The sequence below is a fragment of the Desmodus rotundus genome, chromosome 5 (assembly GCF_022682495.2).
Source record: "Desmodus rotundus isolate HL8 chromosome 5, HLdesRot8A.1, whole genome shotgun sequence".
NCBI classification, from domain to species: domain Eukaryota; kingdom Metazoa; phylum Chordata; class Mammalia; order Chiroptera; family Phyllostomidae; genus Desmodus; species Desmodus rotundus.
In genome coordinates this window covers 163,229,747-163,372,634 of record NC_071391.1, presented here as the reverse complement: position 1 = coordinate 163,372,634, position 142,888 = coordinate 163,229,747, and the positions used below count along the sequence as shown (strand labels likewise).

At 51.9% G+C, this 142,888-nt stretch overlaps 1 protein-coding gene across 2 annotated transcripts; it reads right to left on the bottom strand.

Annotated features, from left to right (window-relative positions):
* Nucleotides 1–68,893: 68,893 nt before the first annotated feature.
* Nucleotides 68,894–141,518, bottom strand: NOL10 (nucleolar protein 10). Of its 2 annotated transcripts, XM_024552460.3 has the most exons (22): nucleotides 141,351–141,518; nucleotides 138,639–138,684; nucleotides 136,220–136,318; nucleotides 132,742–132,819; nucleotides 131,429–131,466; nucleotides 130,188–130,324; nucleotides 129,260–129,325; nucleotides 127,604–127,664; nucleotides 126,869–126,954; nucleotides 125,238–125,316; nucleotides 123,799–123,948; nucleotides 121,494–121,560; nucleotides 114,325–114,377; nucleotides 93,023–93,149; nucleotides 91,422–91,501; nucleotides 91,123–91,221; nucleotides 90,048–90,137; nucleotides 83,697–83,870; nucleotides 83,194–83,441; nucleotides 77,387–77,489; nucleotides 74,519–74,671; nucleotides 68,894–69,283 (listed from the first exon to the last, which is right to left on the bottom strand). In XM_024552460.3, exons 1-21 carry the CDS (start codon nucleotides 141,414–141,416, stop codon nucleotides 74,552–74,554), a joined length of 2,067 nt encoding a protein of 688 aa, XP_024408228.1. In that variant the 5' UTR covers nucleotides 141,417–141,518; the 3' UTR covers nucleotides 68,894–69,283; nucleotides 74,519–74,551. The 2 variants fall into 2 exon arrangements, with proteins under 2 accessions (XP_024408228.1, XP_024408227.1); XM_024552459.4 differs by lacking the exon at nucleotides 68,894–69,283 and having other exon boundaries at nucleotides 73,293–74,671.
* Nucleotides 141,519–142,888: the final 1,370 nt, after the last annotated feature.

Sequence of the window (142,888 nt, the reverse complement as noted above, 5' to 3'; positions counted from 1 at the left end):
TAAAATTGTGTATACGGTGTGAATTTGTTTGTGGTAAAATATACGTATCATAAATCCTGCCCTTATACATATTTTTTTAAAGATTTTTGTTTATTTATTTTTAGAGATGAGGAGGGGAAGAGAGGGAGAGAAACATCGATGTGCGACCTTTCTGTTTGCAGGCCGGGGCTCAGTCCACTGAGCCACAGCTGCCAAGGCCCATATAACTATTATTAAGTGTACAATTCAGTGGCTTTAAGCACATTCGAGATTCAATGCAGCCATTACTATGATCCATTTCCAGAACTTTTTCGTCATCCCAAACAGAACAGTATGACTTTATACAAATGCATATGAGTAGATGGGATTTTGACTCTTTTTAATGCTGTCCTGTATTATCTAACTTTTAATGTACAAGCAAATTTCTTTGTTCATTGAAAACGCCTTTTCAACGCTGTCTGATGGGAGAAACGCCGACTCGTCTTCAAAATGACATCAGTGCCGCCTGCAACACTGGGAACGATTCGGATCCTTAGACTTGCTACGGTGAAACTGAACGAGAGAGTAAAGGAGTATGCATTCGGTTTCCTTCATCATTTTTAGGATAAGCACACATACCTTAACGTGCTTAGGTGTGTAAATTGTGGTGTCTTCCCCGCCAGACCGAGCCTGGTCACCACGCTCTGAGAGGGGGCTGTCCCTTCCATGGTCCCTTGCGTGGCCCTGCTCCCAGTGTGCTGTGGAGGGGATGTTTTCAGTAACACCTGAAAGGAAGATATGGGAAACTTTATGCCCAGCCTAGGCTCAGAAGGAAGAGGTTTTTTTTTTTTCTTTTAAATCGAATACATGATAAGAAATTCCTGTACTCTGTGAATCTGTTACAGTGCAGTGGGTTCCTTCCCTCCTCCCTCCCTGCTTCCCTCCCTTCCTTCCTTGCTTCCTTCCTTCCCTTCTGTACAAATATTCCCAGAGCACGTCATTGCACAGGCCCTGTTCTAGACATGTGCACACTGAAAATTGGGGTTCACGTCTTGAGTTTCCCGCTGATGTGATCATCATCGTTGGCCACAGAGACCGTCACTGTTTTTTTTCCTGTTTTCTGACCATGGTGCAGGGGGTGTTCCGGTTTACCGCCCGCGAGCTGCACCAGGGAGGCAGCTCTCTTCCAGTGCACCTGTACCTTCCCTGGCCTTGGAATAAACCTGCCCTTGGGCTCCAATGGACCCTGGGGCCGGCAGCTGACCCAGCCTGCGGGGCCAGATTTCCTCTGCCTGGATTGCTCACGTAAGTTAAGTTCCGGCTCACTGGAGCCATAAGGCCCGGGAGCAGGGCAGGCAGCCAGGGGACCCTTTGAATGCACACGCCCAGAGGATAATGACCGCTGTGGCCGGGAAGGTAGTGAAAAAGGGACGTTGTGGGGGTTGGGCTATCGTAAGGCCACACCAGGCTTATGCAGGCCACTTCCAGCTCCTGTCAGGACTGACCCACCTCCCTAGGGCTCCGGGTGACTGCCCAGCTCTTTAGAGTAAGTCACCCTTTGCATCATCTGGGTTATTTTGGTTCCTTGAAATTAAACACGTCCTAAGAATAAACAGGAGCATTTTCCTGGGAGAATCATCTCTTCATGATTGAATTTCTGGGATCAGAAAGATGTGCAAAGTGCAAAATAAAAGACTGCCTGTAATTCCCCGTGTCTCCAGGATGTCCCTGCAAAGCGAGGTGTGTCCCGGAGCTTGTCCTGGGCAGAGCGGACCTGACACCGAGGTACAGCCAGCGAGCTCCTCCCCCTGGGACTCGGACACGGTCCCCAGCCCTAGATCTTCTGACCACACTGAGACTCGCAGGCTCTCTCACACATTCCCGTGGTTCAGGCCATTCTCACTGGTTCCCCGGGTCCTTGTTAATGCCCCTCGCACCCACTGCGGCCGGGTCGGGGGTGGGGGTGGGGGCAGCGCTGTCAAGGCCGGCGCCATCTGATTCTGCATCTGCGCCCTACATTTCTGCTGTCCGGCATGGCGCTGTTCTGTGGGTCCCACACACCTGAAATGTGGCTGCAGTGACGGAGACACCGACTCTGTGATTGTATTGAATTTTAATTAGTTTAAACTTAAATAGCCACACCTGGCTGCTGGTCACCACATTGGAGGCTGCAGCTGTCAGTCAAAGCTGTACACACTGGTGGCAGCCGCGTGCATAGCAACACACCCAGCAGCACTTGCATTTTGGAGACCACCTGAACTTAATGGGGCCAGGCCTGCTTTGAACCTGGCCCTTCAAAGGCTGGGTCCCTGGGGCTGGACCTTGGCCTGGACGGGATCTTCTCGGAGAGTCTGCTAACTCAGCACTCAGAAGCACGTGGGGCGGCTCCTGCAGTCGCGGGCTCAGCATCCTTGGCTCCGACCTCCTTTGGAAGAATGCACCCCTGTAACTCTCCAGGGAGGTGTCGTAAATCACTGGAGTCTGAGAGCCACCCCATGATATAATTTTAACTTTAAAACCGCTTTTTCATGCTGCTGGACAAAGGCAATTCGCCCTGCTCATAAAACCAAACCCCTCATTACACTAAATGGATTCTCGTCCACCCATTAGCTTTTGTGAGGCTCACACTGACCAGCATGAAGGCTCTGGAAAGATGCTGAGCTGCAGATTTGAAGCCTAGGGGAGGCGTATGTGACGCTGTCATACCTCTGTGAAGTCACATGTGGCCAACTCCCAGTGACATCACTGAATGCAGCTCACAGAGAGGCCTTGTGGCCTGTAGACCACAGGGGGAGACGGCTTCTTACGGAGTATCCGCACGGGTGTACATAGGCCCAGGTAGCGGGGCGGCGGTGCCTGGACCTGCCCTAGCCAAGGGCAGCTGCCCCGTGCAGGGAGCCACAGGCCTGCTTCCTGGCCCCAGCTCTGCCACTGTCTGCTTGTGTTACTTCAGCCAGGGTGTTTCCCTCTTCGGAATCTCGCTCTTCCCATCTGTAAAATGGGAGGGCGGGGAGATAGCCCGGATGAGCTCCAGGGGTCCTGGCAATGCCCACTATCTCCAGCTCTGAAACAAGGTGGGGGCGGGGGGGAGGGGAGAGCTTTGCCCAGGGAGGGGTGGCGCCTTGGGCAGGAGCTCCAGCCTCTGGTGCACAAGCAGAGCTGCCCCTTGAGCACTTTGCACATGTCAGCTTCGCCACCCAGCTTCAGGGAGAAGTAAACCAGTGACAGACAGGCTGATCACCGGTGGCTTGGCTGGAAAGAGCCTCTCTCCTCTGAGAAGGGCTTTGGTTTTGCAGCAGACAAGCTTGGGCTCAGTTCCCAGCTTCCCGCTGAACGGTCTGCGGCTGTGGGCAGTTTCTTCGTGGGTGAAATGGGGACAGCAGCGCCTGCCTCCCAGGCGGTCACTTCACTGCAGACTTCACTTCTGCCTTCAACTCATAAAACGACGACAATAACATTAGTATTAGTCAGAGTGGGTATTCGGGTGCTGGGACTGTGCCAGTTGTTCAAACATTGAAATATGGATAATGCCACAGCCCTGAGCCCTCTGGCTGCTGCACCCCCCTCCCTGGGGGCTTCCCTCCCCCTCTGCGATTCAGCACGGAGAGCGGAGAGCGCTGCCTCCTGTCCCTCTGGGGCCGTGGGAACCCTACTTCCCTCAGACTGGCCAGGGTCTGTGTGGTGCCAGGTGTTAGTGTTTTCAAATGAATGAACTTCATTTTTTAAAAAGCAGTTTGAGGTTTGTAGAAAATTCGGCAGAAAATACAGAGCTCTCATCCCCCCGCCCTCTCTCCCCACGATTAGCACCCTGCGTTCCTGTGCTCCGTTTGTCGTAGCTGACGCACCGATGCTGAGACATCAGTGCATGCCGTCAACCACGGTCCCATCCTTACATCGAGGCCCAGGTTGGTGTCGTTGCGTGGCTGCCATGTGTTTTGAGAATTTTATTTATTTATTTTTAGAGAGGGGGGATGGGAGGGAGAAAGAGAGGGAGAGAAACATCAATGTGTGGTTGCCTCTCTCGCTTCCCTTCACTGGGGACCTGGCCCACAACCCAGGTATGTACCCTGACTAGGAATCGAACCGGTGACCCTCTGCTTCGTAGGCCAGTGCTCAATCCACTGAGCCACACCAGCCAGGGCAGCTATTTTTAACAGCCAATGCTTCCTGAGCGGCTGCACACCAGACACGCATTGTTCTAGGTGGTTTCCACGCAGCCTGGTGCAAGCCCCACGGGCTTTAGATCTCCTTAGTTGGACCAGTCTGCTGTCGTAGCACGGAACACCTTGGGTGAATACTGGGATCATCTGGGGAACTTTTAAAAAGTACGCCAATGCCCAGGCCCGGACTATAAAAGCAGAACCTTTTTGGGGGTGGGGTGCAGGGGAGCCTAAGCATGACTCTTAAAGCCCTCAAGAGACCCTAAAGTGGTCCCAGGGAATGGGCCCACTGCTCTGAGCCCTGCCCTCCTGGTGGAGGCCCAGGGCCCAGCAGGAACGCTAGGCTTGGCAGAAGCGCAGACCCTTTGGCCCCGCCCCAGACCCCAGGAACCAGAGCCTGCGTTCTGACAAGACCCAAGGATGTGAGCTCAGAGCCACTGGGGAAGTGAAGATCTAACGCGGGCTTCTTGGTCTTCTGCTCCCGTTCAAACGGGATGAGCCATATCACGTGAACCTTTCCTGCTGTTTCTGGGCCCTCCATCCTTGCAGCCATCCTTGCGACAGGGACCTGGCCCTCGCCCTGTGTCAACGTGTTCAGATACTACAAAATCACCCAAGGTCTACATCCAAAAAAGAATGTGCTGTAGCTCTGGCTGGTGTGGCTCAGTGGGTTGAGTGCTGGCCTGCAAGCCAAAGGGTCGCCGGTTCGATTCCCAGTCAGGGCACATGCCTGGGTTAGGGGCCAGGTCCCCAGTTGGGGGCGAGCGAGAGGCAACCACACCCTGATGTTTCTCTCCTCTTTCTCCTTCCCTTCCCCTCTCTATAAAAATAATAAGTAAATAAAATCTTTAAAAAAGGAGAAGGTGCTGTAATGGTATCTCTGTGTGGAGAGGGGGTTTTCCTTTTCCTTTTTATATTCTGAATTTAAAATTGTTCATCTTAATTTGATTTGATTTGGTTCCTCTTTTTGAGTTCACCTTGTTTGGACAGAAAGCAGAACTTGACCGAGGTGGTAGTGGGTCTGAGCATTCATGTGATTATTAACTTTGCCCTAATGAAACAACAATCAAACTCAGGGAGAACCTGCACCCCAAAGCCACCTGGCTGCACTCTCTTTGTTCACTAAGTTACTCATTGTGTATCTAAAAACGCTTCCGGTTCACAAAACGCTGTCAGGGACGCGGTGCTCTCGGACTCTGCTCCGTGAAGCAGGAACTGTGTGAAAGGTGCCGGCGCTGAAGTGCGGGGGCTGCTGGCCGGGTGGCAGGGTGGACGTGAGTCCAGGCTTCCTGATTCTCCGTCACAGCCAGCGAGGACCCTCCTGGACGCGCACATCTGGAGGCCGAGCTCAGGGCTGAAGGTCAATAACTACCCAGAGGCCGAATGAACACAGGAGGGTAGGGGAGGTCCCTCTCCGCTTCCCCAACCCTGAGTTCTGGAAACTTCTTATAACAACATCAGCAGAAAGGACCAGGCACAAAGGCGTTATCTGCCTTGAGTGACACCCAATTCTGTCTGCTCCTTACAATGCATGCAGGCCCGCTTTCAAGATCTGACGGGAGTCTGCCGTGGAGAGTGGAGAAGGGGCTCATGGCACGGCCCCACCCCCACATGCCTGTTCAGTGCAAGGGTGAGAGTGGGCCCAGGAGGCTGAAGGACCACGAGGTGCTGGTGGGATGCAAGGCGAAGGTTGCTCGAGGGTACCTAGAGTATCAGGACCCACGCTTGGGTCTCGCAGAGAGAGACACAGGCAGACCCGGGGGTCCCGGGTAAGCAGGTGGGGTGAGAGCCTGGGAGGTCGTGGGCCACTGGGGACCCGTGGGCTGGTGGGACCATTCTTTTCTTTAGTTTTTATTGACAGGTGACAAGCTCATTCAAACACAGGCGGTGACTTGGTTTGTGAGCTATTTTGGGTAACTGGTTACCTTTGCCAGCAGTGTTTCTACAGGAAAACACTCCCCCAATTCCAAATAACCAGCTTCCAAATAAACTCTTAGAATACAGCCCTGTATTTTCAGTTCTGGAAGTAGGGTGCTGCAGAGTGCCAATGGTGGAGGGAGCTCCAGCCAGGCTTCCCTTCTGCAGATAACACCCTCTGTCCCTTAAAACGGTGACGTGGCCCCACGTCCACCCACCAGACATTAATGGTGGACATGGTGGGGGACAGCGTCTGCCTGTCTGATGGAAGAGGCCCCCAACCCGTGGGGAGGAGCGGGCGTACTGCTGTGACCCCGGGCCCTGGCTAAGTGGGGGTGGGAGTGAGGGTGAATAATGCAGTGTTTCTGCTTCGAAGGGGCGACCATCTTGGAGGGGAAGATAAGCTCACTAATGACTGTGGCCTGGGGTAGGAAGGAATGAGGACAGAGAGGGGACAGAGGGCTATGGCTTTGGCTCTGGCAGCAGGAGGGGGGAAGGCTTGGTGAAGGAGGGGCACCTGAGCTGGGATGGGGACACAGCTCCTCGATGGCCGTGACAGTAAATAGCACGCCCTGTCATGGGCCAGGATATCACAGCTGACCTAGCGACAGGGGATGCACTTTCAGAGACCTGGGGCTACCAGCTGCGGGGAGAGCCGAGAGGCGCATGGGGCTGTTGGGGGGTGGGGGGCCAAGTCCCAGGGTCATAGGGGGCGGGGCTTTGAATGAGCTGACCTGTGGCCTGAAAAGCCTTGTGTCCTGGGGTTCTCACCGTACCCTAAGATCCAACAGTTGAGCCTGGAAGGTGTGGCCCGAGGAGCGGGGGCAGAACAAAGTGGGGCCTCAGGGGAAGGAGCGAGAGAAAAATAAAGGCTGATACATCTGAACTTGTGAAAACCGAAGTGTTGTTGTGCAACAATTCTTATTTTTTAAAGAGACAGTCCGGTAGAAGACTGCTTGTTTCTCTCGGGTTTGCTATATCGGAGAGAAGCCTGATCGTTTGGGCCGGAGGACCACACCCAAGGGTCCGCCCCTCACTTAGTGGCCCTGGGGAAGGGTCTCCTGGTGTCCCCTGCCTGAGCTTGCTTGCAGTCCTAACTCGGCCAGGGCAGACGGGATCCCAGGACGGCAGGGTGTGAAAGCTGAAGGCCTGGGCATGTTAAGCCTTTATTTAGTAGGGAGGGGTCTGAGTTTCGGGATCTGAAAGAGACTGGAGCGCCATCCATGGTTGGAGAGAGGCAGGCTGTCCCCTAGGACTGCGGACAGCAGCCGTGATGAGGGCTCTAGGGTGTTGCAGTGACCTTGGCAGGGCATGGTAGGGCCTCAAGACTCTGTGCTGGGATGTGGGCAAAGGCAACCAGGAACAGAGTTGGCTGGCCCCACGACGACAGAGTGTGGCCATGGTCAGGCCGGTGGAGGCGGGCGGAGTGACGGCGCTCACTGAGCAGTTGCTGTCTGCCAGGCCCTGTGCCGAGGGCTTCTGTTCATTAACTTGTCTAATTTTTTACAATGACTCCTTCTATTGATGAGGAAACTGAGGCTCGAAGAGGTCGGGACTTGCCCAAGGTTAACTGTGAGGGCAGAACCGGAATTCAAACCCAGGCTTGTCCAACTGCAGCGGTTGCGTGGGAGGGAAGAAAGGGAAGCCCGAGGGAAGGAGTTCTGTCGCTCGAGTGAGAGGCCACTGAGAAAGGGGTGCGGGGTGGTCGGGGGACAGGCAGTGACAGCCTGCTGCTGTGCCCCTCGGGGAACCGTGACCCTTTCTGAATTCTGTGCCTAATCAGACCTCCTGAGGGTGTTCCCTGTTCACTCCTGCCTCCGAAAACAGCAGCTGTCAGCTCGACCTGGCTCCCCAAACAGTAAAAGCTTTTACTCACCTACTGTTGCCTTTGGCAACGACATTGCAGGGTGGGCAGCTCTTCATGTGAGCGAAGTGGGCGCCAGGTGTCAGCCGGCAGGGTGACGAGGTCACACACCTTTGAGTCCAAACTTGGCTGGAATCCTGGTCCCACGGCAGGATGGCCCAGGGGCTGTTTCTGAGGCTCCGTTGTCCTCATCTGTCCAATGGGGAGAACAGCAGGGTCTCCAGGAGCTCTCACATGGGGCGAGGGCACAGGACAATGCTGGCACAGCGCCCAGCACCCAGCCGGGGCTTGGTGGGGGCCCTGATGCGAGGGAAGTGGGACCCCACTGGCCAAGGCGGCTTGGAAGCAGGGGTGTTCAGATCGGAGAGTGGGTCTGCAGGCTCTGCTCGGCTTGCCTGAAGACAGGCCGTACCCACGGGAGAAGCACGTGAGTCAGCCTAAGTAATGCGCCATTAAGGCCTGTGAGCTGCACACCATGCATTTAACATGGGCGCTGCTGCCTGGACTGCGGCCTCTGTCAATCACGCCCCAGGGCCCAGCGGGCCCGAGACTGGCGTTCTGCAGTCTTGTTCAGACTTAGCTGCTAACTGCTTCGGGGCCTTCGGCAAGCTGCTTCACTTCTCAACGTCTCCCTGTCCTTATCTGTAAAATGGGGATAATAGTCCTTCTCTACCTCACAGGGCTTGTTGCAAGAATTAATTAAAGTTTACGAAGTACTTTGAGCCCCGGATAAAAGGCGCTGCAGTGGCACAAAGTATTATTACCATGACCGGTAGGCTATAAAAGACCGTTTTGCAGGAAAAGGCAAAAATTTAATTTCTATACAAGCAGAAACAAGGGCAGATATAGTCATAGAAAGTTTAACAGAAAAGGTCTAGAGGTTAATTTATATAATTTTTCAAATTACAGCACGTCTTCTCCCTACCGATAATCAATGTGGCGTGGTAATTACAGATTTCAGTCGCAGGCCAGCAAACGCTCAGCGTGAGGGCCCTGGGTCGGGACCCTCCCTGAGGTCCCTGCTGGTGCCCATGATGGGGATGCCGCCACCCCAGTCTGACACAGGAGGAGGGGCTCCAGCACAAACTCCAGAACCCTCTGCTGGCTGTCAGCCGTGAGGAGGGCTTGGTGACGTTCTAATTCCCCTCGGCACGTGGCCTTTAAGTGGATTTGAGATGCCATCACCAGGGGAAACTGAGGCACAGGCCGGGATCAGGTTGTTAAGGAAAAATGAGGTGTTGCCATCTGTGTTCTAGTTAATGTTCAAACTCCCATCTCCCCCCGAAAACCACCCAGCCCACATCGCTAGGCGTCCTTCTTCAGACGGAAGAGGGAAAGGCCATCTGTACCTGCTGCTGAGCTGTGTCGGGCGGGTCAGTTGCCGTCTTGGACGCAGTGGACAGATGACGGACAGATGGAGCACTCGGACGGAGGCCTGGGTGCGGAATGGCTCCGTACTGCTGGCTGCTTTCATCCCTCCTAGAAGCCTTTCCACACGTGTAACTAAGTCCCAGGCTGGGAGCCCCACGGGGGGTGGGCAGGATGTACCCAGGCTGTAGGGATGGGAGGCAGAGGCGGTGTGGGGTGACCCTGGGCTTGGGGTCCCAGGACCCCCAGACTGATTACAACGCTGCCCCCATCAGCTGTGATGTGAGATTTGGGGTGAGTGCTGTACCCACTGGGCCGCTTGGTCAGTGCATGTAAAGCACCTGGCACGGAAACAGGAAGGTAACTTTTATTTTATTATTCTTTTCTATAGCAGATGCGCAGAGAATGCCGGGTAGGCAGAACAGTCACCTAATTTCACAACTTACCTGGCAAATTAAAAAAATACATTTAGACTTGAAAATTACAGCATGTGTTTGGGGGTCTGGTGGAGGAGAGTGGGGTCCTGGGATGCAGACACCGGGGACCAGGCGCAGGGGCCCAGCCGATCCACAGCGCTCCCTGTGGGTTGTAAAGAGGGAAGAGCCGACAATTCCCGGTCACCTCACATCTCAGCTTTGCCACTCACTCTCTGTGACTTCAGGAGTATTTCACTTTCCCCGGGCTTTCAGATCTGGAGCATGTCATCCTTCCTCCCAGAGTGTCGTGAGCCCTTGGCTAAAGTGCCCCCATAGAGGTCCTTGGCCCTGCAGGGACCCGTGCCACCGGCTCTGGGCCACCTCCTTGCTAATGTGATTTTCTATCTTTCTTCGTTGATTCCCCGCAAGGAGTCTATGGGGCAAAGTGTTAGGATCTTAATTTTAACTCCAGGAAATAATTTCCCACTAAATCTCCTCCTTCTGAAAGAAGAGAACGATAAAATCGGTGACATCAGGGCTCGCAGAGGTGGACCCCCTCCCTGGGTCTCCCAAGTTCACAGAGCAGCTGTGCAGCGGGGATCGGAGCCGGAAGCAGGAGTGCCGGGAACACCTGGCGACCAGAAGGGCCTAGACACTCCGTCATCTCCCGCAGTGCTGGCATTCCTGGGCAGGTGACTAAGAGCCACGGAGGAAGGAACACCTGGAGACCTAGCCGGTGGGGCTGCGACCCCCCCATATATGGGCACCCAGAGCTGCCCACGATGCTGCACCCCCAAGAAGGAGGAGAATCTCTGAGTGTTCGGATGTGAGGAGCTAATTGAACATGGGAAGGGACTTTTGAGATAGTTTGACTTTACAGATTAGAACAGCTAGGGCTCACAGGGCCCTGAGGACTTCCCTGACGTCAGGTGGCACCCAGACAGGGGAGCGTGCTCTCCCTGGGGAGGGAGGGTGGTCCCTGCTCCCTGAACTGCACCCATGGCCACTTTACCCCACACACGGCTTTTGACCGGCTGGAGTTCCACCTTGGTGTGGCTGTGTGCCACCCTGGGGGACACAGGGGCTGCCCCTTCTACTGCGCCCCTTGTGTTTGGGAAATGCTCGTCTTGGTTCTCAGACACCTCTTCCAGGCCTGTGATAAAATCTGCAGAACAGAGCCCCTGAGTGACGGATGAGGGCGGTGAGTCTCAGCGCGGTTGGGTGGCTTGCCTAAGGCCACACAGCACGGGATGGCAGAGTCTCGATTCCCAGCCAGGTCCCCTGGGCTCCACTCCCACAGTCTCCCCATCTTCTGCCACCCCCCACCCCCACTGCTGCCACAGCCCTTCTGGGAGGAGCCCCTGACCTCTGCCCCTGGAGGCAGAGTCTGAGACGCTCCTGTCTGTGTGGGGGGTGAGGGCTGCAGGACTGACAGTGCACCTTCGAGTCCCAGCCTCGGGCTGCTGTCTGTGCAGGGGCCCTCAGATGGCTGGGCTGCCTCAGCCGGCGCCAGCCCACGTTCTGGGGCCTGTGGCTGGGCCCATGGCCCGTCGTCTGCACGGGGTGCCTGCGGGGCTCTGATGCTCTGCCTGGGGCAGGGGAGAGGGCTGCAGAGACTTGGCCCCAGCCTGCAGCCTTGGCAGGACCTCCCGACTCAGCAGGCCCTGTCTGTGATGAGTAGGAAGAAGCCTGGCCTGCCCTGTGGCCCCTCAGACCACCGCATACTGGGCAGAGTGGACAGATGGGATTCCGGGGGCTCAGGGTCCTTCTCTGTCAGAATAAAAGGCTCATAGGTGCTGATCTGAGGAACGAGAAAAATCTCCATATTCTGCTGTGAAAGAGATCTCCAAGACGTTTTGAGAGAAAGAAGCACAGTGCATATTCAATATGCTAATTTAAAGTTATATATATGTTATTTGTGTATAGATTATATAATATGTATATATACACGTGATATACATATACATTCAGTATACAAATGGACTAAAAAGATGTATTTTTCACAAAGAAACAGTGCAACAGTGAACCAAACATCCATTTACCAAGGGCTGCCTGTAGGAGGAAGACCTGGGCTGGAGGGGACACGGCGTGGAAGCTGGACGCCCTGCGGCATGTGCCCCGATTCACTGCTGTTGAAGAGAAAACTACCGGTCCGACACGGAGTCACCTGTGCCCGTCACGGCAAACCTAGCCTCGAACTGACCTATTGCAGGCATTACCCTTCGCCAGGATAGCGACTTCATCGGTCAGGGTCCGTGAGGTACTCGGTCACATGGGCCCTCTCCACGCCCCCATCTGCCCCAGCCCCCCAGAGAAAGCTGGGCCAATATGCCTGGTGCAACCCCCACTGCCCCTTAGGGGAAGGTAACCTTGCCTGAAACCATCCTTTCTGCTCTTTAGCTACTTTCTTGGAACTGTGAACATATTTTATGCAATTAAAGAAACAAAGGTAAATAAGGAAGAACAACAAAGCAATTCATAAAAAATAGACACCCTGATTCCATAAACGTTTGTACATCAACGTGGTGGAAAAGCCCAGAGAAGAATGATTTCCGTTGACAGTGACCCCACAGTGCCCCGAGGCGCCAAGCTCCCTGAGGACCTGCCCAGGAGCCTGGTCCCCTGCGGCCGTCCTCGAGGGGCTAGTGTGGGCGCTGGCGCCCTGAACGGGCACAGAGGGTAGCAGGACAAACGCGGGCATGGAGAGCCAAGGTTTCCGTGTAAGAGAAAGCAGAAGCAAGCTGGATGCTGAGTCCAAGATGGCGAGTAAACGCATCTGGACTGGTGTGTCTCTGAGCCCTGGAGTCCCCTGGGAAGACCCTGGCGGAAGATTCCAGCAATCTCTGCTCCCCACCGGCCCCTAGTGCGTTGCTGCAGCTTGTGCTAGTTTTAGGGTCTGGGGGCACACACGATCTGGTTTGGAAGTACAGTTTCTTGCTGAAAGAAAACCGGCCGTGTGGACCCCCTGGGGGAGGTGATCGTTAGCTGTCCCCTCAGTGCTGCCTGACAGGTCACCGTTCTAGAGACCAAGGCACTCAGCTGGTGGCCTTAACCACGACCTTGCGCCCATCCCTGCTGCCCGAGGCCCCTCTGGGCGAAACTTCCCCGTGAGTCCCGGCAGCGCAGCGCCTGCAGGAGTTGCTGCGTGCTCTGATGCACCTTCAGCACGCAGGCCGTCATGCTGGCTGGACCTGGCACGATCGTGGACCGTGTCCGTGACGCTGCTGTGTGTGGGGAGGTTTTACATGCGCCGCCCCACGACATCCTCACTGAGGCCCGTGGACACCGTTTTCACAGTGGGGCCAGAGGCTGAGTGTGGCCTGATGGAGGCCCAGGCCCATGCGCCTGTCACAAGGGAGGGGTCTCGGGTTCTTTCCAAAGGTGTGACACAGCCTGGGGACCTGTCCAGCCCACAGGGAAAGGGCTTAGTAGCAGAGAGGACTCTAGTGCTGGGGAATGGCCTCCTCCTCCCTGGCTGAGCAGAGAAGTGAAGACACAGGAAGAGTAGCTACTATTTTGTGAGCCCTGCTGGGTGCTATGGGTACCAAGTTTTGTTTAGAGCCAAAGAATACATTTTATTGTTCTAGCCCAGTGGTTCTCAACTGGGGGTGACAGTGACCTCCCAGGGGACATTCAGCAATGTCTGCAGACATGTCTGTTGTCACAATACAGAGCGGGTGTTTGTTCCAGGCGTCTCATCTCCCCAGGCTCAGAGCAGCCCCCAGACAGAATGATGGGGTCCCCAAAGTCAGCAATGCCCAGGCTTAGTAACTCTGCGGTGCAGCCCCTGGAGAAGGCCTCCCCCACCAAACTGGTCTCTCTTTTCCCACTTCGAACACTTCATGTTGAAGGGAGGTGCTCTTAAAAGTTTCCACTTGTTTTTAAAGGGTTCCAGAGCGTCTCCATGGGCAGCGGAGCCAGATCAGTTACAGGGAAAGTGTCTCTTTCATCTCTCCAGGCGGGTGGGATGCCTGGCCGTGTTTGGGAATGCCACGTGGTGCTCATTATTCAAATGGGCTTCTCCTCTGAACTTCAAACACCTTGACCAATACTAATTTAGCAGCAGAGCCTGGCAGGGAGATTCTATCTGCTCCCAAACCAATTAGTTGAACTCCAGGCAAGTTTACCAAACATTCTTCTTTGATCAAAGTATTTTATTATTTTCAAAGGGTGTGATGTGCTTGCCACTTGTCTTCCTCTGACATTAATTTATACACCAAACAGGAGAAGTGCATCCTGATTTTGGAGATGGCGTTTCAAAGTCAGGTTTAAAACACTACGGTTTTCACTGTCGTTTCTGTAACTTGGCACAGAGAAAAGAAGAATCTTGGGGTCTTGAGCGCCCCAGTCAGCAGTGTTGTCAGGCTCTGGGGCTGCCAGAGTGCAAGGAGATGCAGCCGCACCCTCCGGCCCCCAATCTGGCCCACCGGATAGTTACGGGGTCTGGGTATGCCTGTGTGCCATGGCCCCTCCCACTGCAGAGGGTCCAGAGTCCACCACTTTCTCCCCTGTGCCGAGCACTCCCCCCGGCTGGTGAGTTCCATCCATGCTGCAGCCCCACTGGAAGTGTCAGCTCCCCCTGGAAGCCCCCACCCCATCCCAAGTGGAGCTGGTGGCCTATCTGTCTGCTGAGCTGCCAGGACTCTGTGAGCAATCTCTACAAGGGCACTTGGTTTGTCTTTCTGCCCCCACACGTGCCCCCGAATATGAGCTCCTCCAGGCGGGACCCTGGGGCTTTGTCTGTGGATCCCTAGCACGTGGAAGGCACTGGATAAGTATCGAGTGAACAGGGGAGTGAAGTCTGTGTTCGTAGGCACGGGGACAACAGGAAGTCGTGGTGCAGAGACGTGGAGGTGGGCGAGGGAGTGCTTCTCAGCTGATGCCGTGTTATGAGTATTTGTGGGTGCAGTCCTGGCATTTGCTCCCTGAACAATGTTAACACACATCCAATCAAATGATATTAATATTCGCTCCCCACCGCGGAAGACTCATTGCGTGGAAACAGCAAGTCCACACAGCAGTGCGTGGGTGTGTGCCCCACACGTCAGCCCCACCTGAAACCGCCGTGTGTTCGCCTGTGTCTTCCTGCTTGAAAGAGCTGAGGCGAGTGCGCTTGCCTGTCCCAGGATAGCTGTTGACCCCAACCTGCCCCTCCAGAGTTGAAAGGGCAGGAAGATGAAGAGGCAGGAGTACAGGGAGGGGCGGTGAGAGGGAAATGTTTACATATCACACGTAAATACAAGTACTCCTAGTATAAGGGAAAAACATCCTCATTGTCACCTAGGAAATAGTCTTCTGGAAGTTTCAATTTAAAAAAAAATCACTTAATTTTTTATGAACCAAAAAATGGAGATTATCTTCTCAAGATAGGAGAAATAGGGAGGTGGGGATGGTGTGTGTGGGGGGGAGATAGAGACAACTGTACTTGAAGAACAATAAAAAAAGAGAAAAAAAGAAAAATTGAGCTCAGGCAAGATAAAAAGAAGATAGTAGAAAAGTTTTCTCTGGTTGTAAGCAAGATGGATTTAGAGCTAATAGCAAGGGTCACATAAACTCCTTCAGAGAGAGAGTTCAAGTCACCTGTTGATTAAAGTTGGTTTGAATTTTTGAATAAGGATGATCACGATTTAGTAGTTCTGGGGCCTCTCTAACCCCACTCAACTTAGCCTCAATACATATGCTCATTTGAAAACATTTATCAGCTGCCTTTTGGTTTCAAGATGGCCAAGTGACCCCCCAATTCACCCTGTGACATATAATGCCCTTTAGCAACATAAAGTGTCCAGCATCTATCACCTCCAGGGCAAGTTATTGGGGAGCAGAGAAAGAGAGGGACACCAGTGCGCAGTGTCTCTGAAAGCAGTTCATCCCCTTCTGTGGTCCGTGAACGAGCGTGGGCGCGGTCTTCCCTAATCATGTTTCTCAGGCTCTGGCTAAGCGCCAGACCCTGTGCTAAGCCCCTGACAGACCTCCCTCAGCCAGGCCCCTGCTAGCCACGGGGCTCCTGAGCCACCAAGGGGAGAGGGCCACGTCGGAAGTGCCTGCTCTCAAGAACGCGCGAGGAGGGTGCTGGGTACACAGCGAGCTCCACCGTGGCAGCGATGGCAGCGATGTCATCATGGCTGCTGTTCAGCCCCCAGACGAATCTCTTCCTGCACTGATGCTCTTTGAGGAAGAAGACGCCACAGGCACGTGGTCCTCCTCCTCCAGAACCCGGCAGCTGGAGTTGGGTTTTCTCTCCTTAGTCCAAGTAGGAAGGGGACCAGGAGGTCTCGGGGTGCACAGCACGGGTCACGCGCTGCCCTCCCCAGCCTCTCCCTTGCCAGCCAGCTCATGGGCCCCTGCAGATGTGGCCCCTCAATCCTCCACTGTCCTCTGGGCCCTTCTTCTCAGCGGGGAGACGCCTTCCTTTCCCCCCAGGCCCTGCGCAGTCACTACAGAGCCTCCTCAGCGCCCGCTGGCTGGAACCGCCTGCTCCTTCCTACGACCAATAAACGGGGTCTCTTACGATTTCTTAAGCACAGCAGCTCCCCGGGACATCTGTGCTGACACCTGACTTACAGTCCCCTCGCTCACACAATAACACGCATGTGCAGGGGTTCGATAATACTGTTCCCAGAGACAAGGTCAGACACTCTACAGGTTTCTGCGTCCCAGTTTTCCCGAAGAAGTCAAAGTCACAGCTCTAACGCATTCGTAGTCAGGGTTCTGTAATCTTCCACGACGAGAATTTCTATGTTCTATTCAGCCCTCCCCTGTGGGTAGGTATTCGCTTCGTTCCTGCGGTTGTCCAGGGCTCTAGTTCTGGAATACAAAGCCTGGTGTCCTGAGGCTTTTATTTCTGTGCGTTAGATTCCCAGGCACAGAATCATCGCTGGGCTGAAGGATGTATTTTCTTAATTTAATACAGGGTGCTGTGTCGCCTCTCGATGAACTGTAACTCGTAACTGAGTATGCGTGTCCCCAGATCTCCAAGGGCAAAAGGTGTTATTGCTGCCTTTAAATTTTGCTAGTTTTGTAGTTGTGAAGAATTCTCTCACTATGGTTATAAATTGCATTTCCTATCTCATTAGCGTGTTTGAGAATCTTTTAAAAAATTGTCGGTCACTTGAATTTGCTCTTCTGTGAATTGCTTCCTTATATCCATGGTCCATTTTTATTGGGTGGTTGTCTTTCATTAATTTGTAAGAACTCTTTGTTTATAGTAGATACTAAGCAATTTTCTTTCTCTGAATTGACAGTTTAATGTATCTTTTTGCCATAAACAATTAAATAATTTAGTATTGACACATATATCTGTCTCTATTTTTTAAAAATAGCTTCTGAGTTTTCATTCTTAGGTAAAAGTATTCTACTGCTAAACTATTATGTAACTTCCTAGAAAAAGAATAAGAAACTTTCTGGTAAGATATTTTTGTCTTACTTTTTCATATGTCTTTATCTGGAATTGATCACTATATAAATTGTAAGATTGAAGAGCAATTAATCTCTTTTCCCATGAGTAAAAGACCACGTTTTTCATACATCAGGTTCTTAAACATATGGGATCTAGTCCAGCTTCCTCTACTTGGTTCTGCATCTCATTTCTTCTTCCTGGGCCAATACCATATTGATTGGAATAGAGGGGCGTTCTGATCTGCTAATGCAAATACCTCCATTTTCTTTTAAAGTTAGTATTCCTAGGAATTTGTTTTTTTAAATAAGCTGTATAATTATTTTATCCAATTATCTTTCCTTAAAAAAACAATCTGTTAGAATTCTATTTGTAATTGCATTAAATATATACATTAATTTTAGAAGGGGCAACTTTAAGTAATGATTATGTTTTCCCCTCCAAGGATGGATGTGGCATTCCCTTTATTCAGGTCTTGGTTTATGCCATTTGATAAGATTTTATTGTTTTTACATTAAACCCTTTTCTTTCTTACTATATTGTATTCCTAAATATTGAATAGTTTGAGTTACTATTATTGAATAATTTTTTCCCATTTCCAGTTGTGTAAGGCTAGAAGAGAGACAATCTGTCAATGCTTGTGTATTTATTTTATATCTAGCTACGTCACCAAATACTCATTAATTTAGTCGCTTTTACTAATTTCTTGGGTTTCTAAGCATACGGTCATGTCATCAACAAAAATAGACAAGTTTATCTCATTTGTTAAAGGTTCAAACCGGCTTTATGCTTTTCTGATCTGACTGCATTTGCTGGACCCCTGAGACCGCGGTGAGCACTAATCACGGTGACAGCCTCGTTCGTGTCTGGTCCCTGACTTAAGTGAGTGTGGTCCTAGAAGTCCGCCAGTAAGAAAAATATCTCCTGTTGGCTCTTGGTCTTTATTTCTAAAGTTTTCATGATCTTTAGAATGTTTAGCATGTTTTAGGAAAGATACTATAATTTTGTCCAGTGTGTTTTTAAACTCAATTGGTGTGTGTGTATGTGTGTGTGTGATTCTTTCTTTGAATTGCTCTAACTTTGTTTTCCAAGAGGAGACTATCATGCTTGGAAACTTATACAGGCTTATACCCTGTCCCTCATTCTTCCTTATTTCGATTCATTTGTACGGTTTTTCGGAGATCTAAATCAAGCAAAAGTTGTTTGCATATGATGCAATACTGTATCACTTAAACATCATATTTTCAAAGACTGATGTCACGGGAAGGTAAACATGAAAGAGGTTAAAGTGGCAAAACCCCTCCAAAAACCAACGAGGATGTAAAACCGTAAACAGCATGATCCTAATTCTTGAAAACAGAAATACTAATTTAGACATGAAAAACCTCAGAAAAGAAATGCAGGATGGGAATGGGGATATGGGTGACTTTTATACTGCTCCTCACAGATTTCTGTATTTTCAAGGTTGATACAATAAACTTGTCATGCTGCCATAATCAAGAGGAAATCCACATTTGAATTTTGAAATATCCACGGCAAGAATCTGCGTGTCTTTCCAATGCCATCGGAACCCAGGTGCTCGCAGCCAGCCTGGCTGGAGCCCAGTGCGGGGTGCAGGCTCACAGACGCTGCCCGGCTCGGGGGCCCCTCCTGACAGTATTTTACTTTATCTAAAGGCCCTGCTGTCCCTCCAACCCAGGACAGTGCCACCCGATAAGAGGATCTCTGTAACCTCACCCAGGGCAGTGGAGCAGAGTCTGAAATGGGAGCCAGGAAACCAGCTTGGCTTAGGCTCTGTTCTTTCGCCTGTGTGAGCTTGGGCAAGTCACTTGGCTTCTCTGAGCCATACAAGAACTCCTTGCTCATAAAATGAGGGAAATCACTCCGGGTCGTCTTCCTACAGTCGGCTGTGTGGGTCGAAATCGAAGCCACTCAGGTGGGGCTGCCTCATAAACCGCCCAGTGCACGTAGTACAAACCCAGTGGACGGTTCTGACCTCCACAGAGCCAGCACTTCGCCACCATCTGAGCCACCTGATTGCAAAACAATTCTTGTTTAATCGGATTCATCTGAGTAGGTTAAATAATAATAATAATTATTATCATTATTATTACTGAGAGTGGTAATCAAATGAAGGACAGCTCACCATGCTTCCATCCCATAATGCCCGCTTCCGCCTGACGCCCAGTTGCAGGCCTCTCCCATTCACAGCATGTGACTCAGACGTCGCGATCAATCCGGGCTCCGAGAGAGGCCCTCCGGCTCCTCCGGTCGTGATGCAGACACACAGCTGCGGGTGTCACCGCGCCTGGGTCTTTTCCCACCAACCGCAGAGTAAACCTGTACGGATTGCTCAACCGCCTTCAAACACACCGCTGCTGTTCCTCACACAGGTAAGTCACTAGGCGAGGGGTTTTAAAAGACCTAGAGGTGCGTGTGTGTCAGGGGTGGGGGATGACATTAAAACTTGTTCTTTCAGCCAAAATGCACTTAAAGCACCCCTCCCCCACCCAGCACAATGTCATCCTGCGGCAGCAGTCAGAGGTCCCTGTCTGCCCTAGTTCCTGATGCCCCTGTTCTGAAACCTGATTTTGTCTCCAGTTCTCCAGGGCGAGTCAGCAGGGGGCCGGGGCCCCTAAGGAGTTGCTGTACCCAGGCTGGGTGGCCCCTTCAGTGAGCCTCTCCATTGGTTCCAAAGAAAGTCCCAGGGGCCCCCCAGGGAGGGGAGAGGGGACTGTGCTTCAAGGAGTGCTGGGGGCCCAGAGTGCAGGACAGACTCTGTGGCCGGGCAGGAGGCAGGGCCGGCTGTGCCTTCCGTCCGTCCATGTGCCACGAACTTCTCCCTCATGGACCTAGGAGCAACCCTGAGGCTTCTCCACTCCCACATTTCAGGGAAAAATGCTTACATCTGTTTGGGGAAATAAAATCAAGCCACCTTTCCAGGAGAGCCTTGGGCGCTGCTCATTCCCATCATCATGCAGGGACCCAAGGGCCTGCCACCCTGGACCCTCAGGGCCTCCGGCTGGGGAAATTGTCTCGGAATGCTTTTGCTTTTTTTTTTTTTAATGGACCTCCTGCAACTAGACCTTTAGTTTTCTTTCTTCACCTTTTTGCTTTACTCCCTGGGAGAGTTCTTCAACTTCATTTTCTAGTCCTTCTGCTGAGAATTCCATCACTACTATCAAATTTAAACAATTTTTAAATTTATTGATTTGAAGGGGGAAGAGAGAGAGAGAGAGAGAGAGATGAGAGAAACATTGGCCTGTTCCTCCACTCATTGATGCACTCATTGGTTGATTCTTGCTTGTGCCCTGACCAGGGATTGAACCCTCGACCTTGGCTTATTGGGATAATGCTTTAACCAACTGAGCTCTCCGGCCAGGGCACTACTATCAAATTTTTAATTCTTGAGAGCTACTTGTTGTCTTCTGGGCACTCCTTTTGTCCATCATGTTCTTTTGTTTCATGCATGGGATTAATGTTCCTTTCAGGGTTTCACTAAGAACGTTTTTTTTTGTTTTTTGTTTTTTTTTTCTTTCTCCGCATAGACTGTCACTTCTGGCCTTTTGTTTGCTTGGCTCTCTCTGTTTCATGGTGCTGGGACAGCCGTTGGAAGTCCTGGGCGTGCAGGCCGGCTCTAGGGTCATTCTCCAAGGCCCGTTTAGGGGACAGCGCCCAACCACGTCTACATCTTTAGGTCTTTATTTTGGTGCTGGTGATAGTTCCAAAAGGCAGCCTGGTATGAAGATACAATTGTTTTGATTTATTTTTTCATTAACTTCTTCCATTGTAGAGCCTGGCTGCAGACCCAAATACCATTAGCGAACATTGAGAGCAGATTCACGCAGAACATGATGAGTTTGCAAAGATTGGGTTTCTGTAGCATCCTCTCTAAGAAAGTTGCCCCAGAATGTAGCACCAGTTCTGCTGGTGCCAATGGCACTGACTTTGGAGTTTCCAGTGGGCAAGTACAATCCCCCCAGCACCACAGGGCAAGGGCCCAGACCCACGTCCCTCAGTGAGGAGAGAGCAGGCTGTACCTGCCCGGCATTTGGTCACTACCGTGGTTTCCCAAAATAGCCCGACTCAGTGAGAACCTGGGAGTGAGGGGTGTGGATGGAATCTTTTCCCAGGGAAGCTTCATTCACTTGGGCTCTGCAGCCAGTGGACAGTATGTCCAGTGTCTTCTCTCCCAGCTGGTCTCGTTTCTCCCCTGCCCAGAACCTCCTGCTGACTTCTGTCCCCTGAGATGCTGGGTCTCAGGGCAGCACTCTGAATGTTCGTATATGTCTCTCCCACCACCAAGTGCTGGTTCCCGCTGTCCCCATTCCGGCTGGAGGGTGCTGCGAGGTGCTTGCGGGCATTGGAAGGCGCCATGTAGACCAAATGTTTAATTTAGAGGCTCAGTCCCCAGGAGAAGAGAGCATCATTATTATTTATCACACTTACAGCTTTCCATCTGTGAGCCTCTGGGTGCTCATAGAGCCAGCAACGCTCCCATTTCAGCAGCCGAGGCAGAGCTGCCCATCCTGGTGGTCGGTGTGAAGCAGACAGGAAGGGTGGGCACCCCCACTGACGTGTGGTTTCTAGCAAGAGAAGGGTTTTACATCACAGGACATGCTACGGGGCCAGCCGCGTCCTCGAGCGTCCCCAGATGTCCTCCTCCGTGGCATGATCTTGTCTAGGCCCGCAACGAGGGAGCTGCCTGCTCTGCAGACATGAACAGAAGCCTTGGACACATGGAGCTGGCCGAGCTGGGTCGCTGTGTCTGTCCCGTTCACAGTGTCCTGGGAGGAGGCAGACAAGTCAACCCAGGGTCAGCATGTTGGGGCCCAGGAGCAGGTGGGTCCCTGGTGGTCAGCGTGGTGTCCCCCAAAAGGGCAGGCCTCCTCCCTGGCAGGTTCATGTAAGAACTTTGTTGAAGTGTTCACAGCACTGTGCTCAGGGGTTCCTGACCTCATGCCTTCAGCGGGACCTGGACAAACAGGAGCTCATTCAGAGGAGCGGCCAGGAGGCCGAGCGACTGGTAACCACGTGCAACCTTGAGACGCTGCAGTTGTTTTGGAGGGAAGGAAAAGGCTGGGAGGGGCACCAGGGAGATGGACAACGCCACTGAGTAATTACAGGGGAGCTGAATAATAGAAAGACACCCCCAGTTCACGGGTTGAAAGACTTTATGTTGGCTAGGGGGCAACACTTCCCAGATTGATCTGCAGATTCAACACAAGCTCTGTCAAATCCCAGATGGGGGTTTTTGTTGTTGTTGTTGTTGTTGTTTTTTGCAGAAATAGACAAGCTGGCCCTTAAATTTACATAGAAATTCAAGGGACCCAGGATAGTCAAAACACTATCGATAAAGAAGAGCCAAGTTGGAGAACTCCATTTCAAAACTGCCCCCTGAGATGCTGTAAACAAGACAGTTCGTGCTGGCATGAAGAGGGACATAAGATCAATGGAGTGGCATTAAGAGCCTAGACACAAACGCATACACGTATGAGCAATTGATTTTTAACAATGGTGCCGAGACAGTTTACTGGGGGAAGAACAGTCGTCTCAGTGGGCGGTGCCAGGGCTGCGGCATAGCCTCGTGGGGGAGGATGCAGCTGGACCCCTACCTCTCACCACGCACAAAAAACATATACTCAAAATGGATCACAGGTTTTAAAGTGTAACACTGGAAACTATAAAACTCTTAGAAGAAAACTCTTAGGTGTAAATCTGTGTGAACTTGGACTAGGCAATGGTTTCTGAAACGTAACACCAAGGCACAAGAAACAAAAGAAAAAAAAATAGATAAATTAAACTTCACCAAAATTTTCAAATCATGTTGTGCACTTTAAGTACCTTACGATTTTATTTGTCAGTTAGACCTCAACAGACCTGGGAAAAATTAAAATTTTTACGTTAAAAGATACTATCAAAGAAAATGAAACAACAACCCATAGAAGAAGAGAAGATATTTTATAAGGGTCTGATATCCTGAATATATAAAGAGCTCTTGCAACTCAACAATAAAAAGTCAAATAACCCAAACTGGCAAAGGCTTTGAATAGACATTTCTCCCAAGAAGATACGCAAATGGCTAGTAAGCATGAGAAACGTGTTCAACGCCCCTGGCTGTTACCTAAATGCAAATCAAGGGCAAGGGCAGAGCACTTCACCCCCACTAGGATGACTGCCGCCAAAAAGAGAGACCACGCCCACTATTCGAGACAGCGTGCTGGAACTGGAAGCCTCACATAGCGCTGCTGGGAATGTAAAACGTGTCTGCTTTGCACAACAGTTTGTTGGGACCCCGAAAACATAGACATAGAGTTACCACGAGACCCAGCAATCCCACCCTTAGGTTTGCACCTGAGAGAACTGGAAAACACACGTTCCCATAAGAACTTGTTCACCGGTGTTCACAGCAGCATTATCTGTAACCACCCCAAAGTGGAAGCAGCCCAAATACCCGTCAACGGATGCATGGATAAACACAGCGCAGTCCACCCCCGTGCGGCGGAGTGCTTGGCAGCGGAAGGAGAAGGAACGCTGATGCCGTACAACGCGGATGGAAACACTGCGCTCAGTGAAAGGAGCTGAGTGCCAGGGCCACTCACTGTCACCCCACTCGCAGAGCAGGCCCAGGAGAAGCGAGTGTGTGGAGACTGGCCGTAGGCGAGTGGCTGCCGGGAGCTGGGCGTGGGGCGATGGAGAGAGACTGCTAGTGGGGATGGGTTTTTTGAGGGGGGTGACAAAAACATTCTGGCATTAGGTGGTTAGTGATAGTCACTCAGCCTTGTGAATATTCTCACACCGCCGAATGGTCCACATTAAAAGGGCACTTTTATGGCACGTGAATTCTATGTCAGCTAACAAAAGAAGTAATAAAGTGTGAGAGGAAGAAGCCGCAGCCGCGGGCAGGCCCGTGGGTGAGGGCTCCGCAGTGTCAGTGTGTGAGGATCAGACCCCGTGGGTGACGGGGATCCTCACGGTGCAGAAATCTCCCAGCGCCGGCAGCTACAAGGCCCTGTCACCAGGCTGCGAGTGCCGCGGCGCTGGACACAGTTAACAAAGCTGGGGCCCGACTACCGCCGGGCAGAGCTGCTGGCAAGATTCTCCACGCAGAGGGCTGGACACGGGGACTACAACAGCCCTTTCTGATTCTAAAGCACCACCGTTTTATGGCAGGTTAAGAGAACCGGTGGCGGGCACATAGTAGGTGCTCAGTGCCATGCCGGCTCCACCCAGCTGATCATGGGTTACCTTCCTGGCCCGAAGTCTCGTGCTGTCTTCAAGGTCCTGAAGCCTCCAAGCCCAAGGGGGCAGGTGTCCAATCTGGAAACCACTGGACTTTGTAGGTGCCAACCTTTTTGGCACCAGGGACCGGTTACGTGGAAGGCAGCTTTCCCACGGACTGGGGTGGTGGGGGGATGGCTTTGGGATGATCGAAGTGCATTTCATTCAAGCTCACCTCCTGCTGTGCGGCCCAGTTCCTGGGGGTTGGGGATCCCTGGGTGAGGAGACCACGTCTGCCTGTCTTTCCCCTGGGCTGATAGATTGATCCCTAAAAATCAATAAAATAATGAGGACTGGCCCTTGGAGAACATGCACTTTGGGTGAAGGCCCCCGGAGGCAGTCTCAGGAGCCAGGGCCCTTCCGGCCCTGGGCCTGCGTCCCCTCTCTCCACGAGCACCCGCCCGGACAGCTGAGCGGCCTTTGTCTTCACTGTCGCAGGGGTTTGCTCGACCCCCCACAGCAATGGCACTAGGACAGGGCACCCCCCAGACGGCAGATCACATCCTGGGAGGAGGGGAACCCCCAGGAGAGAGGGTGGTTGCTTCGCAGGATGTGTAAACGGTCCCACTGATTCACCCAGAAACCATCCAGCGGGCCAGCCAGGCCCGGCCGTGTTTACTTTTGCAGAACAGGAGATGCTGCCACGTGGGCTCGGGGAAGTTCCGGAAACACCCACCCGGGAAGCGAGCTCCCGGGAGTGGGAGACGAGCTACAGTTAAAAGGGGGTCATGGCAGCTTCTCACGAATTTCAGGCTGCCACAGTCAGAAGCACGGAGAGGGACTGTGAGGGGGGAGCCCGTGGACAGGGCCGGTACTGCCCCTCTCCCTCCCCTATACCCTTGCGTGCTTTGCCACATGCCAAGCACGCCCACGTGAGTGACCTGACCCGAGCTCGGTAATGACCTGACGTGTCTGTGCCCGTCTCACTGGTGAGGAAACCGAGGACTGGTGGAGCTGGGACCAGAGCCCCGGTCTGCAGACGCTTAGTCTTTCCGTGGCCTGTTGTGCCTCATTTGAGTCACCGGGTGTCCATGAGTGAGGAGCTCACCATTGCAGCATGGGGTCCAGGCTGGCCTCTGCCGAAGGACAGGGCTGGGTCCTCATCTGCGCCTCTCCTTTGGCCTTCCCCTCTGCCCGAAACAGCCCACCTGCTCCGGCCCTTCCCCCTCCCTGCTCTGCAGGACTCACCACACGAACTCCACCTGGGTGCCCACGCTCTGGCCTCCTGTTGGCATCTAACCCTGGCTCTTTGGCCGTGGCCCCTGCCCACCTCTGGCGGAGGTCTCCAGGCACAGCCGCGTGGTCAAATAGAACAAGACAATGTCACATTTAATGCCCAGCCCCCATCATCACTGCTGCCCAGCCCCCTCTTCTGTTTGGTTTCCATGACAACCCTCTCTCCTTCCTGCCCTCTCACCCTTTATGCTGAGGTGCCCCTCACGTGACCCCTGCCCTTCTCACTCTATTGAGGTTTCTCTTGAGTGACCCTCCTGTTCCCTACCTGGCAATTCCATGCTCAAGACACCAACCTCCATTTGCAGCCATGGCTGAACTTTAGGCATAACTTTCTGGAAAGTTCCAACAGCAGATCCCTCAGGAGCTTCACTGTTTTAGCCAAAAAGTCACACATAGCAAATCACCCTGGCCAGGAGTGGGGACCGGGAGGAACGGTCCAGAGGCCTGCCCCCACCTCCATTGAGTCAGACCTAGTCCCACTGATTTGACTTCCTGAATCCCAGCAGCCCGGTTCAGGCTGCCCAGCTCGCCCCTGGGAGGTGAGCTTTCCAAAGTACACGCTCGAGGCAAGCCCTTCTTTCACCTGTTGGCAGCCCTCGGGCTCTGCCTCAGCCTCCAGCTGAATGCCCAGCTATGCAGGCTGCCCTTGGGTGCCACCTGCCACTGGCCACCTGCCGGCTTTGTCACCTGCCACCTCTGGCCTCACTGGTCACCCTAGTCCAGAACTGCTTTGGGGCCCACTGTGCATACTGCACATTCGCTCAGCCTGTTCTCGCTGCTGAAACGCTGTTCCTTGCCTTCAGACGGGGAGCAAACTTCCTCTCTGGCAGCATCTCTAAGTGAGCGTTTCTGTGTCTCCTCTGTTAAACCAAAGCGCTGAGAGGCAGGGCCCTTCCTGTCCTCACCACCGGTCCCTGCCTGCCATAGACAAAGTCCCCGGCATCAAACCCCCGTGTGAGCGCCCTGCCTCGGCCCAGGGGTGGCCCGACTCCCAGACTGTGGCTTCTTTTTTTTTAAGATTTTAATTTATTTTTACAGAGAGGGGAGGGGAGGGGGAAAGAGAGGGAAAGAAGCATTGCTGGTCGCCTCTTGTGCGCCCCCAACTGGGGGCCTGGCCTGCAACCCAGGCATGTGCCTGGGCCAGGGATCAGGTTGCAGGCTGGCCTTCAGTCCGCGGAGCCACAGCAGCCGGGGCCAGACCATGGTTTCTATTCACCGGTTGTACTGTGAGCATTTCAAACACGCACTAGCACGCAGAACGGTGTGACCGAGCCCATGTGCCCGCCGCCGAGCTCCGATAATCACCCCTGCTCGGCCATCGCTGTGTCAGCCTGTCACCACCCGTTGTCCCAGCGCGACTTTCTAAAATGAAATTTGGAGGTCGTGCTGTTTTTTCTCTCCGCTCTCCACACTGCCTGCCTGCCAGGTCTCGCTGGGGCGGGCCTTCGTGTTTGGCCATCTGGCCGACAGCGGAGGAAAAGGAGAGTCAAGCGCTGTGACAGCCCCCAACGGCCGTCTCTTTGTGAAGAAGTTCCGACTTGGCATCCAGCCACTGGTGGGTAGAGCATCCTACGCACTATCTCGTTTTGGGCCCTGCGGAGCAGATCCACTATTGTCCCCAGTTCACAGCTGGTGACACTGAGGCTCAGAGTCACAGCTGCTCGGTGGCAGAGCCAAAACCCAGACAAACACCGGCCCCCACACAGCCCCTTTGCGTGACTGAAACCAATGGCCCTCAAGAGCTGCCCCCGGGCCTCCGGTGTGGGTCCCGTGTCCCGTGGGGAGCGAGGCCCAGACCCCACGGGGGCCTGGGCAAGCATTCCAAGCCGCCTCACCTCGGGAGACAGAGTGGCTCCTCACGCTTCGCTCCCCATGACAACCTCGGGAAGAACAGGAGCCGAGGACGCTGAGGCAAGACGGGGCCCGCCAGCTGTTTGGGGAGCCGTGGGGAGTTACAGTCACGATGCATCACTGGTTGGGGCTGGAGCGTCGTCCAACGTGTTTGGGTGGGTGACAGGCAGCCGGGTGTGTGGGCTGTGATGTAACAGGCTGCCGTGTCTGCTGGGTGGCCGGGGACTGACTAACTTTTGTTCTGTTCACGGCCTGTAATCGCTCCACTGTGGGTGAGGGTGGGTACGGCCGTCCCGCCACCACGACAGCCAGGCAGGGAAACATGGAGTGCCAGCCAGGCCCAGGTCGCCACGCCATGCAGCTGCCACTCACCTTAGCCTGGTCCAGATGGACGGCCGGGAGGGTCCTGGCACAGGAAGAAATGCAAGGCGGACCTGCAAGCAGGGCATCTGTGGGTGACAAGTGGCTTCACAGCAGGGTTTCCTTCTTTTGACCCACAGAAGCAGGTAGAGGACGTGATCATGTACTGGGGACCCATGGGGTGCCAGGTCAATGTAAACACCTTGATTATATCTCACTGAATCTTCCCAACAGCCCAGCCAGATGGGTGTCACTCATTCCTTCTAACCCCCCTGAGCATCTGCTGGGTGCCACTGCACCGGCACCCTCTTACAGATGAGGAGACTGAGGCTCAGAGATGCCCGGCTCCCCTGGCAGGGATGGAGCCAGCCCTCGCAGCCGCCTCCATATCAAACAGAAGAGGGGGCACCCCTGGGGAAGGCTGCCTCTCAGCGGGATACATGGCTTGGCAGGGGGAGTGCCCCTGGCTGGGTCCCCAGCTTTGCCCCCAAGAACACATGACCAGTGGGGTGGTCCAGCCAGGCCCGGGGGATCCAGCCACATACTCCCTCCCATGCCTCCCCCATCAGCATGAGTCGTGCGGGGGGAGGTCACCTAAGGCACTCTTTTGCAATTTCTACTTGATGAAGCAGACATTTCTGGTCTTGAAAAGCAGACTGGAAGAGCTCTTAAGGAACAGTGAGCAGGAAGAGCCCAGTAGGGCTGGGGGCTGGAGCGAAGGGCCTGATGACAGTTGGCGGAGGGGCAGGGGTAGATGCTGAGCTCTGCGCCATCGGGGTGGGGTGACGTGAGCGGCACTCGGTGTAGAAGTGACTGCAGCCTTGCTTGGTCCATGTGAGCCCTGTGTTCTAGACTTGAAGCGTTCCATGGAAAAGGGGGGAGTGGTTTTAGGCCGCCTTAAAGATGTGTGGGTGTACACCACTGAGGGGAAAATGTAAGAAAAAGTTTCTAATAAGAGTCATTGAGAAGTGGAAGGGGCTGCCTTACAGGTAATGAGGTTCCATCATGGGAGGTATTCGAGCGAGGGCAGGCCAGCCATCTGCTTAGGTTCCGTGAGTGGGGATGGCCTCATGGCGAGGGGACTTCCCAATGGGGAAACTCGAGGATTCTAATTTGTTTGACAAACCCACAGAGGTTACTGCATGAAGCCATTATCCCAGAATTCCTTCAGTGCAAACGCCAGTCCCTACCTATGTTCAGGCCTCCAGTGCACGCAGCGGCCTAGAGAGTAGGACCAGGCCCTGAAGAAGGAAGAGATGGGTGGGTCGAGGGAGGCATTCTGCAGGCCCATCCGGGGAAGCCAGTGTTCCAGGAGCTGCCAGCTGTCACCCCAAGCTTGTTGTTCCCAGGAGCTGGGGCAGGTCCTTGGTGCAGCTGGGCTCATTTTCCTGCGACTAGTGAGGGGCAGAACCTGCGGGAAAGGAGCAGGGGACCCCATGTGTGGCCCAAGCACCCCCGATTGTCTACACTGGTCATTATAATAGGGACACACTCCTGCACCAGCTCACAGAGCTGTCACCATCCTAGCCCCCCAAGATTCTGCGCACCCAACACGAGGCCGGGCAGAAGGTCTCCCGTGTACGTGCGCTGAATCCACGAGCCGCAATAATGACGACGCAGATGAAGGGAGAACACTCGCAGCACGCTGTGCCCCCAGGCTCCGCAGTGCCCCTGAGGTGCTGGGAATCCTCAGCCCAGCCCTGGCGTCACCTGCCTGCTGCAGCGGGTGGGGGTCCGCCCCAGGGACTTCCCCGGATTACCGTCCGTCAGACACATGGGGGCTGGTGGTGGCATTTTCTATTAAGTGGCTTTGCTTTCAATTTGCATTTGGGGAGAGGGTGCCAAATAATTTTAAAAATCACTGTCTTGTCATTATTTAATTTGCACAACTTTATATATTGCAAGGGAAGTTAAATTTGTGCTGGGGCTATTCCTCCTGAGCTCAGGTATGTGAACTGTCCACAACTCTATATGGTGGTTGTTTTTCTGATTGGTAGCGTTTTTTATGTCTGAGTGTAGTAACTCACAGTTGTGGATGCTACATATTTCTCAGCAATAGCCGGGGCCTTGGAGTCGAAGACCAGTGCGGGCAGGGGCTGTCCAAGGCGTTTGGGGCCGTCTGGGAAGCTGGGGAAGAAGCCTGGTCAGCTCTGGCTGCCCGTCATCGGACATGCTTACTGATTTTCTAGAGAGGGGAAGGAAGGGACGGACAAACATTGATTGGTTGCCTCTTGTACGTGCCTGACCAGGGATTGAACCCACAACCGAGGCATGTGCCCTGACCTGGAATCAAACACACGACCTTTCAGTTTATGGCATGATGCTCCAACCAAGTGAGCCACACCGGCCAGGGCTGGAAGCGTTCCTTTTTAATCTGTTTTAGATCTTGCAAATCCCATGTAAGATTTCCATTGAGCAAGAGTTTGTCAATAAAAGGACTGGCACACAAACTTCCGGTCCCAAGTGCTCATTTGACTGGTGAGGAAGCCCACCCCTGGGTCAGGAGTAAGTTGTTCCGGACACGCACACACGCCCCCCACAACTACGCACACCACATCTCTGGGGGTCCCGCCTGCACAGGTGGCAACAGCACAGTGCTGGGTGCTGGCTCCGGTCCAGGCGCCGAGGCCTCGGACCTTACTGAGCTGCAGCCTGCCTCAGTTTCCCCATCTGTAAAGTGAGGACAACGCTAGCAGCGCCTCTCTCCTAGGGCTACGGCGAACCTTCGGTGAAATAATTCATGTGAAGAGCGTAGGGGAGTGTCAGGCACCGGGCTCAATAAAAGTTAATTATTATTCTTTGGCTTGGGGCCTGTTACCAATTAGCTGTTCAATTAACTTTCCTCTCCTTCCCAGCCCTGGGGACTCTGCTGGGCCCGGGCACTGAGCACCCCCTTAGTCAGAAGCCTCCGTGGAGACAAGAACCACGCGCTCCTCCCTCCCTCCGGGGAGCAACGTCTCCCAGGCGCCCAGACCTGGCTGAGTCCCAGCTGCCGCAGACAGCGCCTCCCCGCCCAGCCCGCGTGGCTCTCTCTGCGACAGACAGACAGACTGGGGCACAGGCCTGCCTTTGCCCCTTCTCCTCGGGCACCTTTCCTCCCTGCCCCTCCCCACCACTCCCTCCGCGCCTGCTGTCCTTGTCTTCCCCGGCTAGGGCAGAGCTGCGTGGACCCAGCCTTGGTCCTCAGACCCTGTGGTCCGCCCCACCCCCACACTTCTCCGCTGTCCCCTGATCTCCTTGGACCAGGGGCCTGATTTGGTAGCCAGAGGGGAGAGGGATCTGACACCCTGCACCCCACGAGGCCCACAGACTCGGAGTTTTAAGCCTCATCTCTGACCCTCTGGGAGGCTAGGTGGGGAACTGGAAACTAGGGCAAGCCGTTGGACCCCTGACTGGGAGGAGGGCTGAGTCCTCTCCCCTGAACCCCTGGCAGAGCAGACCCTGGTTGGTCCAGGCCGGGATGGAGTGGGAGCCAACAGCTGAGCCCTGTCCTCCCCCAGTGGACCATTAGGGTCCCCAGGAGGAGGAGGGAAGAACACCAGAGCCCTCGGTGGGCACAGCTGGTCCCTGAGGTGTAGACCACCAGCCTCCAGGCGGTAAAAACCCACCATGGTGGTCCCTGGGCTCTGCCCACTCTGCAGGAGGAGGGTGTGCAGACCCAGGCCTGGGCCCAGCCTCCGCCCCTGCGCCGGCCCTTCCGCCTGCCTCTGTCCTGTTCTCTCCCCCAGACACGACCATGGCCAAGTTTTCCCAGTTTCTGAAACCTCCTCTTACACTTTCCTCTGTCGGCATTGCCAGAACGCATCTCCCCGCTGCACTTCCTCTGCACAGCCGGCCAGCCCTCACCTGGCTGTCTGTCCTTCCAGCACCGGTTCCGCAGGACCCTGGAGGCCAACTGCCCTAGGCCTTTCCCAGGTCTTCGTCCCGGCCTCACCACACTGGCGCAGTCCTGAAGGTCGGTCCCTGTGGTGGCACTGTCCTCTTCAGCTGGCCTTGCCCGACCGTGCCCTGACCTTGTCCTGATCTTGCCCCATTCTTCCCACCATGTATCAGCTTCCTGCTGTGTCAGCCCCTCCCTCAGCCCACCCCTCCAAAAGGGATGTTCTCAGGGGGCCAGGTCACTCACAGGTCTTGGGTGATGCCTGCATCGAGTCCCTTCCAAGTCTCTTTCCAGACCTTCTGTTCAGACCTCCTGGGACCCACAGATTCACTCACAGCGCCTCAGGGACCACGCCGCTGCAGGAAGTCTGCAGGAAGGCACCACCTTCCCCGGGCCCATCCCCCAGTAGTGTGGAGACCGCAGGCTGCCCTGTCTCATGCCCCGTGTGCTCCTCCACTCCCACAGAATGATTGGTAGAGCCCTGTGGACCCCCTTATACCACTGTTGGGTGCTCCTCCCCGTTGCCCTCCTGCCCCGCACTGAGCCTTGGAGCTGCTGACAGAATAACCTCCAATGAGCAGACCCCCCCGCCCCAAAAGCCCCATGGTCTGTGGTCTGCCCACAAGATCGCAGGCCCTCTGGGGGCCCTTCAGCTCGCTGGGTCTGGCCCCCCACCTCTGTGCCCCTCTTTGCTTCCCCTCCTCATCCCAACACTGAGCCCCTGCTTTTTGGTGCCACCTCTTTGCACGGGCTGCTCCCTCTGCCCAGGATGCGCCTCCCGCCTTGCCTGCCTGGGCTCTCCTCTTCACCCCTCACACCCCCACCCAGGATCCCCGTTGGGCAGACCCACTAGGTCATGGTGTCCTTGGTGCCCCAAGTCCCTGGCTCTCTACCCCATGGCATCCACCCCAGCACTAGGTCACCTACACAGGATCCCAGGGATGGCACCCTGTCTGACCTCCCTCTGCATCCCCAGCCAGGGGTAGGGCCTGACACACAGTGGCTGAGCCACCATCGGTGGTCCAGGGTCCTGGCTGTGTGCAGAAAGGGGGTCCTGAGAGGGACCCGGGGGTCGGGCAGCAGAAAGAATTACACCCTCCCGGTCAGGAGCCTGAGAACTTGGTCAAACCTGCCTAGGGCGGTGGTGAGCTTCCCAATTAATTAGTGAACCCTGCAAAGCTCTTTGAACATGAAACGCACTTTATACATGCTAAGTATTATTATTAAAAAGTAAAAACTTCTCTCCTATGCCAGGCTGGAGAGCCCCAGGCTAGTCTCAATAAAATGAACGAATGCAGAAAATTAAGCAATTAAAAGGTGATATTTCAGGATTCGCAAAAAGCCGAAAGTACCAAATGGCTGAGTCCTGAGCAGGGTGGCGGGGGAGGTCCCCCTCCTCCCCCCACTGGCCCTCTGTACCGTGGCCCTGCCAGGGGCCTGGTTCCCACGCCGGCAGGTCGGCCCCGAGACAGCCTCCCGTCATGCATGTGAGCCAGGAGGTCTGGGAACTGCTGGGGAGGGCTAGGGGTACCTGCTGAGCACAGGCTCACAGGCTGGGCAGGGCCTTTGTACACCGGTGTGACCCACAGCAAGTCGGTCCTCCGCTCCAAGCCTCAGTGTCCCCACATGTAAAGTGAAGGGGCGGGTGCTGCCTCAGCACAGGAACTAAACCCGCCCCTACGCACTTGGGGGGTCCCGAACAGAAGCAGAGGAGGGGGTGTCAGACAGGATCGGGCTCCAGTTCTGCCTCCACCTCCCTGGCTGAGAGACCCCAAGCATGTGCTCCCCAAGCCTCCCTTTCCTCGTCTGCCAAATGGGCAGACCGAGGTCCCCCTCACAGGATGGTGGACGCTGAGAAACGAAGGTCAGAGGCAGAAGCAGATGGAAATGGCTGCAGTTGCGCACGAGGGCTTGCTTCTGTCTCGTCCTTCGAGCTTGAAAGAGTGATGCTTCTTCGGACTCTCAGGCAAGTCTCTGTGACTCTGGGTTCTTCTCACCTTTGGGAAAATGAGATACAAATCCCTACTTCGAGCCTTGCTGTCCCCTGGTGAGAGGCGAGAAGCCCTCCATCCAAAGTCAGCCCCACAGGAAAGAAATGTCTGTTTTCCTTCCCAGGAGTCCAGCAAGGGTCAGGGGGTCGCGTGCACGTTTCCACCTAGGCTGAGCCGAGGGCGGTGAGAGACCCGGACCCCCTTCGCAGCCCTTCACCTTCGGCGGGTGCAGACTCACCGTGCACGTCTCGGGGACACCAAGAGGAAGCCGTCACCGCCCCTGTGGGATGGGCAGCCAGACTGAAGTCGGGTGCCTCAGCCTCAGGGGACAGCTGAGCAGAAGGGGTTCTCTGACTAGGAACCTGGGGGCCCACGCTCAGCTCATTTGCCTCAGTTTGCTTATCTGTACCAGGGACACTTTGGGCTGGGTGACACGCAGGCGTGCCCGGCACCTGACCTCATTTGCACTTTGCGTGAATCTCTAGCTCAGCTGGACAAAGGAGTCCTGGGTTGACCTGGTCCATGAGGACTGCCCCCTCGGCCAGAGCAGGTCTTCTGAGGTGTGGCATTGCCAGCTTGTCCCTAGATGCGCCATCACTATGGAACGGGGAAGAGCCCAGCCTTGAGAGGCACCCACTCTGGGTGGGCCCTGTGCCTCTGGCGCAGTGGCCCACGGTGACCTTGCTGCTGCGCCCTTCCTGCTGGGCACCCTCCGAGGGCAACGTGGGAACAGGGGAACAGGCGAATCAGAGCAGCACTGTGTCCAGGAGCCCCGAGGCACTGCTGGAGCTGGCCCACAGCCAGGCACTCTTCAGTCCCATAAACATGGCCAGTGTCCAGCACAACCCAAAAACAGGGCCTGGCCCAATGGAGCCAAGGCGGCTTCTTTTAAACAGGTGCCTCTGAAAAGCCCTGTCTTGTGGGCAGAACTTCATGCCAGATGGTGACGAACGTTCTAGAAAGGCGGGGAGAACTGTGAGAGAGAGAAGGCTTCCCAGCATTCCATAGGAGCAGGGGCTGCGTGGTCACAGCAGGTGCGGGTGGCAGAACAGGGGCAGAGGGCTGGCTGCACTGGAAGCTTCCTGAAGGCCAGATTTCTGTCCCCACCCCCCACCATGCGTCCCAGTACTTAGCCTGGCACACAGTAGGCACTCCCATTTGTCGCGTAAATGAGTGAAAGAATAAACCAAGCTGGAAAGGCAAAGAAAAAGTTTCTAGAAACACTGAAAGAGGAAAACAGACTCAAGAAGAGAGAGATCATCTCAATAGGCTTGTAAAGAAACTGAGTTGGTGACGTTAAAACTTCTCACACAAAGAAGTTCAGGCCCTCACCGGTGAGTCCTACCCAGCACCGAAGGAGAAGTAACCGATCCTGCACAAGCTCTTGCAGGAAATAAAGGCGAGGGGACGCTTGCTCGCTCACCCCGTGAGGCCAGAGTGGCCGTGACGCCAGAAACAGACAGGGACGCCGCAGCGCAGAAGGGGACAGCCCCGCATTGCTTAGGAGAGCAGGGAAATGCTCCTTGAAACCGCTTCACAACGAGACACCGCGTCACACCGACTGGAATGGCAATAACTGTCTAAAACCTTGTCAAATGCTACAGTCACCTCAAAAAAACCCCAAACCAAACCCAGTTTAATTTCTTAAAATGTTTCCGTTAACTTCGTTTGTGTCGCTGACACCATTACAGCTGTCCCCATTCCCTCGTTCACCCGCCTCCCCCCGGCCACGCTCCCCTCTGCCATCCCCACACTGCCACCTGGGCCCGTCAGTCACGCACCTGTGGCCTCTGGCTAATCGTCACACACAAGTCCACCATGCGGCCCAGCGGGTCCCCCGTGGGCCCCCGCCCCAGAGAAATGAAAAGACACGGCCACACGCGAAGTGACACGAAATGGTCACAGCAGCACAACCCCGACAGCCACAGACGGAGAAAATCCACGCGTCCATCAGCAGACAAGTGGGCAAACAACTCGCGCTGTCTCCACCATCGGCAAAATACTCAACAATAAAAGGAACAGACACCGATATAGCGCGGACGAGCCTCATCAACGCGACGCTCAGTGCCGTAGCCACATACGGAGCATACTCCGCATTTGTAAAAGTCCACTTAAGTGAAATGTCCAGAAAGGACAAGTTCACTGTAAGCAGGTCAGTTGGGTGCCTGGGGGCTGGGGGTGGACACGAGGGATCCTCAGAGGTGACGGAAGTGTCCTTACACTGGATTGTGGTGATGCTTGCCCACCTCTCCCAACTGACTGCAAGTCACCGAATGGCACACTTAAAACAGGCGACTTTTACTGTACGCAAATCATATGTCAATAAAGCGCTCAGCGATGTATTCATGAAACGCCTGTGTAAAAAAAGACGGGAAGAAAACGTCCAAATGATAACTTCTTTTGTCTTTGGGCAGTAGGACCATGGATGGTTTTTATTTCCTCCTGGACTCCGTTCTTCATTTTCTATAGGCCTGAAGAAAAGCAGGGGGGAGGGGGTGTACGCACGCACCCACGCGCCGCAGGATTGGGGCAAACCTGCCGCTTTGTGCTTGCAGTGGGGAGCGAAGCGCTGGGGGGGGGGAGCAGCTGTGTTGGACCCATGATCCTCCCCGGGGCAGAAAGAGCCTGTGCATCCTGCTCGCCCAGCTCGGGGGGGGGGGGGGGGGGGGAGGGGGCGGGTACCCCCCCCCCTCGTCCCCGCTCCGGCTGAGGACAGAAGCACACAGAAGGGTCTCGAGGAGCGCATTGTTTTGACCAAGGCTGCTCCTGTAAGGAATCCTTGAAACGCAGAGTTCAGGGGTCATGGCAGGGGGCAGGGGGTGGGCAAATTCATAAGCAGTGGGTGAAACCTCCTACCAGAAAAGGGATGAAGGCCTTGGCCTCTGGCCTTTCATATCTTTTAAGAAAACTTTTCACTGACCATGACCTACTTTCGAAGAGCACATGGATGGATGGACGAGGTGAACCTGGCACCCAGAGCAAGAACAGGGTGCTCCGGCAGCCCCGTGGCGGCCCCTCCGTGGCGCTCACTCCCCAGCGTGGGGAACCTCTTTTGTCACTGACTTTGGCAGAGCCGGTGATTTTACCTTCACGGACCCGCAGCCCCTTCTCTGTCCCTCCTTGTGCTCGGTGTCTTGCTGGCGGGTTCACGCGCTGTTTCGAGAACTGGGGTTTGTCCTCGGCGCTGGGTCCTGCTCCACCCTGTGAACACACCTCAGTGCGCTCACGGACCCTTGGGTCGCTTCGGGTCTTGGTTCCGGCACGTTCTTTCACGTGCGCCCGTGCACACGTGTCTTTGTGTTTGAGGGGTCCTAGGAGCGGCACCACGGACCCCAGGCCAGCTCTGTGTAGCTTCAGCGCTCCTGCTGAACGGTCCCCCAAAGTGGTTGCACCCACTTCTCTGCCACCGCAGCGTGGGACACACCCTGTGGCCCTCCAACCTCGCCAACCCCGGGAGTCCTTTCTCTTTCCTCTTTGCTTTATTTGCGTGTCCAGGTCGGTTGCCGAAGCCCAGGATCACTTTAATTTGCTTCTTGGCCATTGGATTTATTCTTTTGTGAAGGGCCTGTTCAAACCCTTTGCCTGTTTTTCTTTTGGCTTGTCTGATTGTTCTCGGTTTATGGGAAACTTAAAATACATATATTCTGAATATATGTCCTTTGTTAGCAGTATGTTTCACAGGTAACTTCTCTGTGCCAGCCTTTTTACTCTGTTCATGGGGCCCTTTAACAAAGTCCAATTTATCAGCCTTTCCCTGGACGGCTAGCGCTTCTTGTGTCGTGTTTAAGAAATTTTTGCTGGCCCTCAGACCACGGGGCGGTGTTGTTCCACCTGTCCATCTCCAGTCCACCTGGCACTGATTTCTCTAAGTGTAGGGAGCGAGATGGGTGAAGTTCAACTGCATCAGCACTCTGAGGCTGGGAGAGACAAGGCCCCACCGCCAGGGAGAGCCCTTGGCATCAGCACCACACGGGCCTCGGGCTGGCACTCGCTGCTGACCCCAGCGGGATGCAGGCTGTGAAAGGGTGTGAAGAGTGGAGGCCTGGGGAGCCCAGGTGGGTGCAGGCACCGGGCGCCCTTGGTCTGGCATACTGCCGAGGGAGGGGCTCATCCTCCTGAGCTGGTGCCCACAGTAGCAGAGACTCGAGGGGTGGTCGCAGCTCAGGGGACATAGGCAGAGCCCCCTCCTCTTTCCAGTGCCCTGCCAGGCCGGCTGTGGCGTCCCCACGAAGGGATCAGGGAAAGCACTGGACTGCGTGAGCCCTGTGTCTGACCACAGTCCTTCAAGGCCTCGAGGGACCTGCTGTGGAGGGAAGCTGGGTCAGGGACTCCCGCTCACCCACAGGGGGCAGAGGGCCCTGCCCCTTGGCACTGAGTCCCTGAGACTCGCAGGCAATTGGATCTGCACATGCTTAGGTGATTAATTTGAACCTTAAAAAAATAATGTGGCCAGAGACGTGGGTCATGCCAGTAATGCATATAAATAAGTGAGTTACTCTGCAGGCCATCGGAATAGTGCGTTTGATGTCGCTCAGCTGGAACTTCCTGAGGAAGAGGTGATTCTCCCCACCCAGCCCACCAAGGGAACAGCTATTTTGAAAAATATTTTTCCGGGTGAGTTTCCATCACGTGGTAAAGGCCAGTGCAGGGGATTGCCGGGAGACCTTCCCCAAAGCGCCCCACGTCAGTGTTGAATGAAAGGTTGCCTTCCAGAACGTTCCACATGGTCTTGGGTGGTTAAGTTGAAACATGGTCTACCAAAGGAGTAACAGGTAAATGTAAGACTCGCTCTCCGCTATACAGAAAGGAGTCTTCCAAGAGCTGTGCTTGGCTCTCTTCACGTACCTCAGCTCTTCCCTTCTGTGACAAGAAGGAACCCACCCCTACTGCACAGCCACGAGGGGACACCAGGCAGAGCACCCTTGCCATCAGCTCTCTCCTCCTCTCTGCGACAGCCACGCCCAGGGCTCTTGCCTTTCTCTTAGGTTTCCAGGGCAGTCAGGCCAGAGCAGGGGTGGGGCCAATGCCGGGAGGGGTGGGGCTCTGCCAACCCTTGTCCAAACGCAGCCCCCCCGAGTGTGCAACTCAGGATGGCCGGCACTTTGGCACCACTGGCAAAGGTCTTTAAGGCAGTTTTAGTAGCTGAATTTGTAGGCCTTTTGGAGCATATATTTTGATTAATAAGATGAACCCAAGCCAAGATTTCAGGCAAACAACGAGCAAGAAATTTCCCTTCATCTTGAAGGATTACTACAAATCCATTGAAAATTCTGGAATATATGGAGTCAGAAAGCAAGGTTGAGAAAAATCGTTGAACAGCAAAAGATGGGAGTTTGGTCACTGCTCAAAATTCCAAAGTTGATATAGATGGATTTTGGAATATTTAGGGCAAAATGTAAATTCTAATTAAGCAGAGGTTTTATTCATTGCACTAAGTGTGAGGAAATTTATGGAAGGTGTGTTTATTATGTTATAAATAAAGTTTTGTTTGTACTACTCAAAAAAAAAAAAAAGGCTACAGGAGGCCTCCTCATCCTGGTAGACAGAGGGCAGGCCATAGGATAGGTTTGCCTGGGATGAACCCTGCCTGTCGCACCTCCTACTGACTGTGGGACTCTGGGCCAGTCTTTAGTCCCTCTAAGCTTCGGTTCTGCCATCTGCAAAGTGGGCCGTGCCTCTCTCACTGAGGTATAATGAGGAGCAGTCTGCACAGCACATCTCAGGAGTCCAAGTGCCTTTCGTGACATGATAGGCAGCCGGTAGTGTTATCACTGCATTTGAAGCTCTCGTCTCCCGTGGGAGTGAGCGCCAAGACCACGCATCAGAAGAGCCCAGAGAAAGAGCGTGAGGCTTCGGCCCAGCCTGCCGTGGAATTTGACATCACTTGCAAAGCCCCGTTGTGAAAGAGCCAACGCCGGTGTGGAGGGAAGGAAGACAAAGCCCGACTCTGAATCAACCAGCAGGCGCAGCGCTCCGGAGGCTCCCCAGCAGGGTGGGCCCGTGACTCACCGCAGCGATGCACTTACTTTTCCTAGTGACCAGTCTGATTTGCTCACAACACGGCAGTGACTCACCGTGTGCTGTCACGGTTATGTAACCGAGGCTGCTTTGATTTGTTGGGGTGTCTGTCTCTGCATTTCTATGTCATCCCTGGGAAGCTTTGGGGAATCTTCTTTTCCACACACCCTGGTACAAGCTATAGCAAACAACTGTTGAAATGCCATCCCAGAGAATAAAATAACGTGCCTCCTCTTCTCTAGGAAGTGAGTAGGTACACGGTGGCTTGTGCCCTGAACGGGGTGGTCAGGCTGGCCTTGCTCTCGGTGCCCCTGTGTTCCTCACCTTCTCTGGCCTCAGTTTCTCCATCCTAAAATGAGACGTTGTGTTGGGGACCACTTTGTGTGGTATTGGGAATTGTAGCCCCTCGCAATCCAGGCCTTGAATAAGGGCCTGGAAGTCTCGACCAGAAGGCTGGGAATGCTGGGAGGCAGGCAGGAACCAGTGCTGGCACCGAGGGTTCCCGTGGGAAATCAGGCCTAGAGAATGCATTACACCCCTCGAGGCTTGCTTTGCTCTGTGTAGCCCTGTTGCCAGGAGTCTGTTATCGAAATCCAAAGCAGAGGGAGTGAACGCCTCATCTCGTGAACCCCGCCTTAACGACCCTCTGGCATCAGCACATCTAACAGACCCTGACCTGAGGCAGATCTCTGTTTCCTTGATTGTTATCTGTAGATAACATCTGTTTTCTGTTACTATGGCCGTTAGATATTGATTGATGAGCTTTGCATGCCTGCTGTATACCCCTGCACGTGGTGTTCTCAATAAAAGCCTCAGGAGGAGGGACTTCGGGGCTCTCCTCCTCTGAGGGATTCGCCAGCCTTTTCTCCCCAAGAGGGTCTCGTCTCAGTAGTCTCAATCAATCCGCGACTCCGGGGAACACCGCGGGACGGGGTCCCCCTCATCGTTGGACTAAGCTTCGGCACTTGAAGAATTTACAAGATCAAACTCTTCTCCAAGAGTCCCTTTGCTGGGTGAGAGTTCCCAGAGTGAGTGCCATCAGATGCTAAGTGTTCGGCCCTTTGACGGTAGACGTGGAGACTCAGCTGAAGGGGGTGGAGGAAGCAGTGCATTTATGCTAGGCTTCTAAATGATAAATTAACGTAGCCTTGGAGGAATGGCGCTTCCGTCATCTCCTCTGTCTCTCTTGTGCTACACATAACAAACGGAAGGAGGATTGAAGAAAGTGATACCTCAGCGGTCACTCTGATCACGGCCCTCAGCAGGCCAAGGCCCGGAGAGAAGGGATGGGCTTTTCGAAGACAGTTGCTGCCCTTGCGCTTGCCTTGCTCATTCCCCAACAGGAGCTCCAGGCCCCAGGACTGGCCACGTAGTATCAGCCCCTTGGCCACATCATTGGGCAAAAGAGGGTTGTGATGGGCATTCGGGGTCTGAACATCCTTTCCACCTTTTATTTCCCATCCTGGGAATTTGTTGGGCTTTTAAAATCTATGGATTGGCATTTTTTATCAGTTCTGAAAAATTTGAGACATCGTCTCTTCAAATAATACCCTTGCTCTTTCTCTATTGCTTCTCCTTCTAGAACTCCAGTTAAATGTAGATGGGCCGCCTCACTCTGTCCTTTCTGTCTCTGAACCTCTGTTTTCAGAATGCTCATCTTTTTGTCCATCTGCACTGGCATTTGGATAATCTTCTGGCCCATCTTCCAGGCCACTTATTCTCTCTGTGTATCGAATCTCTTGTTAAACCCAGCTATCGGGCTTTAAATTTCAGTTGTTTTATCTTTCATGTCTCTCTCTATCTATAAATAAAAAATTTGACTTTCTTTAAAAATCTTCCAAGTTAGTGTTTTATAGTTCTCTGTTGCCTGAAGATATTTTTACGTTTGCGTGTTATTTCTTTTAACATTATAAGTGGTTTTCTGATTTGTTTCCTATTTTTCCGTGATAGTAAGGGTTTGGATTCCGCTTAGCTGTCTGTTTTTTACCGACGATTCTTGCACTTGTTGCCCCATGTCCCTGTGCGCTTCTTTGTAGTTTACTAAGTGCCACTAAACTGTTCTTGAAAAATTACTGCGTGGGACTTTTTTGAGGCCTGGATGTGACTCCTTGCAGAAACGATTTGCGCTTGCTTCTTCCACGCACCCAGAAGCACCTTCAGTTGAGGATCATCTGAGCCCAAACTTGGTCTTGATGTGTCCCAGACCCTTCGGGGGATGTGAATCTGGGCTCTCAGTTCACGCAAGGGTCAGGACGGGGCTTCGGCTTCCAGAGCTGAGCTTTCCCCGGCCCTCCCGGTGCCAACATGCCGCTGTTTGTTGGCTCCAACGTGGGGGAAGAGTGGAGACTTCCTTCCAGTCCTGGGTGCGGAGCTCTTTAGAGTTGTAGCACAATGAGCTGAGGCTCGTCTAGAAGATTCTCCACCTTACATGGGTCCTGGGCTTTGAATTCTAACAAGTTAACTTCTTCCAAGCAGAGTGATGAATGTCCTGTTAGCGCACTCCATCTTAGAAAAGTATAGAAGACGAGGCTCCTTGCAATGAAAATAGGACATTTTTTCTGCCACATCAGATTAATCTGCCACTTGCTCAGACTAAACACCCTGGGACTCTCAAAGCTCCACACCCAACTTTAGAGAATTTTAGGGGTTTCAGACATACCACCTGAATCAGGCAGGAATGCTTTCAAATACATGGGCGAAACCTGACTAACAGGGGCTTATTTTTCTTGTAGAATAAGAAGTCTAGAGGTAGACAGTTGGGGCCCTGGGTCACCTGCTCAAGAACACCTTTGGGGTGGGGGGTGGCCCAGGCCCTGTCCATATCTCCCCTCTGCGTACTGACTTTTCCTCGTGCTGATCAGCTCATTCTTATGAAATGGTCACCATAGCTCCAGACGTCATAGCCACGATTACGGATGGACACAAGGAAAGAGGTAGCACCAGTCACATCTGTACGTTTTATCAGAGAGGCCAAAGCTTACCCAACAGACCCCCCATGCACCTCACTGCCCAAGACAGGGTCACTCAAGTAGCCCTGGATACGAGGAACTGTGAGAAGCCAAGTGTGTGTCTAGCAAATAGAACAAGATCGTCATGATTAGTCAGACCAGTCTAGGCTCTCCCCTGGCCGGAGCACATTCCCGCCCTGGATACGAGCAGGACTGTGTTAGAAAGGAGGAAGGGGAGCCTGGGTGTGAGGAGGGGATCCAGTCCCAACACAGTTGCTGCCCACGGTGCTCACTGCCCAACGCTCAGCAAAGCGGCACAAAGCCATCCCGCTGAGCCAAGAACCTAGCTTGTTGGGGAGTCTCCGGAAGAGGGCTTCCAAGCTAGAGGAGAGTTTTCCTAATAACAGTTTTGTTTTGCTTTGTTTTGTTTAAACAAAGACATTAGCCCTTGCAAAAGTTTCCACTTGGATGCAGATGAGGGCGGAGGCGGCCAGCTGCTGTCGACGCAGAGCAGCGCGCAGTTGCCGGGCTGGGCCTTGGCGTGGTGAAACCCATTAGGGCTTGCTTGGTGCCAGGCGTGGTGCAGACAGTGATACCGGAACCAGGGCAGCTTCCTCCCCAGTTCTGATCCCTTCAGCAAGTCACGCCCCAGCATTTTATCTTTGCATAAACATCAGATAGGGCAGGGCTCCAAGAGGACATGCCTGCCACGCTTTGAAAACCAAGTCTGACGGGCGGCGGTGGCTGTCTTCCCCTTCTGGGCAGAGAAAGTGCCAGGCCTGTCTCTCACAGGATTTATAGCTGCACCCATTCTCAGACCTAAAGCTGGGAGCCCGCTGGGCAAATGCACAACGCCCCCTGTTTCCATATTCCCAACACAGGCCAAACGCCTCAGTGTTCAGTCCCAGGGGGGCTGGTGAGTGACAGGCGGGGTTTCCCTGGGTGAGGGTGGGGGATGGGGGTGCATGCGGAAGAGCAGAAATCCATCCCTGCAGAGATACTCCAGGGGGAGGCGGCAGGCTTGTCCTGTGCTAGCGACGTGGTTTCCTTTTGCTTGCTCTTGGCTGCCACGTGCTTCCCAGACACAGGGCCTTTGCACATGCCCCTCTGGCTGAAACGTCACCTCCCAGCCACACCCGGATTTAGATACTTCCACCAGATCTCCAGATCTCAGTTTGGACATCAGCACCTTACAGAATCCCCGGACCAGGTAGGCGCACCCAAGGGCACACCCTGCACTTCTTCCTAACACTTGTCACCCTTCAAGTGAGTTAGTTGCTACCCAGCTTTCCCACTGGGTGGAAAGCCGCTGGAGGGCGGAACTACATCTGCCTCCACTATGGCTGCTTTATCAGCGCCTGGCACAGGGTGTGCCTTCGCTGAATGAAGGAAGGAATGACAAATCAAAACCTGCAAATGGAAGGACAGTTAATAACAGGTGAAAACGCTCATGATACATGTTAAGCTAAACAAACAAACAAACAAGTGAGGGAAGGGGCATAAAATGTGTATGCCACAGCCCAGCACTTTTTATGGAAAATGCCCGTAGGAAAACGCTGGGGGCAGAATGCAAAGAAATACAATGAAATGCTAACCATGCTTAATTCTGAATTATGTGACTGCAAGGGATTTTAGTGTTTTTGTATCTTTCTGTAATTTCCAGAATTCTCCGAAGTATACATATTTACCTGCCAAATGACAAAAAGAAAATGTTTCAGCCCTTCCACAGACAGACTACGAGAAGCCGTGCGCTGACCGTGGATGCATTTGCTCACGGTCAGAGCTGCTCTGGGCGGGGGCGTGCTGGTCAGTGCGGGTCTGGGAGGACATCTGGGGGTCTGTGTGGCCGCTGCAGCAAAGAGCACAGAGGCTGGAAAGGCCCCTGACTGCAGTGACCCCTACGGTCCCCAGGGCAGGAAGGGTCTTCTGTGCAGCAGCCCCAGTCAGTCCCCGGCCAGGGCCCAGAGCCCTGGACCTCCGCCCTGCGCACTTCTCCCAGGCGTACCTGGGGGCACGTCATGCCCCCAAAGCAGGTGCATTTGGGAGCCTTCTGTGTGTGAGCAGCCTTCGGGCCTTTGCATGCCTCTTCCCTCAGCTAGGGGCACCCGCCCCAGGTACCCACTTCGCTCATCCCCCCACCACATGTCTGCTCGGCCTAAACCCCTATTTATTAACATTGCCCCTGCCGTCCCCACGAGACGTGGTGGGCCCACCCTGTTCTGCCCCCTCTCCCTCTCGCAGTAGTTACTTAGTGCTTCTATGGAGACCTGTCCCCGTTGGCGCGGAACTTGCTGTGGCAGGGACCATTCTCTGTTCTGTTCACAGATGTGGCCCCAGCGCCCAGACGCTGCCTGGCACCTGTGGGTGCTCGACTGATGTTTGCTGAAGGAGAACCCTGAGTGGATGAGTGAGCGAGCAGAGCGCTGAGTCAGGGCTCAGCCTCTGAGGGCCGAGGGATGAGCCGGAATGAGGAGCGAGGGGTGTGGGAGGCGGGCAGCCGCCACAGGAAGGCAGGCCAGGCCAAGGCTGCCCATTGGCCAGGAAGGAGACTGCCAGCTGCCGGGGGCGGTGAGGGGCGAGCAGAGGGGAGGAGGACGTGGGGCCTGGATGACCCCACGGAGGGTCTGACCTGGCCTCAGGGAGGAGGGGCTGGCTGCCAGGTGCGTGGGGAAGGGCGGGCTTTGTAAGGGCCACCTCACAACGGCCTATGCTGCCGGGCGCAGGTCCTCTCTCATGCCAAGTCCACCCCCCGGGGCTGAGCCCAGCTCCTGGGCCTGTGGCAGCTCCTTGGCCGAGGGGTCCGGGCGGCTGAGGGTAAGACCCCAGAGCCGGCGCGGTCTCACTGACACAGTCGAGTCCCCATCCTCCAGATTGGCCGTGTGGTCAGTCCTAGGTGAGTCAGCTTCCCCTTCAGGTTAGTTTACCTGTTGCTGATGTAACAAATCTCCACAGGCCTCGTGGCTCACAGAAGATTTATTCTCCTACAGTTGTGGGGGCCAGAAACCCCCCTCCCTGTGCAAGACAGGTTTTAGCCCTCCTCCACGCAGTCACCAGGGCAGGCTAGCGTTGCCCAATAAGGCTGCCTGCCAGCTCCTTCCCCTCCGCTCACGGTCCGTTCCTCTGAATCTTGCTAGGTGACCACCGCTAATCACAATAGGTGCGCTGCGGTGAGGGCCAGCCTGTGCTGGCCTGCACCCCGCATAATTACTACCTGTGTCTTAAGCAAGTGAAAATGGGTTTTGGAGAAGTTGAGTGACTTGCCTGGAGTCCCATGGAGAGCCAGTGGAGTGGGCAGGATTCGAACCCAGCACAGACCAGGGGAAGTGCCCTGTGGGAACCCCTCAGCTGCCTGTGAGCCAGTGTTTGTGAGAGGCACAGCCACTTCCGATGGCCTGACACGTGCTGGTGGACCCACTCAAGTTTGTGTCTCCATGGGCCCAGAACCCTCACCTTGAGAGAGAGGGAAGCCACGTGCTGGGAGCCCATGCAGAGGCTCGCATTTACCCAGTGCGTCTCTGTAAGTGCTCCCTATGCTTGACCTCACCTGAGCCTCAGGAAACCCCTAGACACTTGACGGGGAAACCATGGCATGCAAAGGGCCAAGCACCCTGCCCAAGACCACAGGACAGCACAGAAGACAATGACCCAGGGCTTCTGTGTTGTCGACCCGGCCTCCTTCCACGAGGCCTGGCTGGGTCCCCTGGGGGCTGTTCTCAGTGAGAAGAGCTGCCAGAGCCCCGCTGCGGCCCAGCGTGGCCACACTGTCATCGGCAAGCCCAGGGGCCTGTCCCAACAAGCTGCAGCTGCGTGTGGGACAACCGCTCAGAGGGGCCGGTTGTCCAGACAGACCCACCAGCCCCACGGAGGCACAGGGTCGGCTCGGGCGCTGGGCTGTCTGCCTTCCCGAGCAGAACCGCCCGGCGCCTGGGTTCCCCATCTGGCCCTCAAAGCCAAATTTCAGCTCCAAGTAAAGATGTGTCTGAGTTTCAAACCTTTGAAGATGCAGGTTCTTAATGAAAACACCAAGAGAAACCAATTAGAGTGGCGTGCATCGTAATCACCATAATAAGGGTAATTGAGTTGGATTTACTCTAGCTGAAGGTGTGCTATCCCCTCCCCCCTCAAGTAGAGAAAGAAAATGATTTACTGATATTAAAGCATTTTAGTTTTTCTTCAGCCCCTGGGAAATGGTTGTGTTCTGTCGAAAGTGAGGCCGGCAGCAGACAAGGAGACAGAGCCACCGTCGGCGACCCGGCTCTCTCTGGTCCGAGTGCGTCTTGTAAGCAGCAAAATCAAACGACCTGGGCGAATCTGGGGAGCAGTGAGGGAGGGGGACGGCCTGAACCTGGGCAGTCGAGCGCCGTCATTCCCCGTGCGACTGAACAAGCTCCTCGTCCTCTCTGAGGGTTAGTTTCTTCATCTGCAGACGGGGGTAATAATACTAACACTGCGAGGTTGTTGGGGAAACTAAGTTAGCCCAAATTACATAAATTTAATCAAAGAACGAATATAAAGCCTGGCAAGTGGTAGGCACTTAATAAATGTTAATAACATTCTCTAATAGTAGGGAATTATCTATGGAGAGAACCCCTGACTTTTTTTTTAAAGCAAGAAAAAAATTTATTTATCTCATGTAAAGTTCTACAAGTAAGCAGTCCAGGCTGGTGGGGCGATTTCACAATCCGCAGGGACCCAAGTAACTCTTCTCTAGTGGGTTTGTCATCCTCGGCAGGAAGCTTTCACCTCATGGTCCAGTATGACTGCCAAGCTCCAGCCAGTATATCCAATTCCCAGCTAGCTGGAAGGAGTAGAGAGCACAGTGTGGTTCTTTGTCTCTTTTTAAAGGACCCTTCCTGGAAGCCGAACTATTTGGCCTACAGACCTTTGGACAGAATTTGTCGCATGCCCCGCTGGGCAAGAAGGAACTCTGAGGAATGCAGTCATTCCAGCAGCCAGGTGTCCAGATAAAACTGGGGCCCTGATATTCAAGGAGGAAGGGCGAGGAGCATGGCGGGAAGATAGGCCACCTCCGCCCCACTGCCCCATTCCACCGGCTGCCGTGGGGGCTGACGGGACAGCACACGCAACCTCCTAACAAGTCCGTAGCCCCTCTCTCTGCTGGAAAATGGGCCTGTCTTCTGGAAGGGTCTCTTCCCCGCCGGAGGTGGGGGCCTCCAAATCCCTTGAGTCTGCCTTGTTTGGCCCAAGGCAGGCCCCACGTGGAGGCCTGCCAGTTCCGAGGCGGCACTTGTGGAATGCAGGGACAAAGGCACTTTTATTTAGACGTGTAGCTGGCAGCGAGCATGCACCACGTGCCAGGCTCTGGGGACACCTCAACCTCTCTAAAAATGTAGGTGGAAAAAAAGTGAATTAATAATTTTGCTTTTGGGTGATGCCTATCGATGTGGGGAAACCCACAGAATGTTACATTCCGATTTTTAAAAACCCAGCATAGGAAACAGCAGGTGGGGCGATGCCGTGGTGACCACTTTTTAAAGTTACATTTCAGTGGTTTACGGCGACTCCTTCCACTGTCTCTGTTTCCCAAGTTTCTCTTGAGCTCGGATTACTCCCTTAACGATAAAAGCCCTTCGGATGACAAACACATATCAGGGTTCGGGTAATGGTAGGCGGACAGGGCCCAGGTGGGGTGGGCTGGCTGGGGGGGGGAGTTGGGGGAGAGACCCACACTTCTTTGTCCTGGGTGGACTTTCAGTCTTGGGACCCACCCTGGGGCCCAGCTGTGCCGCCGTGTGCCAGCTGCAAGGTGAGCACAGAGGCTCCAGGTCTAGGGCGGCCACGCCAGGCAGGACATCCCCCTGCCAGCTTCTCCCGAAAGCCCGACCCTGGGGCTGTGTCCCCGAGAGCCGGCTGGACCTTCGGTAAGCTGAGCCTCGAGAGTGAGTGCTCCATGCTTCAACCACTGGGTTGCAGTGCTCCCTTCCCAGGGCTCCGCTCTGCTGTCTCCCTTGGGTGGAGGGCTTCTCCTGTATTTTTTGCCCAAGACATCCAGGCCACACCTGCAGGGAGGGACACAGGTGGCCTGGCGGGATGGCTTGAAACCGGGGCTGGGGATGTGGGCGGTGTGAGAGGCCAGCTAGGTTGCGGATGAGGCCTGGGCTCTGCGCCTGGCTCCGGCCTCCGGCCTGCCCTGTGCAAGGGCAGGCAGTGCTTCCCCAGCTCTTCCTGCTGGGCCAGCTCAGACAAGGGCCACCCATCACTGGATTCAGAGTCCCCGGCTTTAGGGACAGACCCACAGCTGCTCAGGGCGGCTCCTGCCCTCCCTGTGATCGGAACTACTTCTTCGCCCCCTTCCTGGTGCACTTCCTGCTGACCCCTCTCCAGCTGCGAGAGCTTCCTTCCCCACAGCCGAGTCCCCAGGGCTCTCAGTCTCCACACTGGCCAGCACAGTAAGGGGCCTGGCTGTCCCCTGGGGCCCAGGAGGCAGGGAAGGTGGGGCTTCCTTAGAGATCAGTGGGTCAGGGACCTGGCTGAAGTGGAGGGGGTGTGGGGCAGATCACAGAAGACCTGGAGGGCATGCGGGGTAGAGGGAGCAGGCTGAGGCAGGGCCCCTGAGCCTGTCACCGCCCGGGACAACACCTCCTGGGGTGGCGATCGCCCTCTGACGGTCTCAGCGAGTGGACTTGACAGCTTCACCTGCGGTGGAGAAATCGTCCCTTCTCTGGTACAAGGGGCACAGCTGGGCGGGCAGGTGCGTCCCTCTGTGACACAGGCTGGCCCAGCGCCTCAGGGCTGTAACCTCCAGGGCAGGCTTGGGAAGAGGGGGTGCAGGCAAAACCCCCTCACTTCAGAAAAATGAGCCAAAGGGCATGCGCTCCGTGGAGGCGCCGGAAACGGCATTTGGGGATAAATAGCGTTATGTTCTTGAAAAAGCTCCTAAACCTCTTTGATCTTCAGTCCAAGTAGCGATCATGTCACCTGCCTCTGGGTTGTGAGTGACAGAGGTGCCGGCCTGGTTGGGACAGGTCAGCCTAGGGCCCTCACGAAGCTGGTGCGCCCTCTCTGTCCGCCTCTGCCCCTCCTCTCCCCGCTCCTCTCTCTGTCTCTCTCTCTGCCTCACGCTCTCCCTCCTTTCCCTCTGTCTCTCAGACCCTCTCTCCACCACACAGGCTTGTAACAGTAGATTCTCACTCTTCCCTCTCCTACAAATTCCCTGACCCCCACGTTCCCGGGCTTGAATTCCCTCTTTCGCCCCCCATCCTTCCAGCCCAGGACAGAGGGACCAGGGCCAGGCTCCGCCTCCCCCTCCCAGGTTAATGCCATAGGGCCTACATTAAGCAGCCCCCACCTGCCTTCACCTCCTCTTCACGCCGGTGCAGCCAGGAGCCACCCCTGCCGGCTCTTTGCGGCATCTCTTTCCCTTTAATTCACTCCCCACGTTCCTGCTGGAAGGACTCTGTCTGTAATCAGGCCGGCAGGCTCCCTCAGGCCCGGGTCCCAGATCCGGCCCTCCGCAGTCCTCTCCACCCTTTGCACAGGCCCCTCCTTCCCGTCACTGTGCTCCCCCAGGAAGCTTTCTGTTTGCGCGTTTGCTTGCGATTTCTGATCGAAGACAGAGTGGGTGCTGCACAGGGTGTTTGTGGGGGGTACACTGCCCCTTCCTGCTGGCTCAAGCAGGAGGATGCTTATTCCAGGGGGCCGACTAGCCCTCCGCAGTGTCTGGGTGGCCAGCAAACTGTCAGGTGGGTGGCTCGGTGCCCCCCACCCCGCCCCGGCCCCTGGGCTGAGCCTCTGGGCCTGCAACTCGACAGAATCTCGGCTCCACTCCGGCAGGTGCCAGCATCACTGGTCACGTGGAGCCTCCCTTCATGGGGCTCAGGCCCCTCCTTCTTAGTCCACTGCTGCTGTGGGCCGAATTGTGTCCTGCCTCCCCCCCCCCCACAAAAAACATGTTGAAGTCCTAAGCCCCAGCACCCCAGAACGTGACCTATTTGGAAATAAGGCATCACCAATGTAGTTAGTTAAGATGACATCATATGGAGTAGGAGGGCCCTGTTCCAATACGACCGGTGTCCTTAAGAGAAGAGACACAGACACAGGAGGTGAGGTTGTCATGGGACAATAGTGGCAGAGGTCAGAGTGACGCCGCGGAAGCCAAGGGTGGCCAACAGCCCTGGGAGCCGAAAGAGGCGAGGACAGACCCTCCCCCATGCGTTTCAGAGGGACCGCGAGGTGTCGGTGGCTTGACCTCAGACTTCTGGCCTCCAGAAGACAACACATTTCCGCAGTTTTGAGTCACCCGGTTGGTGGCACTTGTGACAGTGGCCCTAGGAGGGGAACACCATTGGGCACAGGGCTTGCCCTCCGGGACATGGGTGGAAGTGACAGGCAGGGACAAAGGGGCTTAGCTGGGGTGTGACACTCACTGAACCGCTCACTCGGGTCACCTGTGCCTCCCGGCCCTTCTCTGGCCCAGGTGCTGTGTATCCCCTCCCCTGAGGATTAGCTGCTGCCGGGCTCCAGAGGCCTAGCCGGGGTCACTGTGACTTGGTGTTTCCTGTGGCTGAACCGGGGAGTGGTTCTCAAATGGAGATGGGTCACTCACGACCGGAGCAGCGCTTCGCCCGGAACACGTGCTGTGACTCCTCTGGCCGGCCTGGGGCCTCCGCCACCTTCCGGTCTGGCAGAGACACTGGAGCCCCCACCCCGAACCCTGCTGGGCCCCCAGAGTCTTCAAACTCTTACATTTCCCCCAGAAAGCTCTCTTCCATGGCAGTCATCCTGCAGGCTGGCAGACACAATTGTCATGCCAGGGTTGAAGCCGGAGGGGCAATGGAGCCCTCCTCCGCGTCCCTGTCCCCAGAGTGACTGTGCCAGGGGCTCTGGGCTTGGAGGTGCTGCCAGGTCCTGAGAGCACCAGGCGCCCCTGAGACAGATGCCTCGCTCTGAGCTATGGAAAGCCAACAGGAACAGCTGGTCTGGGATGAGAAGGGAAGGCAGATGGGAGGCTCAGGAAGAGCAGGGCCTGGCAGGAGGGCTAGACAGCCGAGGCCTCTAGGGTCCTAGCAAAGCTTTGTGGCCGTGGCCACAGCCAGGCCTCCCTGGGCTCTGTCCCCTCTCTCCAGGTCCACCTGAGCAGGTTCCGATGTCCACACCTCCTTCCAATGGCCCTGGGCCCTACTGGCCTGATTGGTCTCCTGGGCAGGAGTGTCTGTCCAGGGCAACTGGGCAGTGTTCCCTCGGCCACTGCCGCTTCTCTCCCGGGGTAGGTGATGTAAGTTCAGGCCTCTTCTTGCAAGCAGGCCAGAAAGAATGGGCTCAAGCCGAGGATGGGACAGTGGGGCTGGCCCGCATCTTCAGGATCAGAGTGAGAGGCTTGGTTCACTGTCAGCCCCAGGAGGAGCCCAGCCTCCAGCCCCAGAGGCCCAAGAACAAGCCCCCAGGACCGCAGAGCTCCTCCGCCTCCCCAAATGCAGATGTGGGCAAAGTTTGCACCCACTCTAGGCGCTGAGCCAGAAGGTCTGCGAGGGCCCTGGAATCTGCATTTCCAGCCAGCCCTGCAGGGGTCAGAGGCCAGGGGCTCGACTCTCTGAGGCAGGCTGCCACACCCGGCACCAGCGTGAGGTCTGACCAGGCGATGCCGTCCTGGCTCGACCAAAGGAGCCTGACCCCTGCCCTCAGCAGGGGACATGGACGAGCCAGAGGGAGGCTGTGAGGCTTCGGCCAGGACGGGGCCAGCGTCCCAGCCTCGCAGTTGTGAAGTCCCACAGCGCCCTGCCACCGCTGCCCTGCATTTGTAGTGACTTCTGAACAAGGGCCCTACACTTTGACTGGTGCTAGTGTGAGATGATAGGAAATATATACAAATACACATACACATTGGTCTCTGCCCTGGCTCCTGGCACTGAGCTCTGAGTCCCCTGGGACCTTCTCAGCAACAGGGCGCCAGGAGCATCTTTTGTCTGTTTGGTCCTTGACCCCAGAGCCTGACACCGAGCCCCTAGATCCCCTGGTGTTCCCGAGTGACAGCAGTGTCGTTGTTTTAATGAGGTGGCACTGGGTGGGCTCCTGGCTGGGGATGGTCCCCAGAGCAAGCTGTGAGTAGAAGCTCAGAACGGCCAGCCCCACCCTCCGCTCTCCCGGGAGGGGTGGGGCTGGAAATGGACCCCATGATTGAGCACTTCCACCCGAGGGGCACTCCACAAAATCCCCAAAGCGTGGGGTCTGGCGAGCTCCCGGGTTGGGGGCACGGGGAGCTGCAGGGAGAGTGTTACTCCCTCGCACCTTGCCTCACACACCTGTTCCGAGGGCTCATCTGCACCCTTTATCTTGTCCTTTTATAATAAGTGGTCACCAGCAAGCCAACTGTTTTCCTGGGTTCTGGGAGCTGCTCGTAGCAAATTAATCAAAGGAGGGCATTGTGGGAACCACCAATTTATAGCCAGTTGGTGAGAAGCACAGGGGGCAACCTGGACTTGAAACTGGCCTCTCCGGGGAGGGGGTGTTGTGGGGCTGAGCCCCGTGTCCGGCTGGATCAGACACGGTCTCCAGGCAGACAGGAGTTGAGTTGAGTGAAAGGCTAGGACACAGAGGGGGTCGCAGAATCGCTCGCTGTGGGGAAACTCCCCCGCACACCTGGTGTCAGAAGTGTCGTGAATGTGGCCACATGGTGAGACCCGAGGAGAGACGCACAAGGAAGACTGAGGCTTTCCTAAATTACTGAGTTTTTCTGCCAATTAGGCAGCTAGTCCTGACCAGCACAGTGGGCAACCTTGTTGAACCGGGAGCCTCTGGCAGGCCTGGGCCTGTCGACTTGGAGGACCCGGGAGACCCCGCGCAGCCCCCAGCATGGAACTGAGGCTGCCAGCTGGACAGAGGACGGGCGACCGAATGTCAGAGCAGCTCAGAGGGTGAAGGGCTTCTCTCCCCCCCACGGGGGGCTGCGCACAGGTGGAGGGATGCAGCATCCTGGCTTTGACACCTGGACCGTCCCTCCTGGCCCCTGGAACCTCAGGTGAAGGACGCGAGTCTGCCGACTGCATCGGAAGGCCACCGTCCGAGCCCCCAGAGGGAACAATGGTATGCCAGGTCTCCCCCCGACACAGGGCCCCCTGCCCCGGCCCAGGTTCATAAACAGCAGCCCCGTCGGCGGACTTTGTCTTCTCGATGGCCGTCTTTCTCAGCCATGCTTCCCCACCCGGGAAGAATGCTCCCAGAGCCACGCTGGCTGAGCTGAGCGGCAGCGGCCAGACTCCGAGCGTGCCCTCCGCCCCCTGGGCTGGCGTTTCACACTGGACCCAGCAGTGCCCTGGGCCTTAGATATGGAGGCGCCTCCGGTCTGACTACCCCTCTCTATGGAAGACAGGCCGGCTCCCCCTTGCCTGCCAATCAAGCTCCAGCCCCGGCTCCTGGACAGATCCACGCTTGCTGGCCGCTTCTTGCTGCTGTTCCGCCTCGCTCTCTTACAAAGGGTGGTCCGGAAAGAGAAGGCCACTTCCTGTTGCAAAATGATCGAGCATGGTTGTTTGGAAATGCCTGTCCCTGGAACTTTAGCTTTGGTCTTGTCTCTGGAAAACTTTCATTCCTTGAGCTGGTGGAGGTTATTCCAGCAGGGAGGCCCTGCGGGCTCTCCAAAGCTCGGGGACTGACTTGCAGAAGGTGGGTGCCATTTCTGCATTTCCCAGGGTTCAGTGGATGCTGATGAGCTACACCTGAGCACCCACAGACCCGCCAAGGGGCTCAGGGCCCTCAGAGGAGGGGGTGGGTTTCCCTGAGGACGGAGCTCCACGTTCCTTCCCAGACCTTGCCTCTGATCCAGCAGAACTTCGAGGCCCCCCGGGCAAAGCTGGCTCAGAGGTACCCACCCCACAGCCGATGTGAGTTAGGAACGACGGACTCTGTTTGTACCAAGTCACAGAAATAAAACCAGTATGGTGCAGTTCAGGGACAGACAGGCGAACTGACTGAGCAGGACAGATAAATGGCTCATAAATGGCTCCGCGTATCTGTGTTTGGGGACTTACTGTTCAGTAAAGATGGCCCTGGAGGCACAAGGGACAGGAGCGGCGTGTTTTGTAAAGGGGGATAAGAGATTGGCACCTCAGATGCACAAAACCAAGCTGGATTCCTCCCCGTTACAGCACATCTTAAAGGTAGACTCCAGATAAACCAAGCACTTAAATGAGAAAGGTGAAATTACAAACCTAATAGAAGGAAATGTGATAAAGAATCTATAAGACTACAGGTTGGGACATGCTTCTTAAACAAGACCCCCAAAGCACAAGACATGAAAAAAAAAAAAAGAGGAAGAGGCTCTGCTTCCTGAGCCCCTTGCCCACCATAGAAACCCGCCACAGCCTGCCCCCACGCCACTCAGAGACCCCCGTCCGGCTTACCCCGTCCCCGGGTCCCGCACTCCACACCGGCCCTGTGTCCTCTGTACCAGTGACCACCCCTGGGACCAGACTCAAAACCCGTGGGGCTTTCCGAGGGCCAGGAGCACCCCGGTGTTCCCGGTGGGCCCCTCAGGCCACATCCGAGTCCCTGCTCACGGGACTCAGGTGCAATCCCTAGTTTGTGGTCTCGGGTGACTCAGGACCGGGGCAGACCGCACCTGAAAGACCAACCGTGCGATTAGGGTGCTCAGGTGTGAGCCCCAAGGCATCAGATCTGACCCGGGCGTGGGGTGAGGGACTAGAGACTGAGGTCAACCCTAAGGCCGAGGATTCCATCCACGGTGCCTACACAGCAAAATTCCAGTGAAATCCCGCACACCAAAGCTCGGGTGACCACCCTCGGTTGACAATGATTTTATTTTAATCCTCACCTGAGGATGTATTTTTGTTGATTTTAGAGAGTAAGGGAAGGAGGGAGTCGGGGGAGAGAGAGAGAGAGGGAGAAATATCTATGTGAGAGAGAAACATCAATCGGTTGCCTCCTATGAGTACCCTGAACAAGGATCGAACCTGCAAACTAGGTATGTGCCCTGACCAGGGATTGAACCTGCGGCCCTTGGGTTTAGTAAGGGATGATGCTCAAACAACTGAGACAGACCAGGCAGGGCTGAGGGGTTTTTTGTTTGTTTGTTTGTTTTTTAATAGAAAGAGTTCAAGAGGCATTACCATCGGGCAAATGCTTATGTGAATTAGGCACCGCAATACGAGACGGTAACACACCAGGACACACTCCTCAGTGGGCAGACACTGTTGGAAAATGCCTAGAAAACAGCAGTGAGAACTTGAACGGTCATTAGGACAAATGACTCGGGGACCTCGCTAGACACCCAGCTAACCTGAGGGATACTGCCGCTGTGTCTGCAGAGGGCCGCGCTCCGATAAAGCACAAGGAACTGCTTTCTGTCGCGAGTCGCTGAAAGGCTCGGAGAGCTGTTTTCTCAACTGCAATGACCTCCTTGAAACAACGTGTTATTGAAAGCGGCTGGGGCTGCATTTTGCTTGGAATTCTCTAAAGAAAGATAAAGAATTTAGGATCCGGTTACAAACCTAGTGACAGAAAGGACTCATTCCTTTTGTCGTTGAGAGGGATGGAGCAGCTGGGCCAGAGAGCAGCGGACCCGAAGTCACTGAGTTTTATAAAAACAAGACCTTTAAATAGTAGGATCGTTTCACTCCTTTGTGGTGGGATAGGAGGGAAGACGACCTTCTGTCCCCCAGAGATCCACGGGTGATGTTCCGACAGAGAACTTAGGGACCCTGTGAGCTGAAAACAAACAAAACATAATCGGGTATGTTCCCAACTACGATCCTACTGTTGCCTGGCAGGTGCTACACACGCGCGCGCGCACACATACACACACACACATAGAGTCCCTGGGGGGAAGTAATTGCTAAGAAAGTAATTGCTTTGTCTTGTGCAACTGAGCACAAGGCAGGTTTGAAAACATCACTGTGGTGAGATCTGGGGCGGGGACAGCCGATGATGTGCTGTGTGTATCTGCGCCCTTGAAAAACCTGGGAGCCACGACAAAAGCTCGGGAACGCAGTTCTCCGGTCTGTTTTAAGACCGTCCCAGCGAAGGGCGCTGATGGGCGTGGAACGCGTTTATGAAAACCGTAAAGACCTTCTTGTTCATTTGCAAAGACCACCGACGGTCAGCAGGGAAGATGAAAAGTTATGAGTCAGAATTTAACAATAACAACAAAACAATCTTTGTGTGATTGGTGGGTTTAAAAGGGAAACGTGACTTCATCTGAGTAGATAAGGGGGCCCTTGTTATTGCCGGGCTGGCCGATTGATTGATTGATCGATTTGTCCGTTGTGGCTACCAAATAGTTTCACTTCACACAGTGTCGTCCTCAAGGTGCACCCTGGCTGTGGCGGGTGTCAGAACTGTACCCAAACTTCCTCCCGGTGGCCCTCCCTGCGACCTTGGCTGTTTCGCCCAAGGCTGATCTTTGTCTCCCACATAGGCCTTCCTTGTCTGTGCCTGGCTCTGACTCTTTGCTCTATTGGACCCTTCTGGAATGTTCTTCAGTTGTTCTTCTCAAGCCCTTGCTCATGCCTTGGAGCTCAGCTCAAGCCTGACTTTCTTGGGGAAGCATTCCTAACAGACATCTCTCCCCCTGGGGAGGGGGTGGGCTTTCTCTCTCCTGGGCCCCAGGACAGCCACAGTCTGCAGCCAGCAGCACCCTGGGTGTGACGCAGCCACCGGGCCTCCTTCAGGAGACGGGCATTGTGTTTCCCTGGTACCCCTGCCAGGCTCCACAGCAGGCTGTGCACACAGCAGGGGCCGATAAGTCAATGCTAAGTGCGTGGACAATAACCCGAGTTGTCCTGAGTACCCTCTGCACAGCGGGTCAGTTCGGCTGGCCCTCACGGGCCCGCCAGCCCAGTGGTGTGGGCATGAGGGCCGCTGCAGCCTGGGGTGAGGGCAGCTCAGCTTGGAGCCTGAGAGGCACCGGGTCTAGCTCCCGCTGGGCCGCTCAGTGGCTGCGGGACCTTGGCTAGCCTTGGCTGCTACATCTGTGGATGGGCAGCCCCTCTGGGGTGTCCAGGGTCACGTGGGCAGCAGTGGGGCACCACGAGTGGAGTGCCTCACTCTCCAGCTCTTAAAGGCGTGGAGTTCAGAGGGGGAGGCACTCACCCACCACCCCCTCCCTGCCCTAATCTCTCACTGGCCGTCACGACAACGACACGGCTCACCATGGCCGCCTGGCTCCTGATTTCACAGAGGAAAAGAATTAGTGACAAAACCGTACAAGGCTGGGTTCCTGGTCACCAGACTGCAAGGAAGGGTGTTAGGACCTGGGACCCGCCTTGCGCCCAGAGCACAGGGCCGTCTGATTCGCTTCCTGTCAGCTCCTGCGGCCGCCTGAGGCCGTTCCAACTTTTCCCCCAGTGCCGAGTCCTCGGAGCGGCTGGAATTTCCAAAGCTTTTCTCGCCAGTGACCCCTTGTCTGGCTGACCCCGTACTGAAAACAAGTCCAGACTCAGAGGAGGCTGAGGATGCCCGTTCCTGGGCTGTTATCTGTACTTGTTAATGGTTTCTTTTTAAAGAATCTATTTCGAATGCTTCTTTCTCAGTGACAGAAGTAGACAAATAATAGGCTTTGAGAAACGAGACACGAGACAGAGGCGCATAAAAGAAAATATAAAAGTCCCTCTCCCCCAGCGTCCCCCTAGCAACCCCTGGGGGAGAAGCCCAGGCCAGGAAGAAATTGTTGCTGTTAGAAAACACCGCTGCTTTCCCCCCCAAAGGAAGTGGGCCCTGTGGCCCCGGACGCTCTGTGCTCTGTCATCCCTGTCCCTGTGCCTTTCCCTGACGAGGGTGGCTCCTGGCAGGTCCAGCTCCCCAGGGCTGGCCGCCCGGCTGTGGTCACAGCTCCGCTACAACAGCCCAGCCCACAAGACACGCACGCCTGCTGCCCCTGCACCTGAAGGCCCCGGTGACCCACCACCGGCCCAGCAGGGACAGCCGGCCCCAGCCCTTCCTTCCGGAAGCCCTTCCTCTCCTGGATGCTGACCCACACGCGGCCTTGGGCGGGGCTTCACTCAGCAGCTGCTCAGGAACTTCCGGTGGGGAGAGGCTGCACCTGAGAGGCGACACAGTCCAGGCCTGTCCCGCATACGTTGGGTCGAAAGTGGGCTCCGTACTCCCTGGAAAGGAGGGGAGAACCTAGAAGAGGAGGCTTTGGAACGTCAAAGGGAAGTGTCGTTAGACACAGCAGGGTGCCACTGTCTAGATTTTGTTTACTGCCTGGGTAACGTGACCTGAAAAGGTTGGATCGAATCAAATCGAAACCTTGACCGGGTGCTTAATGCTGGAGGCCTAAAACATGGTCTCTCCCTTCAAGGAAATATAAAGTCACGGGTATTTCTGTCACTTCTGCCCAATTTGACATTACCTTTCAGCACCTCCTCCCTGGGGTGCTTTCCTTGCCCTCATGGCCCAAAATGGCTGCTGGAACCTGGCCATTATGCTAAAATTCCAGCCATCAGGGAGGAGGCAGGAAATTGGAAGGGCTGTTCCCTCCTGGAGGAACCTTGGCACCTGGAAGTGGCACTTATCATTTTGTCACGTCACCTTGTGCAGAACTCAGTGACATGGCCACCCCAGCTCCAGGAAGGCTGGGAAGTACAGTCTTTATTCCAGGGGGCACGTGCTGGCATCCAGGTTTCCAAGGGAAGGAGGGAGGCGAGGTATTGGGACATAACAAGCGCACAGTCCACACAAGGGCATGCTGGTGTGTGGAGAGCGGTGGGGTCCAGGGACGCTGGGCTGTGACAGGCCCTTCGACCCCAGAACCACCGGGCCTGCGTGCCCCTGCTGCTTATGAAGGTCCCCAGAATTGCAGGTTGAAAGGCCTTCGGGACTGCTTGTCCCCATACCTTCCCCACCGGCAGTGACATCAGTAGCTCTCTTGTCACAAGAGGGTTCCCCTCTTCTGCTGGTACAGACCCTTCGACAGGCACTTGTCACCTTCCTAGGGGGTTGTCCTTTCTTTGACTTACATGTTCTTTCTTAGGCTTGAACTTGAACCTGCTCGAAACTTCTACCCAGCGACAATTAAATGCAGCAACACAAACTGAGTGCCAGGCGGGGGACACTGGGGACCATTGAGACCCGACTCCTAGATGTGTGCAGAGTGGCACTGAGCTTGAGGGCACGGGAGTGTCCCTGTGGGTGAGTGGCATAGGGCACCCCCAGGGAAGTGGGAGCAGGGTGCGGGCAGGAGACTGGTCAGGGGGTTGCGGCTTTGTCCTCAGGCCACTGTTTTCCAAGCGCCTTTGGCCACCGAGCCCTTTCTCCAGCCCCAGAGTGAAAGCCCAGTGTGGCAGCCCCTCTGTGAGGGGAGGGGGACCGCAGGGTGCCCCTGCTCGGCTCCCCGGGCCCCCACACCCCCTGAAATGATGCTGTCCTTCTCCTGTTGGGCCCTGTCTACAGGCCATCATGACAAAAGTCCCGGGGGCAGGACACCCCCAATGTCACTGCCCTGCTGAGAGGAGGGGGGCCAGGGTAGGCCATGCTCCCGCCGGCTGGGCCGGGCCACACCTCCCGGGGTCAGGCGGCTGGTCGGCACCCGGCAGGCTTTTTCCATATTTACTCCCCAGAGTTCCGCCCGACAATTCAGAGGAAACACTCTCGGCCCCAGCTGTCCAGGATACACGTGTGCACAGCCTTTTTCCAGGGAGGGAGCCGCCGCTCGGGCGTCCTGCTCTTGGGAAGGAAGCCCAGCCCGCATGTCAGGAAGCAATAATGCGGCACTGCTGATTTCACGGCCACTCGGCTCCCCGGCTGTTGCAGGCATCCTTCCTCAAACTCCGGCACCACGTGGTATGCAGCGGGCGGGGGCGGCCGCCCTGCTCCATCCACCAACAACCCTGGTCCAAGGGACGGCGGAATGCCAGGCCCTGCCAGGCCCATGTGCTGACTTCCCTTCCAACACGCACACCACCCTGCTCAAGCCCCACCTTTGGGGGATTCGGGCTCCCACTTGCCCAGGGACCCTCTTTTCCATCCTGACCTGTAAGGCGAGCCTCAGTCAGCCATGGTCTTTCCCTCCACTCCCGAGGGCCACGAGGAAAATCACAAACCCCGACCTGTGCCTGGAGGGTGTCTGGGGTGAGGCCACGGGGTCTCCCTCAGGGTGCCAGCTGCGTTGCTTTGCTGGGACAGCCCTAACAAAGGGCCCCAAACTGGGCCCCAGTGGGCCTGGTTGGCGTTCAAGCTGGCCTGTGAGGCTGGTGGGGGCCTCTCCCAAGATGTCATCCGGTATTCCCGAATGCCAGCTGTTCTGTCGTGGTGCCCACGGGGACAATGGCAGCAGAGGTATTCAAACAGGTGGCCTCAGATGCAGTCAGCATGCACCCATATTCTCTCACGCCGAGGAGCTGAGCTCCACCACGGTTGGGGTGGCGTGAAATGATTGTGTCCCTACGAGGGCTGGCGTGCAAGGTGACTCACCTGCAATTAGACAAGGGGCAATTAGCAGGACAAGCAGACGCTTTGGGAGAACAGGGTCCTGGAACCCATGCCTGGTGGCTCAGGGCTGGCTCAGGCCCGCCCTGCTGACGCAGCAGCACTGAGCCAAGGGACGGAGCTGGCGCCGGCTCCTGGCGGCCACAGAGGCCCTGCCACACGCCTGCACTGCGCTAGGCGCCCCTTCCGGTCTGGGAGCTGGGTGGGTCCTCTCGTTTGGCTCCCATCTTCCCTCTGACGCGCAGCTCACTGCCCCTTGCTCTCCAGCTCCGGTGGAGTCTCGGGTGTCCATCGTCCCCAAAGCTCAAACGCAAGCGGTCACAACACAGGCCCAGACCCTGGGAGCCTGACTGTGGGCGGCAAACACGCACTAGGTGAGGAAGCGGGAGGCTTGCCCAATTTGGAGAACCCCGGCCAATAGACCAGCTGACTCAGTCGGGAAAGCCTGACGTCTGCCTCAAACGCTTCACCTGGGGTCGCAGTGCTGACGCGGCTTCATTCTCCTTTTCCTGACGGCCACTGCGTGCCCGCACTCACTGTGTCCACAGACACCCATCGAGCATCGCGGGCAAAGCTCCGGCCCCCTTGCTGGGGGGCGCTGGGGGGCACCGGGAGGCACGCAGGGAGAGGGCAACTTGGGCATACCAGGTGGGAGCGGGGGCTGTTCCTGAGGGGACCTAGGAGAGGGGGGCCTGACCCATGAGTGTGATGGGCAGAGCAAGTCAGGGATGGACTGTCCCCAGGAGGCAGGGCCGAGAAGCCCAGCCCCACCGTGGGGTACAGAGACCAGGGTGCTCTGTGACAAATTCCTCCAAGTGTGGAAGTTGCGCTGGCACCGGGTCATCGGTGGATGCTACGTGAGTTTTGAGGTGTGTGCTGGAAACGTGGACATTGAGGGAGACCCTGGGGAGCGCTCAGAAAGAGACCGTGGAGCTGGAGAAGTTGTCTCAGGCTCCCGGAGCATCCCAGGCAACCTCGAGCACTGTGTCAGCAGAAGCCAGGTGGCAAAGGCCATTCTGATGAGGCCTCGGGGGAAACGAGGACCGTGGTCCCGGGGCCTGGAGGAGAGGAGACCCCTGCTACCCGGCTGCCTCCTGTTTGTGGTCTAGCGTCTGGGGGACGAAAGAACTCGTGAGCCCTGCTCGCGGTCTCTCGGCACAGTGGCGAGGGAGTGGCCCGGCTGGCTCTCCTGGGCTTCTCGTGGTGAAACGCCAGGGACACAGGCTTTGAACACACAAGGGTGAAGCACCAAGGAACCAGAACTTAAAGACTGGGAGACTTCTCAGCCTAGCCACATCGTGAGAAACGAAAAAACATGGGTGACAGAGAACACTAGGGGTGTAGCCAAGCGACCCCTTGTAGAAAGTAGACTAAGAAATTAAGGCAGCCTGGGGTCTTCTGGAATGTTCCCTTGGGGATGAAGGAAGAGGGGCTTTTTCAGAGGCAGGTTTTTGTTATCAAACATGTTCGGAACACAGTAGGTCAAGTTCAAGTAAGCAGCACTAAAGGCAGCCAGCCCACAAGCACTCAGACCCCCCACTCCTGGGGACTCGACTCCGGCTCAGCCTCAGGAGAGCGTGGTCTGGGACAACCAGGGTGGCTCGCGCTCAGGGCAGCCTCCTGTGGTCGGAGCAGCGTCTGCGGATGCACCCTGGTGCCTGATTCTTCAGGGATCTCCCACCTGTCCTCCAGCCAGGGAAGGGCCTCCTGACACCCAGCCCTGCACCAGGGGACCCTCTGGGGGTTCACTGCTGAGGAAGACCGGGTCCTGGCCTTGGGGACTTAGTTCCCTTCCCCGTGACAAGATAGTACACCCTTGGTGACCATGGAGGGCAGATCAGGGCCCTGTGGGGCCACCGTCCTCAGCATTTACCTGAAGTCCCATCCAGTGGCACCTGAGGTTCAGAACGGAACCTGGGGACAGCCACACCCAGTCCACTTCTATTCCAAGACAGGGCTCTTATCTGACAGGTCTAGGGTCAGGGCCAGGGTTAGGGTCATGGGCATGGTGAGGTCCCCACCAGCAGTGCCGCCAGGAGGCCAGCTCAGCGCGGACATCGGGTGCCGAGGCTGGGGTTGAGGCTGCCATGACAAGAAGGCTGAGAGTCAGTGGCCCAGAGAAACTGCCTTCCAGCTCTGTCACACGGTGGCCTGGGAGGGGTAGTCTGAGCGGGTGGGGGGCCCAGCGGCAAGCAGCCATTGAGGGGCCCGGGTTTCTTCCATCCAGGGCTCTGCCATCTCCTCGTGGGCACGGTCAGGCTCGTCCACACCACGTTTGCACACCACGTACTCAGTGTCACGACCCATGCTCTTCACAATGGCCGAGAGACCAATTCCCGCCCCCACCCCAACCCATTTTCACTTATCTAGTGAATGGCATTCTCAGGCCAGCACAAGCCCCAGTTAGCAGCGGGAAGCTTGCTTAGCACAGGGCTGGTGTTTGGCTCAGGGAAGGCCACTGTTACCGGGGGGACCAAAAACGCCTGGAATATTCTTGTCAAAGGTGGGCCCCTTGTAGTCCAGGCTTCCCCTACTAGGTGAGTGTTCTAGAAACCCATCTGTAACCATGTACCAGCTGGTGTTGTTGTGAGAGGCTGTGTTCGGCTTCAGTGAATTTTTTTTTTGAAGACTCTTTCAATGCATTTACCCATTTCATGATGGGTGATTTGCAAGTGCACCTGCCCACGCTGGGTGTTCAGCAGTTTTTGACCAAAAACGGCATGACCCCTGTGCCCCGCTGTCCTTACTCACCTGGTCTCATCCCCAGCGACTGTTTTTGTTTCCCTGAATGAAGTCCTCAAAAGGAAACGTTTTGACAATGTGGAAGAGGTGGAACAAAAAATGGCAGCAGCACTAAGAGGCACCAAAATCAACGAGTTCACAAACTGTTCTGAGCAGTGGGGCAAGTGTCTCAATAGGTGAATTGCATCCAACAGAGAGGACTTGGAAGGTGACTGACGTTTAAACATGTAAGAAGAAACACAATTTTTTATAAATAAACTCCGTTTTGGGGGGTCCTCCCTCGTATGGTGGAGCAGAGGCTGGCCCAGGGCCCCCACGGGGCCACCCCAGCTTCACAGGCGCAGATCATGCCAGAGAGGAGGAGGGGAGGGAACGTCAACGGAGCCACCTGCAGGATGTGGGTGTCTGGGGGGGATCTCCGAACTTGGCCACCATGAAGGAAATGTTCTTCATTTTCCTTTAGACTTGCATGTAACCTGGGCACTCAGCTGGGACTGTTTCCTATTCTGAGGCTCTTCCAAACGGTTGTGCTTGCGGGGCCCTTCCCAAACACACGCCCAGGGGAAGGAACCAGAAGGATCAGGGCTTCTGTGGACCTGCTGGTCTATTCCCTCAGCTCCCCATGCTCCCCAAGTGTTTTAACAGGGAGCTGGTGGCGGAGGACAACCTGGGGACAGGGAGCCGTGGGGCTCCTGGAGGCTGCTTCTGGATCCGCCCCCCAGCAGCAGGGTGAGGTGGAATGTGACTCGGGCAAGTTGAGAGGCAACTGGGTGTCTCTACCCCTCACTCAGGCTTCTGTTGCGACCCAGAAACAAGCGCACCGGTGGCTTCGTGCACTCCGGGTCCCCTCAGCGCCTGCAAGGCCCTCCTCGGGACCTCACTGGGCGCAGTCTCCACTGTGGGTCCATCGCCACTGCACCTGTGGCTGAGCTGGATGCCTGCTGGGCTGAGAGGAGGGGGAACACCCACAGCATTTCCCAGGCGCTGTCAGATTCTTTACACACTTTATCTCATTAAACGTCCCCACAGCTAAGGGAGGTATGAATAATGATGTCCATGTGACAGATGAAGAAGTCCAGGAAGATTTAGTGACGTCTCCAGGTTTCCTTGAGCATGTGGCGCCTGGGAGCCTGCCTGGAGGTGGCATGGTCCTCGAGACCAGGATGTTGCTATGGTTACCCGTAACCAGTATGGAACTCTCCACTTGCACATTTGATAAAGTTCACGAAGGTGCAGGCCACTCCCACTCTGAAGGCTTTTTTAAGGGCACTCCCAGCCCCACAAGAATAAGGCCCATCCCCGGACAGGGCAGACTCATGGGGTGCTCTGTCTCCTCCACCCTTTGCATGGATTGGGACAGGGCTGCGTGGCTGATACCCAGTCGTCTGGGCCTGGGAAGGGCTAGACGTGGTTAACTTGAGGGCTGCGAGTACAGGCGACGACGGCCTTGCGAACCCAACTGCCAAGATGACGGTGTGGCCCCAGGACCCCCGGGCTGAGAGCGAGCCGGCAGTGTCAGCATCCCCATGGCCTGCGTGTACTTGACCACACGAAAGGCACTGCCCCTACTCACTAGGCCAGACCCCAGGGAAAGTAATGATTTCCCAGCTGTCATTTCTCAATCAGTCTTCAAAGACCCACCCCCACCCCTCTGGCAAGAGGAATGCCCCCGATGGGCAAAGAGAAGCTCTGGAATAATCTACCACGGACAGCTGCCAGGGCGGCCTTCGCAGGTTGGTGTCAAGGTTCCACAAAGCAACATCCCAGCGCAGCTGGACTCAGGCCCCCAGGGTCCCCACTTGCGTCGTCCCTCCCGTCTTTGCTCTGAGGTGTGCTCTCAGCCACGCTCCGGAATCTCTTCGGCTCCACGACTCACCGCTGGCCCCGAACCTTCGCTCCCGTCCTGACACGGCCGCTGGTGTCCATGAAGCGTGGGCCAAACCCCCTGCGCTTCCCCACGTCCACAGGTCCATCGATTCATCCGCAAGGCTGGACGAAGACCTCACTGTGTGTGGAGGAGTTGTAAGCCTGGCGCACAGCAGGGGAGGGCAAGTGTCAGTGTGTGGTTAATTCCATGCGTCTGAATGACGGGGCCACGGGGCACCCCAAGGTCCAGTCATACGCTATTCCGGCTGTGTCCGCGGGGTGCCCACGGACAAGGTGGCTATTTGAGTCAGTGCACTAAGTAAAAGCGAGGGCCCAGGGTAAGCTGGGTGGGCGGGCTGTGACCAGTCAGCGGAAGACGTGAGTGGCACAGAAAGGCTGGTAAGAGGGGACCCGGCCTTCGGGCCAGACTGAACGCCAGCTCTCCTGGTTCTGCAGGCAGTGGCCTCTCCGATGGGAACTCACATGCCTGCTCTCCCAGGGCCCCAGCTGGGTTGCCCACCGCACATCGAGGGGTTGTTGGCCTCTGTGGTCACGTGACTGAGTCCTTCCAGTCAGTCTCTCTCTCTCTCCAATCAGTAAGAACACGTCCTCAGGTGAGCATTAAAAAAGAAGTTACGTGAACACAAGCGCTGCCAGGCTGTGACATACTACTTGGTACCTCGTCGGCTACTGAGTGAGCAACGGACAGGGGGCAAGTGCAGAGTGGAGACGCAGGTACCCCCCGGGCAGGATGGAGGGGACAGCGTACTCCCTCACCATAGGCAGAACACACATAATCTAAAGCTTAGAAACGGTTTATTTCTGGGATTTCCCATTTAACATGTTGGGCACGGTTGACCATGGGGAACTGAGACTGTGGACGGTGCGGCTGTGGGTTAGGGGAGGTGATGGTACCGTGACCGTCTCTTTGTTTTACACAGCCAGCAGCCACCCAGTGCCCATGGATGCCAGGCCCCGCGGGCTCATTCGTTCAAATGGACTTGCCCAGGAGGAGCAGCGGCGAGGTCGGGCTGGTCCACGTGAGCCTGTCAGTAAAGTTTCTTTACGACCGTACAGCCCAGCGAAATAAAACTGGCGGATTATTGGGAGAGCTATAGCCACGCCTTTTCACGTTGTTCATAAACTGTCGTCACGGTGACCCTCTTAAAACAAGATGCAGCCCGGTCTGAAGAACCCGAGACCTAATTACCTAGTGCTTTGTGCCGGGTCACGCCCTTCTTCTGAGTCCTTCAGTGCGCCCGCCCCGTTAAGCGCTGTAAACACCCTCTGAAGTCGTGGGGGGGCAGGGGCTATAAAACCCATCCCGCAGACAAGGACGCCGAGGCCCGGGAGCTCCCCGCGGGCACGTCTGGGCAGACCCGGCCTCCTTGCGTCTCCCCCCGCCCCTGTCTCCACCATCGGCAGGCTCCGTGCTCCTCTGGAAGCCCTGCCGCCCCAAAGGCTCAGCTTCCCGCAATGCGGTCTGGGGACCCCAGGGCCCACTGCCATCTGTGTGCAGAAGAGGCCGCCGGGCCAGGACGCTGCAGGGCAGAGAGGCAGACGCCAGGGGGCCAGGGGGTAGGCGTGCTGCTCCCAGTGGACTCAGCCTGTGGAGACTGTGTCCCTGGTTCCCGGACGCCGGTGCTCCCAGGAGCCGTGGGGCCACGGAGGCATCAGCCGACGCCTATCCCAAGAGTGTGACATTCCATGGTGGCCACAGTGGCCGCGCCCTAGCTCAGCGGTCCTCACAGTGGGGCCCAGCCCCGGCAGCGGTCACGTCAGAAACGGTTTCTGGCCCCAGCTCAGAGCCACTGAGTCAGACTCTGCCTAGAATGTTCCTCCCCCAGATGTCCCGGCTGACTGCCCTCCTGGAAGACTTTCCTCAGATCCTGCTTGTCCACAAGGCCTCTCCCGACACAGCCCCACGGATTCAGCGACGGGATTCACCTCCCGGCCCTTGTCACCTTCACTGCGTTGCTGGATGTGGTCTGTGTCCCTCGTGACAGTGTGAGCCCCACGAGAACAGGGCCCTCTGCTGAGCTGCTTGCACAGCATGATCAGTGACTAGGGACCCGAAGCACGAGTTCTGCCCAGGGTGCTGGATGAGGGGCAGGAGCACGAACAGTGCCGGGGAGGGCATGGCCGAAGAGCTGCCTCGGGAGAGCAGAAGTTGAGGCTCCCGTGGGTCTCCCAGACGAGGGGTGCAGAGGCTGTTCGGGAAGTGCCTCTGGCCACCCAGGAGAGGTGACCCCAGGTAAGGAGCAGCAACAGTGCCTGAGAGCCACAGTGCACGAGGGTGCGGACAGACAGCAGGCGGGCACCCAGGGACGGAGGACCCCGCAGGGGAAGAGGAGACAGGGAGGGGCCTCGGGGAGGAGACACTCACCTGGCTCTGCAGCAACCTGGGAGGCAGATTGGGCAAGGGGATGGGAGGGGGGTGGGGAGCGAGGCTTCAACTTCCCGCCTCCAAGCCCCCCTTGGAGCACCTGAAACAGGACAGAGGCCCACTGCTCCCCGGCTCGGGACTGGAGCGGTGCGTTCAAAGGGGTATGACCGGGACACATGGCCAGGCTGGTGGCTGGGCCGCTGACCTTGAAGGTCCCTACGATTCGTGGTTCTTTCCTGAACCTGGAAGAAACCCCAGGCTCTGAGGGAGACGCAGCTGGCCTCCCTCCCAGCCCACAGGGAAGCGCTGGGCCTACAGCTCTGAAGTCCCACCTGGGCTGACAAAGTGGTCAGCGAGTCGAGCAACAGCTTCCTCCTCAGTCACACATGCTGTGGGACTCGCCCAGCCGGAAGCCCCCAGCTGGCGAGGGGGGCTTCCAGCCGCTGCGGGAGAGCCGGGCACCAGACACCACTCACGGGCGGGGTGCTGCGTCCCTTCCAAAACCTGGCGCCCGGCCCCCATGTCTTCAAGCGCAGGGACAGGACTCTTCCTAAGGAATTCCCCTTCAGCTAGTATGTGCGCACGGCGCGGGCTCCAGGTCTGAGCAGCGGGCAGCCCGCCCCCCAGTTCCCGAAACAGCTCACTCGAAGATGGCGGTTAGACGTTCTTCGTGGCACTCGTGAGTTCTGGAAAATTTCTAAGTGGATAAAAAAATAAATTCTGAGACTAAAAACGATGAGGACTGGAAATTTCAAAAAGATATGTAGCATCCTAAATCCAGCTACTATACATGTGCTCATATATTTATGAGGAAACTCCAAAAATAAGGCAATTCCATTATTTTCCTAAGGAGGAAAAAAAAATTTATGCCAACTTGGATATACAAACTTTTTGGGGTGGAAGGAATAACCCAGTACCTGCTTATAGTGCTTATTTGTACATACACTTTTTCTAACACTTTGCTGTCCTCTTTCAAAGTTTTGAGTAGAATCCAGTCGCTCTAACACATTCACCGACTTTGGACTGGTCTTGAACTGGAATACATTACTTTCGGCATTCTCAAACGCAAAAGGGAAACCCGTCCTCAGGGAAGCCGGTTCGCAGGGGGCTACGAAGCACGTGAAGACGGGCTCTTCACCGAGTGTAAAGTGAAGTCACGTCACGGCCACCGTCTCTTTGCTTAAAGATCCTGGCGGCGGCAGCTCCAGGGGTTTCTTTCGCCTTCATGGCCACACAGGTGAAGTGAGGCCTGAAAGTCATTTCAAAACCAAAATCAATCAAATAAAAAAATCAGATTTTTAACACATTGAAAGTTTCCCTAAGAACCACACAAATCTCTTAACTTTTCTTCTTCAACCACTAAAACTGTGCTTCTACAAAATCTGTTTTGCATCTCATGTATGCTGCAGAGACAGCTTTGAAACAGGAAGATACTCATCTCACACATTCGGTCCAAAAACACTCTCACGGAACCTGCAGCGAAACGCCTCCCAGCACCAATCGGCCATCTGCTCACTGGAGACCCGGGCTTCTCTGGGTGGCCGGTGTGCGGCCCGACGACCCCACTGGACACCCCCTCCGCCGGAAAGATGGTGTCTAAAGGCCTCTCCCAGTGCGCGTGGGCTGGACTAAGTGACAGAGGGTAGGGGCAAGGATGATGTGCAGCCTCTGATGCCAGGCGATGACAGCACTGTAGCTCCCACCCTGGTCTCTTGCTCTCCTGGGTCCCTTGCTGGGGGGAAGGTGGGTCCCATGTCACGAGGACACTCAGCAGCCCCCGGAGAGGCCTGCGGCGAGGCCCCAGGCCCCCTGCCCAAAGCCAGGCCCAATCCTGGAAGGTAGCCTGCGGCTCCGGTCAGGCCTTCTGGGGACCGCAGCTTCCGCTGACATCTCGGCAGGACGCTCGCTCGTGAGAGGCGACTGCCACACCCATGTAGAGAGTCACGAGTCATGCCAGTCAGTATCCTCACTTTCTCCTTTTCCTGGGGCTTAGTCCCAGTAGCACGCAGCCAAGCGGGAGTTCCTCCCACCTCAGAGAAAACCCTCTCTGGGCCTCACGCGTCCTATGTTCTGCTCCTCTGCATCCAAAACTCCTTCCCAATGTCTGCAGACACTCATTCTGATCCCCTTTTCCCTATCCTCTCCCCAACTCCGACTGGGCCTTCCAGCTCCCCGCCCCTGAAACCGCTCTGCTCCAGTGGGGCCTGCCCGGTTGGCATTGAACCCAAAGCTCCTTCTTCAGTCCTCGCCGTATTTGTTTAATAAACATTTACGGAGTGGCTACTACCCGTCGGCCACCGTACTAGACACTGGAAACAGAGCGGTGAACTGAACAGACCGAAGAGCCCGACCCCTTCCTTGCGGGCTTCCATCCCCGTGTGGGGCGGGGGTGGCAAAGCGCTGCAAATATTTATGGATAAAATGATACGTCTGGGATCAAAATGTTTCCAAATAATAGGGCCAATGGGGAGGAGTCAAGATGAAACAAAATGAGCTTTTGTTGTTAATTATTGAAGCTTCTGATGAGTACATGGGAGCTCATTAAACTGATCTCCACTTGGGTATATGTTTGAAATTTTCCACAATAAAAAGTTTCCCTAAGTACATCATGTCTGCCGGGTATCCGCTGCAAGAAGGGCACAGGGCGTGCTGAGAGCAGGGGAGCGACAGCTTTAAAGAGGGTGGTTGTGACTGGAAGGGAGTGGGGGCCACGGGGACCCAAGGCTTGAGGGAACGCCAGAATGTTCTAGAAACGGCAAGGTTGGTGTGGGAGGACAGCGAGCACACGGGAGAGCAGCCGGCCAGCCACGCTGCGCCTCACGGCTGGGCGAGGTTTGGCTCTTCCTCTGAGGCTGAGCCACGGGGCCTTTGTGCAAACAGTTAGGTTTTGAAGTAGCCCTCGCCGGTCAGCCGGCGCCCCTCATTACCTCTACTGCCCACCCCGCTCTGCCTCAGCCGGCCACCCTGCAGCCTCGCCCGGCTCCTCTCTTCCCCTCACGGCCAGTCAGGGGCTCCCCTGCTTGGGCTTGGGGCCGGGCCACCCGCTCCCACCCCAGAGCCCCCCGTCTTGTCACAGCAGCAGGACAATGAACGACGGGGCTGTTCGCAAGAGTCAGAGAGCCACACAAGGGTCCTGGGGACTTCGGTAATGCCAGCTGAAGGCGTAAGAAAGCACACCCTGCCTGGCACGTCAAAGAATGGCACTAAGCCCAGGCCGGGGGGCTCAGCTGGGTGGAGTGTTGTCCTGCGCGACAAAAAGTTGAAGGTTCGATCCCCAGTCGGGGCCACATAAGGGAGGCAACCGACTGACGTTTATCTCTCACATTGAGGTGTCTCTCCCTCTCCTGTCCTCTCTCTCACCATCCTCCGGTGAGGGTTAAAAAAAAAAATGTCATTAAGATTTGCCCAATATGTGACTAAGTATTTGCTTCTGCTCTTACGACAAATGGGGAATCCATGGATAACAAAAGTAAAACTATATTCTAACGAGTAGAACTCAGGTTCCCTCTCAAATCTCATATACCCAGAAAAAAAAACCCCCAAACCCTGTAAATGACCCTGAGGTACTTTTATTACATGTAGGTGTTTCATAAAGTTACCACGTCCGTTTAAAAAATAACTTGGGTGATAGTTATTACAGAAATGATTTTTAAAAGACCCCTTTAGATTTTTAGGGAGAATTAGCAAGAGAGAAAGCGTTAAATTAACTATGGATCAGCCATGTAATAGCAAAGAAATACCCTGACATCGACACAAATGAATGAGGTAGCTCTCCCTCCATGTAGGTGACTTGGAAAAATATCTACTGACATACTGTTAATTACAGAAATCCAGGGGAGGACCAGCCCACTGGAGCACGTAGGACCTCACCAGCAGTATGGTCCCGTGTGGTCAACCCCGAAAGGGGCACAGAGCTGTTTACAGAACAGGAAACTGGGTGAATACGCTGCTGGGAGTGCAGTCGGGGATCAGACAGGGATGGCCGGTCACAACGGGCCCACGCGAGGCTGCCAGGCAGCCCCCCTTGGGCTAGGCTTTCAGTGGGAGCGTTTTCAGTGGGAGCGTTTTCAGTGGGAGCGTTTTCAGTGGGAGCATTTGTGACGTGCGCACAGAAGGGGGCACAGGTCGTGAGTGCAGCTGAGCACCTGGCTTAAGGCGCAGAACCAACCAGGTCCTAGATGGCCGCCACCTTCCCCTCTCGCAGTGACCGCTACCTCAACTGCTCAAAACAACTTTGTCTTAATAGTTGTTTAAAAAAAAAAAAATTAAGCACAAAGGGGTTCTGGGCAGGGCTGCGAGAGGCCGGTATCCAGCAACCCCCAGGACATCCCGAGTGAAAACCAAGCCCCAGCTCAGGCTGGGCCTTTCCTGCTGGCTGCCGAGCGCCCCGCACCCACTCTCCCGGTGGAGGCCCAAGAGAAACGCGGCTGTGTCCTGGGGTGAGAAAGAACCCTACCACAGACACAGAGAAATTACAGTGTGCAAAACTTACATGACATTTTGAAAACAGAAGACTTCCAAGAAACGTGAGGAATTTCCGCCCCAAAGTGCTAGGGCTGTTTTAAGGGACCAGCAGGAGTAGAGCCGGGGCCTGGAGGGAGGACTGGCAGCGACCTCCTCGGCGAGCTGCCTGGATATCGGGCGTCGTGGGCTCAGCACAGGCCCCTGCCTGCCCTGTCACAGCTCTAGAAAAGGCCCTCTGCTCTAGAGAACCCCGAGGAATACCGAGTGCAGAGGAGCAGCTGTGCCAGGTGACCCCGAGCCTCTGCTGGGCTGAGCCCCTGCAGGCCCCTCCCCAGCCAGCAGGGCCGGGCCCCTCTGACAGGAGGGGGTGGGGCTCAAAGGGGTCAGAGAGCCCACCTTGCGGAGCTGGCAGGCAGGCGGAGGGGCTGAGACGCTGCCCCAGGCGGGCCGGCTTGCTGCCAGTGCCCCAGGGACCGGCACCGTCCTCCTGGCCCTGCGCCCAGGGGAGGGGTCCCAGACGCCCAGACTTGGAAGGGGCTTTGTCCCACAGGGCAAGTGACTCCCTCCACTAGCCCGCAGCACTGCTTCTGGGGCTTCACACCCCGGCATGCTGGCTCCCAGGCCGCAGGCGATCTGCGCCCCCACGCAGAGGAGGAAGGAAGGAAAAGGGGGGCCTGGGAAACCAGGTACAGGAGCAGAAGAACTGACCCAGGAGTCAGGCCTGGAGCACAACCCTGACCCCTGGGGAAACTCCAGCCAGTGCCCTGCCCCGGTGGAACCCTTGGCCCGAGGAAAGCAAAGCGGGAAGCAGGCAAGAAGCCTCAGAGTTTAAGGAACACGGAGGTGAAAGAGGAAAGCAGTCAGCACCAGGGGCTGAACTGTGGGGGAGGGCCCGCCAGCACCACAAGCCAGGCCGGGCTGGCTGCCTGGGGAACGAGAGTCTTTCTGCTGACCACGTCTGTCCGCATACACCACACCACAAATCCACACGGACACACACACACACACACACACACACACTTTCTCTGTGGAAACGGACTCTACTTCTCAGACCCCAGAAGTGGACATGATGCTACGCAGTCCCCTGCCTGGTGGAGTGAGCCAGCCTGCGCAGGAGAGAGACAGGACGGGCTGGGCACAAGCTGCCAGGGAGAGAGCGGGCAGACCTGGAGGGACGGCACAAGGCTGAAGCAGGAGGAAGGAGAGAAAGGAGAGAGAGACCAGACTCAGTGTCCCGAGGCGGCCGCAGGTCCCGCAGCCTGGCCGGGTCAGTCGCTGCCTTCGCCTTTCCGCTTGCGGCTTTTCTAGTTAGTATTTACGACCCAGAGTTACCGTTCCAGCTGTACATGAAGAACCACCTCCAGAATCACACCAACACTTAAGAAACTCAGGAAACCAAAGTTAATTTTCAGATTAATGCAAGGAATAGGTCTTTCTCAAAGAAGCGGTTCAAATGAAAGAATTTATTTCCATAGATGTTGTCTCCAGCCCGTTTATCTCTATGCACTTAAGAAACAGGAAAAAACCTCTATCTAATCTTGTGCCAAGTATAAAAGAATATCCAGTAACAACTTCTACTTCATGCTTTACATTGTTATTACCATTAATTTATATTCTTGGTATAAAAATATTTTTTTAAAAATCCCAAACAGACACACAGACCAGCGACACGTGAGCACACGCAGACACGTGAGACCACGGCCAAGGGGCGGCTGAGACGGGGCGTGGGGGTGGGTGGTCACCGGGGAGTGGCAGTTGGCACAGGGAGAGAAAGCTCCAGCCAGGAACATGCGGGCACACTGCGCAGTGCTCGGGAATGGCCGCCTGGTCTGCTTGACTTGGACGGGGGAGCAGACGACGTGAATGGGAGCAACAGTTTCTGTGCCCTGGGGACGACGTTCTGACCCAGAAGGTGCAGGGACAAGCTGCCAAATCTTAGCCTCAGGACCCGTGTCAAGAATGGACATGGTGCTGTGACCTGCATGCCTCTGACCCGTGTTCGGCTCTGATGCCGACCCACCTTCTGAGCCACGCAGCCAGGTGCTCTCTAGCCTCAGGGGAAGGGCCGTCCTCTCCTGCGCCTGGACTTCAGGTGACCAGCTGAGCGACGGAGAGCTTTCCTTTCCTGGCGGTGCAGTTTCTCTGCCTCCTGTTGCTTCTTCTGCTGTTCAGACTAGAAGAGAAAATTGAATGAGAGGGGAAGAGAATTCCAGCAGCCCCTCTGGTGACCGTCAGAATGCCAATGGCGACCACCAGTCCCAGCCCTGCTGCTGGACAGGCGTGGCCTGCAGGCCCCAGGGTGCATGGTCTGGCGCCTAGACGTCGCCCTGACCACCACCACCCTGGAAGGAGCCGCAGGGCAAGGGGCCACTGTCACCGTCACACAAGAAGTTCCAAAGCCCCGGGCAAGACAAGCTCCCCGGTCTGCTCCCCGGCAGACCGAGCGGTCTGCACCGCGAAGCATGACAGTGGCTTTCTAGCCGACACACCGCACTGCTGGGCGCTTTAACAGGGTGTGGTCAACTTCAGAAGGCACTACTGCTCACAAAATGTCATCGACTGCTTCTAGAACAGTCTTCTGTTTCTAAGGCAGAACCACTGCTTTATTCACATGGTCTTAAAAACAAAAACCCCCTTGCGTGCACCGGAGTGTGTTATACCCTGCCCCGTGATTGAGCACTCGCTCACTAGCACTCGCTCATGGATTTTCTGGCTGTTTTCAAAAAATGAAACTGCCCCCAAAAGCCAAAGATCTGCCACCATTAAACACTGACAAAAGCCTGGCAGACGAGTCCCACGCTTGTGCCTGGCTGCTGGGAAGGCAGGGCTCTCAACATGTGTTTGCTCGGGTGAGAGCTGGACCCCCGCCAACGCCCTCCCACCCCGCCCCACCCCCAACAGCACCACGGACAGGACGGGCAACACAGGGTCCACGACGGAAGCAAGACCTGAGCAGCTGTAAAACATGCCTGGGTTTCGATAACACGAACTCCTGAATACAAAGCTCGGACGACAGTCTCGGCGGGTGGAACCGCACAGGCGCTGAGGAAACAGCCAGGACGCCAGGTTCGAGAGCTGCAGTAACTGCCCGCAGGCACGAGGCCCGCTTGCTAGGACCCCTGTTTGCTCCAAGTGGAGGCTCGTTACCCGAAAGGCTTCTCACACTGGGAATGAGCACCTCCCATGGGGGCGGAGGGCGGAGACTCAGAGGAAGGCAGCCGACTCGTGTGAGCGCCCGGGCACATGCGGAGTGTGCACCAGGGCCACGCACGGCACAGTGACTGGTCCCCCTGCGGTCGGCACACTCGGACGCTAAAGGCTGAACCCTGAGAGCGCTCATCACGAGCAAAAAATTTCTTCTTTTTTTTGCTTTTTAAAAAAGTTGTATCTACAGGGGATGAATACTAACTGAAAAAACATTCCTATCATTTGGCAAGCCTGATGCCATCAGAGAGACCTGTCAAAGAATCGGAGGTAAATGGGCTGAGGATCTGAACATTTTTCCAAAGAAAATACACAAATTGCCAATAAGCACATAAAAAGATGCTCAACACCATCAGTCACCAGGGGGATGCAGATCAAAGCCACAATGAGACACCACTTCACACCCACGAGGATGGCCACAATAAAGAAGACAGACAATAACAAGTGTTGGTGCGGACGTGGAAATACGGAGCTTTCGTACACTTACTGGTGGGAATCAGAAACGGCGCAGCCACGGGGGGGAAACCGTCTGGCAGTGCCTCAGAAAGTTATGAGATGACCCAAATATTCCACTCCTAGGTATCACCCCCGAGATAATGAACACGCATGTCCACGCAAGACCAGGTACCTGAAGTTCCACAGCCGCATTATTCGTAACAGCCAACAAGGGGCTAAAACCCAAATGCCCATCAGCAGATGGACGAATAAGCAAAATGCGGTATTACCCACACGAAGAAGGATTAGTTGTAAAAAGGAATGAAGCTGTAATCCACGCTACGAGAACACACTAAGTGAAAGAAGCCAGTCACGGAAGAAAACACTGTGTGACTCCGTCTAGAGCAAATGTCCCGACAGGCAAACCCACAGAGACAGAAGGGAGGAGGCTGGTTGCCCAGGGCTGGGAAAATGGGGGCATGGGGTGACCGCTAAAGGTTACGGGGTTAGCTTTTGGGGTGATGAGGATGTTCTTGAATTAGGTAATGGTGATGATTACATAACCTGGTGATTATACTAAAAACCCTGACCGTACTTCAAAAGGGTGAATTTTATGGTGTGTGAATTACACCTTGATTTAAAAAAAAATCAGAGGTAGACTCTTTGTCATTTTTTCACAGTTGGAAACAATATATATTAAGAGAGATCTGCTGAATGAAAAACTTTTTTTGGAAAATAAAACCACAGGGTTTTACTCATTAGTTAATAGCAAATACTTAAGCAGCCTATTCATCCTATAGCTTGTGCCGGGCCTTACCAAAGCTGGATGAACAAATGATTTTCAGAAATCGGTTTAGACCAGGCCCTAAACGGACAAGTAACCACCTCTGAAACCGGACTCATGGGCCAGCGGGACGTCCGTCAGGAAGGTATGGAAGTCCTGGCCTTCAAAGCCCACCTACACTTCAAGTATCCCCTTGCGGCCTCAGGTGGGCAGGACTTCTGTCGTGCTAGGCGACAGGCCCCTCAGGTGGCCATGTGACCCAGGAACCACCAGCGCCAACCCTTGGGTCACTGTGGACACAGCCAGCTCTCCCCCGGGGGGCTCTGGCTGTGGGGAGAGGCTCCGCAGGGGCGCTGCTTCCCTCATGGGGAAGAGCGAGGGGGGGTGGTCCTGGGGTCAGACACGGGCTCGGGGCTGCCGGAAGCCAGGCCGTGTCGGGGTGTGGGAATACGAACGCCGGCTCACCCTCTTCAACGTGAACGTCAGCTGCTTGCTGCCCACTGTGGTGTCCGACACACTCAGCGTCCCCTTTTCTGCTTCAAGTTTCAGCCGATCCTCCAGGGTTTTACTGCAAGAAGTGTAAGAGAATGACACGCTAATTAATTAGCATTATCTTCTGATTCACTGTTTGAAACAAATTCTCATCAGGACAGGTCACATGAAGAAAAACCTTTACACACATGAAGACAGACACGGCTTGAACTGCTCACAGCCCACGGATGCGCGGCACGAACGGTGGCTGTCGGACACCCACTAACCTGGCTGTGTGAGTGGGGGTCCCACACTCTCCCATGGCCGCTGCTTGCCTCGCTGACTCAAGTTTCTGAGCCTGAGATTTAGTGCGGTGTCAGCGGTCCCCCCACCGCTAAGGCACTTTACATCTAAACCGCGGAAGCCAGCTCCTCGTTCACCTTCCACGGGGATGGAGAGAAGCGCTGGGAGGACCCTGACTCTCCCCTCCCCGGGTCTGGGCCCTGGGCCTCACTCTCACCCATGGAACGGACAACATGAACAGGACTGGTGACTCCGTCTGTTCACGGGGAGGGAGAACAAGAGCGACCACGCTGAGTGAGGGTCCTTCCCCTCTGACTCGGCCCTGGTCACCGCACTTCCCCAGGGGCCTCTCAGTGTCTCACCTGAGTGCCTCTGACACACTTTACCCCCCCCCCCCCCAACTTAAATTTCATAGCATGTCTCCATCGTGCTTCCCAAACTTCTGCGGGGTCCCTCTGTGTAATCGGTGAGCCATGCCCTGCGGCGCCCATCCTCTGCCCCTGTCCCGCCCTCCCTCCACCTCTTCACAGTCGAGAGGCCCAGCCTGGATCCAGTACCGGTTATGTATCACTTCACTGCGTGCCTTCTCAAAACGCTGGCCCTTTTTGTTAACTGGGTTTAGAGGGAACAAAAGGAATTAGGCCTAAAGAGAGATACTTCCAATACTTTTTAACTTCAGCACTAATCCTTCTGAAAAAGGCTGAAGCCACACCCTCACCTCCCTGAGATGAAACTGGAAGGAAAAAGAGAAGACTGTGGTTCAGTTCCCTGCTCTGCTCCCTCCTCAAAATGAAGAAAACACCCCTCCCACCCTCCGCGTCCCAACTTAAAGCTGACGTCCCCTTTGCACATTAGTCTCGAAAACTCGGCTGCATAAAACAGGGGATGTTGTCCATCTCAGTGACTAACACAGCCCAGCTCTGGAAGGCCCACAGACAGGCTGAGGCTCCTCTGAGAGCCTGCAGCCCGTTTGATGTGAGCAGCGGGAGAGAGCCAGCCCCAGTTTACGAGGGCTGCAATGTTCGGAACAGACCTTCTTGACGTAATTTGAGGCATAAAGTGGTTAGCATAAAAGTGGCACTCTTTTCTAGGCAATAATGTTATTAAGAAGCACTTTTAAAGTACTCTTCATCTTTAAAGTTCTTTACAGACTGACTAATTATAATCCTTTCAACATCCCTGAGACAGAAGTATTTATCCTTTATAGATGGCAAAAAGGGAGGAAAGACAGTAAACGGCTTGCTCCGGGCGACATGGGATTCAAGTTTAAAACCGGGACTCCAGTTTAAGACCTTCGCGCTCCCAGGCCGGTGTCAGACCACACGTGATTTATAAAGTCTTGCTCAGGAAATGTATCCATTAAGGATTCTAAATGACAAGCTTCCACATGACGTGCCGCGTGGAATTAAGATTTACTTTAGCTCTTTCCTTTAACAAGAATTCAGAAGTGCACTGTGAATTGACTCTAACCCTGCATGCGAGTTATGTCAGCCCAAGCAGCCTCCTCGCCCCACTCATTCTCTCTGTGCCTTTTGGATGCTTTACAGCTAACAGGGATGGTGAATAACTATGGAGCCACTGAGACAAGGGGTACCCAGAAAACACTAATTTGGGAAGAAAAAGACTTTTCAAGTAAATTGTGGGAAATTACTACTCTTTGAGGAATGACCCGTTTCCTCCATGACAGGGCGGACGAGCCCCGGCACTCGCGACGTGCGCCTGTGAGGACCTGCCTGTCTGGGCCGTGGAGAGACGCGCTGTGTAGAAGGAGCCGTGGCAGGAGATCAGACGCAGGCTGGGAGGGAGCTGGCCCTCCCTCTGAAAATCAGTTTGCAGTGGGCGGCTGCTGCCCAGCAGCCCCAAAGCCTGCTATCGAGTGTGAATTCGGCCAGAGATGACTGAAGAGGCAGACAGACCACCCCCCCAACTTTCTGTCCAATGGAAGAAAACGCTGAGACCGCACTGCCGGGCCTGGTGGAGGAGGGCCGCATGCCAGTGCATGCTGTGCCTGCCCCTCCTGCCCTCCTGGGTCCTGCTTCTTTCCCACCCAGGCTTCAGGTCCCCCAGCTTTGGGCTACTTCGTAAACCGAAAGTAAAGATTTTGGGGGAAAAATCTGTCACAGATAAACAAAAAAACCCCAAATTGGTGGGGACTGATAAGAAGAAAGAGATGGGCTGCAGAAGGTTGAAAGGTGAGAAGAATTACTCAGGACGGGGGGCGCGAGCACAGGGAGGGGCCTAATCGATTGGTGGGCCGTGTCAGAGGGAAGGAGAAAAGTGGGCACAAACTCCGAGGGGAACTCAAATCAGACACTGACTGGGGATGGGACGGCTGGATGGCTCACTTGTTTGAAGCTTCAGTCTATACACACTAGTACTTCTGTAATCAAAACTACTTGATTAAAAAGAATGCTTACCTGAGAGCTTTTAAAGTCACTCTGTGTGAAAGTGGACTAGGGGGTGGAAGGTGACCTCGAGTCGGTGCTGCGGTGTGGCCCTCAGAAAAGCGCCCCCCACAGCCCACGTCCGGGGAGCGCAGACACGGAGTCCACGGGAACATGACCTGCTCTAAGCCTGTCAAAACCCCGACTACTTCGTTCTCAGCGCAGCACAACTTGGGCAGACTTACCTGCACCACAAAGGCCACCGTAAAGCCCAGTTCAATGCTCTCAGCTGCACTCGCGGCTGCAAAGGCCCTATCTCTGGAGCTGGGAATTCAAGCCGCCGGGGAGCCGACACCTCCCCCATCAGCTCTGGTGGCCTGCGGAGAGTCCCTAACACCCGCCATTGTTACCCACGTGGGGGAACAGGCACTCTAAGAGGAGCGCGAAGTGACGATCTGGCCTTGCCTATCACACACCCTTCTGGTCCAGGAAATTCCATCACTAGGTAATACGGTCTAGAGGAATTCTTAAAACACACCCAGACAAAAACCCCAACAGGCCCCAAGTGGCGTCACCGCACTAAGTGCCATCAAGAGTCAGCACCTCTGGCCGTCACCCTGCTCTTCACGGTGTCCTTCCCTGGGTGGCAGCGCCGCCCACCCTGTCACCATCGCCCAACTGGCTCTCTGCCGTGAACCGAAGCCGCGCTGGTGACTGCCGTTTCTCTCCCTCTGTCCCAGGCTGGGGTGACCTGGGTCTCAGTGTGCCTGTTCCTCTCCAGCCCATGGGTCAGGCTTCCGTCACTTCCAGCTGGGACCTGGGCATAGTTTCTTGGCTGGCCCCAAGTGCCCCGTTTCTCCCTCAAATTTTCTAAAACAGATTTCTTGCTAACCAGCTCTGGGAAACGGACTTTTTGATGCCTACACAGTTTTGTCATTATTTTCTACAAGCATGCGCTGGTTTTCTAAGGATTTACATGATGCGTGGGGTTGGGGGTAGACCTGGTCCCCTTAACTGGGGCTAGAAACCTCCCCCGCTCTGCAGGGCCGGTGGGGCTCAGCGTGTCCTTCCAGCCTAGTCTCCCGCCGCTCCCTCCACCTGGGCTGTGCTCCAGCAAAAACGGCTGTCCCCTCAATGGTCGCAGCGCACTCCCACACTCACATGGCCTCTGCCTAACCAACGCATCTTTCCCACCCTGCTTTTGGTGTTCACCTGTTCATCTATGGAAAGACCAGTTCCAACAGTCCCTTACGGAGGCTTCCTTCAGTCTCCAGTTGAAGCTCTTTCTTTCTGATGCAACTTTCACCTGCCTCCTCATGGCGCATGGAGTCCCGGTGAGAAGGGATGGCGACAGGACCGTGGGCTGTGCCCTCCCTCCCCACCCCCAGGCCAGAGTGGCACTTGGCTCACACCAGGCTCTCCTGGGATGCTGACTGCAGAGTGGGCGGGTGGGGAGGCCGACAGGGAATCGGATGAATGCACTCACACACAGAGCGGAGCGCACTGCGAGCCCCGGAAACCTGCTGACAGACGTGTACGTCTATCTAAAGCCGAGTCACTAGCCCAGCAAAGAAGAGAACTCGCTCAAGTTTGCGCTGCAATTCACTATTCACTCTTCCCTTTTATGGACATGGCTGTCAAGCTGGGCAAGTCCAAGTGAGCGTCCGCACATGACCACTCGATTTTGATGTTTCATTGCCGGCCTTGTGGTAACTCCCAGAATCAACGTAAGAGGCCACTTCAGTTCCCGGAAGGATAAGGGTTCAGTGCTTCATTAAATGATATTAAGACTGCAAGTCCAGGATTGGCCGAAATACTCCAGTCAAGACTAGAATGCGATCAGCAGTTCTGTGCCGGAGTGCCAGCACACCGCCGGCATTTCTACCGACGGCTATCGAACAACAGTTTTCTTTCAAGCTCACAAAAGCATTATTACTTGTATAGCTCCTCTTCTCAAAAAATGTTTATCTTAGTAAAGAGTTCAAGTGCAGTGTATTACGATTATTACTGTTAACTTCACTATTATTTAGTCACTGAACACTCAATTCTCACCCTTTTTTACATCATACCCTGCTAAACCCACAGGCAGCAGACGACCAGCCCTGAGGTTAGTCTTGCCTCCCACTCCCAGGTCAGGCCCGTTACCACGGTTACACTAAAAGCAACTGATCCCAGACTGTCTCAGTCAGCAGGTTGGTGGGTAAATGAGTTCTTTTTCAGCAGATCCTGAAAAGACCTACTTCCTGAGTAGATCTGAGTGGGCTGGCGCGGCCCCGTGTCACAGGGCTTCCCCTGTACCTGCTCCTGTCTGGTACTGACTTAGGTGCAGGGAACGAGGTAAATAAAGTAAGACACGAGCAGCGGACAACCTAACCCAGCAGTTCACGCCGCAGAGTCAGAACGCTAGAAACAAGCTCCTGAGCGCAGCAGCCCCGGATAAAAGATGGAAGCGCCGCAGCTACGCCTAACGGGAGGCTGCACGCACTGCCGGGGGGATGCACAAGGGAGAAGCCTCTTTGGAAAGCAGCTTGGCAGTTTCCCCAAAGTTTAAAATAAAGTTCCCATATGACTAGGAATTCCCCTTCTATCTATGTTTCTGTATACCTCACTGTTCCAGAATACCACTTTTCCTAATCTCTCAACTTTCCCACAAAAGGCTTAAAATTTCTGGCAATTTTTCCAAGTGATCTTTTCAATAATCAGGTAAACTGAGATGGGGGTAAAGACGACTGACATTTCGATTTTCAAAAATAACTTACGAGGCAAAGAACGTTAGCTCAGTTGCCACTGCACAAAGACTACTGATCTGTAGGGCAGACAGTAAGGCAGGTATCTGTAGGTTAGGCCACCCGATGGGAAAACACAAGGACAGCAAATGAGTGTGGCTTCGGCAGAGCAGAAGCGGTAAATACGCATTTACCAGCACTCACAGCCTACACCCTGCATCTTCCTGCATGCGAACTACAGCTGGGAAAGTCGTTACAAGGCATCACAACAAAGCCCAGGGTGTTCCCTTGGCCTGGCTCCCTCGGAAGACCGGAAGACCGGAAGTCTCGGGGCCAGGTGCGGAGAGGAAGAGCCAGGCCCTGACTGTGTGAGGGCGGTGCTACTCACTTCATCAGCTTCTGCTTGGTGGCAGAGTCTTTGAAGCTTCTGAATTCTTCGCCTGCTTTGATCTCATAAAACTGGGGCTTAAGGACGGTCTGCTGGTCCTCCCTGAGCTGCTGCCGCCGCTTCGCTCTTTCCTCCTGCTGCAGCAGCCGGCGCTGCTTCCTGACCTCCTCGACCCAGGCCTTCTCATCATCTGAACTCTCAGAGCTCTCCGCGTCGCTCGGTTTTCCTTCCGGTTCTTCCTCCTCTTCCTGAGGATAAAAATAGTGAGACGCAGCTCCTCTCCCCAACTAAACCCCCACCCGTCATTTACTTTCAAACAGCCTTAGCCCATCAGAGCACGTTGAGAGCGCGTGCACTGGGGGAACGCCTGTCATTAAGCGAGACGTAGCCCAGGCTGAAGGTCAGACCAGTCACTTCTCAAGTGCACTCGAAGACCCTGCCAACTTACAAAGAAAGTTTCACCCTAAAGAAACAGTGGCAAATTCTGCACGACAGTACATTACTTTGTCTGGATGTTCTTGTTGCTCTAAGAGTCTTAGTTTCTTCTTTCTTTTTTCACTGATTTTTGAAACAAGTGGATTCAAAAGCCTAAATTCTTCACTTTCTTCATCTACTTGGAAGTCAGGGTTCTCAAACATAACTTTAAATCGATCGTCGGTAAGAATATTAGGAAGGCTCTGTAGAAAGGATGTAAAAATTTAAAGTTAGTATCTGAGTAAAATCTGACCAGAACAATGGCTTTACAATGTTTCACTCAATTACAGATCGATAAGCTGTAGATGGCATAGTTTATCAGATTGTTATGAATTTTCTTTAGAATTGGTTTGCAGAAGCTTCTGACCGCCACCCAGCTCTATCCCTGCCCACACACAAACGCTAGTCCTCTGTTTCAGAGACGACCTGCGCCGCTTGGCCATCACATGTGAGGAGCTTCTGACTAACTTTATGCTTAATACATTAGAGAGAATTTTCTTCTATTAACATTTTGAATGCAAAACCACTTTTCAAGGAAATATGTTTTTCAAACGTGGCTTTTTAAAAAAGATTTTATTTATTTATTTTTAGAGAGAGGGGAAGGGAGGGAGAGAGGGAGAGAAACGACTGTCAGTCGTCTCTCGCACGCTCCCAGCCCCCCAACCGGGCACCTGGCCCCCAACCCAGGCATGTGCCCTGACTGGTTATCGGACCAGCGACCTTTCAGTTTGTAGGACGACACTCAACCCACTGAGCCACACCAGTCAGGGAAAAACAGGGCTTTTCAAGCACAGCTAATGTATGGAATTAAAATTAGTGAGTCTCTGAGTTCCATGTTCCAAAACTAGGAGAGGAAGCGCACAGCGACACCAGGTCAAGAATGAACCTGGTGGGAGTTGGTGGTGGGAGTTTACTCACTTTAGTTGCGTTGTTTGGAAACGGGAATATTTCAACCCCTTTCAGAACAGCCTCATCAATCTTCCCTGGGCCGGTTAGCTTCCTCAAGGACACAAGCCCGTCATTCTGACACAGTCGAACTTTGCTACTGAGCCCAGCTGGGGAGCTCAGGCCTGCCGCTGACCTCCTCTGTACTCGTGCCACTCTGAACAGAGACTTTACGAGACCGCACCACACACTCGCCAGTTCATGTGAACAGGTGACAGTCTTGCACACTCTGGGCTCTGTACCGTCCCTTATCTGCCACAGGCTTGGATAACAGGTAAATCAACCTACTTAGTGTGGTTGGTACAGTAAACAAGGTGGACACCAGCTGGAAAAGCTGACCTGTGCGTGGTGGACTCTAGCTCTCCCGACGGAAGGGACCGTTTCCCACTCCTGAGAGTGACTAAGGCTGTAAGAAGCTGAGTTCTGAGCCCTATGATTGTGTAGCGGAGCTAGGCACGTGCACCCGACTGTCAAATCGTGAGACATTACAGACCGCAGCCTGCTCATCAGTCGTGTGCACTTAAACATCTGATAAACCCTCACCTTGAACTCTGTGGCAGGCCGGATGCACACTCAAGACACATCAGACAGTGACCAGACACCATTTCCAGGCCAGGTACAGGGTTGAGGAAGAAACAAAGAGAGGTAAGGTCTGACCCCAAGGCGCTCACCCACAACTAAAGAGAAAGGAAGCGCGGTACCCTACAAGGGGCCTTAGGAAAAATGCCCAACGGAGCAGACAGTGCTCTAGGGGCAGAGGCTGCAAGTGACTCTAAAAAGAGACACCTCAGCAGGGCTTCCAGGGGAGGTGGCACCTGGAGGGTGGGGCTGAGAGATGAGTCGGTTCTGAGAGAGAGAGAGGGGAAGAGCACTTCCAGCCCGCCGAGGTGGGGGGAGTAGTCTGATGGCGCAAGGACAATGGTGACATTTGACAGCAGTTTTTTGTTGTTGCTGGGACCAGGCTGTAAAGGACGTTCAATGCCATGACCTTTATTCTGTAGGCGAGGGGAAGCGTGAGGGAAGATGACGAGAGGAGGCAGAGATGACAGACAGAAGTGTGCTTCAGCAGCACGGGGTGTGACGGGCTGCTGACGGGGAGCTGGGCTCGTGAGGAAGATTAGGTGGCCACTTCAGGATACCGAGAGAAGAGCCGGAGCTGAGTGAGGACAATGGGGTGCTACGGTGGGATCCAATCCTATGTAAGGAAAGGATGTGTGTGAGATGTGTTTTCAGGTTAGAACTGAAAACTTACAGATGCTATACAGGAGATGCAAGGAAAAAGAGTAAGAAACGAGGTTACAAATTTCCCTCAGCCCTGGCTGGTGTGGCTCAGTGGAATGGGTGCTGGCCTGTGAACCAAAGGGTCCCTGGTTTGATTCCCAGTTGGGGCACATGCCTGGGTTGTGGGCCAGGTCCCTGGTGGGGGTGTGCGAGAGGCAGCTACACATTGATGTTTCTCTCCCTCTCTTTCTCCTTCCCTTCCCCTCTCTCTAAAAATAAATAAATAAAATCTTAAAAAAAAAAAAGAAAAAAAAGAAAAAAGAGATTTTCCTGAAGCGTCCAGCTCAGTGCCTAGAAGCCGGTGACCTCACGAGTAAGGCGCCATTACTGGAGAGCAGAAAAGGAGGCACAGCGCGAGGTGAGGGCCAGAAACCAAGCTGTCCTGCAGGAAGTGAGTCGGGAGATAAACTGGGGCCCATCCAGACAACGAGCGCTATTCAGCACTAGAAAGAAGTCAGCTGTCAAGCCACTAAAAGACGCGGAGGGAACTTATCACCAAGTTTCACCGAGTCAAAGCAGCCAGCCTGGAAGGGCCGCTCACTGCATGACTCCAGCTCGATGGCACCGGGGAGAAGGTACCCCGTGGAGACAGTGAGGTCAGTGGCAGCCAGGGGCTGGGGGACACGGATGGGGGGCACAGAGGACTTGAGGGCAGTGGGCCACCCCGTGTGCTACTGCAAAGGTGGGTGCATGCCATCGCATGTTTGTCCAAGCCGGGAGCGTGCGCACCGCCCAGAGCGAACCCTTGCGTCAACTGCGGTCCGGTGACCACGTGTGGACGAAGGCTCACCAACTGCGACAGAAGCGCTCTCGGTGGGGGCAGGAACAGTGGGGAGGCTGTACGTGTGTGGGGACGGGGGTTACGTGGGAATCTGTGCCTTCCCCTCAATTTTTCTGTGAACCTAAAACTCTGGCTAAAATATTAAGTCTTTTAAAAAAATCCAGTGAATTAAAAAAATTAACAAGCAGAAAAGAAACTGTTCCATGTAAGACTGGTTACGTCTATGGTATTGACGCGTGAATGCCACCTGGATTCCAACGGACACCACTGGGGGCCTGGGAGCAAGGCCTGGGTCTCAGGCCCAGGGGGGGGGCTAACCTGTATAAATTTTGGAGTTACCTGTAAATACAGGATAGGCAGTGTCACCAAAGTTCTAAATATTTTCAAATGAATAGCTATCAACCTATTATATATTTTCAGGTAAAAAAAAAAATAGAACCCAAGAAAACATTCCCTTTTCATCTTACTATATTTACTAAATAACAATATTTAATAGATAACAGAGAAACATGTTTAAAAGAATATGTTGCTAGTACTCTAAAGATTTTTCTTACTTTTAAACAAATAAATTGCTTTGCCTAAAGACAAGTATGCATTGGAGGAACATTTATAAAATAAAAACTCTTCTGACAGAGCTGCAAAAGTATTTCCCCCAGAGGTTTTTCCTTGTCTGACTGCTTGTTTTCACAGCTGTCTTTTTTTTTTTTACGTTGGGTAAGGTGCAGCTAGTGATGTTCTACAGGAGCTTACGGATGTCTGGCTAGTGGTCCGCCCTGTAAACACTCACGCGTCTCTGCCAAACACGCGCCCCTGAAATCTGGAAAACATCTCTAAGTACTGTTTACATCAGCCTGACCTCAAAGCAGGGTATCTGCAGATCTGAGCAGGAAGCTCATTAGCAGTTTGTGCTAACGTGGTAACATATGTGAGGCATGTCTGACACTGAAAGCAAACTCTTCTTCCAATGCTGCGGCACCTGTGAAATCAGGGCGATGCAGACTTCCGAGTAACGGTGTGGTTTGAACACAAGCATCTCCTAAGCTCTGCTAAACCCCCACTAAAACAATAGAAAGGGGGCTTTAAGACGCCACAGACCCTGAAGGATGAAGAGGACAGAAAAGGGAACCGGAGCAATGAGATTTTGGAACAAAAAAGGAAGGCCTAGTGCCTGGGCTGTCCAACCAGAGGCCTCTTCTCTGGATGGGAGATATCGGCCAGGCCAGCAGCACCCTGAGGGCAAGGGGAGCCTCAGGTGGAGGGGTGCCACCCCACCCGCATCCCTGCAGCCCTACAGACTCTAGGTATCACCTCTCAAAATGCTGGCAGCGGACTGCCATTCTCCAAGGAGGAGAATCTGAACCACCAAGACAAAGGCCACAAAGAAACTGCTGTTCGGAGCTTCCCAAATCAACAGTGTGGCCAGGTCCCCACCTGGTGACGAGGAGCCCAGCCACTGCCTGAGAGCGTCCGTTCAGCTCTTTGAACTCCTCATTTGCACATGAACCACGGCCACGGATCATGGCAGAGAGAAACCACCTAATTTTTTTCCCAAGAAAATTTCCCAGCTAAAGGACCCAAGTGTCTGGATTGAAAGGACCCACTGAGGGGCCAGCACTGCGAGGGGCCACAGAGCCAGCCCTGGGGACTTCCTTGGACTCTTCCTCTTTCTTGCCTCCCTCTCCTATTTTGGAGGAGAAAGCCCTCAGAACTCCCCGAGGAAAAAGCACGAGGGGGTAACCTGTTGTTATTCAGAACCTGCAGGGTGGACACGCTCCTCACTGTCCCCCCCGCCGACTGACGGCATGGCTGGGTGCGAAACCCTGTTCCTTCAGGACACCGAGGTCCCATAATTCTGCAGCCACCGTGGGGGTTCAGGGAGCGAGTCCCAGGATGACGGCCGAGGACCAGGCTTCCCAGATGCCCAGTCCAGACTGCAGGGCAGGAAGATGTAGAAGAGACTTTTCAGCAAAATAAAATTATTCTAACAACTGATCTTCACGTGAGTATCTTGAGATGTGATTCAGACAATGGGCAAAAACTTGAGGGCTAAGGAGCGGTAACTGCAGAGAAAGCAAACAGAACGCCGGTCAATGAGTCCAGGGCTGTGCAGGAAGCGCCACCTGGAAGTGGACTCGGGCAAAGCCACAACCCCGGACGTGCTGACGACTGACTCCCCCACGTCACAGCAGGACAGTGCTGGGAGGGAAGGCTGTCAAGACAGTGCCTGGCATGTAACAGTCAAGAGGACACTACTAAGAGATAGTTTTACACCAAAATAATCAGCTGAAAAGGCAAAAACGTTTATCTCAGGGGAAGTGAAAGTGGTGGAGGGCGAGGGGAGGGAGAGCAAGAGAGAAAAAGGACAGCGGGACAGCCAATGTTCCCAACCAACCTTGGAGAAATACCCAGTTTCTAAAAGTATGTGTGAACTACTGCAATAAAACCCCAAAACACTTTCCTTTGTTCGAATTGACCTGATGCAACCCAGTGTCTAAGCATGATTATACCTCCCCCTAGAGAGATGAATTGTTACGTAAACTCTCAATGGTGTGGAGTAATCCCCAAGGCTACTCAGACCCTTGTCCCGCAGAGGTCACGCATGACCGCACCAGACTGAGCTGCTGCAGAATCCAAGAGCGGTACTTCATACGGACTTGGGGCAACAACCAACAATTGGCAGAAAAGGCAGAAAATGATACTTGTAATAAAAAATGGTTCTAACAAAACTCGACCCCTTACAAAACCAACGGGTCACAGGTGCCGTGCCTTTGCATGACGCTTGTGCACAGTGGGAGCGCAGTACCTATTTGTTGAAAGAACAGACGAATTAATTTTTAACTAGAATTAATACTACCACTTCTGACTTTGGGCAAGACCCAGACCATGCTTCCTGACATTTTGTGGCGGGACACTTTTCACTGAGGGTCCGACATCAACTGACAGTAAACATCCTATCAGACTTGAGTGATGTTGTCAGTGGTAGCAATATTGTGGAACATATTTCATTGTCTGCCTCCCTGAAATTTCAGCTGGAGCCAAAGCAGAACGTAACTGCACCTCCCTGACTTTCAGCTCAGGAGGTATCAGAGCTATTACAACTCTGAGGGTTTGAAGAGCAGAGTTCAAAGGCAAGACTAATGAACTGCTGATGGGTTTAACAATTCTTTCAAGTATTCTTTACAATTATAGGGAAGGATTCCTTCCCTAATTCATGAATGGTTTTGAAGGTCTTCGTTATAATTAGATAACACTGTTAACCAACCAGCCTTACAAACTGTAACTGCAGCCTCAGGTTCGGGCCTGATGGGGGTCAGCAGGCCACCGAAAAGCACACCAGGGGCACGTTTTACAAATACCCCTTACAAAATCTTACCTTAGCTTTCTTCTTCCATGTAGATTTTTGCTTCTCCTCCTCCTCCTCAATTAATTTAAGTGCTAGCTCTTTGTTAACTTTTGGCAATTTCTAGTAGAGGAAAGACAAGCTGCGTTAAAATACCCACATTTTATCTTTAAAGGTTAAAGCAAAGAGCTGGATGAAGGCGCTCCACACCCCAGCGCCCCGGCCACCGCGCTCTCATTCCTCACACTTGAACACTTAACAGAGGACCGGGACAGGGGAAAAGTCTTTTGCACCGAGAGAGCGTGTGTGCACGTGTTGGAGCCCGTGCTCAGTGGGAACGGCTGCATCATGTGGTGGGACGACCTCAATCAGGAGGGGCTGCTGGAAGGGCTGGAGGGCCAGAGAGCAGGCAGACTGCCTGGCCCGCCTGCCTGTTGCTGAGCTGGCCCCACACACCGACACTGCTCTCCCTGGCAGCATGGGTGGCTCCAGGAGAGTGGGGTTCCCATTTTTAGTTTCCTGAGGCTCCCAGGAGCAGCCCCCTTCTACCTTGAGGACCCCTCCTCAGAGGGTGGCTGCCCTGCCGAGTGGGAGCATTGGCTCCGTAAGTCCCTCTTCCCTGCAGCCAGCGCCTCTCCCATCAAACCTAGTGTTTCTGTCTTTCCAGTTCTCTGATGCCCGGTTAACGGTTCTCACACTACAGTCCGCTGATAAATGCACCCAGTGTGGTCTGGCTGCTGTGTGGACCCTGACACGGTCCACAGCCTATTGCTCTGGTGGCTCACAGAGCTGGCCTAGGACTCAGCCTACTATCAGTAAGAAATGGGGCTCAGCATCCCCAAATCTGAATATCCACCGGCAGACACCACTGGATTGGCGCAGCAGGGATGACATCAGTCCATCTGCCATTATTTCCCATTACACCACTGCAATGGAGCCTGCCACGAAGAAACCACACAGCATCCACCCTCGTGGCAAACAGAATAGCCCAAGAATCTAGTAAACGATGGACAAACTCAGAAATGGATGGCTGGCTCCTTGGGAATAACAACAAAATGAGAATTCAGTTCCCTCCTCCAGTAAACTCAATGGTGAGCACAACACTTACCTTTAACTGGACTCTCTGTGCCCGAGTTTCTTCTATCTTCTGTCGGATCTTCTCTCTCCTATACTCTTCATAAGCAAACGGATTCACCATCAGTTTCACCTTTTCAAAGTAAAAAAGTAAAAATAAAACAATAAAAGAACTGTACTCCACAGCAATTTCATACATACCATCACTATTATGTCAAACAGACAGATTTCTTACAAATCATTAAGTATGTTTTGTGAAAATGCAAGTAAGTAAAGAAGAAATGGCTACAGATTGCTCATCAGTCACCTAAAACGACTGTGCTTTTGTGTTACCTTGTGGTAGAGTCTTATGTCCATGAAAAATCCATGCATATATGCCCGGAGAAAAGGCGATCCGATGAGATGTGTGAGCCCTGGGGAAGTTAATCAGAAGAGGACAGGTCCTCAGGAAATCTCTTAAAGCAACAGCTGACATTCACTCACCATGCCCAGCTGCTGTGCGCTTTAGCCGCCAAGCACCCCTGCGGGTGGGCGCCATTATTACTGCCGTTCTAGAGAGGATGGAACTAAGGCATACTGAGGTCCAGTACATTGGCCAAGTCATAGTAGAGTGGGATATGGACCCATGTCCATCCGTCTCCAGTGCCCAAGACATTGGCCACTGAGCTCTCTATCCAAGTTCTTCCTGCAGACATAGTAAGCAGTCGGTGAAACCCATTTGGGGAAATACCATGTTATGGGGTCTGCTAAAGGCCACAGCTGGGGAAAGTCAGAACTTGCAAGTATTTCATGTTAATAATCTTATGAAATAAGAGAAGTCAGTTACTAAGCCTTCTTTTAATATAAATTATTTTAAAGGTTTTATATGTGATGGCGAAACCTGTTGAAAACTGATAGCCAATGGCTCACTTCATATTATAAGATATTAATAATGTACATGAAAAGATTTCTAGTAGAATGTATTTTATTGACTATTACTCAGAGTTTTAAAAGTGGGCAGAATTACATTTTATCCAAACATATCTATTTATTACACAAGTCCATTTTCTTTTACCATTCAGCTGCTGTTGTGCATGTATTCGTTCGAAGACAACTAGGTTGCCTAGACTTGTGGGGAGCAGCTCCTCCTCTGTGCGTTCCCATTCTCAGTGACTCGCTACATCGCCTTCCCCGCTCCTGGGGCATCTGCTCGCTTAGCCCCACAAACCGGTGCTGGGATAAATTCACTCTTCTGAGAGGCTGGAGTGCCTGAGGCTAAGAGCGTGGTCTGGGGGGTTCAATTCCAACCCTCACATTTACTACCACTGAGGCCCTCGGCAACTCACTCCACTCTTTCTGCGCCTCAGTCTCCTTAGTGACAAAATGGAATCTCAACAGTATCCACTCCACGGAGCTGTGAGGGTCAAAGGAGTACATCCTGCCTGGCGTGAGTCCTATTTGAGTGCTGAGTATTATTATTAAGAGGCATTTCTCAGTTCGTAGTCTTTAAACCTAAAGTACCCAGTAAGGCTCTGCACACTTGAAGAGTCAGTCTGTGGGTTCCAAGTCTTGGCTCAGATCTTTTAAAAAGCAAACCTAAAGGGAGCCAGAAATCATTCACTTGCATCTTTAAGGTTTTTCACAACCTGACTATATTCAACTAGTACTTGAAAAAATAATTCACTGCTTTCTCGACAGGTATTTTTTCTACACATAGGTGGAGTCACTCCTCAGGTAAGATACAGAAAAGCTTCAGCAGGCTGAACTCATCTGGACCTTTCTCTAAGCGCAGACTATAAATCTGAAATATGAACTATGTTTACTATCTGTTTGGCAGAGCTCTGGAAAATCAGATAAAAGTGGTTCCACCACTTCTAAAATGTCCAACACCCCTCACCGCCACCACCGAACAAGCAGAGACGTAACTGTAAAGTCACTTCATCCTGATTATTTACCTAAACCTTCCAGGTCTTTCTTGGTGACGAACTTGTAATCGTCGTACACCGTGCTCTCCGGGTTCTCTTCTAACTCTTCCGTCAGGTTGTCCAAGAAAGCGCACCACCTGGGGGCGGGGCCCAAGACCTGCCGGTGTCAGCCAAGAGGTTAGCGAGTGTACATTCTCCCAGGTCAGCCGAGAGGCTTTATTTACAACCAGGTTTCCTGAAATGTCATTTTTAAATCCTGATTTTGCCATCAGTATGGAAAGTAGCTGCAATACGCAGGGCTGACAAGCAGGTAATGGAAGAGAATAACGTAGGAGGAGCTGAGGATGGTAAGAGACCTCATCTTAGGTCAGGAAGCAAAGACATCAATGAATATTCTTACATTAGAACACAGAAGCACAGATAACTCACGTACTTATGATGATACCACCCATCTGTTTATCTATCCCCTCTTTCATGCGCAACAATACGAGAATCTACAAGCACATATTTGGTATACAGGTTTTTTTACGCTTGCCAACTCATGAAGAACGAAATTCTAAAATGAAAATTAGCAATTTTAAGGGTTTTCAACTAATTTACTTCATAACTACACTTACTCTTGCATGGTCCACTTCATTTAATTCATTAAAAATTAAAATTCTGTATATAAAATTCTTCAGACTTAACCCAAAACGGGATGCCAGGATCCATGAATCAGTCCCAGTGAAAGGCTCAGGAGCAAAGGGCTGAACAGAATCTATAACCAACAAGTCAAATCTGGGCACTTCAGTTTGTGAGCCACGAGGTACAGACTGCTTTTTACTTTTTGGCTCTGATGCAGAGTTCGCCCACCGAGGAGACTTCTGGCTCAGCGGGAAGCAATGCCACTGAGATCCTCCGGGGTGGGGGGCTGTGGATTCAAAAGAGAGAACACTGGCCTCTGACCACATGGAGCTTCTACCGACCACCTGCCTGGGATCTGTGGCAGTAACCAATTACATGGGAAAACAACAGCAATCACAACGGAAATGATTCAATCTAGCATAAACTTTTTGGAAAAAAGATAGGTGGGAGGAGGAGAGTTATGGCAAATAAAAATGGCCCCTAAAATCCTCTTCAATCAAAAAAAGGATGTTAGATCCAGCCATACTAACATCACTATATCATTTTGCCTGATTAGAGAGAATGACCCCACCCCTAACCACTGAAGACTGCTGGGCTCGTGAGCATGAGAAGCAACTCTTAATAGCACAGACGGAGTCCTACCAACAAGTTTCATATTAACAGACTCTGGACAATTTTTGAAAGCAGATTACATACACAAAGGGGGTTGACTCTAACCCTAGAAGACAAACCTTCAAGAAACGCGAGGCATCTTTAGAAAACTCAGCGTGGAACACTTTTTAAGGACAGTAGTTGCAGGCAACACTGAACAGGACCCATGTAAAGCACTGTGCTAGACCGAAGTCACTGACCGCGAGCTTGCTGAAGGATTTAAGTCTCACTGGAGCACAAAGCCGCGAGCGCAGCCACTGCACACGAGCAGACACACTCGGCTGTCTGCAGAGATGCACTGAGAGGACCCCGGGCCCACAGGGAAGCGGGCGAGGGTGGGAGGAAACAGGGCTCCAGGGGCAACCGTAACAGGAGCCCGTGGGGGAAAAACCCCGGGCACCTTCTGAGGGCCAGCGTGGAGGCGCTGGGATGGCAGGATGTCTGCCCCCGGCAGTCGTCACCGTCCCCTGCGAGGTCTACTGCAGGGGGTGTGCCACTGAAGAGAGCCATCCCCTCTCAGACAGGGCGGAAGTGGACCATTAGCACTGCTCCAGAATACAAGACCCAACATCCTGTCCCTTTGGGAGAAGAGGAACTCCACCTGCTTTAAAAGGTGAATTTCCAGCACCCAGAACACTGCCTGCCGAGCAAGAAATGTTCAATAAATATTTCATAAATAAACCCACTCATACATAAAACATGTACGAATGCATCATGGATTTCATGTGCGTAAGGTACTGAGACTTCAAAGGTCCCGTTTGACAATTTTAAAAACTGTCCAATTGTCCTCATTCAGATAAAAGCACTCAAATACTTCACTATAAAACCAAGGGACATGACAAGAGTTTTCGGTAAAATCCGGCCTGTCCGGCGGCCACCTGGGCAGGTGGCACTGGTCACTAATGGGCCTGCTGCACAGGAGCTCCACCTTGAAGCCTCCAATCCATTGTAGACGCGCCGCGATGACAATAAAAAGATCGTGCTGTGTTTGCTGGCTGTTCTTGGGGGGCGAAGGGGAAAAATATCAAAAGACCATAGTCCCTTTTCATTATGTTCCACAACATGGTTTTTGAGTGGTTATCTGGATTCTAATGGAATTGTTTTGAATGGCCTCTCAGGGACAGGTCTGGTTATGGTAAGTGATCTCTGCAATCAAATCCATGGTCATTAAATTTTATAGGAGGAAATATTTCCATCAAAACCAAAATGAAATCTAACGGGTTGATTTTATTAACCACGTTTCCCGAGTTCCTTTTCAGAGAAACAAGCATCAGAACAACCATAACAAAGCTGGAATCACTGATGTAAGTGGTACTGACCTCAGGTTTTATCCACAGGAGAGCTTTCCTCAGAGGTCTGCCAAAAGCATGGCCACCGAACCAGCAAGGAGGGCTCGCCCACGTGCACCTCGGCCCGCTGGGCCCAGGACCACAATGCTGATTAACGTGGAAAAATCCCTTGCTGTCTTCATTCATAAAGTACGGTAAACCTTCAACTAATCCTTAAAAATATATGAACTTACCTCCTAAATTTCAGGCTTCACAGCCTTGAGAAAGCATGTCTTGACCCCGGGAGTACCGTTCCCACCCCTGCACACAAGTCTCCGGGTTCCGGGGCCGCGATGCTGCCGCATCACACACTTCAGTCAGAGCCGGTCACCGCGTGCCTACTCACATTTCCATTCGCCTATAGCGCTTTGTTTCAGAAAATTGATGAGGACTGTTCTATTTTAAACTTCTGTTATCTGTTAATGACCTTCCAATTTTATTTACAAAAATGTCCCAAAGTCACAAGTCATTAAAGTAGAGAACTGGAAACTGACTCATCAAACTGCTATAAAGGGACCCTGGGTCCCTCAGCAACCTCAATGCCCATCCCATCATCCAACCTAACCGGACACGCTTGGTCCTCCAAAATAGGAAAGAATCTCTATTAACATGCTGCGGGACAGCCTTGACTCAAATGGAGCCAAACATTTGCTTGCTCTAATCCATTAAGGCAGAAGAACCAATTTTAAAGCACATAAAAATACATACAACATGCCCAAGACCATTTGCTGCTATGATTACAATCTACCTTTAAAATGTTAATTCTATGTTTAATTTTAAGACTCAAAATTCTCATATATTCTGGTAATGGACAAAAATAACAAAGGGTGGGGAGGAAAGAGGATAAATATTAAAATCCTTAGGGAGTTGACAGAGAAGGGCGTCCCCTTTCCCGCCTGTACTTTTAAAAACTATTGTGCCATACCCCAAAGCTGTGTCGGGGAGAAATAAAGGTTGAGGATTACTGGATAGTTTTAACAGATCAAGGGTGATTAAAGTAACAACAACAAAGTATTATTAATATATTAGAGACAAAGATCCACACTATACTAGTTTAATATAAATGCCACCATTTTCTAGTTACTTATAATGCTAGTAAGTATGACAAAATGATTTTATTTTCCTATTAATATGAAAGAAAATAATCGATAACAGAACAGCAATTAAATTGGAAATTATCTTGCATTTTTAATGATTTAAAAAACACAATTTAAAAAATTTTAGCAACTAAGAAAATTCTTACTTACTCCAGCAGAACCTTATCAGCAGGCAAAAACTCCAAACCAAGGCCCTGACCCGTGTGGCTCAGCCAGTTGGGCGTCACCCCACAAAGCAACAGGTCACTGGGTCGGTCCCTGGTGAAGGCACGCACCAGCCATCTGCTGCTTCTCTCCATTTCTCCCTGCCTTCCCCTTTCTCTAAAGATGAATAAATAAGATCTTAAAAAACGACTCCGAACCAAAATGGGCTCATGCATGGAAAACTGAACTGATACGTAATTACATCAGCACACACAGAAATATGTAGTACATCCATGTACATGCAGCTGAGTTTTTAAAACACTCTTTGAAACCTCTTAGAATGCAGGCAGCACACGGGGCTGAGGGCCCAGAAGTCCCCACAACAACACCAGAGCCAGTAAATGTCAGGAGGCGGGTTTTCACTCATTGCGTCTTTACTGCGTTCCCTACTTACGAAGTCCCAGGCACTGCATACTCTAGAAATCAGGCAGGAGAATGAATCTAACAGGAGAAGAGTTGTTTTGCACACAGCAGTATTTGTGGGAAAGGACTAGATGATTCTTAATTTTCTTAACTTCATTCATTCACTCAAAAGGTTAGGTGAGCATTTACTAAAAGTTAAGTGCTAATTGTCAAATACAAGTAAAACAAATTTAGAAAACAATCAAGTACAATATACTGTGATTAGTGCCCAGAAGAGAAATTTTTAAATGGCTCTGGGGAGCCCTTTATCTGTGGAGGCAGGAGATTAAGAGAGTGTCAAAGGAAACACGCTACCTTGAAAACCTCTAAGAGGCTATGACTTCATACTCAGTAAAACGTAACCACCACAGCTAGAACTTCATGCCACGTAACGTTAATATGTAGCTCACTCGTTCCTTACACAGAAGGGGCCTGGCCAGAAGAACTGTCAGTTTCACCTGTCAGTGATCTTATACTACTACAAGCCTAGACGCTCAGTCTAAACACTATTTATGTTAGAATGACCCCATCCAACAGGTAAAGACCTACATTTACTGACACGTAACAATGACAGGTTTGAATATAAAATAATTTTACCACCTGGCAACCAAGTAAGTCATCGAATCATTCTGTTATGGAACTATTTTCAGGACATTCTAAAAGTAGGTATTAATATCAGTTCTGGAACTAAAGCAATAATAACAACATTAATAAGAAGAGCAAAAATAATAACAACAATGGCAAAAACTAATACAACACTCTAAGAGACGGCGGGTTTTCAACCCCCTGGCAGAATTTTAACTCACAGCTAAGAGTCACATCTAAGAGCCTGTGACTCTTACTATAAAAGCTTTAACCCTTCATTAGAAACTACCTGGGCCAAAAGGGTTTGAAACTCCAATTTTCTGCATTTTAAAAAGGCAACACAGTGAGTACACTGTGGACTGTGGAACCCTTCAGTGGGGTCTAGATCAGGGGGCCGTAACCAAACACACAGTACCAGCCACCAGGGACAAAGACAGGCTAGAGAAAGCCTCGTCAGCACGTCAGGTTTGCGGCCTAACGAAGCAGGTTGGGGCAGGTGTGCCACTGGCGAGCTACAAAGTGTTTCGGGGCTTTTGGATTTCAGAATCACAGATCAGAGACGATGAAGGTGTATTATACTGTGAATATCACTGACCACTATTACGATTAATGACAGTTCTTCTAATTGCATAGCCTGCCATATCCAGTAGGATTTTGCCAGCTATGAAGGCCAACTCTGCAACACATAAGCTCAGAGGAAAATTTCCTTTTCAAACTTTTCCTCCACCACTGACTGAGAAGCACCACGAGCACCAGCACGCACTTCGAAGTTCTGATGGCTGGGCCCACTAGGAACTGGTGGGAAGCCTGAGACGGGAGAGAGGCTGGGTTGGCCGAGGGGTGGCCGTGCACTTAAGACGTGAGTTAACTGGCCACAGACGGGGTCTGAGTGCGGGCCGACTTCACATGCACCTGTGTGAGCAGCTGCGCGTGGTTTAAAGGTGCTCACACTTGCAGTGCTGTTCTCTCCTGCCTACAAACCAGGTAAGCAGAGCAGCCATCTTACTCCAACGTGCATTTTAAACAGCAGAAAAAGCAACAACTGCAATTTAGCGTTGGGAAGTAGCTTAGGCACTGCAGAGAAATGATAAAAAGTAAGGCCAAGTGAAGAAAAGACCCCTCATGCCACTGACTCACTGCCCGTTGGCCAGACCGAGAGTTGATCGAGGCGAGGCTCTGTGAGCACAAACGAGCATCAGATGGAGCGACTGCTCTCAAGGCTAGGGGACGCAGGACACCGCCAGCAAACATTTAAACACAAAGCACAATGTGGCAGCAACCCCGGAGAACGCTCAGTTAGTAATGGCGCAGTGACTACACGTGGCAGCTTTCTGCTCACGTCTAGCAGAAGCGGCATTAACGAATGCTACGGGGACAAAAAGAACAGGAGGAACCCAGCAGACTAGGTCTTCATGCAGTGGTGCTGGGCTTGCAAACACAAACGAAGAGGAAGGAGGGCATACTTGTCTTTCCCTCGAGTCCCTGCAACCTGGTTCTCCCAGGCCCACATGTCCGGGAAGCTGGCCCGAATCGCGGGAAGCTGCCATGGCTGAAGGAGCTGCTGAGGACGTGGGTTCCCACCACCCTTCAGGAGGCCTGAGGGGGCCTGGACAAAGTGGAGGGAAGCTGCTCCACACGAGTGGACACTGGGCACTTGAGCTGTGGGGCTGAAATCAGCACAATTAAGTGGCAGTTTGCTCATCAAACTGAGTGCCCCTCAGCTCTCTTCTTAGCTCCCAGAACTCCAGAAGCCAAGCGCAGGCTGCTGTGTGTCCACTCCTGCCAGGCTATTGAACCCCCATCGTTCCCGGGAAGAAACTGGGGGATTCTTCTCCCAGAAAACGAAAGATCTCTGAAGTCAGACTCCCAGGTGTTGACAGCTGGGAACCCTCCAACAGTCCCCAAAGAGTGGGCATGAAAACACCAGCAGACAAAGCCACCGCACACAAAGAACTCCCAGGGAGCACCTGGGGGCCTCATTCTTTAAAAAAAAAAAAAACAAAAAACAAGCTGCCAAAGATACCCCCCACCCCGTTCATTCCCTCAACAGCTGCTTTCCAGTAGCTCTTTCAGTGAACACGACAGAAGAGAATCTCTCCCTTTAAAGAGCTCAGATTCCAGAAAGGGGCACAATAAGCAAAACACAGTACGGAGTATGACGGATGGCGACAATTTTTGATTTATGGGGACAACAAAGCAGTGAAGGTGGTGGAGAATACAGGGGAAGTGGGGGAGGGGGGACAGGGATGCCCATGCTGAGGGGACAAGTGAGCACAGCTCTGGAGGAGAGGAGGGAATGAACTACACGCCTGTCTGGCAGCTGCCAAGGCCCTGAGGCCAGAAACACTTGACAGGCCTGGGGATCAGCAAAAAGGACAAGTGCGGCTGAGGCAGAGGAAGCGAGGGAGAGTAGAGGGCTGGGCCAGGCAGGCCCTACAGGCCTTCACAGGGCTTCGCCTCTCCCGAGGTAGGCAGGGGCCAGGGAAGCAAGGCTCTGCGCAGAGAAGGGCCGTGACCTGCCTCGTACCTTCCAGGGCACCTCTGCGAAGGCCGCAGGGGTCACCGGTGCCCACCACTTAAGGAAACCCCTGTCCAAGCATTAGCTGACAACTGAGTGCCCCATGCAGAGACTCTGGCGGTCACAGACAACAAAGAAATCAGACTTTGCACCCTAGTCCATGACATCAAACAAACAAACAGCAGCAGTAACAAAGACCTCCCCTCCCTTTCCGGGAGGGGAATCTGAGTTCCCTAACTGCCAGACCATAATACCTAAAACATCTAGTTTTCAACAAAAATTACCAGGCGTGAGAGAAAAGCCTGACCCAAATACGGGGTGGGGTGGGGGTGGAGCGGTCAATAGAACCTACCTGTTGGGCACTGACCTTACCACACACATGCTTTAAACCAGCTGTTACCGACAGGTGGGAGAACTACAAGGAAACCGTGTCTACATGAACAACGTATGAGAACAAGTGTCTCACGGAATAGAGAATATCGGCAAAGAGTTAAAAATTATAAAAAAGAACTAAATCAAAGTTCAGAGTTAAAAAAATACAGCTGAAATAAAAATTCAATTGAGGGGCTCAACAACAGATGTAAATTGGCAGAAGAAAGAATCAGCAAACCTGCAAACGGTTCAGTTGAGATGATCCAGCCTGAGAAAAAGGAAGGAAGGAAGGAGAACACTGAACAGAGCCTGAGAGACTGTGGGATGTCATTCAACAGACCAGCACACACAAGTCCCAGATGACAAAAAAGGGGAAGAAAGACAACCTGAAGAAATAATGGCCAGGAGTCTCAAAATTGGTAGTAGCAGTAATAATAAGCAGCAGCTGCAGGACATTCAAGAAGCTCAACCCCAAGGAGAATAAGTTCAAAGAGGGCCACACCTAGACACACACAGTCCAACCGTACAGACAAAGAGCGACGCTTGACAGCAGCAGGAGCAAGTGAGGCCTTACGCAGCAGGAATTCTCAGTCAGATCAGCAGGTCATTTCTCATCGTGTAAAGGACAACTCCATAAGCAGTAATTATAAACCTCAGTAGACAGCAGACTGTGTTTAAAGATATATTTTTAAGTGATAAGTGCATAAAAGAGGAGGGAAATGGGGCTATATAGGAATAAAGTTTCTGAGGTATTGCTGGGGGGAGAGGAATTTAAGGGGACTAAATGGTAATGGAAAAAATACAATAAAGATTAAATTAAGGGGATAAAGTTTTTAAATAATATTGAAATTAAATTGGCATTAATCAGAACTGCTATAAATTAAGATGTTAATGGTAATCCCTAGGGCAACGCTAATAACTTAAAAATATATAAAATAAACCAAAAGAGGATTAAATTGTATACTAGAGAATATCTATGTAACACAGAGGCAGTAACAGAGGAGCTGAGGAACGAAATGACATTAGACATTTAGAAAACAAATAGTAATAAAGCAGAAATAAATCCGATTTTATCAGTAATGACATTAGATTTAAATGCATCAAAACCGTGTGCTATAACTGCATATGTTTACAAGAGACCACTTTAGATTCCCAGGCACCAGAAGGGTGAAAGTAAAGATGTACGACACGGAGAAACAGGCCACGCAAACAGTAGCCAGGAGTGTCTGTACTAGGAGTAGACAAATCGTCTTAAGATAAAATAGTTACTAGAAGAAAAAAAACACTAAATAACAGGGTCAATCTATCAAGAAGATATTACAATTATAAACATGTATGTACCGAATAGTCCCAAAAACTGAATTAAAGTGAGAAACAGGCCATTCAACAATAACATCGGAGACTTCAATATCCCACTCTCGGTAATAAAGATAACAAAAGACACAGAGCAAAGTCAGAGGACGAGCCACACTGTAACTAACAACACCTGAGAGACACCTCCAGAACCGCACAGTAGGCGGGAACACCCATTCTCCCCGGTGCACACCGAACAGTCTCCTGGACGGCCCGTGGGCTAGGCTACAAACAGGTCTCAGTGAGCTAACAAGCTAACAAGGACTGACATGAGACAAAGTGTGTTTCCCCGTTTCTCTGATCACAATGGAATGCAGTTAGAGACCAGTGACAGAAGGAAATTTGGAGAATGCATAAATATCCTTTAGGTATATCACAGAAAATCAAACCCAGTAGCAGACAAAAAGGATTATACACAATTTCCAAGTGGGATTTGTCCAAGGAATGAAAAGCTGGTTCAAATATGAAAATCAATATAGTACCCCATATTAGTAAAGGACAAAACCCACAAAATCTCGAGACAGAAAATGCATTTGACAAAATTCAACCCCAACTCATGATAAAAACATTCAACAAACCAGAAACAGAAAGGAACATGATTCTAAAGAACATCTACAAGGCCCTGCCCCGGCAGCTCAAACTGGTCAGTGTTGTCTGTATGCGCCAAGGTTGTGGGTTCGATCTCCCGTCAGGGCACATACAAGAAGCAACCGGTGAGTGTACCAGTAAGTGGAACAACACATCAATGTTTCTCTCTCTCACTCTCTCCCCCTCCCCACCTCTCTAAAATAAATAAATAAAATAAAACATCTACGAAAAACCCATAGCTAACACTGGTTAATGGTGAAAGACTGGACACTTTTTTGCTAAGGTTCCATTTCTGTCTGCTTTTCATAAATACTGCAAACAATGCCACAGAAAGCATGAAAAGATCCTAAGCTTCCATCTTCTTCCTTCAGTTCTCAAGAAAGTATCTTAAGACGGCCCCGATCTGCTTCGTGGTCCACTGCTAAATAGGAAACACACGTCTCTTTTAAGGGCTCCCACGAATTCTTTCCTGAGGAGCCTGGCCCCGCACCGCTGCTACAAACCACCGTTGGACGTTTACCGCCATTTTACACCTGCAATCCCATGTGGTTTCCTGGAGTTCACACGCAGTTTGCAGTGACAGTAACTCCAGCCGGTGTTAACCTCCTCTGCTGTCAGCCCTTCCCTCCCAACTTCCCAAAGATGCTAAAAGTGCTCACTCTGGCCGGCTGTGCCTGCACACACAACTACCCCAGGGTGCGGAGGGCACTAGGCCAAGTTCATCATATGAGAATGTATTTGCCTTTTTGATTATACACCTGGTAATGAGCACTCTCCAAGATCTTGCTTGGTCATTTTATTCCTGCCAAGAGTTAACACAGATGGTTTCGGTGTGTTATCCTGGTTACCACATCAGTGGTTTCCTGGCTCTGGTGTACTTCCTTGCAGGCAAAGAATTTATTAATAATTTTTCAGCATATCCTTATGCCTTCCCAATTCTTAATTCTGAAGTCTATGTAAAAACTAAGGGTATCCTAATATTTAAAAATATCCAGTGATGGGAACTTGGCAGAAACAAAGGAAAAATGAATTGCTTTTACAGTTACGTGCACTTTCCCTCAAGGTCATACACCTTAGCAGCGCTATTCTAGGAGGATCAAAGCATTCACTACTGTTTATCTACAGGGCACCACGCATGGAACTAGGAAATCCTGAAGAACACCCATTAAACTCAAGCAAAATTAGATTTGCCATAGTCTCCAAAGTACACAGAGGAGGGCATTATGTGTGCATAGCAAAAGAAGAGGCTAAAAGAACCAAATTTTGACTCACATCGAATAAAATGTGGTCAACCATTAATTGCTTAAGTGACTTTCTACAAACTTAGGTAGAATGTTTATTTCAGAGTTATAAATACATATGTTTCCCAATGGGAAGATAAAAGGGATTCTCACACACGACAACATAGTGTCCTATTAACATATACAATACATGTGCACATAGGGCTGTGAGAAGGAAGTGCTAAGTGCTCAGTATTAATCTATTCTTTTTTAACTCACTGCTTTTAGACAGAGGGGCGGGGGAGAGAGGACGGGAGAGAGAGGAACGTCAGTTCACTGTTCCACTTATTTATGCGTGCATCCACTGGTTGTTTACTGGCTGTGCTGTGATCAGGGATCAAACACGCAACCTTGGCGACCAAGGACGGCGCTCTAACCAAACGAGCTACCTGGCCACCGCCAGTACTAATCTGGTCTTAGAGAAATCTTAGGATAGATCCCAAAAACTTCATGTAAAATCTAACTGTTTGCAAACAGAGAAGAGCTTTAGAAGACGAACCATACACGCAACGGGATCTTTAAGTTCAGAATGAAAGGGAGGCTATGTAGCTTGGGGGGGGGAGTGATGGGAGGGAAAAGACCACTTGCTTTAGCTGAACCAGAAATTTAACTGTGGGCTCCCTCGAGATGCACAGTAAGGTACAAAAACGTCATTTATGTGAATAAGGGAGGTGGACCGATATGTCTGAAAGAGAAACTCTCTTGGAATTAAACTCAAGAAGCCTTTCATATTTCTTTCTTTAAGGGACTCCAGCACCGAACATTATTTCTTTAAAAGACCTTTACCAATGAAATTTCATATAACCAAAGAAGCACCACTGAACAGCCATTATGAAGGCCAAAGGAATGTGGTCCACGAAAGCAGCTCGGTGACCTGACCTGGCTCTGGCATAGTTTAGAGCTGTGCAGTCTGGTACAGCAGATGCGTGGGGCTATTCAAAATTAAATCAAAATAAAAAGAAATGTAAGAGTCAGTTCCTTAAGCGCCCTGCAAGTGCTCAATAGCCACCCATGGCTTGCGGCTACCATACCAGACAAAGCAGATCTAGAACGTTTTCATCAGCACAGGAAGTTCTACCAAACGGCGCTGGTTTACGGAATTCAAAGGAATGGGTGATAAATGTCCATGAAGAGGATGCTAGGTGAATAAACTATGACATATCTACATAATAAAACACCACGCAATGTCACACCTATCAGAATGCCTAAAACCCAGCACCCCGACAGCCCCAAACGCCGACTAGGGCATGGAGCGACAGAAGTCCTTCTTTGCTGCTGGGAGCCACTTTGGAAGACAGTGTGGCATTTGTCACCAAACTAAACATGCTCTCACTGCAAGCAACAAGCTGCCCTTCAACTAGAGAACGGATAAACCAGCTGTGCTCCTTCCAGACAGTGGAACAGTATTCAGCAACGAGAAGAAGTGAGCTACCAAGTCACAGAAAGACATGAAGGAAACTGAAAAGGTATGTTACGAAGTGTGTGATTCCAACCATGTGACATTCTGGAAAAGGCAAATCCATGGAGACAGTAAAGATGAGCAGTCACCAGGGGCTTGGGGGAGAGGGAGAGAGGGACAAACACGCAGCGCACAGGGAACATTCAGGGCGGTGAAACTCCTCCGTGTGGCACACAACGGTGGGTGCACGCCATTACACGTGTGTCTAAACCCACAGAACGCACGGCACAAAGAGTGGGCCCCGTGACCTTGGGCGGTAACAATGTGTCGGTGCAGGTTCACGCAGGGCAACACGTGCACTGCTGACGGCAGAGGAGGGCGTGTGTCATGTGGGGTGTGTGTAAGGGGTATGTGGGGGCGCTACATATGCCACTCACCTTGCTCTGAACCTGAAACTGCTCTGAAATACGGTCGAGTGAATGAACGGGTGATGCACCCAGGTGCAGATACACAGAAACACAAAGGGGCAGATCCAACCTGCCTTTTGCCGCACCTCCCTACCATCACTCACTCATTGCCTATTTCTCCAGCCAAGAGCAATGCCCTCTTCCACAAGAAGGGAGATACGTAACCTAATTTAAGATTTGTGCCAATGTGAAGATCAAGTACTTATCCCCGTGTAACCATGTTCAACAACTACCTTCTAGAGGAATTTAAAGGGCTAGTAATACAAGCCACCCCCACCTCCAACCCTCGGAAAAGCCGAGGGGAAAGCTGATAACATAACACTGACGTGAAGGGGTGGGTAGAAGGGGGTTCATTGTATCTCTCTCTACTCTCATGTATATTTGAAAATTGTCCATACATTTTAAAAATGAAGTAGCAATAACATTCATTCCTTCAAATCAACAGGCACGCGGTGAGGGCCCACGAAGCAGCAGACACTGTCCCCAGCACCAGGGACACAACAGGAAGTGCAACGGAGGTCTTGCTCTGGGAACCGTCATCTGAGTACACGGGCCCCAGAAGCCAGACAAGCTTCCTGGGATCCGAGAAGGCTGAACCAAGGTACAGACAGCGAGTTCTAGAACTTTCCTAATATCTGCTGTATAAGTTGGGCTTTTTAAAAGCATGTTGCCCAAATTTCTTATCTATTTATATAACCTGCTTTCTATTTTTAAGGAAAAAATAAAACACAACAAAAAAAACCAGAGTAGGGAAGGGGCACATTTACCAGTGAGACCGCCACAGGAGTCAAGCAGCCAGGCACACACAGGATGAAGACCCACCCCTGGCTGCGGGCGCCCTATCCTGCCACCCCCAGCTAAGCGGCCCCAAGAGAGCCCTGGAACACCCCCAGATGTACTTCCCAAACGAGAACCGGGAAGAGACCAGCTGGGTGTGCACCACGGTGAGACCCCAGCACAGGCTGGTAGACAAGGTCTCTGGTCTGTAACTGAGTCCCACTGGTAACTGGCCTCTGAATAGAAAGTTGTCATTTATTATCAGGATGGGCATGCCAGATGTGTAACTGTCTAACTCAAACCAGTATCATCTGATACACTAACATGATAAAATGCACGTCACGTGTGCATTGGACATTTTCATATGTATTTTTACCCAGGCAGAACTAAATTAGCTTTTGAAAATGTGACAGGATGCTCAGAAAATGATTTCCTGAGTGTCGCACGTTAGAGGTTGCTGTGTGTCTGCTATTCTTGTGACCCAATAAATTGTCGTGGGAAGTGGAGAGGATTTCCTTTGTTGAGAAAAATGTCACAGATACCGTGTTACTGCCTGAAAATGTTTAGACGAAAATAGGAAGCCCACATTTCCTCCCGGTAAAGACACAAACAACTTGTTTGTGTGAGAACAGAACGCTTTCTTAGCCACCTGACTTTCGTGCCTTACTTCCCACTGATAGTGCTGTGTAACTGAAAACTCACACGTGGAACAAACACCAAGCCTCACAAAGCAATTCCACGCAGAAGGTAAAACTCAGTCCCAACCGACCTGCTGTGAGTTGGAAAGGAAACGCTCTAAAAAGACACGCACCACAGCTTGCACCTGCTTTGCATCACCATCAGGAGGAGGTGATGGAAATACACCAAGCTTGGAATCTAACTCTTCCACTACCTGCCAGGTTCTGCCTGTAAGTGACTCACATTTTTTTCTCCGTAAAATTAGGTCTTTTACCCTTCCTCAGTTGCCTCATTCTTCCAGATCCTTCTATAGGCTTGGCTTGATCTTTCAGATGGTTTTCTTTGAGAACAAAATTAAGCGTATGTCTCCCATTTGCATTATTGTGAATCAAGACATCTAAAAAATATGCATCTCTGAACACCAAGTTGAACTCAATTTAAAATGAACTGTTTTTCATTCAAGTTGGTCTGTTTTCTTCCTCTTAGAAGTTCAGCAAGGTCAGTTGTTACCACCCCCCCCTTTCTGACAGCTCTTCCTGTGTCCTCCATGACGACAGTCCTCTTCTCCAGGCTGCAGCCCCCATATTTTCCTGGCCCCACAGCAGGAGCCCTTCCCTGAGGTCTTATTCTTTCCCTGCACCCTAAGAACACGTCTTCTCAGGTGGGGCCTGATCGAGACACCTGGACTCACTGCTTTTCTCCGACCCTCAGCCTGGGATGCATTCCTCAATGACCTTTGCCACACAAGGCGACCCCTCGTAACACCACCTTGTCTGCCCCCGCCCACGTGTGGAATCACGGCCAACATTCTGCTTTCTATCTGTTCCTTGGCTGAGTGAAACTCCCAGATCTCTGGTGTTTTTCTTTTTTAATAGATGCTGCTGCTCAGCTCTGCTGTGCCCGTTCTGAACTTGCTAACTGTGTTTTTAACATCGCTTCCCTTCTCCTACTCCAGCCACTGCATTTACTATTTCTGAAGTTTAATGTCATTGGTGTGAACCCTTATCTAAAGATCAGGTTCTGAAGTCAAGCAGGTGAGATGTCAGCCCTCTGGGGTGGCCTTCAGTAAGTCTCAAGTGTCCATTTTCCTCAGGGGTTAGAACAGGACCAGAGAGAGTGAGTGATGCGCACCTAGTGGCCTTGTCATACCCAAAACCCAAACCCAAACCCCGCATCTCACGTTAGCGACATCCCACCCAGAGAGAGGTGCTGGGGCCCAACATCTTCCGAAGAGAACAGGCTCCAGCAGCCTCTTTTCAAAGGGCGCTCCTCGTCTCGGCCCCGTACCACGGAAAATAATCAATGACTTCTTCGTCAGTGCCCCCAGGAAGGACACAAAACTAACCCTTCCTAAACGCAAAGTGCAGAAGGTACCCAGTCACATGTGGCTGATGCTCTAGGAAAGGAGGGCTGAATTCTCTCAGTGGAGAAAGGCTCTGGCCCAGGCTCGGCCCGGCCACGCGCCCACCAAGTGGGGCGGGCGGCTGGGCAGCTGCCTGATTGAAACTGCTCCCCCTGCCCAGCACTCTGAAGGGCTTAAAAGTCATTACAATATTCCTAAATGCAAAGAAAATACGAACAAGAACGTCTGTGACTAGTAAGATATAGTTGATTTTTTAATCTTTTTCTGGTATTTAAACATTTTTTTAAACCATGTATTCCTATACAAAACTCACTTTTTAATGATCTCCAAGAGTTGCAATAACATGGGGAATATTAGTCAAGGGGGAAAAAAGCAAGATATGAAGCCATACAAATGTTGTTTCTGATTAAAACGATAGAAAAATATAGCAAAAAGTCGATGTGTTTGCCTTTGGGTGGTGGAAAAGTATTTGAGTTTTCTTCTACTTTACTTGCCATTTTCCATGAAGAGTGTGCTCTGATGACATAACAGGGGGAATGAACTTCATTTTCACATTTCTCATTTTAGCAACCAGACTGCATCCCTGCTTTCTGTTTCAGTGACGGCCCCAAACCAGAGGCACGCCACCGCTCTCCCTCCCTCACCGGTTGGTCACAGGATCTCTAACAGACTGAACCACCCCACCTGTATTTCTGGAGTCGTTTTCCTCGCTCACATTTACGCTCTTTGTTGCACCCGTTTCAGCACACCTCCATCCTGTTCAGGGGCACATTCCCCCTAACGCCGCCTGGCGGCCCGCGCCCACACAGAGCCGACACTCTTCCCACCGGAGCCCTGGCGTTCGCTCACGGGAAGACGTCTGACCACAGCAACCCGCTGCCCTCTGGCCCATGAGAAATGACTGAAAAAGTACATCTGCTGCCCAACATATGACAAAATTCCTGTTTTCTAGTTCAGGAAACTAAAACTCAGGGTGCTTCAAGAACAGGGTAAGTAACTCGTTCAAGGTCACGAAGTCTGCAACTGCCAAAGCTGGTATTCAAACTCAGGTGGGACCACTCCCAAAACCTAAGCTCTCTCCACTACGCAGTGAGGAATGAAGAAATGTGCTCTAGATCCAGGTCTGCGACCAACCTGTCGTTTGACCTCGAACAAATAATTGACTCCTAAACTACAACCTAAGGGGTTGGACTAGATGGCCTCCAATCTCTCTTCCGGCTCTAATGTTCTGTTTCGAAAGCTTCCACGGTTCTCTACGTCTCCTTGAAAAATCCTCTCATGTGAAGGAGGCATCGCAGCTACTTGCTGTTCTGAGAGCGCCCGTCTCGGACGTCCTCTGGAGGCTGTGAGCTCCCAGGGCAGCGCTTCCTTCGCGTCTGCTCTACCTCCCTGAACCACGAGAATCGCTGCTGCCGGCACTAGAAGTAGAAATCTCTAACAGCATCACTTCTGTCGCTACGTTTAACAGCTCTCTCCTTAAATGAGCATTTTGGATAAAAATGTGATGATCACTTTCAGGGTTCTACATGGACACTAATATATTTAGGGCCATTTCAGCTCTCACATCCTGGGAATCCTCTGAACAGCAAATGAATAAACACAAGTGAGCCTTCATCACAGGCTTTAAATAGAAATGTATCACCTGGGTAGACCATGGTCCAGACTGAAACCAAAATCACAGGGAGGAACAATCACGGCACTCCCAACAACTCCAGCTTGGGAGCACAGGTGCACACAGGAAGAAAAACAAAGGCCATGTTTTTAAAAAGTTAGGTCCATCCTACCCCAGATGCAAAGCCGACTTTAGGAAAAATTTCAAAACTGATCCATCAAAAGTTAAACGTGCTCACTTTCCCACTCTCCTCTTGTATTTTCCTAGGAAAGGGTCCGGCCTCTTGACAGACCGTCACATCTTCTGGACCGGGCACGCCTTTCAGAAACCTGCCAGCTCCCCACACGCGATGGCAGCGTCGCATCAGGCTCTCGGACCTGGCCGGCCAGAGCAAAGGTGCTGATCCGTACCCTGCTGTGCAAAAATTATCTTCTGGCACAGGTGCCATAAGGCGTGCGAGCAGTCGTACCCAGCAGTGCATGGCTGCAGGGGCCGGCCGACATACCGGAGACATGAACTCCACACACGTCCAGTGGAGGCGACACAGACCACGCTGGCTGGGCTTTGGGTGGGGTGCCTCCAGGGGCTGGCAGCCCCTCTGGAGTCCACACAGCTGCCAACAATGTTACTGGTGAAGACTCGGCCCACGGTTAAGTTACACTTCAGGAAAAACCAACTTGAAAAACAATTTCATGGGAGCTACAGTTGAATCAGGCTTGGAATTTAAAAAGCAAATAAACAAAGTAACAGATCCTGGTCTCTGAGGAGGAAAAGTATGAGAGTTGCTGAGAAAAGGGGGAAAGCCTGGAGACAACCACTGGGTCATAAAAGACGAGTTGACTTCAGGGATCTGTAAGTGTAACATGGAGTGTGTAAATCAGGAATTGCATTTAACCCACGAAGACCTCAAGTATTCAAGAAAGATGGCATCAGACAGAGAGGCAAAACCTAGCAAGCTGAAAGAACATCAGGTTGCCTTCATTTGTAGCACAGCCCCCAAGGGGGAAAGAGTTTTCATACCGATTTATAAGATGCTCATACAAATCACAGTCCAAACCTCCTGTGCTTGCCGTGAGCTACACATTAAACGTCTCTAGTTTCGGAGGCCTCAAGTAAACCTTGGTGCCAAATACCAGGTTGGTAAATCAGATGGCATCTAAGGAAAACAGCAGGCTTTCAGACCCCTGGGCTCTCCTGGCTCAGAAGGAGCACTGCAAGGAGCAGGTTCCCCTTAAAGACAGTGGCGTCATCCGAGTCTCACCGGGTGCCAGGGCGGCCCGGACGGAGCACCGCTGTGTAGGCCCCAGCACAGCGCCGAGCTGGGCGAGAACAGCAGGCTCTCAGGGCCCCACGCACACAGCTACCTGGGAGCCGTCTGTCTGGTCAACCTGAGTTAGAAAGTGGAAGCTGACACCTGTCAAGAAAGCAGTTTCTCACCACCTGACCGGCATCTGGCCTTCGGGACAGAAAATCCACACTGAGAAACTGGCCCGGAGTCGGAGTGAGTAACGGGCCTCCTTCACTTGTCAGACTCTGTGGTGGAGATGACCCAGAATATTTTAAGTAATTATATTGTCTTAAAATTTGTCTATAAAACCTGACTTTGCATACAGAACATTCTAAACATAACTTAAAGACAGCACACCCAAACATATTACAGTGCTTATGAGATCAAGGAGGAAATAATTGGTTTTTATTTTCTTGTATTTTGTAATACTGGGAATAAACAGGAATATGCATATATTGTTTACATATCAAAAAATCTGTTTATCCTTTCAAAGGGCATTTTATAAAATGCATAATGTGATACAAAAAGGAAGTAATTTGTAGCACTCCTCTTTCTCTGCCTGGACTCAGGGTACGTCCTCCTCGTCCCCACCGTGACCCAAGCAGGACCTGAGCTGTCGCCTCTGGGTCCTTCCTCTTCCCCACTCCCCACACCCCCTGGGTTACCAGGCCTGTCTTACAGCCTCAACGACCCTCCCATCCCATCCCCACAGCTGCCATCTCAGCACAAGCCAGTAAGATGGCCGCATGGCACAAGCATTCGGGACTGTCCCCCCCCACACCAGGCGCACCCCCGCCTGCGATGCCCACGCAGACCTCCCCGTGTGCCCCCGCGCTGTCTGCGAGGCTGTCCGCTCCCGCTGGCTGACTCGCCTGAGTTTTGATGCGAGGAAAGGCTCCACACTGACGACGCTGGCTTTCAGGCAGTCGCTGAAGACCAAGGCACAGTACACTCTCCTGAGAGGGGGCTGAAGACAGACCTCTTCCCAGGATGAGAAGTGAGGGTCGGGGGCAAGCTGCTGTACTCTGCCTCTCCTGGCAACGTTCCGAAGGGGGCTGTCCCGGGGGAAGAGTCTGCGGTGCTGGATGACGGAAGGCATTTCTCGTAGTCTACACGAGTGCCCGTTCAGGACCTGACACGCGCCATCTGGCAATTCCAGCTTCACGAACCTCTGCAATTACTGCCTGCCAGTCGGACTTCGCTCAGACCATCCCAGAACCCTAGGTTCCACCCACTAAAACAGCAGGCCTGGCCAGGGAACACGCGAACCATCATCTTCCCAAAGGATTGCTCCAGCCTGTTCCCGTGGCTTCCCGATGAGATGCTACCTAATCCACCCTCCTTGTGGCACTGCCAACATAACCCTTCACACCTGACCCCGCCACTCCCACTCCCACCTTCCCCAGGACTGCCTGCCCTGCGCTGCCACGCCAGCTTCCCAGGTCTCCGAGGTCTGGGTGCCAAGCCTCAGACCTCACTCCCATCCCTCCGCGTAGCCAGGTGGACGGCGTCCCCTCTGGTCCCTGCACACGCCGCTCCCTTCACTCCCGAGATCCCTCTCCCACTCCATACCCACCCTCTTCATCCAGCACACACCACCCCCCTCAGGTCTCTCCATGGCAGTCGATTCCCCTGGGAGGTTTCTCTGAGCACCCTCCCCTCGCCCCAGGCCCCAGGCCCACCTCTCCATGCTCTGGTCCAGCGCTCATCACACGGGACTGAAACTGAGCAAGGGGCAGTGCCCCGTACAAGTCCTGGTGCCAGCAAACAGCACCGTGCCTGACACCCAGTTGCCGCCATGAATGAACACCGAACAGATGAAGACAAGGGAAGATGACAAACGGAAGAAATACGGAAGACTCTGAAAGCCCGAGGAGAAAGGAATGAGTAACTTAGGAAAACAGAAAAGCTGCTATTTGAATGGTTTTCATTCTACTAACAGTCGAAGGAAACATCTCAAAGTGCTTCCAACAACAAATGGGCTTCCTGAAACCCCAGAAAGCCAACGCCAGCAGACAGCCGTGCTTTGGAAGGGCACTCGGCTGAGCCAGGATCAAAGGCCCGTCCCACACACGAAGCGTCTTCCTAACTGGAGGCTGACGGTCTGGAGAGCTCCCCTCGCCCCCCCACCCCCATCTCAGGGAGGGAAAGGCCCGCTGACCACGGCCCAATGCCGAGTTTGTGCTCTGCGTGTCCTGTTCAGGAGCCCACACTTCCCCAGTGCTCTTTCCGGGTAGAAACTGGAAGGTAAAGGTGGGGAGGCTTGCAGCACAGGTAAGAGAAACATTCTTTAAAAAATAAAACTCGAAAAGGATAGGATTGCACACTGCATGTCCTCGTTGCTCACGTCAATCTAAGAGTTCCTTCTACACGTGACTTACTTAGGAAAGAAACTACAGCGAGAAGACTGGACCAGTCCTAGACTTTTATTTCAGAACGTGGCCTCTTGGTCACTAGCAGCCGAGAGTATAAGATTATGAAATGTCCAGACACAAAAACAGATGCCAGCTGGAGAGCACAGACCCATTTCTGGCATCTGTGTTGATGTGACACTGAGTCGTCACCCATGAAGAATGGTGAGACACTGTGTCACTGGCTCAGGACCCAAGGTGGACACACAAGTGCGCCCACTGCGTGTAACTCACACCGCCGCATGCAGGCCCGACGTCTCTCGATGTGCCCAGTTTAAAGATAAAGCATCTTTGCTTGGCCTTTTTATATCTTAACCATTATTTACACCACTTACCGGAATGTAATAGATGCCCATCTTGGGGGTTTCATTGGCGGTAAGAAGCATCCCTAAAAACAAACACAGTGAGAAGGTAAACACGGGGGACAAGCACCCTCATCTATTTGTTTCACACTGTGAACTGTCTGAGGTGCTCACAACACAGTGCGCAGCACCGGGCACCCAGGGGTCAGGCCATGGGCCATGACCCGGGCCCTCCCTGGCAGCTTCTTGAGCCTGGGAGGGCCCCTCCCACCATCGAGGGCTCAGGTCGGCAGACAGGGCCGTTGCCTGTTACGGGGAAAGTGCTAAGCTTCAGACACACAGAGAAAACAGTTTCAATGTACTATTTAACACAAATAAAAATTAGAAAGTTAAGAAGAAAGGATCCTTCCTATCACTCAGAAACCAAAGAACCGAGGTAAAGTATTTCCCACGAAATGTCACAGCAAAGTAGTCCCTCACGCCTGACTTCAAGGTCACACTTGGCTGAAAACAAAACACCGTGCGGGGAGTGCCACGTGCAGCCGCTCCTGCAAGGACCGCCCCGCCTAGCCACCCCACAACAGTGAGCTCTGGAGGGACTGACTGGACAGCAGAAAAGTCGGGGACAGCGTTCCAGCCCACAACGAGGGGCTCCCTGGCACCCCAGGAGTGGCAGTAACCTCTAAGTCCTTCCGCTCTGGCACGGAGCCATGGCAGCGAGGTTCTGGCCTCGGTTCTGCGCTGCATCTGCACGGGCTCCTCCCCCAACGTCTCCTGAAGCGGCTCCCTCCTCACAGCCCCTCCCACAGTCGTGCCCATCAATGGCACTGCAGTCAGCCACCATGGGGGTCCTGGGTGCTCGCTGAGTGCTTTCACACACAGGGCCCGGCACAAATAATGCCCGTTTTACTACATAAAAATGCCCCGACTTTACTACAAAATCGTAAGCATGTAATTCTGTAACTATAGAATTCTGTAATTCTATAACAATATCACACTCAAACACACCTTATGACGTTTTAGGTGAAGTGTTCAAACGGTGGTCCATCTCGTGTGAGATGTTCACGCACCCTCCCACCACACTCAATGGCGGTCCCTCTGTCAGGCCCTGGATACCATCTCAGTGGCCGCACGACTCTCAGTGAGTCCCACCATCACCCCGTTCTTACAGGTCAAAAACAAAGCTCAAAACTGATGTCCTGTCTCGAGCCAGGGAATTTTGGAGCTGAAATGCAAGCTCAAGGGCTCTGGTTTTTACACACTTTGACAAATCAACCAAATTAAACTTATTCAGAAAATCTATTTGTAAAATGCAGCAGAGGAGTCCACAGCGAGAAGACATTTAGATTGTCAGACCACACAAGCACAAATACACCAAATGTTAAGGACGACAATCTGAGTCTATTTTAGAAAGTACTTTTTTCTGCTCTTTTGTTAATACGAAAGCTCGTGCTCTAGCTGGTGTGGCTCAGTGGACTGAGCACATGCCTGCAAACTGAGAGGTCACCAATTTGATTCCCAGTCCGGGCACATGCCTGGCTTGCTGGCCAGGTCCCCAGTTGGGGGCGAGAGAGAGGCAACCGATCCATGCATCTCTTGCACATTGATATTTCTCTCCCTCTCTTCCCCGCTATTAAAAGTAAATAATCTTAAAAAAAGAAAGCTTGTAATAGTAATATTTGCACTGTTACAGAAATGAGACGTTCAGATAAGGTCAACAACCAATAATCAGACAGCAGGAGATTTCAGTGGACTTCCATCTCGGACACGCCTCCCAAGTGGCAGCTGGCCCTGAGCTGAGACCAGCACTCACCAAAGTACAGAAACGCACCACGAAAGCATCCGAAAGCACACAGTGAGGTGGAGAAAAGGATGTGTGTCTAAAAGCAAAGCAAAACTCAGAGTCCTTCTCACAGATCGTAGCTCCTACAACTCTCATCTGGGTGCTGTATCTGGCCCTGGAAACAGATGTTCCCCTCGGTTGCGATGGGAGGACCCAACCTCCTTGGCAGCGCTACCTGAGTCTCCTGGCAGCACTGCCAGGGGCCTCCCAGACCCAGACCCATGGCTGAAGACCCACGTCACAGCCAAACAGAAGGCTCATGCCGCAGACTTCACCGGCTCAACGCTGATCACCGAGCATGCAACAACGAACATTCCCCAAGGAAGCACAGCCACATCTCCCCAGCAACCCCCAGGAAAGGCTCTAGTCTAATCACACAGGAGAATCCAGACAGGATGCAGGCGTGTTCCGCAACAGGGCAGGATCTCACTGGGCCACACACGGACAGTGACACTAGCTGACCTCCAACCAAACTGAAGTGGGGACGGTCGGGACAGAAACCAACTGGGAGTGAGAAAGACAAACGACCGCACGGAGCCTGAGGAGTCTTGGAAATTCCTCACGAGCCACAGGCAAAAACATCAGACCAGTGGAAGCTCTGCAGGAATGAAGGCAATCAGTGGTGAGAGAGGAGGGCGGTGTGGGGCGCTGCACCGGGCGCTCAGCCTCAGAGCGTGGGACCACTTGCTTAGGTCAGCACACAGCCAATGAGGAGAGGACCTGACATTCTCCGGCTCGGAAGCCCAGGGACCACAGGACTCTAAGACTCCAACAAGTAAGACAAAATGAAAGGACTTCTTGTATGATCAAATAATAAACCATGAAAAAGCACAAATATACACTCCATATAGCAACGTGAAAAATGTTTTACATACATTATCAAACTGAAAAGCAAAAGACAAGTATACATAGAGGGTGAGGATAATTCAAAACGTGCACAATACAAGGATTCCTCCCATGAAAAATGTAAAACTACGTGTGGCTTTTGAATCCCCTTTATACTGATGGTCATTACGGTTTCAACAATAAAAATCTGTATTTTAGAAGACCACCAGCACCCGGAGTGGAAAGAACACACTCCGGTGTGGACCAGAGGGCAGTGCCCTGGGCGGTGTGACCGCAGTCAGAGGCACGGCCTAACGACAGCGCCTGCCGGAAACCTGCGCGGGCCCACGGGGGCCCGCAGATCCCCACGCCTGTGCTGCTCACTCACGGTGATCCAGGGGCCAGCCTAACGCGGGGCAGGGCTGGCAGACCAGCGCAGAAGGCGAAAGGAAGAATTCACAAACCTGTATTAGCAATTCAACACTGCGGTGAGATTCACACATGTGATCCTTTTGTAGTCATTCATTTCATTGTATTTTACAAAGGAATCTACCTGCAACAAACTGGAATTTAAAAACAAAGCAAAAGCAAACCTGGTCTGTCCCCGGACACACCAGCGAAGCGCTGCGTCACTCACTGTCTCAAGCGGCTCGCTGTAGACCCGCTGCAGCCAGAACGCCTCTTCCCACGTGCTCAGCTCTGGGCTGCGTATGGAGCATGTGACCTTACTACATGGGACACCAAGGATGCTACAGATGACCTGAACAGCTCTGCTCTGTACAGTGAGGACACCGGCAGGATAAAGGCTCTCACCTTTAGCGGTCCAGGCAGTCTCCACAGCCCTGGAAGGCAGGTGGGAAAACGGTGGTTGGGTAATCTGCATGATTATGAAGCCCAAATTTGGTCTTTCCGAGTCCAAATCTCCCTTTCCCCTGCCAGAGGTTCTGGAACTGGTGACCCTAACTGACTGCACAAGGCTGGGGCAGGGGCTCTGCCATACGTGAGCTCAGTAAGCACCAAGTGAGGCTGATGTGCACCCAGGTCCAAGGGCAGTGCTGCCTCTAGGGCGCCCTGACCTACAGAGCCAGTTGAATGAGCAACACGAGCCAGGGCGTAAGAGCAGCCATTTCCCAGTATTCTGAGCAATCTTAGTATCAGAAAACCATTACAAAACAGTAATTACAACTCTACTTCAAAACGAGTGAGAGAGAGGATAAAGAAAGAGGAATGTCTTAGCTTTTCTAAAACATGATTACTCTCACCATTATTCAGCACCAAACAGCAAGAGTAGCGTTAAAGGGAGAAGCCGTGGTGAAGTTAGGGACAGAGAGAAGCATGTGAACCAGCCACCCTTGGACCCACGCCCCAGGGATGCAGCTGAGGCACCCGTCTTACTGTGCTTGCCAGCGCACGAATGGAAGTGTTTGGCTACTTCTGTTCTGATTAACTTCTTATCAGTTACTTGACGGTACAGTCATGGCCTCTGCCCAAAGCATCACTCCTACGATTTTTACATTTCAGAAAAGTGCACTTTGCAGTGAAGAGCCCTGGTGGTCACCGCAACAGAGCGAGCACACGCATCCTCACTGGCCCTGGCGGGCCTGTGGGCTGGGGGCGGCACGGGGGACCAGCAGCCCTGGGCACGGCTCTTGCCCAGAATATATAACCTGCAGGGCATCAAGCCATTAGATTCAACTTCTGTTTGAGAAAAAAGCACAGGAGCCAGAGGAACAAGTTAAAAACCATTTTAGAGCATGAGAAAGATCACGTAAATCCAGGACAAAGGACATTCTTCAAGACTACTGACCTGGCCTTGGAAAACCCAGTGTCGTGGAGAAGGAAAAAAGATAAGGGGACCGAAGACAAGCAATAACAACATGCAACTCACACTCTGATTACATCCTAGCTTTTTAAAAAATGGACTAAGGTGTCTAGGGGACAATTGCCAGGGACAACTGGACATGGCGTGGATGTGAGACACTTCAGGGAAGGACTCGGTAGCTGGGCTGACGCTGTCCCGACAACCAGAAGAACAGAGCGTCTCCACTCTGATGAGGTCGGCGCTGCGCTCAGTGGAGGTGAAGCAGCACCACGCCCGCAGCTGACTTTTAACACCCCGCAGCTTACGAGCACCCTACACTGCTGAAGATCTCTATGTCCAGAACACCACTGCCCTACAGGAATATCACACGCACCGCACAAGTGACTTAAAATACTCTAGTAAGTTAGTTTTAATATACCTTATTAATCCAGTAGGTCCCAAACATTTCCACTTTAATAGGGAATCGACATAAAACTTAATGGTCTTCACATTCCTTTCTTTTTACTACAATGTCTTTAACGTCTGGGGTGTGTGTTATGCTTAGAGCACACCTCAGTTCAGAGTGGTCACACTGCAGGTTCTCAATGGCCAGATGTGGCTCGTGGCACCCAAGGGGACAGCAAGGGTCCAAAACTTTCTCATCACCGTCTGCCGCCCTCACACTCTCCCTCAGTCCAGCTAAACCTACATATCACCTTTGTTGCAAGTTCAATCCCACCCGGTTTTACTCAACTTCGGACCTGGCCCAGACCCAGCACCCTAGCTGCAGTTTAGTGCTGAGCTCGCCATGGCCGACTCGCCCCACCCTTGCACTAAAGCCTCCCAGCTACCACAGATGAAGCGCTGGGCACACAGACCCCGAGTTTCCGTCTGTCTTGAGAGCAGCACGGCACGAGAAAAGCCCGGGCTCTGGGGCGAGGGAAGGTGGCTTCCCCCGAGGCTCTGCCACACACCAGCGGTGGCCACAGTTTCCCTCACCTCCTGAGACGTAAGACAGACAGACAGACAGATGGACAGAAAGGAAAAAACATCAGGTGCCACAAAACTACAGGGGGTTCTAAAAAGATAAAATGATGAACTACTGGCACAGCATTTGTCCCTCCAATTGGTAGCACCGGAGCATTTACTAAGTCTGCTTCTCCCTTCCTGCCTCGACCTCGGTGGTGCCTAGTCCCTGCTGAGCAGCACCCACTGAATCGCTCCTGTCTCAGCTCCTGTCCCACTTCGAGAGCCATCGGTTCTTTTCCTGTCTCTCCGCACTCTCCCTCTCCGGCAACCCCGCTCACTCCCACTTCTGGGAGAGCCTCTACTGACAAGTGATGAAGTTGGTGTCTGCAGACCTGCTCATCTCGAGACCACACTGCCTGACGTGACCGGGACGTGGACCCCAATGCAAGGCTGCGGGACCGGGCAGAGCTTCACGATCACTTGGGAAGCATGCTAAAAATACACATTTCTGGGCTGCCCCTTTGGACATTCCAAGTCAGTACTCCTGGAATGGGACGGAGGAATCCGTACTTTTTAAAAGCTCCCCAGGTGATACTGATGGGCAGCCAGGTTTGAGACCCTCTGCCAGGCACTCCTAATAGTCAAATGTTTAAAAAGGAATAACCCTTCCTTCCCAAACTTGCTCTTTGTCTGTGCTCCTTATCTCAGCTCAGAACACACTTCCTGCTCAAGCTAGTTCAAAACGGACCTACCCTTTATGAGCAGGCGGAACAGGTCCAGACTGCACAGCCCAAAGCATCCAGCATGTCATTCATTCCTGGACCTCCACCATCAACCGCCACCTGCCTTCCCACTTCATTCCTCCTAAGGCTGCCACACCCTGGAAGGAGACACCTCCCCTTCCCCAAACAAGCCCCATGCATCATGACATGTTGTATGGTATCGTCCACAGCCTAGCCTAGCCTGTGCTACTGTACCTTGCCCTCCCCTCCCCTAATGTGCCCCACCACTGCCCACCCAGCCCTACCCAACCCTGGCTTAGCCGGGCCTGTCCTACCCTACCCCACTCTAGCCTCGTGCTCTCCTTACACTGGCGCCCCCCAGGGGTTGCCTTGTCCCCAACTCCATCAACAAACTGCACTCAGCACTGTACTCGCAACACAAACAGAGATCTCTACGCCTCCTCCCGCTGCTCTGGCTGAAGCCCCTCTCGAACACGCTGTCAGGGTACCTACTGAACACATCGCTGACTTCTCCCGCTCTGCCTGCACTGTGCCGTCAAGCTGACCCGTGCATGAAAGTGGGGCTGTTCTCACACATCCCAGTTCTCCTCAGACTTGCCCCGAAGGGCTCGTTAAATCCTGCCATCTCTTCGTACTTGCCCGGCACACACCAAACCCCATGGCCCCACGGCCGGGTGCATCACCAGGCAGCCCGGCCTTCCCCCATCCCTAACCTGGACTGCCACTCACAGTTACTCATCGCACGCAAGAGCTGAAGAGCTCACTGAAATAGTACCTCACCTGCCTCCATCTGTTACCACTTCCCACGGACAGGGAGGCTGGCTGAGCACTGAGTCACACAGAGGCCACTGTCTGAATCAGCCACACCACTTCCTGCTCTCGATTTTTCAAGCAAATACAACATCTAAGAACTGTCCCGATGAAGCTAAACCCTGTCTTAAGAAATAGAGTGAGTTTAAAACCCAGTAAGGCGTAGCTTAGATTGGTCTCACTGAGTAACCCGGGGCTACGCACCGCATACCTGAGTTGGGGTAGAGGCACACATCATTAATGTCATGTTCTGGCTCCAAGGAAGTAAATATTTTCCCCTAAAAGAGTAACCAAAAAGGAATCATTAAAATAGAGGAAGACAGCTTTGGCAATTCCACGTAAAGAAAATATGCTGAGACACAGCTCAAACACACACTGGTATGTGAAGAAATGCAATCAACTCATTGGAATCACAGGATTTAAGTTTCTTAAAAGTATCTTACAGAATTCACTTGATCAAGTTATCAAATACTTTTCATTCTAGAGACAAAGAAACTGAGGCCCATGGAGATGTGACTTATCCAAGAAAATAAACAACAGGTTTTAAAGGTAAGGTCTATACAACAGGAGAGGGTAAAGTTTAAAATAAAGTTGTACATCAACTTAAACAAACTGTCACAATCTGGAAACACTCCCCAGTTAAACCTGGCGCCCCAGGAAACCGAAAGAGGAGCGACGGCGGCGTGGGAGAAGGGGCCTGCTGCTGTCCTGCACCAGGGCCCCGAGGGGCTGTGTAAGATGCTGAGCGTAAAACAACTTGCACACTGAAACCCCGTGCACACACAAGGTGACGGCTGTCGCACAGTTAAGCCCGAGACATCGCTCTAAGTGTGAGGGGAACATGCTCTTCTTAAATGAATTACAGAAGGAAAGTAAGACAAGAAGAGACAGCAGGTAAGATGAGAATGGAAAAAGGTGATGAGACAGATACACAAGGAAAGCCAGTCAAGCAAAACCAAGAGAGTGGGCGTTGGCCCACGGGGTGTACTTAGCCATTAACAACACCACCAAAACAAAACTTATCGCAGCAACTGCAGGGTGGGGGTTGCAAGGGCTGGCGTGAGAAAAGCCAGGCAGCTCCTGCATGTGTTAGCTCCTCAGCGGAGCCTTCCATGGCAGGGGGAGGTTCAAGTTTGTGCTCAGTGAAACACAGCAGCCAAGTTCTCATTCAAGACATTGCAATTCACACAGCTACCTCCCTGTTCTTCTCAAGTCCCATGAAACAGAAGGAAAGAGGGAAGAAAAAAAGGAAGGGGAAAAAGAGAACTGTAACAGCATGGAACAAAACAGAAAAAAGCTCCACACTTGGGAAAACTACGCCCAAGTTAAAGGGCCTGGGAGGACACATCCAAACCAACAACACTCATTACCTTGAACTAGCATGAAAGCCAGGTCAAGCGCACCTTCAAACTTGCCTAGCAGTTTATGAATTTTACAAAATACGTCAGCATTTTTAGTACTAAAAATAAATACTGTTTTAAAGTTTATTAGTTTGGATTACCAGAAAAAGAGCAGAGAAAATCCCAAGCCACACCACCAGGAAACTTCCTAGGAAAGCCTCAATACCCTCCCAACTCGAAGCCGACAAACGCGAGCAGGAGCCGGTTCCCAGGGGAGCATTGGGGTGACCTCCCAGAACTGAGACAAGCTGGAGCCTTCTCCTCCTCCCTGCTGTGGCCGGAGCCACAGGAGCTGAGCAGACGCCAGGCCCTAACAGGCAGGGCTCGCCCCGGGGACAACTCAGAATCCCCACCACTCGTCCCGAGAGGGAAGTCCAGAGGGGAAAAGAGCGTGGGCTCAGGCAGGTCACCACTCTGGGAACTAACCACGCAGATGGGAATAACCAAAGCTCTGGTCTGAGCAGCCATGGATTCAGACAAACGGCAGAACTGTGTGGGGCTGCGGGCAGCACCTCTGCTCTGGGAACGGGCAGCCCCACGGCGGAGACGGACGCTCACCCTCCGGAAACTAAGGCCAAGGCTGCTAGACTTCTACCCACTTCATGTCAAAAATGAATTAAAAGGAAAAAAAAAGAGCCCTGACTGGTGTGGCTCAGTGTTTCAGTGCCGGCCTGAGAACCAAAGGGTCGCTGGTTCGATTCCCAGTCAAGGCTCAGGCCTGGGTTGCAAGCCAGGCCCCAGTAGGGGGTATGTGGGAGGCAACCACACATTGATGTTTCTCTCCCTCCCTTCTCCTCTCTCTAAAAATACATAAATAAAATCTTTTAAACAAAAAGAAGTGACATTTTTTGACTAAAGATGCTAAGTTTGTAATTAATTAAATGCAAAGAACTCTTAAAAGTTACACTGAATGAACGTTTTCCCCGTTAGTTGATGAACTAACCTTTTACCTCTCTGAAAATACTTAGGTTTTAAAATGAAAAGCCGAAGGCAGATTAAACCAGCAACATAAAATTTTGTCACTCTTAAAACGATACTTGCAGCTGAGGGGAGAGAACATTAGATATTCTAAAGAAGATAGTGGTTTTAATAGAAATTTCAAAGAAAAATACGTACTGAGTTCTTGTTCCACATTTTGATAATCCGAGAGTCTGCAGACAAAATCAAATCTAAAGAATCCTGGAAGTGAAGTGACTTAATGGGCAGCCCGTACTGGTGATCCTTAACTAGCAGCGGCTTATCCGACCGCAGGTCATAGAGCAAGACCTAAAAGGAAAAAGAACAAGTTACTTCGGTGTGAACAAACTAAACATTTTATCTTAAAAAGCAACTTTAAAAACTGACAACAGTGGCCACCATCTGCCTCCCTGACACTTTATGAGTACAATGATCACCACCCCCAGGGTGCATGGGTCCCCAAGTCAGCCAGCAAAATGCTCTAGAAAAATCTCTTAAATTACCCTCAGAGAACGTGGTTTTATGAATTCAACGCTGAGAGCGATTTTCAGGCACACCGAGACTGGGAACTCCTGAGCTACACTAAGAAAGGAACAGAAAGGAAAGCCGTGAGGATTTCTGTCCTTCGGGAATTCAACAAAAGTATCAACTGCGGGCCTGCTGAGTACCAGGTGCTGCCACAGTGAGTGACAGAACCAGAGAGATGGGCGTACAGGAGACGGTCCTGGGAGGGTCAAGATGATGGTGGTGGCCAGGCTATGTATGGGGGTGGCGGGGGGGGGGGGGGGGGGGGGAGGAGAGGGAGAGCCCTGACATTAGAGGCAAGGAGCCTGGGGAAGCTCAATCTCCGTCCCAGGTGACAGTCCCTCCCTGGACCGTGATGGCAGAGGCAGTGACTGTCCCGGAGGCAGGGTCTCAGACCTGGTCTGGGAGGAGAGCACACTCACAAGGGGGGGCTCTGCCTTGAAGGGAAGGAAGAACAGATGGGACACAGCCTCTGCAAGCATCTAATCCGCGCTCCCAGACCAGCACCCCTGCCACACGGGGTTCAGCTCATGTGCTGAAGGAAAAACAGACGCCTGGGACAAATACATTTTGGAAATACTTATTAAACACATTTCTGGTCTACAGGAATTCTCAGAGCCTTCAACGTAAATTTAAATGCACTATGAATCCCCAAGGGTGGAATCTGCCAGAATTCCAAACTTTTGGACGGTGGTACTCTGTTCACAGACCCCACTGCAGCTCCGGCTGGAGAGCCTCCCAGACCAACCACTAAGGTCAGAACCACATTTCTCAGGGTGCTGGAAGAACACAGCATTCTGGAGTGTTCTCTCCACTCCGGCCGAAACACACAGGGCAGCGCAAAAGGAGGCTCACAGTTGTTGTATGGGAAATAATACAGTAATTAATAAAGAATACTGCAAGAACAAACCCTGTGTTTCATGTACTTACAGCAGTAAACCTCCTTTTGCCCCAGCCTGTGAAGTGCCTCACTTCCTGTTCCCACAGCGAAGACCTGTGGACGTTTCCCACGACGCACACACGAATTTGAAGTGCTAACTCACGTGTGAAGTTTCCGACTTACACACACTCACCTGCCCTGTGGATGTTCCAACTGCCATGGTCAAGGCACCATGGAACTTCAAAGCAGAGATTGTCGGTAAACTGTTTATCCTGAAAGGCAAAACATTCATGTTCCTTGTGTGCATGGCCAAACCTTCTTCCAAGTAGCAGATTCATTATTAATCTTCACTTGAGCCCTGGCTGGTGTGGCTCAGTGGATTGAGTGCCAGCCTGCAAACCAAAGGGTCACCGGTTTGATTCCCAGTCAAGGCACGTGTCTGGGATGCAGGCCAGGTCCCCAGTAGGGGGCGCAGGAGAGGCAACAACACAATGATGTTTCCCTCTCTCTCCTTCCCTTCCCTTCTCTCTAAAAATCAGTAAATAAAATCTTAAAAAAAAAAAAACCCTTCAATTCTAATGGGGAAAGTCATACATCTACCATGTTTTTAAAAAGGTAATTGTATCCAAACTTTCTTAGTCAAAGTAAAAGATAAGCTCTATGTATAAAAGTAATCTACCTTTAAAAATCTGTAGATTATCTTTAAAAACTGTAATAAATATTCTCAAAGTGGCTACAAACAAAAACACTTCTGAAAATGTAAAACCAGTTAAAAGACTCAATATGACAGTATCTCTCACTTTAAGCCAGGATAAAGTATTTACAGAAACATCCCCTTTTTAACTTAAAGGAAACCATTTTATATCCAGGCAGGGTATACCCACTGCCCTTTTTAAAGCTGGCTGTGTCCAAGCTGAAATAAAAGACTGGGTGCACATGGGGACCCTGGACTCTCTAACAGTAACAGAAGAATGATGAGCGGTCATGGCCATGGACCCGGAACACGCCTCTCACTCAGCAACCACCAGCATCAGCACCAAGTGCAGTGACCTGGGGTGGAGAAGGTGCTAGAGGACAAGTCAGGAGCGAACGACAGTTCTCATTTCAATACTCGCCGTCTACACGTCCTTGGCCCAGGACCTGCATACCTGTGTACCGTCCAGGCTGCGGACTGCCAACATCCTCAAGTCGCTTATGCCCCCTAAAGCCTCAGCCCAGAACTGCAGTGAGTGTCGGTTTGAAACCTCAAGGCCACTCGCCCACCTTATTCGCAGTCACTGATTATTCAAAATGAACTCTCCGATCGATACTCAGTGCACTAATATGTTATTTTTCTTCACTTATTCAAACTTTTTGTTTCCTAATAAATTGTCATTTTTTTCATATAACTTTATCTCTATTTTACCATTTTTGTTGTTATAAATGTAAACTGTTTCCCTTGTATCTTTCTAACTGGACATTGCTGATAAATATCAAAGCCATTTATTTTGTAACCAATTTACTTAAGTCTCACAATAGTTCCTATATTTTCCCGATTGTTTCTATTGGGTTTCTCGGGCAGGCAATTGTGTCACCTGCAAATAATGACAGCCTGCCGTCCCTACCCCGTATCTGCCCTGATCTCCTTTACAGAGGAACTCTATCTGGCTCACCCGCCTAGTGGACTCTCAGAGCCAAGGATTTTTACAGAAAATGATCACAAAAACTACCAGCTCAGACCTAAGTCTAAATGGGTCCATCCTTTGGGGACTGAGTTTAATTTAGTGTGGACACATCTGCAACAGAGGCTGATACGTGTTTAAACTGCAAACTGACCCCACTTACTCCGAGTCTGCTGTGACGCTACTCAGCGCGCAGTCCAACAGGCCGACCCGGCCGCGCGTCCTCGGGTCCCAGCTCTCCACTCGGCCCTACACCGGCAAACAACAGCAGTTTCAAACGCTAGCTGCTCCCAGAAAACCGTTAGACGAGTCCAAAAAGGCCTCAGTGATGAAAGACAGATACACACAAAGATAAAAAGCTGTTTGCACTATTAACCATCTTAAAAGCAAGACCTCAAATATACTTGGAAGGCTTGATCTCATTCATCGTTTATTATTATTATTACAAACGTGTCAAAGATTTAAATAAAATCTCATAAATCACGCAGCAGGTAACTCTGAATGGTCTAGTCTTATGCATCTCCTCAAAACGAGTTAATAGATTTCATAGACGTAAAGAATAAATGTCTACACTTCAAAAATAAAAAATGGGTATGCAGATAAAAAACCAACTTATCATCAAAATTAATGTAAAAATGAATTTTAAAAGTCTGGTCTGACTATGTGTATCAAATTTCAAGTCCCAACAATCAGGAAATCTCAGGCACCCCACCATCACGTCTCAGGGCTGCCCTGGTGGACAACCCAACAACTTCCTATACAGAAAGCACACCTGTGGCTTGCTGCCTCATTAGCATGCTGCTCTTAGGAACCAAGCAACTCTGTCTTTAAATAAAATTTTGTTCATTATAAAAGTAAAACAAGTATTTTTTTAAAAATCAAGTCAAGATATGCTTACCTCTACTGTTCCTGTGGCAAACAAGCCATGCACTGAGTTTATGTCGCAAACATTATTCTCCCTACAACAACAAAGCAATAAGGAGGAACATATTAGCCTCTACTTTACGGGGAGGGATACCCAATAGACTTTCTCAATGAACAGTCAAGCCGTGGAGAAAGAAGACTCGCAGAGTCTCCAGTTACCTGCATGTGAAAAACACCAAAGCACGAAAGGGTTAAGTCAGGCACACAGTGACCAAGGTGTCTGATCCCCAGGGTGACACTCTATCTCCCAGGGGATGAGACAGGGAAGAACTTCCTTGGACATACGTCACGAGAATAAAGGTTCATTCTACTTTCTCAATACATTTTCTCCCAAGGCAAAAAGAACACAGGCTGAAACTGTGCCAATCCTGAGCCGTGACCAGTTTCAGTCGGGTAGGTTGCTCTAAGCCTTGTTTCCTTTGTCTGAAGAATGGATACTTCATCGCCCTCATCTGGTTGTTCTGAGAGTTAAATGGAAAAACTACAAAACGTTCAGCACAGCGTCCAGAGTGTACAAGACACACAATAATAATGGCTGTTATGCCCTGGCTGGTATAGCTCAGTCGGTTAGAACACTGTCCTGTAAACCTAAAGGTCGCAGGTTCAATTCCCATCCAGGGCACATGGCTGGGTTGCAGGTTCAGTCCCTGGTCGGGGCGCGTCCGAGGCAACCGATCAATGTCTCTCTGTCATATTGATGTTTCTCTCCCTCCTTCCCCCCCACCTCTCTAAAATCAATGAGCATGTCCTTGGATAAGGATAAAAAATAATAATGGCTGCTATTATAAAGAGAAAATTGTGTAGTTAAAGGAAAGATAAATTTTTATTATTCTACAATGCATCATGAAGTTACTATCATTTTTTTTAAGGAAGAAAGAAGATTTTAAGTCAATGTGTAAAGAAATACTGAGAATCCACCTGGTTTTTATTAGTAAATGTTCTTCCAACCTTTAAAAACCCTTTCAAAACAATGAGGAAAATCCAACCAGCTCTTTATATACACGGATAAGAAGTAACCCAGATTCCATCCCTTACTAGCTATGTGACTGGGACAAGCTACTTACCCTCTCTGAGCCTCAGCTCCTGCCATAAAAACGTATTGTAAGTTTAAAATGAGTTAATATACATAAAGTACTGAATAATGCCTGGCATAGTAACCCCTTTCACTATTATTATTATTACTACTCAACATTATGATGACAGCTTCATTCCTAAAGGATTTCTCTTTAAATAAAACAAGGGTGTGGACAATAACGTATGGTAAAGGAAAAGTGAAAAAACCCTTACATTTCTGCTAGCAAAAACATAAAAGATAAAAATTTTTAAAATAGTACCAAATTAATCCAAAATTTCTCCATGAGAACAAAACAAAATCATGAATGAAAATGTAAAGACTATGAAAAATAACTGAACTTTTTAGTGAATGCTGAAACTTTCAAGTATATTTTTTGAAAATTAAAAAAAATTTTAAATTTTTTGTTTAAAAAAGAATATTGAATGTGACTCTTTTTTTAATTAAGTTGCCCAGCATTGCTGAAATGCAGCACCCGTTATTCGGAAACAACCGAGCATCTGGCTCCATCTCCTGGCCGAAATAAACACAGCAATACTCTTAAAACAAAATACTCACGCAGCATCCGTTTGTAGAGGATTTAGGTACCGTCCTTGTTCTAAGTTTAATCTATAAACTTCAGAGCTGCAAAATAATACATACCATTAAAAATGTGGTAACTTTAAAGGTAAGCTATGATAAACTTTTCTTCAAATAAATATAACTTTTAAAAGTATATACAAGGGTGGGCAAAGTAGGCTTACAGTTGTCTGTATGGAAAATAATACAATAATAAATAAATAACACAAAATAAACTGCTTTGTACACTCACAACTGCAGACCTGCTTTTGCCTGCCCTTGTGTGTGTGTGTGTGTGTGTCTCACTCATAAACCATCGCTTCCTTTTGTGAAGTGCAAAAGTGTACTCCACGCCTAAATATAATCACCTATTTGTGAGATTGTCCATGTATAAAGTGACGTAAACCGCTCATGTGCCAGAGAAATATCATGAAGTCATTAAGTAGACTATTATTTGTAAATAACACGGAGACTACAAGATCCGAAACGTACCTACATGTGCATATATGAAAGGACTGGAAGGAACTAAAAGACTAATAAGGGTTTCCCCTGGATGGCATAATTATGATTTTTTAAAATATTTTCCAATATTCTCAAATAGATGTGTTATTTTTACAATCATAAAGAAGGCAGCATTTAAGAATAAAAAGCTTTTAAACGCCATGCAATGGTGCTAAGAAACTCGCTTCACCACTACCATGGCCCCATCAGGCTGCCCGCCTCCCTCTAGGTTTACAGCACCGTGCTAGAAAGAGCCAAAGATGGAATTTCTAAGACACCCTGTCACTTTGGAACTACGCCCTGTGAGCAACTGAAAGGCAGGGATCGTGGCTTATTCTCCTCTCGATTCCTCTCCTCAACGTTAAGAACAGCAGTTGTCTGGGAAACGAGGTGAAAGGAGAAAACAAAGGGTGGCAGACCCCAGTACCTGGCACCAACAAAGTACAAGTCACAGGATGGATAATGGTAAGAGAAGTCTCTCCCGAACTTTGGGATTCTGGTTTTGTAGTAAAAACCTGATTGTGAATGGAATTCAATGTATCGATCATTATGTAAGAAGACGATCTGAAAATGAAACAAGAAAATTAGTTTGCTTAAGTGTCATCACCGCTAAAACAAAGCTTGAAAACCTCTGATCTCTCTCGCCGCCTTCTTTCCCTCTGTACACACGTGTCTACATACACAACTCTCCATCACGACAAAGCATCGTGACTAAGAATCAAACCCCTCCAGCGGGCACTCAATGGCTTCCTGCATCTTCGAGAGCTTTTCTGCAAACCTTGCCTTCAAATGCCCTTCGCTCATCTGACACCACGCTTCACAACGCAGAGCGCTGCTCAGCACCCTCAGTGAGTAATTCCCACTTTACTTAAGAACACAGTTTAATCATCTCACAATCATCAGACAGGGTCTGATAAACTTGAATAAACTTTAATGAGTTACAAAGGCATCTTTAAAATCTGCAGGAGGTATTTAAAAGCAAATTTATCAATATCTAGGTCAAACAGATTATAAAATTAAATGCCCCCAAACACAAGACAAAAGGCTACCATAAGCAAAAGGATGAACTATACTCCATAGTTTCCAGAACTGAAGACAACATAGAAAGTCATAATCAGCTCAGGAAATTCAATTTTCCTTCAAGATGACATTGGACATCATTAAAAGTTTTTCACTGAAATTGAATATGGCAAAGGAAAAAAAGAAAAAATATACATAGTTGGCTGTGTTTTGAATTGTTTCAGAACATGCCATGACCACTGATGTGCAGAATTAGTAAAATTAACCATAAACATTGCTATTTTACTTTTCACATATGAATATGAAAGCAACCTGGCAAATAACACTAGCTTTAGTGCAGTAATGAAAAATCACACATCTGGAACCTAAAAAACATGACTGCTGCCAGTTCTTAAAAATACAGACACAGTTTCGTATGTGGTATGGGAAGTTTATTTTAATGTTAACTGGACAGACGCTATCTCTATCACCGTCGTTTGAAAAGACACTATGCATCATACATGCGATAAACTAAAAATATATTAACAGAAAATGACAGGTTTTACTACACAGCCATTTTAAAGTTCACAATGGGAACATCATAAAGACACGTCATGAAAATAAATTCCACTCATTCGTGACTTGAGGACGCAAACCAATCAAGCGTACCTTTGAATAGTCATCAGACAATGTTTCAAAGGTGACCACTGAAAAATAAGAAACAGTAAGAAAAAAACATAATCATCAATTCATGTTTTTAATAAAAATGCAAACTTAATGCAAAGATTCCAATCCAACGCAAAAGTTATATATAAATGCTGGGCTTTTCTTCCATTTTTGTCCCTGTATAAAAACAAAGTTGCCATATTATATTGCTCCCAAAACATAAAATAGAAAATTTTAAACTTTTAATTTCTCAGTACTCATCAACTAGATTTTGTACAGAACTGACACCAATTTAAAAATAAATAAATTCATAAAACATAATGACTTCTAAATTTTGCCAATTTTTCTGAAATGCTCAAAATAAAATAGACATTAAAGAACATTCAAAATTTTGCTTAAAAAAAAAAAAAGGTAATAGTGGCCCTGGCTGGGCAGCTCAGTTGCTTAGAGCATCGTTCCGATACACCAAGGTTGTGGGTTCAATCCCCAGTCACAGCACAGGCAAGAAATGACCAATGGCTGCATAAATGAGTGGAACAACAAATTGATGTTTCTCTCTCTCTCTCTCTCTCTAAAACTCAATACATAGACGAACAGTAACTTTTCACTCATTCATGGTGTATCACAGTTACGATCAGCAGCACACAGAGAAACGAGTCAGGAGGATCCAACAGGAGGCCGCCTGAGACAAGTGGCTGAGCTGCCCCACTTCAATCTGCCTCTGTGAGGGCAGGATTCTAAGAACGGCCCCCCCTCGTGCAGTCCCCTTCTCTAGAGAGTGCGGGTGGAATGCTGTGAGACACTGCCTTGTGTGGCAAAGGGGCGATTTGTAACCACAGGAACCCTTCAAAAGCAGGGTTTTCTCCTGCTGGCAGCAGAAGGGGAAGTCAGAAGGACCAAGAAGGATCCAGTGAGCTGCTGTTTGAAGGTGGAGGGGACTAGGTGCCGAGGACTGCAGGTGGCCTCTAGAAGCTGAGAGTGGCCCCAGGATGACAGCCAGCAGGAAACAGGTCCTGAGTCCTAGAACTGCAACGAACCACATCCTGCCAACACCTGAAAGCTCGGAGTGGATTCCTGCCCAGCGCCTCTGGATGACAGCCCGACCTGGCTGACACCGAGTCCAGCCCTGAGTCCAGAATGCACCAGAACGCCGATGGACTTCACCTACAGAGCTGTGAGCCAATAAGTGGGCATTTACAGTACTTTGTTACATTGCAAAGAAAACGAATACACAACCCGTTCTCATTTTAATAAGTAGAAAAGCAGCCAAATATAAAGAGCTATTTTCATGCACTCAAATTTAACATCTTACTTACCTTCTGAATCTAAACACCTTTCAAACTTCAAGGATAACTGATAGGTGTCATAGCATCGAACCCGAGGTTTATATGTTCCTATAAAAAAATTAATGGGATGTAAAACCTTAAGGACATACTTATCATTCTCAGTATCCCGTAGATGTGCTGGGTGTACTTTCTGCAGAGGTAAGCAGGGTTCGCTATAACCATATTCAAGGAAAAGAGCAGCCCTTATTCAAGAAGCAGCCCTCCCCAGTGTCCCAAGGGGAAAATGAGCAAGGATATTTAAAAGCAAGTTACAGAAAACAAAATGCAAATAATTAACACACCTCACAAATAACCTAGCAAAGCAGAAGGAAACAGTAAGATCTTTTGTACCCATCAGAACGGCAAAGCTGGTGAAGGGTTAACAGAAAGTGCTCTCGAGCACCGCTGGTGAGGCCTAGAAACTGTCATAGCTTCTCTGGGGACCAGCTGGCAATATCTGCAAACTACATGGTGATTATACATCCTGAATCTGCATTTCCTTGTGTGTGTATGTATTTCAACGTATACAAATTTGTCCTGTAGAGACACACCCACAGCATGCCTGGCCTGGTCACATTCTGTTACATGAGAAAATATAACAAATTTTATCTACAGCCAAACATAGTTTAAATATGCTCAAAGGATGCCTTACTATCTATTGTGATAAAAATGAAAACTAGATTTCCCTTTAGGAGAAAAAATATTTCCTTAATACAAAGACTTTTTTTCTTAAATCAGTTTAGAGTGAAAGGGATTAATATTAGCTAAGCACTCACTATACATTAAATTCTTCCCATACCTTCTCTTTATTGTCTTTTCTCTCTATTTTCCCTACTCAATCTCAACGGGGCCATGCCAACTGCTTATGGCCAACCTACCTGTAATTCACTCCTGCACTTTTCACTTTATCAAAGCAATATGCCATGTCTGGCCTTCAGCTTATTTTCAGGTATCACCTTCCAAGACTTCACACTCCCCCTGACACTCTGAGTCAGTAAGAACAATATGAATGAACAAACAACACAGCAACAGACTCACAGAGAGCAGAGGACGGCTGCCGGAGGGCAGGGGCTCGAGGGCTGGAGTGAACCAGGTGAAGGGCAGAGAAGCGCAGACTGGAGGTGACAGAATGGCCTGTACAGAACAGCGTGGGGAGCAGTCGGTGACACTGCAAACATCATGTGTGGGGCCAGGCACGTGCCGGGCAGGCCTGGGGCAGCACCCTGTGGGACGTGTGACTGTCTGACCACTACACTGTACACTGAAACCAATGCAAAATGCTGAATATGAACTGTAATTTAAAAACAAAACAAAATAGAAAAGAAACACACCCACAAGTATACCAAAGACATAAGAATGCTCACTGCAGCACTGTTTATAAATAACCAAAAAGTCTGAAAGCAAAGAAAACGTCCGCTGACAGGATGTGAGAGTAAGCGAGGGGAAACCCATAGGGTTCATAAAGGGGACGCCGCAGACGTGGACGGCTGCCACAACGTCCTGCACGGTGGCAGGGCGCGCAGAGACCACGAGTGCGCCCGAGACTGGCGTCTACGGCCAGCCCCATCTTTGTAAAGTCAATGACAGTAACACGGCACTCTGACGGAGCAAAGCCGGAGGAGCGAGCACCGTGCGGTTCCGGGCCTCCCACGTTTGGTCCTCCACGCTTGGTCCTCCACGCTTCCGTCATGTTTGCAGTCAAGGAAGACTCATTTGTTTAAAAGAAAGGGCGTGCTGGTCCCACGTGCACCGGCATGCACCAAAGCCCGAGGTCCCGTTTGAAGACAGCAGTGTATACAGATCTCTACACCCACGTGCTATGTCGTCACATGCCGCTTCGCAGTGGGGACGCGCTCTGAGACCTGCGTCCATAGGCACGTCCATCGTGTGTGAGCACCGCAGGGCGCAGACACACACGCCTGGCTGGCACAGCCCCCGACTGCAGCTGCATGGGCCAGTGCCCCCACAAACACACGAGCAGTGTGCTGTGCTGACGTTACAACGGCCAGGACGTCACTGGGTCATCGACGTTTGTCAGCTCCACTGTAATCTACTGGGACCACTGTCGTACACGCAGCCAGTCACTGAGCAAACCGTCCTTATGCACGCGTGACTATACACAGCACACATGTTACATACACAGCATATGATAATATACAGTGTGCATGGTTTATGTAATCACTTACGTGTATAAAGACATTCCTTATTTATATTAAACATAAAACTGGGAGGAAGAAATGTGGAGAGTGTTAATACTGAGAGAGCCAGAACACAGGACAAGAGAGATGGCATGCACACGAACAAAACTTCTGTCAGGGAAGAAGTGGCTGAAAAGGGACAGAGATGGATAACGCTAAGCCAGCAGGAAAGTGTGTGTGGACAGTCCCCGGGGTCTGTGTACCACAATCACCACCAAAAACGTCTGGGTAGTGCTGCTCTAAACCGTAACGCTTTGAACACTCCCACACTCACAGCTCTTCGGTACTGATGGGTCCTGTTAACGTGGAGTCCAGTGACACAAAATACTCAGTATGTGACATGGGAGATTACCGTATCAAAAGTGACCATTCTGGGAACTCGCATTCACTGACGGCTGGAGGGTAACACAACCGACCCCTGTGGGAAAAGTCTGGCAGCTGTCACCAAACTAGACGCTCGCGCCCCGTGACCTGGCCCTCAGAACAGGCTGGCTCACGGTGCTTCACCAGTAACGGCCGGAAGTGGAAACGGCCAGGGGTGCAGCACAGGGAGAACAAATAAAATGTGGCGTGTGCCTGTAAGGAAATACTCTTTGCTGATGATAATTTCGTTAAAGAAGGACGAACCACAGACACACGTGACAGCGTGTGGGTCTCAAACACGCAGTCCCGGGCGAAGTAAGCCTTACTTACGCACAGAGAACACACAGTGTGCAGATGCATTTATGTAACGTTCTGAAACAGGCCGAATTCGCCTGCGGCAACAAAAACAGCAAAACCCCAACAAAAATCAGAGCTGTGGTTGCCCGCGCTCGGTGGGAGCGGGATCGACTGTGGGGGCGTGAAGGCAGCTTCTGGGCAGAAGGAATGCTCCACATCGTGACAGGGTTTGGACTACGCGGGTGTCACACTTGTCAAAACTCACCAAATGGCAAAGCCCCATGCAGTGCGCGGTATGTGAATTCACTACAAAAAGGCGTGAACAAATACTGAACTCGAGGGAATGGTGTACACGCGAGTCCTTTGGAGGGACAGCGTACTGATACCACAACGTAGGGATGGACAGACAGACGTGGTAAATCAAATGCAGCAAACCCTTGGCAAATCGAAGTGGTAGGTAAGTAAATGGACGTTCACTATATAATATTTAAAAATATTTCTGTTTAAATTTTTTATAATATAAGTGCTAGGGTAATTTAAAAAGTGACCTATCCCACCACAGTATTTCCTGTTATGAAACGTATGTAAATTATAACCAAAAAGATGCTTACCAGTTGCCAAAATATATTGTCCATCTTTTGAAACCTTAACAGTGGTACAAACAGTAGGCATTTCAAAATCCTGAATAAGTTCAATTCTTCTACGGACACCTACAGAGAGAGAAAATAAACGGCTGGCCTAATGATCACGTGACCACATCGCGGGAAGACAAAGCAAGCAGCAACAAAAAGACCTGCGAGGCCCCGCACTCCCAGCCTCGGGGAAACCCACCGATACAGCCTCACCGCTACATGGCAGAGCTTCCTCTCAGCTCACACATATTTTTCTCCACTAAGTATCTTATTTTAATTTTTCAAAAAGGAAAAAACATCATCATTAATTGGAAAACATCAGGTTTTAAGACCTGGATAATGAGGGAACAGAATAAACATTAAACCACTATCATTATTCAATCACGGCTAAGACAAAAGTCTTACCATGCTTTTTCTAAACAGTAAATTTAAACCTTTGAAATCTTAAGTTATATAAGAAATGGCTACCACCTTACCTCTGTTGGCACCAATGATCTACAGCCAAGAGGATTCAGGCTAGAGAAAGACTTTGAGATCTCTCTGAACTAGTTCTCACAAAAACTGGTTCTTCTACAAGTGTGGATTATGCCCTGGCTGGTGTGGCTCAGTGGACTGAATGCCAGCCTGCGAACCAAAGGGTCACCAGTGTGATTCCCAGTCAGGGCACATGCCTGGGTTGTGGGCCAGGTCCTCAGTAGGGGGCATGTGAGAGGCAATCACACACTGATGTTTCTCTCCCTCTCTCTCTCCTTCCCTTCCCTTCTCTCTAGAAAATGAATAAATAAAATCTTTTAAAAAAGTATAGATTCTTGCTGGCTGCTATTATAACAATGTGCCTATTACAAGGACTGTTTAGCTCTGGCCATGCAGCTCAGTTGGTTGGAGCATCATCCAGATGTGCCAGGGTTGCAGGTTCGGTTCCCGGTCAGGGCACATGCAGGAGGCAGCCAACGGATGCAGAGATAGATAAAACAACAAACAGATCTCTCTCTCCCCACCCTCCTTCCTCTCTCTCTAAAATCAATAAATAAAAGATAATTTTTTAAGAAAGGACTATCGTCCATTACCGCCTTGTCCATTATAAAACAAATACAAAATAAGATTCTGTATTTGATTAATGATGATATTTATAAAATACAAATAAAAGATTCAAACCGACTGTGTAGGACTGGCCCATTCAGTCTGGAAGACAGAACAGTTTTGAGATGGGCTGACAGAAGTAGTCAGTGAAGCACTTTTCCCTCTAAATAATCTGAATGTTCCCTCACATACCAGCACACTCAACTGGGATGAGAGAGTGAGAAGAAACCAGAATCAGTAAACATTGCTAAAGCAGCAATTTTTGTTCTCCTTTGATTTGAAGTTTTAAACTTCTAATGTTAGTACTATACAAAGCCCACTCTTCCAGAATGCTTGCCTTGGGGATTTATCTCTCATCAAGAAAATCCTTTTAATACCTTAGGTCTTTTGATTTTTAGAGAATAACAAATAAAATATATGAGGAGGTAAGTCATCCTTCACATATAAAAAAGTTGTAATGGAGAAGATACAGTGGAAATTTGTCCAAAGTAATTGAAAAGCTGACCTTACATGCCTATCTTCCCTGCTGCCGTACTCAAAGAGTCACAATCTCCTGCAGTGGTCTTTTACTGTTCACATTCATATGTCCCGTATGGACATTACTGCGTTCAGAATGAGAATGGTCGTTGTCTCCGTATCGCAAAAACCGCAAATGGACTTAACAAAGGAAGACTTTGAATCACGGAGAACAAAGTGATGGTGGAAATGTTAGGAGACAGCCCCCTGTGGGTTGCTGACATCCCACACATCTTGCTGGGTGTGGCAGGACTGCCAGCCCTTGGCCACTCCTTCACCTGGGCCTTTCTCAGGGTTACGTATGCAGCTGGGAACCCGGACAGGTGCAGCCACGCGGCTCCTCTGGACAAGGAGCAGGCTCTCACTGCTTGCTATCAAGGCAGTGTGCTTCCTGAACTCGGTCCTCCTCGGCTGTGACACAGACCCTCCGCATGCAAACGTCCGTCTGGGTCACGCTGAGTGCCCTGTGGGACTTCAGGCAAGGAGCACTGACAGATAAGCTGACACTCACATTGTGTGCTGTGCTGCATGGGAGACAGAGTCCTCGTCTCTGACCCAGGAGTACCGCATCTGCTATTACCCACGAAACAGTAAAAGGTGAGCTTATTAGCTTTTAAGTAGTAAAATCAACCCCACACTCACCAGAGACATCTCAACCACAACAAAAGATTTCTTAATGGAAAAGGGCAAAAACTTGTTTCCCGCCGCACGTCTGTCAACCTCACTTAAGGATGAACAATAAACGAGTGGCGGGGTTGGAACCGGGGTGCCGAGCGTCGCCAGAGGGGGGAGGGACACTCACCGACATCTTTCTTCTGCAGCGCTCGCTTCTTCCTGTCGGACAGCCACTAAAGAAAACAGGGAGGCTTCGTTTTACAACATACTTGCTTGAATTGTTTTTCTGCTGGCAAAACTAACACGTGCTCACGTTTAAAACCTTATATAAATATGAAACGTAGAAAGTAAAAATATTATGTAACCCTAACCTTACTGTTAACACATCGACATTTTTTCTTGTTCATATTTACATATAACAGACAATAAATTTTTAGAACTACCATGTTTTATACAAGACAAAAATAATTCACCTCATAAATCTAAGAGAAAACAGTAAGCCTCAAACATGATATCTAATATATGGAACAGCTTTATAGGTTTACGATAGCCGTTGATTGTATTTTAGGCAGTAATATTTCAATGAACAGTGACGTAAGAAGTGACGAGCCCTCGATATACTCTTTCACACCAACCTAACACAAGCGGGATAAAGGGGTACTACCATGGGTTCCCTCTAATAGGGGGTTAACTTCCTCTTCTCAGGAAGTTATGCTCTACGTGGGGGCGGCTGACACAGCAGTGGTCTCATACAATCTGGGCGAAAAAGCTTGGGGTAAAGGAGAGGAGATGGAGACTTGCTTCTACATTAGAGCCTGGGACCCCGAAGAGCTAGAAATTGCCGACACAGTGAAGACGCAAAGTAAGGAAAGTTCCTTCAGGGGTTTCTGTGCAAGTGGACAGCACTACAGCGGGGCACGCGAGACTAAGATCCACGTGGGGCGGGAACAAATAAGTCTAAAGTTAAAAACAAAGTTCACCAAAGAACCGAAAGTTGCCACTAATTTCAGCCATCGTCTCTGGATTCTATAAAATCCTAGCTAATAAAGAATGGCACTTAATCAGAAACCTAGGAAAAGAGCTCTGGAAATGCGGACGAGTTGATTCTCACACTAAACAGGCACCTCACTGTGAAAGAGAAAAACAGACCCCACTGGATCTAACATCCGAAGTAGGTAAAGGAACACAAGCAATTTGTTGATAAGTTAGAATTGCTTTGAAAGAAGACTCAGAGAGACAACCGTCCTAGTATACACAGCTGTTCACTCACATTTCCACTTGACGTTTACTAGAACCTCAAACCTTAAGTACCAAAGATGAAACTTTGGGTCCTTTTTGCCCACCATGTACCCAGGTGTTCAGATCCCAAAACAAAGAGTTCTCTCAATTCCTTCCTTTCTTCCATCTCAGCTTCTCCTCAGCACCATCTACTCCATTAACAAGGCCCATCTGCCTACCTCCCGAATCCCACAGCATCTTAGCATCCTCTTCGCTACCACTCCAGCCTGAGCCACCAGATCTCTCAGCTGGACCACCTGACTGGTCCCCACTCGTCTCCCCCCGCTGTGGTCATCTGCCACACAGCAGCCCCGCTTAAAACCCAACAGTGACATCCAGCAGCACCAGGAAAACCCTAACTTCTCACCCTGGCCTGCAAGGCCGACTCCCCAGCCTCACCTGCCCCCATTCCCTCCCCTCATTCCGCATATCACTGCCACGCCTGTGCCTCTCAGTTTTTCCCACGTGCCAAGTGTGTGCCCTTTGCGGGGCACTTAGGCTTTCCATTCTCTCAGCACCGGAAACTCACCCGGTACATTCACATGACCGGCTCCTTTTTACAGTCCAAGTTCCCGCTCAAACGTCACCTGTTAAAGAGGCCCTCCCTGAAGGCTTTCTCCGAACACTTCACCGGAACAGCTGTCTGCAGGTCACTCATCACTCACAGCACTTATCGTTTTATCACAAGTGTTCTTGCTTGCTCCCCTTTTAACCCTTTTTCCCAACATGGTCCCATGTACCCCAGCACTCAGAGCAGGCTGCCTGCACAATGTCACTTCTCTGCAACTGCGTAGAATGAACAGAACAAGAAGGAACCCGGTGTTTGCAGAACAGATGGAAGCCATGGAATTATTTAACCTGAATTTCGAGAAGAAAGGAAGAATCTAATCACTGGCTCCCAATCTTTGAGGGGTGGCCACGTGGAAGAAGAGCTAGGTGGAGTCTGACGTCCAAGGGCGGGACTGGAACCGACAGCAGCATGCTAGCAACAAGGAAGCATGTTTTAAAACCACAATCTAACAAGGAATCTGAGAACGGAAAGGAGCTTCTGCAAAAAGCGTCCTCTTGTGTAGAAACCTGACCATCACTTAAAGAAAAAACAAACTTCACAGCCTCGGTGTGTGACCCTGGATGAGTCACCTCACTGGGTCCGCTGCAGGATGTAAGCATGAGAACACAGGAGAATCACCCACCTTCCCTGCCCCTTCCAACCCTGATGCCTAGGACCCAACGAAATCGAGTGACATGCAGCAAGTTTGAAACTGCCGCCCTCTTCAGCATCAACTCTGCAGAACCCAGGCCTGCCTTCGCCTTGTTCACGCCTGTTATTTCGAGAACTTGGCACTGAACAGGTACTCAACCAACACCCGGTGAGCCGGCAGTAAAACGAGGAGGAAATGTCGCTCCATCAACCTGCCCCAGTTTCCTCCTCGGTGGGACAGCGGCTGCGAACATCCGCAGAGGCCCAAAGGGACACGTCCTCTACTCTGCAGAACCCTACAAAGGCTCGCTCGAAGCTCACGGATCCTGCTCACCCCTCGGCCCAGCTGCTGAAGCGGCGACAGCAGCGTCCTCGGCGACCCGCCCGGACAGCTCCCCGAGGGGGCCCCAGGTGACTCACCTCAGGAAGGGACTTGCCGCAGCTGAGACTGTAAATCTTCACCTCGTTGAGGCTGGAGACCTGCATGGTGTCGCGGAGAAGCGGGGACCCACGCTCCAGTCCAGGCCGCTCCCACGAGCATCAGCGCTCAGAGACTCCGCGGGGCTCGGCGTGTGGCGTGTGGCGGGCGGTGCCGGCACCGGATGATGACGCGCTTCCGGCGCCGAGAAAGCGCCCGTTTCCGGAAAAGGAAGAGAGGCGGAATTAGGCAAGGGGAGCGGCAGCGCCGAGCGGGCCAGAGTCGGGGACGCGGCGGGGCTGCCGGCGACTCCACGGGCGAGGGCCAGGAGCCGCCCTTCTCTCCACGACCTGACCGGCAGGAAGCCTTGAAGTCGCTGCCCAAACCCAAGCGCCGCGGCACCGGGCGGACCGGCGGTGTTGGGGCTGAGCTGGGCCTTGCGAGCCCGGTGGAGGGGATTCGGAGCTGAAGTGTCGGGTAGTGTGTGTGTGTTAATAAAATTACATGGGTTTCAGGTGTATAATTTTATAATATATCATTTGTGTATTTTGCATATTGTATTGCGTTTTCACCACTCCAAGTCGGGTCTCCTTCCATCACCATTTATTGCCCCTTGGCCCGTTCCTGCCTCCCCCGCCCACTTTCTGGGAATCACCACGCTATTGTTTATCTATGAGGGTTTTTTTGTTGTTGTTTTACTTAATCCCATTTTCACCCAGCCCCCCAACTCCCCTCCCCTCTGACAGCTGTCAGTCTGGGTTGTTTTTTTTTTTTAGGATCTCTGAGTCTGTTTCTATTTTGTTTGTTTATTTTGTTCATTAAACTCCACGTATGAGTGAAACCATATGGTACTTCTCTTCCTCTGACTGGCTTACTTCACTTAACATAATGATGTCTAGATCCATTCGTGCTGTCGCAAATGATAAGATTTCCTTCTTTTTAGTGGTCGAGTATATTGCATTGTGTGTAGGTACCACAGCTTCCCCCGCCCCGTGTTTTTAGAGAGAGGGGAAGGGAAGGAGAAAGAGAGGGAGAGAAGCATTGATGTGTGAGAGAACCATCGACCGGTTTGCCTCTTTCACGCCCCCCAACCATGGACCTGGCCCACAGCCCAGGCGTGTCTCTGACCAGGAATGGAACCGGCCACCTTTGTCTTTTGCAGATGAAGCTCAACCAGCTGAGCTACGCCAGTCCACAGCTTTTTTTATCCACCCATCTCCTGAGGGGAAGTGTATTTTCTCTCCAGCGTTTCTGCAACCTTACATTACAAATAAATGCTCTTTAAAGTTGATGTGTTAAAAATGATATTTTGGTCTGGGTTCATTAGACATTCATCCACTACGGAAGGAAATAAAAGCAAAGCATACTTTAAAAAAATAGTGAAAGAAGGGATGAAGATCAGGGAAGAGTGGATTTATACTTAATGTCCTTTGAGATGTGTGTGCAGCAGTAACGACAGACCGCCCCTTATACACCCATTGTTTCCAAAGTTCACAAGCTGTTGACCTTCCAGTTTTGTAGAGAACCTCTTTTATTGTTG

What these genes read in the sequence shown, in the direction of transcription:
- NOL10 (XM_024552460.3), bottom strand. Translation starts at nt 141,416, where the DNA reads ATGCAGGTCTCCAGCCTCAACGAGGTGAAGATTTACAGTCTCAGCTGC. An exon ending in ACATAAGACTCTACCACAAG is followed by an intron (nt 91,222 to 91,421) that starts GTAACACAAAAG and finishes TACTTTGAAAAG; the next exon opens with GTGAAACTGATGGTGAATCC. An exon ending in AACAAGAACATCCAGACAAA is followed by an intron (nt 83,442 to 83,696) that starts GTAATGTACTGT and finishes TTTTATCCTCAG; the next exon opens with GAAGAGGAGGAAGAACCGGA.